The sequence below is a fragment of the Crinia signifera genome, chromosome 3 (genome assembly GCF_055691185.1).
Source record: "Crinia signifera chromosome 3, ASM5569118v1, whole genome shotgun sequence".
Classification (NCBI taxonomy): Eukaryota; Metazoa; Chordata; class Amphibia; order Anura; family Myobatrachidae; genus Crinia; species Crinia signifera.
This window is the reverse complement of record NC_139219.1, coordinates 317,181,415-317,303,310: the sequence shown is the minus strand read 5'-3', so window position 1 is coordinate 317,303,310 and position 121,896 is coordinate 317,181,415. Positions and strand designations below refer to the sequence as shown.

The 121,896-nt window shown below is 46.8% G+C and overlaps 1 protein-coding gene across 1 annotated transcript; it reads right to left on the bottom strand.

The window, feature by feature from the left end:
• Nucleotides 1-8,973: 8,973 nt before the first annotated feature.
• Nucleotides 8,974-69,002, bottom strand: LOC146064815 (cytochrome P450 2K4-like). Its single transcript, XM_083178710.1, has 10 exons — nt 68,503-69,002; nt 67,368-67,567; nt 58,873-59,035; nt 57,975-58,124; nt 51,171-51,331; nt 45,023-45,199; nt 31,750-31,891; nt 16,874-17,058; nt 13,641-13,782; nt 8,974-9,937 (listed from the first exon to the last, which is right to left on the bottom strand). The coding sequence occupies exons 2-10, from the start codon at nt 67,545-67,547 to the stop codon at nt 9,759-9,761; spliced, it is 1,479 nt and encodes a 492-aa protein (XP_083034836.1). The 5' UTR covers nt 67,548-67,567; nt 68,503-69,002; the 3' UTR covers nt 8,974-9,758.
• Nucleotides 69,003-121,896: the final 52,894 nt, after the last annotated feature.

Genomic DNA, 121,896 nt, shown 5'->3' with positions numbered 1-121,896 from the left:
TGTCTGATTTCGATGTCCTAGAACTGTGACATGTTGCTTTGCCGTCAGAGTAGAGTTGAGCTGAGATTTATGTACGAGGCACAGCACAAATCATGTGGCTCACAGGAGGACAGGTCAACCCAACTGCACGGGTCAATTCCAGAGTGGCCCCTGGAGGAGCCTGGAAGGTGAAGTTCTGCAGCAGCTTCACAAGGAACATGAAGAGTTCCATTTTGGCCAAGTTCTCCCCGGCACAAGTTCTCCTGCCTAGAATGGAGAAACAGGTGACAGAGCATATATAATATTATTATATTACAATTACGTTATATAATTCATCATAGTTTTTTTTTACATTTACTGCCTTAATGATCAAGGTCATCATCTCTACGTGTATATTGTGTCAATACAGAAAAGATTGGGACATATCCAGCAATTGGAGAGAGATACTATCGAGTAAGATACAGTACAAATAGCTCCTAATTGTCATGTTGCAGGTGTTCAAAAATGACAACTAACTGGTTGTTACTTTATCTCTCTCAACTTTTCCTCTGTCCAAGCATTGATGCATATGCCCCATTGACTTTTATATACTGTATATTCTGTACTTTATTATGAAAAAAAATAAATAAAAAGAATACACAGCATTCTTTTCTGCTCCCCCGGAAGTTGCGGGAGGCTCCTGTTTTTTTAAGGAAACCCCCCCCCCCCCCCCCTCTCACTCTATCTAGGGCTCCCCTGTGGTCAGCATGAATTATTTTTAACATTATTTTAAATTTTTTAGCTAAAGATTTTGTTCATGGGAGTGGGGTAGTGCTTCAGCTTAATGGGGGCAGGGCTTGATGACATCAGACTCAGTCCCCGCCCCCCAAAGTACAGCTGACAGTCTCCTCCCTCTCCAGCTTCTCCCAGAGAGGAGACAGAAAAAGTAGGTACAGTATGTATGATTTGTGGAGCTATAGATTTCTTCTCATATAGTAAAAATGTCACATTCTCACGTTTGATCTTAAAACAGATAAGTGTGTATGCGTCACGTGTAAGATCTGCTACACCGAGGTGCGTATTGTAACATTCTGCTAACACCTGTAGGGGACAGTATGGTTCTGCCGGGTACCGCTGAGGCTATGCTGCACCAAATCAGGATAATATACATCTCCGAATCAGGCTCATTGTTGGCTATTAAGCATTCACTTGTCAGAGTACGCAATATCACGTTTCCATGGAATTCTTGGAGTGGAGATCTTCTACAATTGTTCCCTCTACCTTGATACCAGGCCAAGCCCCCACCAAAGCATGCTTACACATTAAGGGGGTTATTTTGGTTCACTCTTTCTGGCAAATTCCTTCTTAGATGGACAAAACCATGTGCACTGCATGTGGGGCAGATGTAACATGTGCAGAGAGAATTAGATTTGGGTGAGTTATTTTGTTTCTGTGCAGGGGAAATACTGGCTGCTTTATTTTTACACTGCAATATAGATCTCATTTTTAAGTAAAACCCCACCCAAATCTAATTCTCTCTGCACAAGTAACATCTGCCCCACCTGCAGTGCACATGGTTTTGTCCCTCTAAGAAGGAATTTGTCAGAAAGAGTGAACCAAAATAACCCCCCAAATTACACACATTTTTGAATTTTTTACATATTCCTGTTTTTTTTTTCCCAAAAGAGAATGTGGGAGTTTCTACCTCAGGAGTGGTTCACATTCCAGGAGAATGATGTTTATGAGATGTGTTTATGAGAAAAGCAGTCTTAGCTGAGGTGCCATAATATAGTCTATGCACTATTCTAGCCACAAGTATTAGTCTAATGCAGCAAGATTGCTCAGCACACAGAGCTTGCCATGCCCCCAAAAGCAGCGACAACGGGGTGTCGCCTCGCGAGAGTACTGCTTTCATAGACCATGAGGTCACGCCTTCCAATGTCCCTCCTTCATTACGTGCAAAGTTAGGAGGTATGAGAGGTTCGGTGGTAACTCACCGGCTGAGAACGGAATGAACGCTTCCTTCTTCACAAAATTGCCACCAGCGTCCAGAAAATGCTCCGGGTAAAAAATGTCTGGTTTTTCAAAGTGATTCTTGTCATACAGCACTGACGTCAGCAGGGGGATGACTTGTGTCCCCTGAAGAAGTTAAAACATTTGAATAATGGACAAAAGCATAATCAAACAGAAAAGTACACATACAACACAATGCCGAACAGTAGGGTTTCCGAGTTAAACCAAGTCCCAGCTATCCGGAAATCGGGTTCAAATACCAAACTCGTGTTTCGGACTGTATTTACAATTGTTTGTTAGAAGTTATATATTAATTGTGCAGGAAAACAAAATATACAGTATGCAGCCAAACTTTATGTACCTAAAGAAAAGATGCATCGGCAATAATTTCAATTCAATGGAGCAAAAAAACATATAAATAAATAAAGATACATTTTCACCAATAGCCACTAAATACCCATTTTAGATGGGAATAAATTGTTATTTATGAGGGAATTCTTAAAAAAAGATGGTAGGTGTTATTAGCCTAAAAGTTGCATTGGATGTACAGGTAAGGTGTCAGAAACATTCACAGTGTGGGTCCCGGATGACTCAGCAACAGTCGGTCGATTCCGATTTACACGGGCTATTTTCCCGGGGGGGGGGTGTCACATGACCCCCTGTATATGTGACTTGAATGCACTGGCCGCCGGTTGGGCTCAGAGAAACGTCCATCGGAATCCTGACTGTCGATTAGTTATATCATACCCCACAGTATATACAAAGTGCATCTATTGCAGTGGTACATTTAAGGTAATACATGGAATTCCCGGTAACCAGTCATTCGATCTGCAGTGTCTATGTTTGCAAATATGAGTCGACAGTCAAAAGGTTGACATGGTCAAAAGGTCAACATGAAAAGTGCAGATAAATGTCGACTTGAGTTTTTCGTGATTTAAAAAAAAAAAAAATACTCAACCATCCACATTGCCGTAGAGTAAGATTATAATAGAGTGCCGACCGCAACGAGGCCCCGTGCCATAGGCATGCCGATCGCAGTGAGTCATGTGAGCAGAGGGTACCTGTGGGGAAGGAAGCAGTGAGTACCTATGCGGAGGGAAGCAGATGGAACCTGTGGGAAGCGAAGCAGAGGGTATAAGGTACCTGTGGGGAGGAAAGCAGAGGTTACCTGTGGGTAAGGAAGCAGAAGGTACAAGGTCCCTTTGGAAAAGGAAGCAGTAGGTAACTGTGGGGAGGGATGCAGAGGGTACAAGGTACCTGTGTGGAGGGAAGCAGAAGGTACCTGTGTGGAGGGAAGCAGAAGGTACAAGGTACCTGTGGGGAGGGAAGAAGAAGGTAACTGTGGGAAGGGAAGCAGAGGGTACCTGCGGGGAGGGAAGCAGAAGGTACCTGTGGGGAGGGAAGCAGAGGGTACAAGGTACCTGTGTGGAGGAAAGCAGAAGGTACCTGTGTGGAGGGAAGCAGAAGGTACAAGGTACCTGTGGGGAGGGAAGAAGAAGGTAACTGTGGGAAGGGAAGCAGAGTGTACCTGTGGTGAGGGAAGCAGAAGGTTCCTGTGGGGAGGGAAGCAGAGGGTACAAGGTACCTGTGGGGAGGGAAGCAGAAGGTACCTGTGGGGAGGGAAGCAGAGGGTACCTGTGGGGAGGGAAGCAGAAGGTACCTGTGGGGAGGGAAGCAGAGGGTACCTGTGGGGAGGGAATCAGAAGCTACCTGTGGGGAGGGAAGCAGTGGGTACCTGTGGGGAGGGAAACAGAGTACCTGTGTGGAGGGAAGCATAAGGTACAAGGTACCTGTGGGGAGGGAAGCAGAAGGTACCTGTGTGGAGGGAAGCAGAAGGTACAAGGTACCTGTGGTGAGGGAAGCAGAAAGTACAAGGTACCTGTGGGGAGGGAAGCATAAGGTAACTGTGGGAAGGGAAGCAGAGGGTACCTGTGTGGAGGGAAGCAGAAGGTACAAGGTACCTGTGGGGAGGGAAGCAGAAAGTACAAGGTACCTGTGGGGAGGGAAGCAGAAAGTACAAGGTACCTGTGGGGAGGGAAGCAGAGGGTACCTGTGGGGAGGGAAGCAGAAGGTACCTGTGGGGAGGGAAGCAGAGGGTACAAGGTTCCACTGATTGTGGTTAGATAATATGTCGACCAGTTGTGTCAACCTTATCCATGTTGACCTTTCATCTGTTGACCTTTTATACCTGATGGCCATATAGTATTAATCTATTGACTGTCAAGCAATGAATTGTCAATCTATTAATCCATACTCATTGCATTGTACGTGGGGGACATGCAACATCCAGATAGAGTTAGATTTGGGTGGGGTGTTTCCAAACTCAGATATAGATTGCAGTGTAAAAATAAAATTAACATTTGTGGGCTGCATGCAAAAGCAACCAGTATTTACCTGCAGAGAAACATATGTGCACCCCCCTTGCATAGCAGTGTGTTTTGTTCCAAATATTTAAATGACTTACTTTTTTTATTTAATTTTAAATTAGTATCAGGCCCTCAATTCTTTTTTGGGTTTAATCGTTACATTGCAAATCTTTTCATATTTGCGGAAATTATATTTAAATGTTGGTGATAATGTCATAATGTTAATAATAGCATATAAATCAATTATCGTTAATATATACATAATAAAGTCTAAGAGAAAGCACAGAGCACTAGAGCGCTATACTTTTTCGTACACTGTGCCAGAAAGAGAATCATGCACTAAGTGATGAGTTCCATTCATTTCTAACCATCACATTCTACAGATCCAAAGGTGGCCGGGAAACATGTACTGTTGGTAGCTCTCAAGGGCGGGTTTAGCTGTAGTGATGTGCCCGGTGCCGGGACAGCTCCTCTGCTCCCAGCACCGGAGAAAAAGCAGGTGGGGAGCTGTATCCCAAGCGGGACCCTGCTTCTGCATTGGTGGCACAAGCAGTGGCTTGTGGGAGCCTGCACTGTGGTACCGCATGGTCTCTGCAGTTTCCAATGGGTCTGCTGAAATGTCTCTCCAAAAATGGCCGACACCTTGGAGGAAACAGATGCTAGAGGTCCTATCGGAAAGATGCATAGATGTTAGATGTTAGTCAGGGTTATGTATATCGTTACCCGGAAGTTATATATTGCCCCTGGCAATGAGCATGTAACTCCCTGGCAATGAACATGTAACCCACCCCTAGCAGTGAGCATGACATCCCTGGCTATGAGCATTAATACCCTGTCAATGAGCATGAAACCCCTGGCTATGAGCATGTAACCCCACGGTAATGAGTATGAAATCCCTGGCTATGAGCATGAAACCCCTGGCTATGAGCATGAAACCCCTGGCAATGAGCATGAAACCCCTAGCAATGAGCATTAAAACCCTGGCAATGAGCATGAAACCCCTGGCTATGAGCATGTAACCCCTGGCTATGAGCATGTGACCCCTGGCTATGAGCATGTAACCCCTGGCAATGAGCATGAACCCCCTGGCTTTGAGCATGTAAACCCTGGCTATGATCAATAAACCCCTGGCAATGAGCATGTAACCCCTGGCTACGATCAATAAACCCCTGGCAATGAGCATGTAACCCCTGGCAAAGAGCATGTAACCCCTGGCAAAGAGCATGTAACCTATGGCAATGAGCATGTTACCCCTGGCAATGAGCATAAAACCCCTGACAACAATTTAGTTTAAAAAATGTCTGTATTATATTATACACACAGAATACAATCTTTATGGGAGGACAGCAATGTGCTGATTCTTTTCTAGATAACTTCTCTATTACTGTACCTGATTCAGCAACTTCCATTCTGTGTAATACATTCCATTGCCGATGCAGGTAAGAGGTGACTGCTTCACCTTTATTCCATTTCTTGTGACATATCTTGTGTGACCTATAGTCTACAAACATGTCTAACCTAGTTTTATGATTATTACATAACAATTCCTATTCAGCATTTCCATTGAACAAGCCATTATCACATTAACATAAACATTGAGAAAGGACAAGCACAGGGGCGGATTGTGAGTTGAATCCGGCCCGGGAACCTTTTTGCACAGTGGGGGGCGCCGGTGTAAGTAATGTGGGGGGGCTGTGGCGTCGGTGTAAGTAATGCGTGCAGGGGTGTGTGTGTGGTGCCAGCGTATTGATGCATGGGGGGGCTCATCTGCTGCTTGTTGCTGGCAGATGCCGGGCAGAGGGGAAACGGGAGATGGGAGCCCGCTTGAAGGCCCATGGGAGGTGCTGTGCTGTGCGCTGTCGCGCATGCGCAGCAGCCCTCCTGTGGCCTTCTTGGATTTGGGCAAAGTGCCGCAGCCACTACCCGTGGCCCAGCCATTATCACATTAACATAAACATTGAGAAGGAACAAGCACAGGGGCGGATTAGGAGTTGAATCCGGCCCGGGAACCTTTTTGCACAGTGGGGGGCGCCGGTGTAAGTAATGTGGGGGGCTGTGGCGTCGGAGTAAGTAATGCGCGTGCGGGGGGGGGGGTGTGGCGCCAGTGTATTGATGCATGGGGGAAGGGGCTCACCTGCTGCTTGCTGCTGGCAGATGCTGGGCAGAGGGGAAACGGGAGATGGGAGCCCGCTTGAAGGCCCATGGGAGGTGTCGCGCATGCGCAGCAGCCCTCCCGTGGGCATCTTGGATTTGGGCAAAGTGTCGCAGCCACTACCCATGGCCCCGCCAGCCAATGGGGTTTAATGAGTTTTGGGCCGGCCCACCAGGAAATGGCCCGGTTTCACGGTGGCCCAATCCGCCCCTGGACAAGCAACATCACATGCAATACAAAGGATAAAGCATAAGATGAAAGAAATACGGTAGATTTTTTATTTTCTTATTCTTGAGGTTGGATGGAACTATAGTCCGCTTTTATAGGGAATATAATTACCACTCTTAGTTATACAGGACTTAAAGTGGTCCTTAAGAGGTGGTGAAACTCAATTCCTGTGGAATGTATTACGCAGAATGGAAGTTGCTGAATCAGGTCCTCCCATAAAGATTGTATTCTGTGTGTATAATATAATGCAGACATTTTTTAAACTAAATTGTTGTCAGGGGTTTTATGCTCATTGCCAGGGGTAACATGCTCATTGCCATAGGTTACATGCTCTTTGCCAGGGGTTACATGCTCATTGCCAGGGGTTACATGCTCATTGCCAGGGGTTTATTGATCATAGCCAGGGGTTACATGCTCATAGCCAGGTGATTCATGTTCATTGCCAGGGGTTACATGCTCATAGCCAGGGGTTTAATACTCATTGCCAGGGTTTTAATGCTCATTGCTAGGGGTTTCATGCTCATTGCCAGGGGTTACATGCTCATAGCCAGGGGTTACATGCTCATTGCCAGGGGTTACATGCTCATAGCCAGGGGTTTCATGTTCATTGCCAGGTGTTTCATGTTCATTGCCAGGTGTTTCATGCTCATAGCCAGGGGTTTCATGCTCATAGCCAGGGATTTCATGCTCATTACCGTGGGGTTACATGCTCATAGCCAGGGGTTTCATGCTCATTGACAGGGTATTAATGCTCATAGCCAGGGATGTCATGCTCACTGCTAGGGGTGGATTACATGTTCATTGCCAGGGAGTTACATGCTCATTGCCAGGGGCAATATATAACTTCCGGGTAACGATATACATAACCCTGACTAACATCTAACATCTATGCATCTGTCCGATAGGACCTCTAGCATCTGTTTCTTCCAAGGTGTCGGCCATTTTTGGAGATACATTTCAGCAGACCCAGTGGAAACTGCAGAGACCATGCGGTACCACAGTGCAGGCTCCCCCAAGCCACCGCTTGTGCTGTAGTGCCATTGTTATGCCAGCAATGCAGAAGCAGGGTCCCGCTTGGGACACAGCTCCCCATCCGGCTGCTTTTTCTCCGGTGCTGGGAGCAGAGGAGCTGTCCCAGCACTGGACACATCACTACAGCTAAACCCGTCCTCCAGAGCTACCAACAGTCCATGTTTCCCGGCCACCTCTGGATCTGTAGAATGTGATGTTTAGAAATGAATGCAGCACAGGTTTGAAAATGTAACAGTTAATAATGACGGCAGCTAGTTGGCCTGGAAAACTTGGACTGTTGGTAGATCTCGAGGACTGGTTTCACCACCCCAGTGTTAGAAGGTTTGATACATCTTCCCCTATGTCCATTTATACTGGAATGCTACTCGGAAGGCACTAGGCTTGGCCCCCTCTGTGACATACACCATGGTTGACAGGCTCCTTTAACTTTATTGCGCATCATAACTCTTGCCCACTTGGTTCCACCTCAGAGCACTGTCGTAACTATAGCACCGCAGCCCCCGCCACCGCGGGGGGGCGCTGTGCATATGGGGGCGCCGGGGGCCGCGGTGCTATAGTTACACCTCCCCCAATCCCCCGCAGACTTACCTATTTTGCTGCTCCCGGCCGCTCCGTTCTTCTGCTGAGGACCACCACAAAATGGCTGCCCCCATATAGCACACAGTTCTCTGAAACTGTCTGCTGTATGGGGGCGGCCATTTTGTGGTGGTCCTCAGCAGAAGAACGGAGCCGCCGGGACCAGCGCGAAAGGTAAGACTGCGGGGGATTGGGGGGTTTGAATTGGCGGCGGGGGGTGGCGCCCCAAAACGTAGCTATGCCACTGCCTCAGAGTGAGAAGATTCATAAGGTCCTTTCATTGGGCCAGATGCACTAAGCTTTGAAAGGTGATAAAGGCAAGAGTGGTAAAAGACCAGCCAACCAGCCCATAACTGTCATTTCTCAAACCCAGCCTGTAACATGGAAGTTAGGAGCTGATTGGCTGGTACATTGCCGGCTGCAGCTCGCCTCTTCCCGGCCGCAACTCGCAGCCACGCCCTCTTCTCATCCCGCTGCAGACAGGGACACTGAATCCCGCCTGCATGTTCTTGGTCGAGCTGATCGAGAACGGGACAGGGTCACGGCGGTCGAGCAAGCTCCAGATTGAATACCCCCCTGAGTCACAGAATGAATGGTGAAATATATTATAGTTGAGTTTATTAAAAAAAAAAGGTTCACGGCTTCAAATTTCAATCAAAAATCTTGGTTACATTTTATTTGACTTATTAGACTCAATAAAATTAACTGGATAAAAGCAAATTGCATTATAGTACTGTACACACTGTCATAACAAAGATCAGTGATGTTATAATGTGACCCAACAGAGGACTGAGAAAACCCCCAGCACTGACATGGTTAGAATTAGCTCATTCATTATATGTTTATTACTAATCACCTGTAATTCATATAAAAGGCTTCCTGATTTGTTCTCTGCAGAGCTCCAGAGACTCCAGGGTTCTGGGATAAATGATAAACAATGTCTACGTCGACAGTCACTAGGTCGAACACCTGAAATGGTCAACCTACACTCAGTCAACAATGACCCAAGGTCGACATGAGCAAAAAGTTGATATAAACATGGTCGACACCGGAAAATGTCGATATGAGTTTATCAGGTTTTTTTTGTCTATGTCGACATATATCACATTTTCGGGTGTCGACCTAATCACTTTCGACACTAGACATTGCAGACCTGCCAACCGGATACTGTGCCTGATTCAATCCTGTTCCCTAGGCTGTGTGTACTCGCAGGCTAGTGAACAGGTAGACGCTGCCCGGCTGATTGCGGTCCGTAACAAACGGCCTGAATCGGCCCCACTGTCTCTGGACGACCTGTTCCACAAGACAAAGCTACAGATATTCCAAGGATTAAATATTGATTATTAGAATTACAGAGTCCAATGTTTGTCTGATTTCGATGTCCTAGAACTGTGACATGTTGCTTTGCCGTCAGAGTAGAGTTGAGCTGAGATTTATGTACGAGGCACAGCACAAATCATGTGGCTCACAGGAGGACAGGTCAACCCAACTGCACGGGTCAGGTCCAGTGTGGCCCCCGGAGGAGCCTGGAAGGTGAAGTTCTGCAGCAGCTTGGTGAAGAACATGAAGAGTTCCATTTTGGCCAAGTTCTCCCCGGCACAAGTTCTCCTACCTAGAACGGAGAAACAGGTGACAGAGCATATATAATATTATTATATTACAATTACGTTATATAATTCATCATAGTTTTTTTTTACATTTACTGCCTTAATGATCAAGGTCATCATCTCTACGTGCATATTGTGTCAATACAGAAAAGATTGGAACATATCCAGCAATTGGAGAGAGATACTATCGAGTGAGATACAGTACCAATAGCTCCTAATTGTCATGTTGCAGGTGTTCAAAAATGACAACTAACTGGTTGCTACTTTATCTCTCTCAACTTTTCCTCTGTCCAAGCATTGATGCATATGCCCCATTGACTTTTATATACTGTATATTCTGTACTTTATTATTAAAAAAAATAAATAAAAAGAATACACAGCATTCTTTTCTGCTCCCCCGGAAGTTGCGGGAGGCTCCTGTTTTTCTAAGGAGCGCCCCCCCCCCCCCCCCCACCCCCCCCCACCCCCTCTATCTAGGGCTCCCCTGTGGTCAGCATGAATTATTTTTAACATTATTTTAAATTTTTTAGCTAAAGATTTTGTGCATGGGAGTGGGGTAGTGCTTCAGCTTAATGGGGGCAGGGCTTGATGACATCAGACTCAGTCCCTGCCCCCCAAAGTACAGCTGACAGTCTCCTCCCTCTCCGGCTTCTCTCAGAGAGGAGACAGAAAAAGTAGGTACAGTATGTATGATTTGTGGAGCTATAGAATTCTTCTCATATAGTAAAAATGTCACATTCTCACTGTTGATCTTAAAACAGATACAGATGTGTATTAAGACATCATGCATGTGATGTGTATGCGTCACGTGTAAGATCTGCTACACCGAGGTGCGTATTGTAACATTCTGCTAACACCTGTAGGGGACAGTATGGTTCTGCCGGGTACCGCTGAGGCTATGCTGTACCAAATCAGGATAATATACATCTCTGAATCAGGCTCATTGTTGGCTATTAAGCATTCACTTGTCAGAGTACGCAATATCACGTTTCCATGGAATTCTTGTAGTGGAGATCTTCTACAATTGTTCCCTCTACCTTGATACCAGGCCAAGCCCCCACCAAAGCATGCTTACACATTAAGGGGGTTATTTTGGTTCACTCTTTCTGGCAAATTCCTTCTTAGATGGACAAAACCATGTGCACTGCAGGTGGGGCAGATGTAACATGTGCAGAGAGAATTAGATTTGGGTGAGTTATTTTGTTTCTGTGCAGGGGAAATACTGGCTGCTTTATTTTTACACTGCAATATAGATCTCATTTTGAAGTAAAACCCCACCCAAATCTAATTCTCTCTGCACAAGTAACATCTGCCCCACCCGCAGTGCACATGGTTTTGTCCCTCTAAGAAGGAATTTGTCAGAAAGAGTGAACCAAAATAACCCCCCAAATAACACACATTTTTAAATTTTTTACATATTCTTTTTTTTTTTTTAAAGAGAATGTTGGAGTTTCCACCTCAGGAGTGGTTCACATTCCAGGAGAATGATGTTTATGAGATGTGTTTATGAGAAACGCAGTCATAGGCGTGCGCAGACCATTTTCTTAGGGGGTGCACCATTGGAGGGGCGTGTCCATCACCGCTTCTGGGCGTGTCCATCACCGCCTACTGGGCGTGTCCATCACCGCCTACTGGGCATCAATACAAATTACTGTAAATAGAAGGTGACTTATTTATGAATCCCCCCCACACACACACACACACACATACTAGTAACAGGGACAGTGTGTGCCGAAAGCACTGCAAAAATGTATACTGTAATGCCCATTACACATAATGCCTTATGCCATGTACAATAATGTCCATTACACATAATGCCACACACCATAATGCCCATCACACATTATGCCACCCAACATAATTACCCATTATACATAATGCCACACACAGTAATGCCCATGCAACATAATTGCACACACCATAATGCCCATTACACATTATGCCAGTGCTTGACAAATGTTTCTTAAATAGGGTCAACAGGGACAGTGCACGGCGAAGCCACGCGCCAAAAATTTACACTGTACTTCCTATTACATATCACATACCCAGTACTTAGTATACTAAATGCCATAATGCCCAATACATGTTACGCCACACACTGTAATATCCAATACACGTTATACTAAACACTGTAATGCCAATTACAGGCCACACACTGTAATGTCCATGACAAATTGCGCACACACCATAATGCCCATTGCACATTACGCCACACACCGTGATGAGCATTAACCGTTGTACCTCACACTGTGATGCCCATTACACATTGCGTTTCATACCCCGATGCCCATTACACATTGCGCTTCATACCCTGATGCCCATTACACATTGCGCTTCATACCCTGATGCCCATTACACATTGCGCTTCATACCCCGATGCCCATTACACATTGCGCTTCATACCCCGATGCCCATTACACATTGCGTTTCATACCCTGATGCCCATTACACATTGCGCTTCATACCCTGATGCCCATTACACATTGCGCTTCATACCCTGATGCCCATTACACATTGCGCTTCACACCCTTTTGCCCATTACACATTGCGCTTCATACCCTGATGCCCATTACACATTGCGCTTCATACCCTGATGCCCATTACACATTGCGCTTCACACCCTTTTGCCCATTACACATTGCGCTTCATACCCTGATGCCCATTACACATTGCGCTTCATACCCTGATGCCCATTATCCATTGCGCTTCATACCCTGATGCCCATTACACATTGCGCTTCATACCCTGATGCCCATTACACATTATGCCTCACACTGTGATGCTCATTAAACATTTTGCCACACATGATGCCCATTACACAGCGTGAACATGGCATAAATGGGGCAGAGGACTGGACCCACTGGGACTGGCTGGACACATCCCATATCTCCCTCCCTGACCCCCTCCTCATATGCAACTTCACCTACTTTATCTTTTCTGGTCCCCTCCTTGTGATAGGCACATTGCGGGAGCTGGGCAGGATTAGGTGGGGATTGCGGAGGTGGACGGCTGGCTCTGGTCTCTTTACTGCAGCCTGCGCAGGTCCGGCGCAGGCTGCACAATCACAGCATACTAGTCAGCCGTCACAGCCCGCACTTCGCCGGTGGCTGTGACGGACGGTGGACGGCTGGCTCTGGTCTCCTTACTGCAGCCTGCGCAGGTCCGGCGCAGGCTGCACAATCACAGCATAATAGTCAGCCGTCACAGCCCGCACTTCGCCGGTGGCTGTGACGGACTCGGGGAGGAGTGCTGCTGCGGATCCCAAATGGAGATCCGATCCCCACCTCCCCCCCGCACGCAACATCCCCCCCATCACCACACCACTGTGCAACGTCCGCGGCGCGGCAGGGGTAAGCAGACTTTAGTAAAAAAAAAAAGAATAAGGACATAAATGCCGGCAATGGTGCAGGGGGTGATTAGGAGGTGCCTGTGCACCCCTGGCACCCCCCGTGCGCACGCCTATGAACGCAGTCTTAGCTGAGGTGCCATAATATAGTCTATGCACTATTCTAGCCACAAGTATTAGTCTAATGCAGCAAGATTGCTCAGCAGTCAGCACACAGAACTTGCCATGCCCCCAAAAGCAGCGACAACGGGCTGTCGCCTCGCGAGAGTACTGCTTTCATAGACCATGAGGTCACGCCTTCCAATGTCCCTCCTTCATTACGTGCAAAGTTGGGAGGTATGAGAGGTTCGGTGGTAACTCACCGGCTGAGAACGGAATGAACGCTTCGTTCTTCACAAAATTGCCACCAGCGTCCAGAAAATGCTCCGGGTAAAAAATGTCTGGTTTTTCAAAGTGATTCTTGTCATACAGCACTGACGTCAGCAGGGGGATGACTTGTGTCCCCTGAAGAAGTTAAAACATTTGAATAATGGACAAAAGCATCATCAAACAAAAAGTACACATACAACACAATGCCGAACAGTAGGGTTTCCGAGTTAAACCAAGTCCCAGCTATCCGGAAATCGGATTCAAATACCAAACTCGTGTTTCGGACTGTATTTACAATTGTTTGTTAGAAGTTATATATTAATTGTGCAGGAAAACAAAATATACAGTATGCAGCCAAACTTCATACCTAAAGAAAAGATGCATCGGCAATAATTTCAATTCAATGGAGCAAAAAAACATATAAATAAATAAAGATACATTTTCACCAATAGCCACTAATTACCCATTTTAGATGGGAATAAATTGTTATTTATGAGGGAATTCTTAAAAAAAGATGGTAGGTGTTATTATCCTAAAAGTTGCATTGGATGTACAGGTAAGGTGTCAGAAACATTCACAGTGTGGGTCCCGGATGACTCAGCGACAGTCGGTCGATTCCGATTTACACGGGCTATTTTCCCGGGGGGGGGGGGGGGGGGTGTCACATGACCCCCTGTATATGTGACTTGAATGCACTGGCCGCCGGTTGGGCTCAGAGAAACGTCCATCGGAATCCTGACTGTCGATTAGTTATATCATACCCCACAGTATATACAAAGTGCATCTATTGCAGTGGTACATTTAAGGTAATACATGGAATTCCCGGTAACCAGTCATTCGATCTGCAGTGTCTATGTTTGCAAATATGAGTCGACAGTCAAAAGGTTGACATGGTCAAAAGGTCAACATGAAAAGTGCAGATAAATGTCGACTTGAGTTTTTCGTGATTTAAAAAAAAAAAAATACTCAACCATCCACATTGCCGTAGAGTAAGATTATAATAGATTGCCGACCGCAACGAGGCCCCGTGCCATAGGCATGCCGATCGCAGTGAGTCATGTGAGCAGAGGGTACCTGTGGGGAAGGAAGCAGTGAGTACCTATGCGGAGGGAAGCAGATGGAACCTGTGGGGAGGGAAGCAGAGGGTACAAGGTAAAGGTACCTGTGGGAAGCGAAGCAGAGGGTATAAGGTACCTGTGGGGAGGAAAGCAGAGGTTACCTGTGGGTAAGGAAGCAGAAGGTACAAGGTCCCTTTGGAAAAGGAAGCAGTAGGTAACTGTGGGGAGGGATGCAGAGGGTACAAGGTACCTGTGTGGAGGGAAGCAGAAGGTACCTGTGTGGAGGGAAGCAGAAGGTACAAGGTACCTGTGGGGAGGGAAGAAGAAGGTAAATGTGGGAAGGGAAGCAGAGGGTACCTGTGGGGAGGCAAGCAGAAGGTACCTGTGGGGAGGGAAGCAGAGGGTACAAGGTACCTGTGTGGAGGAAAGCAGAAGGTACCTGTGTGGAGGGAAGCAGAAGGTACAAGGTACCTGTGAGGTGGGAAGCAGAAGGTAAATGTGGGAAGGGAAGCAGAGGGTACCTGTGGTGAGGGAAGCAGAAGGTACCTGTGGGGAGGGAAGCAAAGGGTACAAGGTACCTGTGGGGAGGGAAGCAGAAGGTACCTGTGGGGAGGGAATCAGAAGCTACCTGTGGGGAGGGAAGCAGTGGGTACCTGTGGGGAGGGAAACAGAGTACCTGTGTGGAGGGAAGCATAAGGTACAAGGTACCTGTGGGGAGGGAAGCAGAAGGTAACTGTGGGAAGGGAAGCAGAAGGTACCTGTGTGGAGGGAAGCAGAAAGTACAAGGTACTGTACCTGTGGGGAGGGAAGCATAAGGTAACTGTGGGAAGGGAAGCAGAGGGTACCTGTGTGGAGGGAAGCAGAAGGTACAAGGTACCTGTGGGGAGGGAAGCAGAAGGTAACTGTGGGAAGGGAAGCAGAAGGTACCTGTGTGGAGGGAAGCAGAAAGTACAAGGTACCTGTGGGGAGGGAAGCATAAGGTAACTGTGGGAAGGGAAGCAGAGGGTACCTGTGTGGAGGGAAGCAGAAGGTACTGTACAAGGTACCTGTGGTGAGGGAAGCAGAAAGTACAAGGTACCTGTGGTGAGGGAAGCAGAAAGTACAAGGTACCTGTGGGGAGGGAAGCAGAAGGTACCTGTGGGGAGGGAAGCAGAAGGTACCTGTGGGGAGGGAAGCTGAGGGTACAAGGTTCCACTGATTGTGGTTAGATAATATGTCGACCAGTTGTGTCAACCTTATCCATGTTGACCTTTTAAATCTGTTGACATTTTATTCCTGTCAACCTTTACCTCTGTCAACCTTTCATCTGTTGACCTTTTATACCTGATGGTCATATAGTATTAATCTATTGACTGTCAAGCAATGAATTGTCAATCTATTAATCCATACTCATTGCATTGTACGTGGGGGATATGCAACATCCATATAGAGTTAGATTTGGGTGGGGTGTTTCCAAACTCAGATATAGATTGCAGTGTAAAAATAAAATTAACATTTGTGGGCTGCATGCAAAAGCAACCAGTATTTACCTGCAGAGAAACATATGTGCACCCCCCTTGAATAGCAGTGTGTTTTGTTCCAAATATTTAAATGACTTACTTTTTTTATTTAATTTTAAATTAGTATCAGGCCCTCAATTCTTTTTTGGGTTTAATCGTTACATTGCAAATCTTTTCATATTTGCGGAAATTATATTTAAATGTTGGTGATAATGTTATAATGTTAATAATAGCATATAAATCAATTATCGTTAATATATACATAATAAAGTCTAAGAGAAAGCACAGAGCACTAGAGCGCTATACTTTTTCGTACACTGTGCCAGAAAGAGAATCATGCACTAAGTGATGAGTTCGAGTTCTGGGTGTGTCAACATTTTAGAATATAATAAGAGGCAGTGTGACAGGGTAGCTAAGAGCTCTTAAGTTGGGTTCATGAATGTTGTATAGGTATTAGCGACAAAGGGGTTGAGGAAAGGAGACAGGGATGGTCAGGAGATGCCAGACTTCAAAGAGGGGGGAGGTACAAGTGGAAGTAATTAAAACAAATAATTGACAAGTGATGCCAACGGCTGCAGCGCTGTGTGTGGTGGCACACTCCATACCACCCTAGTTATAGCCCCGGCAGTACCTACAACAATGGGACACACAATAAGATTTGCTTCTTACCTTTGGGATAAAATACCCTCTGAATGTGACGTCCTGACTAGTAGCATGCGGCAGATTATTCGGAACTATATTTCCAAACCGTTGAATCTCATGAGTAACAGCGTCAGTATAGGGCATGTCCTTACGATGAGATGCGTGAGGCTCCGATGAGCCAATAACTTTTTCAATCTCATTTTGGACTTTTTCTGTGTACAAAATAACAGATGAAACACTCAGCACAAACACATTTCTCGTGTCAGATTGATGACCGTTCCGTACAATTAGCTTTCTAACCAAAGGATCATTAACCCCTTCCTGACGCAGCATGTTTTTGCCTTCCTGACAGAGCCCTTTTTTTCAAATCTGACATGTATCACTTAAGTGGGGATAACTTTTTTTTGCTTTTACTTATCCCAGTGATTTTGAGATTGTTTTCTCGTGACACATTGTACTTCAAGTTAGTGGTAAATTTGGGTCGATACAGTCTGTGTTTTTTTGTGAAAAATGCCAAAATGTCGTAAAAAAATGGAAAATTTAGCAATTTTCAAAATGTTAAATTTTCTGCTTGTGAGACAAATAATCATACCACTCAAAATAGTTAATAACTAACATAGACCATATGTCTACTTTATGTTTCCATCATTATTTCAACATCCTTTTAATTTTTTTGGACACTAGGAGGCTTAAAATATGAATAGCAAATTCTCAAATTTTCAAGAAAATTTCAAACACTGATTTTTTTAGGGACCAGTTCAGTTCTGATGTGACTTTGAGGGACTTGTATGTGAGACACCCCCATAAATGATGCCATTTCAAAAACTGCACCCCTCACAGTATCCAAAATAGCATTTTGGAAGTTTGTTAACCCTTTAGGTGTTTCACAGGAATTAAAACAAAGTGTAGGTGAAATTTCAAAATTTCATTTTTTTTGCAGATTTTCAATTTTAATACATTTTTCTAAGGAACACAGTAGAGTTTACTAGAGAAATGTGACTAAAAATTGATTCCCCCAATTCTTTTGTTTTCATAAATATCCTATATGTGGCCCTAGTGTGCACGTTGACCAAACCACAGGCTTCATAATAGAAGGAGCACCTACTTGATTTTGGAGCCTCCTTTTTATGAGATTATTTTTTAGGCACCATGTAGGTTTCTAGGCACCATAAGATGCTAAAAGTTAGGAACCCCCCCACAAGTGACCCCATTTTGCAAACTACACCCCTCAGGGAATTCATCTAGGGGTATAGTGTACATTTCAAACCCCCCGGGGATTCACCAATTTTGATACAACTGGGCTGTGCAAATGAAAAATGACATTTTTTACACAAAAATGCAGTTCTGGCTCAAAATTTTTCATTTTCACAAGGAATGAAGGAGACAAAGCACCCCAAAATCTGTGCCCCAATTTCTCCCGAGTACGGCAATGCCTCACATGTGACCAAAAAATACCATTTGGGTGCATGGCAGGACTCAGAAGGGAAGGAGTGATTTTTGGATTTTGCAGCTCAGATTCTGGTGGAATGTTGGTGGGTGCTATGTCGCATTAGCAAGACCCCCGAAGCACCAATACAGTGGAACCCCCCCACAAGTGACCCCATTTTGCAAACTACACCCCTCAGGGAATTCATCTAGGGGTATAGTGTACATTTCAAACCCCCAGGGGTTTCACCAATTTTGATACAACTGGGCTGTGCAAATGAAAAATTACATTTTTTACACAAAAATGCAGTTCTGGCTCAAAATTTTTCATTTTCACAAGGAATGAAGGAGACAAAGCACCCCAAAATCTGTGCCCCAATTTCTCCCGAGTACGGCAATGCCTCACATGTGACCAAAAAATACCATTTGGGTGCATGGCAGGACTCAGAAGGGAAGGAGTGATTTTTGGATTTTGCAGCTCAGATTCTGGTGGAATGTTGGTGGGTGCTATGTCGCATTAGCAAGACCCCCGAAGCACCAATACAGTGGAACCCCCCCCCCACAAGTGACCCCATTTTGCAAACTACACCCCTCAGGGAATTCATCTAGGGGTATAGTGTACATTTCAAACCCCCAGGGGTTTCACCAATTGTGGTACAATTGGGCAGTGAAAATGAAAAATTAAATTTTTTACACAAAAATGCAGTTCTGGCTCAAAATTTTTCATTTTCACAAGGAATGAAGGAGACAAAGCACCCCAAAATCTGTGCCCCAATTTCTCCCGAGTACGGCAATGCCTCACATGTGACCAAAAAATACCATTTGGGTGCATGGCAGGACTCAGAAGGGAAGGAGTGATTTTTGGATTTTGCAGCTCAGATTCTGGTGGAATGTTGGTGGGTGCTATGTCGCATTAGCAAGACCCCCGAAGCACCAATACAGTGGAACCCCCCCACAAGTGACCCCATTTTGCAAACTACACCCCTCAGGGAATTCATCTAGGGGTATAGTGTACATTTCAAACCCCCAGGGGTTTCACCAATTGTGGTACAACTGGGCAGTGAAAATGAAAAATTAAATTTTTTACACAAAAATGCAGTTCTGGCTCAAAATTTTTCATTTTCACAAGGAATGAAGGAGACAAAGCACCCCAAAATCTGTGCCCCAATTTCTCCTGAGTACGGCAATGCCTCACATGTGACCAAAAAATACCATTTGGGTACATGGCAGGACTCAGAAGGGAAGGAGTGATTTTTGGATTTTGCAGCTCAGATTCTGGTGGAATATTGGTGGGTGCTATGTCGCATTAGCAAGACCCCCGAAGCACCAATACAGTGGAACCCCCCCCACAAGTGACCCCATTTTGCAAACTACACCCCTCAGGGAATTCATCTAGGGGTATAGTGTACATTTCAAACCCCCAGGGGTTTCACCAATTTTGATACAACTGGGCTGTGCAAATGAAAAATTACATTTTTTACACAAAAATGCAGTTCTGGCTCAAAATTTTTCATTTTCACAAGGAATGAAGGAGACAAAGCACCCCAAAATCTGTGCCCCAATTTCTCCCGAGTACGGCAATGCCTCACATGTGACCAAAAAATACCATTTGGGTGCATGGCAGGACTCAGAAGGGAAGGAGTGATTTTTGGATTTTGCAGCTCAGATTCTGGTGGAATGTTGGTGGGTGCTATGTCGCATTAGCAAGACCCCCGAAGCACCAATACAGTGGAAGCCCCCACAAGTGACCCCATTTTGCAAACTAAACCCCTCAGGGAATTCACCTAGGGGTATAGTGTACATTTCAAACCCCCAGGGGTTTCACCAATTGTGGTACAACTGGGCAGTGAAAATGAAAAATTACATTTTTTACACAAAAATGCAGTTCTGGCTCAAAATTTTTCATTTTCACAAGGAATGAAGGAGACAAAGCACCCCAAAATCTGTGCCCCAATTTCTCCCGAGTACGGCAATGCCTCATGTGTGACCAAAAAATGGCAGGACTCAGAAGGGAAGGAGTGATATTTGGATTTTGCAGCACAGATTCTGGTGGAATGTTGGTGGGTGCTATGTCGCATTAGCAAGACCCCCAAAGCACCAATACAGTGGAACCCCCCCACAAGTGACCCCATTTTGCAAACTACACCCCTCAGGGAATTCATCTAGGGGTATAGTGTACATTTCAAACCCCCAGGGGTTTCACCAATTTTGATACAACTGGGCTGTGCAAATGAAAAATTACATTTTTTACACAAAAATGCAGTTCTGGCTCAAAATTTTTCATTTTCACAAGGAATGAAGGAGACAAAGCACCCCAAAATCTGTGCCCCAATTTCTCCTGAGTACGGCAATGCCTCACATGTGACCAAAAAATACCATTTGGGTGCATGGCAGGACTCAGAAGGGAAGGAGTGATTTTTGGATTTTGCAGCTCAGATTCTGGTGGAATGTTGGTGGGTGCTATGTCGCATTAGCAAGACCCCCGAAGCACCAATACAGTGGAACCCCCCCCCACAAGTGACCCCATTTTGCAAACTACACCCCTCAGGGAATTCATCTAGGGGTATAGTGTACATTTCAAACCCCCAGGGGTTTCACCAATTTTGATACAACTGGGCTGTGCAAATGAAAAATTACATTTTTTACACAAAAATGCAGTTCTGGCTCAAAATTTTTCATTTTCACAAGGAATGAAGGAGACAAAGCACCCCAAAATCTGTGCCCCAATTTCTCCCGAGTACGGCAATGCCTCACATGTGACCAAAAAATACCATTTGGGTGCATGGCAGGACTCAGAAGGGAAGGAGTGATTTTTGGATTTTGCAGCTCAGATTCTGGTGGAATGTTGGTGGGTGCTATGTCGCATTAGCAAGACCCCCGAAGCACCAATACAGTGGAAGCCCCCACAAGTGACCCCATTTTGCAAACTAAACCCCTCAGGGAATTCACCTAGCGGTATAGTGTACATTTCAAACCCCCAGGGGTTTCACCAATTGTGGTACAACTGGGCAGTGAAAATGAAAAATTACATTTTTTACACAAAAATGCAGTTCTGGCTCAAAATTTTTCATTTTCACAAGGAATGAAGGAGACAAAGCACCCCAAAATCTGTGCCCCAATTTCTCCCGAGTACGGCAATGCCTCATGTGTGACCAAAAAATGGCAGGACTCAGAAGGGAAGGAGTGATATTTGGATTTTGCAGCACAGATTCTGGTGGAATGTTGGTGGGTGCTATGTCGCATTAGCAAGACCCCCAAAGCACCAATACAGTGGAACCCCCCCACAAGTGACCCCATTTTGCAAACTACACCCCTCAGGGAATTCATCTAGGGGTATAGTGTACATTTCAAACCCCCAGGGGTTTCACCAATTTTGATACAACTGGGCTGTGCAAATGAAAAATTACATTTTTTACACAAAAATGCAGTTCTGGCTCAAAATTTTTCATTTTCACAAGGAATGAAGGAGACAAAGCACCCCAAAATCTGTGCCCCAATTTCTCCTGAGTACGGCAATGCCTCACATGTGACCAAAAAATACCATTTGGGTGCATGGCAGGACTCAGAAGGGAAGGAGTGATTTTTGGATTTTGCAGCTCAGATTCTGGTGGAATGTTGGTGGGTGCTATGTCGCATTAGCAAGACCCCCGAAGCACCAATACAGTGGAACCCCCCCCCCACAAGTGACCCCATTTTGCAAACTACACCCCTCAGGGAATTCATCTAGGGGTATAGTGTACATTTCAAACCCCCAGGGGTTTCACCAATTTTGATACAACTGGGCTGTGCAAATGAAAAATTACATTTTTTACACAAAAATGCAGTTCTGGCTCAAAATTTTTCATTTTCACAAGGAATGAAGGAGACAAAGCACCCCAAAATCTGTGCCCCAATTTCTCCCGAGTACGGCAATGCCTCACATGTGACCAAAAAATACCATTTGGGTGCATGGCAGGACTCAGAAGGGAAGGAGTGATTTTTGGATTTTGCAGCTCAGATTCTGGTGGAATGTTGGTGGGTGCTATGTCGCATTAGCAAGACCCCCGAAGCACCAATACAGTGGAAGCCCCCACAAGTGACCCCATTTTGCAAACTAAACCCCTCAGGGAATTCACCTAGCGGTATAGTGTACATTTCAAACCCCCAGGGGTTTCACCAATTGTGGTACAACTGGGCAGTGAAAATGAAAAATTACATTTTTTACACAAAAATGCAGTTCTGGCTCAAAATTTTTCATTTTCACAAGGAATGAAGGAGACAAAGCACCCCAAAATCTGTGCCCCAATTTCTCCCGAGTACGGCAATGCCTCATGTGTGACCAAAAAATGGCAGGACTCAGAAGGGAAGGAGTGATATTTGGATTTTGCAGCACAGATTCTGGTGGAATGTTGGTGGGTGCTATGTCGCATTAGCAAGACCCCCAAAGCACCAATACAGTGGAACCCCCCCACAAGTGACCCCATTTTGCAAACTACACCCCTCAGGGAATTCATCTAGGGGTATAGTGTACATTTCAAACCCCCAGGGGTTTCACCAATTTTGATACAACTGGGCTGTGCAAATGAAAAATTACATTTTTTACACAAAAATGCAGTTCTGGCTCAAAATTTTTCATTTTCACAAGGAATGAAGGAGACAAAGCACCCCAAAATCTGTGCCCCAATTTCTCCTGAGTACGGCAATGCCTCACATGTGACCAAAAAATACCATTTGGGTGCATGGCAGGACTCAGAAGGGAAGGAGTGATTTTTGGATTTTGCAGCTCAGATTCTGGTGGAATGTTGGTGGGTGCTATGTCGCATTAGCAAGACCCCCGAAGCACCAATACAGTGGAACCCCCCCCCACAAGTGACCCCATTTTGCAAACTACACCCCTCAGGGAATTCATCTAGGGGTATAGTGTACATTTCAAACCCCCAGGGGTTTCACCAATTTTGATACAACTGGGCTGTGCAAATGAAAAATTACATTTTTTACACAAAAATGCAGTTCTGGCTCAAAATTTTTCATTTTCACAAGGAATGAAGGAGACAAAGCACCCCAAAATCTGTGGCCCAATTTCTCCCGAGTATGGCAATGCCTCACATGTGACCAAAAAATACCATTTGGGTGCATGGCAGGACTCAGAAGGGAAGGAGTGATTTTTGGATTTTGCAGCTCAGATTCTGGTGGAATGTTGGTGGGTGCTATGTCGCATTAGCAAGACCCCCGAAGCACCAATACAGTGGAAGCCCCCACAAGTGACCCCATTTTGCAAACTAAACCCCTCAGGGAATTCACCTAGCGGTATAGTGTACATTTCAAACCCCCAGGGGTTTCACCAATTGTGGTACAACTGGGCAGTGAAAATGAAAAATTTAATTTTTTACACAAAAATGCAGTTCTGGCTCAAAATTTTTCATTTTCACAAGGAATGAAGGAGACAAAGCACCCCAAAATCTGTGCCCCAATTTCTCCCGAGTACGGCAATGCCTCATGTGTGACCAAAAAATGGCAGGACTCAGAAGGGAAGGAGTGATATTTGGATTTTGCAGCACAGATTCTGGTGGAATGTTGGTGGGTGCTATGTCGCATTAGCAAGACCCCCAAAGCACCAATACAGTGGAACCCCCCCACAAGTGACCCCATTTTGCAAACTACACCCCTCAGGGAATTCATCTAGGGGTATAGTGTACATTTCAAACCCCCAGGGGTTTCACCAATTTTGATACAACTGGGCTGTGCAAATGAAAAATTACATTTTTTACACAAAAATGCAGTTCTGGCTCAAAATTTTTCATTTTCACAAGGAATGAAGGAGACAAAGCACCCCAAAATCTGTGCCCCAATTTCTCCTGAGTACGGCAATGCCTCACATGTGACCAAAAAATACCATTTGGGTGCATGGCAGGACTCAGAAGGGAAGGAGTGATTTTTGGATTTTGCAGCTCAGATTCTGGTGGAATGTTGGTGGGTGCTATGTCGCATTAGCAAGACCCCCGAAGCACCAATACAGTGGAACCCCCCCCCCACAAGTGACCCCATTTTGCAAACTACACCCCTCAGGGAATTCATCTAGGGGTATAGTGTACATTTCAAACCCCCAGGGGTTTCACCAATTTTGATACAACTGGGCTGTGCAAATGAAAAATTACATTTTTTACACAAAAATGCAGTTCTGGCTCAAAATTTTTCATTTTCACAAGGAATGAAGGAGACAAAGCACCGCAAAATCTGTGCCCCAATTTCTCCCGAGTACGGCAATGCCTCACATGTGACCAAAAAATACCATTTGGGTGCATGGCAGGACTCAGAAGGGAAGGAGTGATTTTTGGATTTTGCAGCTCAGATTCTGGTGGAATGTTGGTGGGTGCTATGTCGCATTAGCAAGACCCCCGAAGCACCAATACAGTGGAAGCCCCCACAAGTGACCCCATTTTGCAAACTAAACCCCTCAGGGAATTCACCTAGGGGTATAGTGTACATTTCAAACCCCCAGGGGTTTCACCAATTGTGGTACAACTGGGCAGTGAAAATGAAAAATTACATTTTTTACACAAAAATGCAGTTCTGGCTCAAAATTTTTCATTTTCACAAGGAATGAAGGAGACAAAGCACCCCGAAATCTGTGTCCCAATTTCTCCCGAGTACGGCAATGCCTCATATGTGACCAAAAAATACCAGTTGGGTGCATGGCAGGACTCAGAAGGGAAGGAGTGATTTTTGGATTTTGCAGCTCAGATTCTGGTGGAATGAATGGTGGGTGCTATGTGGCATTAGCAAGACCCCCGAAGCACGGTGAAATGATGAACCTAATAATCCATAGATGTGTGGTATATTTTAAAACACTCCTTTATACATAGGCCGGGTTTGTCGAGGCAAGTTTCACAGTGGAAAATAGTATCCTTTCTTATTCCCTTTTTATAGCAAACTTTGCACCTTTTTTGTGTCCTTCCCTTTCTTGCAGTGGAGGGGATTTCGTTAGGAAAATGCTGCCCTGGTACAATACGGGGGCCAGTACTAGAAGTACTGGGGCCCTCTGCCTGCTGGTTCCCAAATATTAGGCCCTTTATGACTTCCTCTTGAAAGTGCATAAATGTCCCCCTCTGGCTGGTAGAACGGAATAGCACGTAAGCGTTATACAGTGCCATCTGGATGATATACACGGCCAGCTTCTTGTACCAGATTTTTGTTTTCCGCATGGGACTGTACGGCTTCAGTACCTGATCTGAAAGATCCACTCCGCCCATGTACCTATTGTAATCCAGGATACAATTAGGTTTTGAGGTGTGGGTACTGGTACCTCGTACAGGGATAGAGGTGGTACTGTCTCCATGAATTGTTGTCAGTATAAGGACATCCCTCTTGTCCTTATATTTGACCAACAACATATTTTCGGTGGATTGTGCCCTGCTTTCACCCCTTCTCAGTACTTGGGCAATGTGCGTTTTTGGGAGGCCTCTTTGGTTCTTGCGCACAGTACCGCAAGCTGCTGTACCTCTTGAACCAAGGGCCTTAAACAGGGGGATGCTAGTGTAAAAGTTATCCACATAGAGGTGATAACCTTTATCCAGGAAGGGGTGCACTAAATCCCAGACAATTTTTCCACTAACACCTACGAGGGAGGGGGGGCATTCTGGCGGTTCAATTCTTGAATCCTTCCCTTCATATACCCTAAACCTGTGGGTGTACCCTGAGGTGCTTTCACACAGTTTATACATTTTTATGCCATACCTTGCCCTCTTACTGGGAAGGTACTGGCGGAATTTAACCCTTCCTTTAAAATGTATAAGGGACTCGTCGATACAAATAAATTTTTCAGGGATGTACATCTCTGCAAATTTGGCACTGAAATGATCAATGACCGGCCTGACTTTGAATAGCCGGTCAAAGGTGGAATCATCTCTGGGTGGGCACTGTGCATTATCGGTGTAATGTAAAAATTTAAGGATTGTCTCAAAACGAGTCCGAGTCATGGCCATACGGTAAAATGGGGTGCTGTACAGAACATCTGTACTCCAATATTGCCTAATTTCTGGCTTTTTTACTATGCCCATATGTAACACCAGACCCCAAAACGTCATCATCTCTACTGCATCTACAGGGGTCCACCTAGCAAATGATGACGTGGGGTTTTGAGCAATAAACTGCTGGGCATATAAATTACTTTGGTCCACCATTAAATTTATAAAATCATCAGAGAAAAATAATTTGAAAAAGTCAATTTCTCTGAGACCTGTTGAATCAAATTGGATTCCTGGGATGGCCAAAAACTCAGGAACCTGGGGCTCAAAATTGTCTGGTGGTGGGGTCCATACGGGATCAATCATTTGGGGGGGGTCTCAGCTGCTCTATGGGGGCGTCTTTGAGGGGGTCCCTCATCACTAGAGGAGGAAGAGGAGCTTAAGACGAATCCTTCAAATTCCCCGCTTGCATCACTGGCTGTGTCAGAGTCAGAGGCAAGCATGGCATATGCCTCCTCCGCTGAATACATTCTTCTGGATGACTGGGATGACATTTGGGATGACATTTGGGATGCCATTTTTCTTTTTGTGTTTCTGTAAGTGTAATGTTTCAACACGTGTATAGTGTAGGGGGAGTACAAACTTTATTTCAACACGGGGGGTATGTAGTGTGTAGTGTGTATGTAGTGCAGAAAAAAAAATACTTTATACAGGAATTTGATCCCAATAAAAAAAAAAAAAAATTGAAGGGGTTAAAAAAAAAAAAAAAAAGGTCCTGCACCAAAAATTGAGCACAGATGTTGGTCAGTAACGTCCGTCACTGAACAGCGCTCAAAGGCAACAGGACACCCACAAAAGCAACGTGGGTGTAAAAACTATTTAAAAAAAAAATACCACAGCACTCTCCAAAAAAAAAACAATTTAAAAAAACTGCAGAAAAAAAATGATATCAACCCTGTGCCAAAAATGCTGTTCAGTGATGTACGTCACTGATCAGCGGCCACAGGACACCCACAAAAGCAACGTGGGTGTAATAAACCACAGCACTCTCCAAAAAAAAAAAACAATTTAAAAAAACTGCAGAAAAAAAATGATATCAACCCTGTGCCAAAAATGCTGTTCAGTGATGTACGTCACTGATCAGCGGCCACAGGACACCCACAAAAGCAACGTGGGTGTAATAAACCACAGCACTCTCCAAAAAAAAAAACAATTTAAAAAAACTGCAGAAAAAAAATTGGTACTTGTGGAGTATCACGGCTCCCATCGTATGGCATCGTATGCCATATGTAGTGGCATACGATGGCATACGATGCGATGCGATGTTTTACCGATTTCTGAGCATTTTTGCTCAAAAATCGTATGCCATCGCATGGCATCGTATGCCATATGTAGTGGCATACGATGTCATACGATGCGATACGATATTTTACCGATTTTTGAGCATTTTTGCTCAAAAATCGTATGCCATCGCATGGCATCGTATGCCATTTGTAGTGGCATACGATGCGATACGATGTTTTACCGATTTTTGAGCAAAAATGGTCAAAAATCGGTAAAACATCGGATAACATCGTATGCCATATGTAGTGGCATACGATGTCATACGATGCGATACGATGTTTTACCGATTTTTGAGCAAAAATTGTGAAAAATCGGTAAAACATCGTATGCCATATGTAGTGGCAAACGATGTCATATGATGCGATACGATGTTTTACCGATTTTTGAGCAAAAATGGTGAAAAATCGGTAAAACATCGCATGGCATCGTATGCCATCGATGCGATACGATGTTTTACCGATTTTTGAGCCATTTTAGCTCAAAAAACGTATGCGATCGCATCGGATGCCATACGATGGCATCCGATGCCATGCGATGGCACCCGTGGCGAGCGCAGCGAGCCCCGCGAGGGGACGCGGATACCTGTAAAGCCCGCGAGGAGACGCGTATAGCTGTGAAGGTATCCGCGTCCCCTCGCGGGGCTCGCTGCGCTCGCCACGCTTCGGGCTCGGTGGCTCGCTGCGCTCGCCACACTATTCTATTCTCAACTCCACGCCGACGTGGATAGTGGGGGTATGAAAAGGTCGTAGGACGCGTACTGCCGCCCCTCGCGGGCTCGCTGCGCTCGCCACGCTTCGGGTTGACGTTGATAGTGGGGGTGGTGCACTATGAAAAATGGCATTTGGGGGCATTTCACTACTTTAATACACATTTCAATGCATTCTGATGCATTTCAGTGCAAAATCGGGTGCCATCGCATGGCATCGGATGCCATCGTATGGCATCCGATGCGATCGCATACGTTTTTTGAGCTAAAATGGCTCAAAAATCGGTAAAACATCGTATCGCATCGATGGCATACGATGCCATGCGATGTTTTACCGATTTTTCACGATTTTTGCTCAAAAATCGGTAAAACATCGTATCGCATCATATGACATCGTATGCCACTACATATGGCATACGATGTTATCCGATTTTTCACCATTTTTGCTCAAAAATCGGTAAAACATCGTATCGCATCGTATGACATCGTATGCCACTACATATGGCATACGATGTTATCCGATGTTTTACCGATTTTTGACCATTTTTGCTCAAAAATCGGTAAAACATCGTATCGCATCGTATGACATCGTATGCCACTACATATGGCATACGATGTTATGCGATGGCATACGATTTTTGAGCTAAAATAGTCAAAAATCGGTAAAACATCGCATCGCATCGTATGCCACATGCGATGCGATGCGATGCGATGCGATTTTTAGCATACGATCTGCATACGATGCAGGTCGTGGGAGCCGTGATACTCCACAAGTACCAAAAAATTATATCAACCCTGTGCCAAAAATGCTGTTCAGTGATGTACGTCACTGATCAGCGGCCACAGGACACCCACAAAAGCAACGTGGGTGTAAAAACAAAACCCCACTGCACTCTCCAAAAAAAAAAAAAAAAACTGCAGATCAGTGATGCAGTGATGCAACACTGATTAGCAGTGAGGGGCAGCAGGCACACACGGGTGCAACCTGACAGGGTATATATATAAAAAAAAAAAACCCTGGACCCCCAAAAAGTTGCTGATCAGTTAATTAATTTAAACTGATCAGCACAAAAGGGGGGGCAGCAGGGGGGGCAGCAGTCAGTTGCACAGGCAGCACAACCTTTGGTGCAACTGACAGGTATATATATAAAAAAAAAAAAACCAAAAAGTTGCTGATCAGCACAGATATACTGATCAGCACAAAAGGGGTGCAGCAGACACAAAATTTAGCACTCTCTATCACTCTCTATCACTCCCTGTCACTCTCTGTCACTATCTGTCACTATCTCTCACGATCTGTGACTCTATGACACTGCAGCAGCAGGACACAGGAAGTCACAAGATCCAGGAAGCATCCAGCTGCTGGCAGCACGCTACCAGCGGTGATCAGCGGTGATCAGGTAAGTATCAGGCAAGGTTCAGGTATGGCCGAGTGACCGCTCTGCACGCAATTCCAGACTGGAATGGCGTCTGCAGCGCAGTCACCGTTAGTTTAAATGACGCGCCTTGGCTGTGATTGGTCCGTCGGTCCGACGGACCAATCACAGCCTTGGGGGCAGGTGGGGTGAGGTGATTGACACCTGTGTTACCGAGCGTCTGATTCGCCGGTAACACAGGAAAACGCTGCGACATGTCTGCTGTCAGGGACAGCAGACAAGTTTAAACTGTCACCGCGTCTATAGACGCGGGGACAGTTTAAAGTCATGACGTATATATACGTCATGTGTCGGGAAGTACATCCCGGCCATGACGTATATATACGTCAAATGTCGGGAAGGGGTTAAGGATCTGCTATGTGCATCCTGCTATATATTTTTTTTCTGAAAATTTCTATGAGGTCCTCACCACCAGCTAATTTTTGATCTTAAGTAGCATTTTAGATTGGGATCTAAAAGTGGTCCTGGAAAAATTTCAAAACGTGGCCTCACGTTGGCAGCACTAAATCAAATGTAGACAGAGCCAGTGCCATCTTTCCAATTTGGCTTAATGGGCAGTTGCCCAGGGGCCCAAGGATTCTAGGGGCCCATCCCAGTGGGGAAGATGGCACTGCCCCAGGGAGCTGCTGTGGCTGCGGCGGTGGGCAGTGGGAGCTGGAAGCTTATAGCGCTATTTGCTGGGAGTCTGGCCGGGAAGGAAGAACTGCTTTTTTAAAAAGACTGGCCGAACACTGATTGGCCTGATGCTCAGCAGATCAGCGTCCGGCCAGCCTTTTCAAATTCAGCAGCACTTCCCGCCATGCCATCCGGCAAATAACGCTACAAGCTCCCAAGCCACTGCTGCTGGATCCCCACTGTCTTAATGCCTTTGCCCGGATCCTGTAGTGGCCTCCAGACAGCAGGGATCCAGGCAGCAGAGGCTGGGAGCTTGAAGCGCTATTTGCCAGGCGGGAAGCGCTGCTGATTTTTAAAAGACTGGCCGGATGCTGATTGGCTGACTGTCTGGCCAATCAGTGTCCGGCCAGTCTTTTAAAAATCAGCAGCGCTTCCCGCCTGGCAAATAGCGCTACAAGCTCCCAGCCCCTGCTGTCCGGATCACCTATCATTGCCGCTGTCTGGACGACGCTACTGCTGCTGCACATACAGTAGGTGTGCGTGTGGGGGGCTCAAATTATTTTGCACTGGGGCCCACTCTTATGTTGAGATGACCTTGGATGGAGCCAATACCAGAATAGGTGGGATTAATAACAGATGTCACAATGGATATAGATGGGCACCCGCCTTACAGGAGTAATGGCAGCATCAGCAAATGGCAAATGTTGTGTGGCTGTGAGACAGGAGAGGCACTGGACCACTACTCAGCTCAGGGTCAGATAAAAAAAAATAAGTGACTGGTTGATAAGTGGCCTCACAGGTGCATTGGCCTACCGGGAATCTTACCCGTAAGGTCAATGGCCAATCCGCCCATGCATTCTAGGAATATGCAGATGGCCAGCCATTGAAGGTTCTAGGTGACACCATCTTAAGACACTACTCCCTAGTTCCAAGAGGTAACAAGCAAACTTAGAGGGACCACAGGAGATACCTGTATCTGGAGTTTATCAGTGGCAGCCCTCTTGTTAAATATATTTATTTATTAACAGTTTCTTATATAGCGCACACATATTCCGTAGCGCTTTACAGAGAATATTTGAACATTCACATCAGTCCCTGCCCCAGTTGAGCTTACAATCTATATTCCCTACCGCATGTACATGCACACACAGACATTCTAGGGTTAATTTTGTTGGAAGCCAATTAACCTATCTGTATATTTTTGGATTGTGGGAGGAAACCGGAGTACCCAGAGTAAACCCACGCAAGCATGGGGAGAATATACAAACTCTTCACAGTTAGAGCCATGGTGTGGGTCGAACCCCTGACCTCAGTGCTGTGAGGCAGTAATGCTTACCATTACACCATCCGTGCTGCCCCCTTAAATAAGATGAAGCATTAATAACAGATTTCTTAAGTGACCCTCTGTCCCCTTTAATATAAATTTTACTGTACTTTGGATTTCTGGGTATTTCATCATCAGCAGAAGGCCCCATCTCAGAGTGGTGGAAGTCGTCTCCATGCCGGCACCAAAGAGGTCCATCACCAGTGCTAGTAGATTGTCATTAGTGAAATACAACTCAGGACTAGGTTTTTCCTATAATGTATAAGATGTGCATTGTCATGAATCAGCATGCATGGAATCCCAGGTGGCATATCAGGCATTAGAAAGATACATAGGGTAGTACTATCAATGCTTGAAGCAAGCTTATTGCCTGTATATTCTTTAAAGCAGGTTGAAATGTTAAATATGATTTAATTGCTATAAATTTACAGTATTATAAAAATAAAATAATGTTCACATTGCATAACCTTGATAGCTATCCCAGTGTTATTTCATGTATTGATTTCAATATGTTTTGGTATTAATATTATTTATTAATTGAAAGTCACTGGCTGTGTGAGTCGTGTAATAGATAATGTTATCAATATACCTTCCCCAAATTATGACTATGCGCTTTAAGGGATAATTATTCCAAACATTTCTATTTTTCTAGTAGCTCATGAAGAGTTTTGTGTATCTTGGGGCAAAACGGGTACCCATTGTTGTTCCCTAAATTTGCAAAACAAAAAGACTACCCAAGCAATATTATTATTATTTTATTTATAAAGACGCCACACTTGGTTCGCAGTGCCATACACAGGGGTTCATTTTGATTCACTAACTTTTTAGCGAGTTCGGCTCTGTCCCGAAGTTTTGTGGACTGTGCATGCGCATCGTCTATGATGTGTATGTGCAGCTCCTCTTTTGGGAATGGCTTTGGTGTCACATAGTCGCCAAGCCGTTAGCAAACATCGCCAAGGGCAGACGGTGCCAGTAATGGGACTTGACCATGGGTGCACCCAGCGTTTTATGGGCATCCCCATGAAAATGGGTATGCGGACAGGCCGATGCCTGCTTGGGTCAGGTGGCTGACCTCACAGGACATCAGCTGCCCGCCCTGTTTTCGAGAAGTTCTGACTTTTATTTGCGAAGGCAGGAGAAATCATTTGTTACCGAGGGGAATATGTGGTGGCGGGGGGGGGGGGGGGGGGGGGGGTTTCGGACAGGTGGGGTCTCTGGAGCTTGGTGAGCTGCAATGTTCACAGACCTACTGAGCAAGCCAGAATCAGGGCCATAGGTCAGATATCAGCATAAACTTGTCAAAATATGGCCAGGACTTGTCTGTAATCAACATGTTCCCATAATTTTTTTAAGATCCACCACTATTAACCCCTTCCCGACATTTGACGTATATATACGTCATGGCCGGGATGTACTTCCCGACACATGACGTATATATACGTCATGGCTTTAAACTGTCCCCGCGTCTATAGACGCGGTGACAGTTTGGAAATGTCTGCTGTCCCTGACAGCAGACATCCCTCCTCGCTGCCCAGGGGGGGCAGGGATGCCCCCCCCCGTCGGCGATCGCTGTGATTGGCTGTTCAAATGTGAACAGTCAATCACAGCGTTTCCTGTGATACCGGCAGCTAAGCCGCTCGGTAACACAGTGATCGGTGGTGATCGGTGCTGTTAAGTACAGCACCAATCACCACCGATCGATCGCCAGCCCCCCCTCCCACCCACCCGGCAGCTCACCCGGCAGCTCACCCGGCAGTCCCTGCAGTCCCTCCTTCCGGCAGCCGCAGCGCACGCAGCGCTCCCCCCCTCCCACCCCCCCGCCAGCCGCAGCACAAATAAAATAAATAAAATAACATGTAATGTACTGAATTATATATATATATATGTGTGTGTATATATATGTGTGTATATATATATATATATATATATACACATATATATATATATATATATATATATACACATATATATATATATACATATATACACATATATATATATATATATATATATATATATATATATATAATTACATTTTTTTACACAAAAATGCAGATCTGGCTCAAAATTTTTCATTTTCACAAGGAATGAAGGAGACAAAGCACCCCAAAATCTGTGCCCCAATTTCTCCCGAGTATGGCAATGCCTCACATGTGACCAAAAAATACCAGTTGGGTGCATGGCAGGACTCAGAAGGGAAGGAGTGATATTTGGATTTTGCAGCACAGATTCTGGTTGAATGACCCCTGAAGCACCCATACAGTGGAACCCCCCCACAAGTGACCCCATTTTGCAAACTACACCCTTTAGGGAATTCATCTAGGGGTATAGTGTACATTTCAAACCCCCAGGGGTTTCACCAATTTTGATACAACTGAGCTGTGAAAATGAAAAATTAAATTTTTTCATTTTCACAGCCCAGTTGTATCAAAATTGGTGAAACCCCTGGGGGTTTGAAATGTACACTATACCCCTAGATGAATTCCCTGAAGGGTGTAGTTTGCAAAATGGGGTCACTTGTGGGGGAGGTTCCTAACTTTTAGCATCTTATGGTGCCTAGAAACCTACATGGTGCCTAAAAAATAATCTCATAAAAAGGAGGCTCCAAAATCAAGTAGGTGCTCCTTCTATTATGAAGCCTGTGGTTTGGTCAACGTGCACACTAGGGCCACATATAGGATATTTATGAAAACAAAAGAATTGGGGGAATCAATTTTTAGTCACATTTCTCTAGTAAAATCTACTGTGTTCCTTAGAAAAATGTATTAAAATTGAAAATCTGCAAAAAAAATGAAGTTTTGAAATTTCACCTACACTTTGTTTTAATTCCTGTGAAACACCTAAAGGGTTAACAAACTTCCAAAATGCTGTTTTGAATACTGTGAGGGGTGTAGTTTTTGAAATGGCATCATTTATGGGTGTGTCTCACATACAAGTCCCTCAAAGTCACATCAGAACTGAACTGGTCCCTAAAAAAATCAGTGTTTGAAATTTTCTTGAAAATTTGAGAATTTGCTATTCATATTTTAAGCCTCCTAGTGTCCAAAAAAATGAAAATGAGGTTGAAATAATGATGGCAACATAAAGTATACATATGGTCTATGTTAGTTATTAACTATTTTGAGTGGTAAGATTATTTGTCTCACAAGCAGAAAATTTAACTTTTTGCAAATTGCTAAATTTTCCATTTTTTTACGACATTTTGGTATTTTTCACAAAAAAACACAGACTGTATCGACGAAAATTTACCACTAACTTGAAGTACAATGTGTCACGAGAAAACAATCTCAAAATCACTGGGATAAGTAAAAGCAAAAAAAAGTTATCCCCACTTAAGTGAGACATGTCAGATTTGAAAAAAAGGGCTCTGTCAGGAAGGCAAAAACTGGCTGTGTCAGGAAGGGGTTAAGCTTCTGGTGACTCCTATAAATTACAGCTACCGAGTCTGATATTTCTTTAGGATCTGCAGCTCAAGTAAGACATACATTTTAGAACAACTAAGATTCTGATTGTCAGTTACATGCAGCACTACAAAGTTAAACAATTCAATTTAAATTTCTACATTCCTAATCGATCAATATTTTGTGACCGCTGCTCACCCTGGTTGTAAACCTCATTATCTAGCAAATTATGAATATCGAGTATTTTGTGACAATTATATGCTGATATTGTATGAATGAGCGCAGACATCCCCTACAATAGCAGTTTGACCCATTTACAGTATGTGCAGCAACCATTAAATACGTTCGTACGTTGATCTTGATGTACATGTATATATATAAATATATATATGTGGCTTAATAAAATCGCGTTGCACATATCCTGTAGTGCCGTGCTTTGGACCATCTCAGCTTGCGGCTGAGTCCCCATACCTGCTGTTTATATATATATATGTATATATATACTGTGTAAATATATATATATATATATATATATATATATACTAGGTGATTCATCGCGCCCTACGGGCGCTCTTCACACCGGCGTAAGGGGCTACGCCCCTTAATTTGTGAACATTTGTATTGTGAGAAATATGGTTAGAATTGTATGAAAGATGCCCTGTATTGCAGCTTCTGGCAGTGGGTGAGGGTCCAGCGTGGCAGCACAGGAGTACCGGACGGTGGCCCTGAGTCAGTGTCTCCTCCTACTGGGTGGGAGTTAGGGTGCATGAGAGCAGGAGGCTGGGATATGAGGCATGATAGGGGTATGTGGGCAACACAGCGTCAGCGATTACCCAGTGGTGGAAGTTACGGTTCAGGAGAGCAGGAAGCTGGGTAGTGATAGGGGTGTGTGGGTACGGGGGACTAAAGAGGGTGGTGGACACTGTGCAGCTTCTGTCAGTGGGTGAGGGTCCAGCGTGGCAGCACAGAAATACAGGAGTCAGTGTCTCCTCCGACTGGGTGGGAGTTAGGGTGCATGAGAGCAGGAGGCTGGGCGGTAAAGCATGATAGGGGAATGTGGGCAACACAGGGTGAGCGGGTCTCCACTGGCGGAAGTTACGGGGCAGGAGAACAGGAGGCAGGGCAGTGTCCTCCCACATTGATGGCAAAAGTATTCAACATCGGCCATAAACCATCGATTATTTGAAAATCATTGATGGTCGATGGGCATCCCTAGAACTGGAGGAGGGTGGGGGACAGTATGCAGCTCCCGGCAGTGGGTGAGCGTCTCCTCCCACTGGGAGGGAGTGAGCGTGCATGAGAGCAGGAGGCTGTATAATAGTGGTACAGAAACAATAGATGGTATAGAATCAGACCCCTGTTTAGCGCTTTGCTGCCCTCAATTCGTACTCACTCGCGGCTATCACCCAACAACCAGACAAGATACAATACAATACAAAATTGAGATTTCCAAACTGTATAGGGCGCAAGAGAGATCCTGATGATATTCGGACCGACAAGCTTTTCGACAAGTTTCTCCGTGTATGTGAATCCCCTCCGTGTATATTTTTGAAAACATAAACCAGAGAAACCAGCAATTAGTTTGAGTTCAGATACATGGAAAGATTTCACAAGTGGAGCGAACAGAAAGAACTGAGGGTGAGCGTACCCCTACTCACTCTATGAGTGGCACTGTACGTGCACGTAGCGTGTACTTTCTCCTGTTGGAATCGATCTTCTCTATTCTCTCTCCTCGCTCCAAAATGATGTGTATATCATGAAAAAAAATAATGAATAGCACTGTGTAAACCCGTTTCCTTCTGGGTATATATGAATTTTTCAATAGAGAAAGTGATTATAGGGCGCACCTCACTCACCCGATCTCAGGGGGAGGTACACATATAAAGGTATCTTTAAATATAGTGAACTTGTGACTCAATTCAATGGTGAAAAAATAGGGCGTACCCCACTCACGGTAGATGTAGATGGTGTAAATGCCCGTAGCAGGTTCTTTTAAGTTTTTTCTCTTTTATCCTGCGGGATATTCTCAATTTTTCTCCAAAATGTGAACATGAAATATAAATAAAAAAACACAATGTGTAATTTCGTCCTAACTGGTCAGCATTTAACCAGGGAACCCCAAATTGGTGTGTGCTGAATCGTACCAGGACTCACTCGTTAGAGGTTTTTATAAAGTATATATACAACCGGGGGAACACAATTCAAAAAGACCCACACGGTCATATAGAAAAAACAAAGCCGTTTAAAAGCCACAATAATAAGCATCACAAAAAAATAAAAAACATGATAAAAAAAATACATACATCCAATGAAGATTCGTGATAAAAAAGGACATCTTGAAAAAGGTGTTTGTACACCGAAACGCGTCGGCAGTTGGTGAGTGTGAGCAGCCATCAACCCCCCTTTTTTATCACAAATCTTCATTGGATGTACGTATTTTTTTATCATGTTTTTTATTTTTTTGTGATGCTTATTATTGTGGCTTTTAAACGGCTTTGTTTTTTCTATATGACCGTGTGGGTCTTTTTGAATTGTGTTCCCCCGGTTGTATGGTGTGTGACCATCAAAGGGTGATTGAACTTTTTTTACCTACTTGTCTAAATAATTTTTTTTTTTTAAAAAGACAGAAGAAACAAATTTATTTACGGTTGATAAGGAATAAACAGATAACCCCTTCTCTGTTTTTGAACACAAAACACTGAGACAAAAATATCTCTTTTTTTGTCTTATCCTGCACCAATTGGTGCACATGGTTGGATGAAGCATTGTCCAGTGTGGTTTAAAAACATAAGCCCAATAAAGAAAACGCTATGAGAACATAAAGCCTTACGAACCCGTAAGTCTGGTACGCCACCATTCTTCATCTAAACCCTGCTACCCCTGGGTAAAGAAAATTTTCTGCACTTTGGTCTTGGTGGAGGAATCTTCTATAAAATTCACACCCCACAAAGATACCTTTATATACTTTATAAAAACCTCTAACGAGTGAGTCCTGGTACGATTCAGCACACACCAATTTGGGGTTCCCTGGTTAAATGCTGACCAGTTAGGACGAAATTACACATTGTGTTTTTTTATTTATATTTCATGTTCACATTTTGGAGAAAAATTGAGAATATCCCGCAGGATAAAAGAGAAAAAACTTAAAAGAACCTGCTACGGGCATTTACACCATCTACATCTACCGTGAGTGGGGTACGCCCTATTTTTTCACCATTGAATTGAGTCACAAGTTCACTATATTTAAAGATACCTTTATATGTGTACCTCCCCCTGAGATCGGGTGAGTGAGGTGCGCCCTATAATCACTTTCTCTATTGAAAAATTCATATATACCCAGAAGGAAACGGGTTTACACAGTACTATTCATTATTTTTTTTCATGATATACACATCATTTTGGAGCGAGGAGAGAGAATAGAGAAGATCGATTCCAACAGGAGAAAGTACACGCTACGTGCACGTACAGTGCCACTCATAGAGTGAGTAGGGGTACGCTCACCCTCAGTTCTTTCTGTTCGCTCCACTTGTGAAATCTTTCCATGTATCTGAACTCAAACTAATTGCTGGTTTCTCTGGTTTATGTTTTCAAAAATATACACGGAGGGGATTCACATACACGGAGAAACTTGTCGAAAAGCTTGTCGGTCCGAATATCATCAGGATCTCTCTTGCGCCCTATACAGTTTGTATAATAGTGGTATGTGGGCAAGACATTGATAAAAGTTGTGGCGCTGGTGCAGAGGGCAGTGGGGAAACCTGCAGTGCGGCAGCCAGGGCCGGATTTCCCACCTAGGGGCGGTACCTGCTTGTGGTGGTACAGGATCCCCCATTGTCACAGGGGTACGTGAAATGCGGGAGCGGGGGCCGCGGTGGTCCGCTGGGGGGTGGAATTGCCGGAAGGGGGTCTGCAAATTGCAGGAGGGGGGGTGGTGTGTGGGGATCCGCGGTTAGCGGGAGGGGGCGGGGGTCCGCAAATTGTGGGCGGGGGCGCGGGGGGGCTTGAATCGTGGGAAGGGGGGTCCGCAAATTGCGGGAGGGGGGTTGTCGGGGTTAGTGAATTGCGGGAGGGGGGGTTGCGGAGGTCCGTGAATTGCGGGAGGGGCGCGTGGGGTGCCGTGATTCAAGGGGGGGTGGTGCGGGGGTCCGTGAATCACGGGAGGGGTCATGAATCGCAGGAGGCGGGGGTCGTGGGGGGGCTGCGAATCGCAGGAGGGTGGGTGTGGGGGGTTGCCGTGAATTGCATGAGGGGGGCGTGAATCAAGGGAGGGTGGGCGCAGGGGGGTGGTGCGGGGGTCCGTGAATCGCGGGAGGGGGCATGAATCGCGGGAGGGGGGGTCGTGGGGGGTTCCGAATCGCAGGAAGGGGGGTATGGGGGGTGCCGTGAATTGCGTGAGGGGGGCATGAATCGCGGGAGGGGGGGTCCCCGAATGTGTGAATTACGGGGCGGTCGCAAATCGCGAGAGGTGCCGAGGGGGCCCGCAAATCGCGGGAGGGGGGCGCTACGGGGGGTTTCGTGAATCGCGGGAGGGGGGGTCGTGAGGGGTTGCGAATCGCAGGAAGGGGGGTGTGGGGGGTGCCGTGAATTGCGTGAGGGGGGCATGAATCGCGGGAGGTGGGGTCCCCGAATGTGTGAATTAGGGGGCGGTCGCAAATTGCGAGAAGTGCCGAGGGGGCCCGCAAATCGCGGGAGGGGGGCGCTACGGGGGGTTCCGTGAATCGCGGGAGGGGGCGGCGTGAATTGCGGGAGGGGGGTCGCAAATCACAGTAGGGGGGGTGCCGTGAATCGCGGGAGGGGGGGTCGCGGGGGGCCCTTTTAATGCCGGGAGGGGGGGTCGCAGGGGTCCCGCGAATCGCGGGAGGGGAGGATGCAGGGGTCCTGCGAATCGCGGGAGGGGGCTCGCGGGAGGGGTCGCTGGGGTCCCGCGATTTGCGGGAGGGTCGCGGGGGTCCCGCGTTTTGCGGGAGGGGGTGGTCGCGGAGGTCCAGTGAATCGCCGGAGGGGGTGGTCGGGTCTGGGACGGATATTAGACAGCACTTACATCGACAGCCATTACATCGACACCATTAGTTCGACAGCTCAATAGGTCGACATGGTTTTAGGTCGACATACCATTAGGTCGACATGTCATTATGTCGACAGCTCATTAGGTCGACAGCTCATTAGGTCGACATGTTTTTAGGTCGACACTGCCATTAGGTCGACATAGTCTATGTCGACAGTCAAAAGGTCGACATGGGTTTTTTCACTGTTTTTTGGCCGAAATGTCGACACAGTCGACATGGACACAGTTTGAAGTGTACCGCAGCCGCTCGCTATGCTTCGGGCACGGTGCCTCGCTGCGCTCGGCACACTATTTTATTCTCCCACCACGCCCTAGTGGATAGTAGGGCATGAAATACCGCCTGTCGGCACATGTCGGCTCAATAAACAGTGAAAAAACCCATGTCGACCTTTTGACTGTCGACATAGACACTGTCGACCTAATGGCAGTGTCGACCTAAAACATGTCGACCTAATGAGCTGTCGACCTAATGAGCTGTCGACCTAATGAGCTGTCGACATAATGACATGTCGACCTAATGGTATGTCGACCTAAAACCATGTCGACCTATTGAGGTGTCGAACTAATGGTGTCGATGTAATGGCTGTCGATGTAAGTGCTGTCTAACAATAGTCCGGATACCGGGGTGGTCGCGGGGGTCCCGCGAATCGCGGGAGGGGGGGTGCGGGGTCCTGCGAATGGCGGGAGGGGGGGTCACGGGGGTTCCGCAAATCGCGGGAGGGGGAGTCGCGGGGGTCCCGCGATTCGCGGGAGGGGGGGGTCGCGGGGGTCCCGCGATTCGCGGGAGGGGGGGTCAGGGGGGGTCCCGCGAATCGCGGGAGGGGGGGTCCCGCGGGGGTTCCCGCAAATCGCGGGAGGGGGGGGTCGCGGGGGGTCCCGCGAATCGCGGGAGGGGGGTCGCGGGGGTCCTGGCAGAGGGTAGGGATGTGCAGGAGTAATGGTGGATGGTGGCTGTGGAGTAATGGTGGATGGTGGGCGTGTACTGTAGCCCTGGCTGGGCGGGGGGAGGTGATGTCAAGGGGGTGGAACGTCAGACACATGAAAGTGAAACTGTTCTACACAGGAACGTTCTCCACAGGGGTTGAGTGACAGATCTGGCTAAATATATAAGAGATATCTCTTATATATTTAGCCAGATCTGTCACTCAACCCCTGTGGAGAACGTTCCTGTGTAAAACAGTTTCACTTTCATGTGTCTGACGTTCCACCCCCTTGACATCACCTCCCCCCGCCCAGCCAGGGCTACAGTACACGCCCACCATCCACCATTACTCCACAGCCACCATCCACCATTACTCCTGCACATCCCTACCCTCTGCCAGGACCCCCGCGACCCCCCTCCCGCGATTCGCGGGACCCCCGCGACCCCCCCCTCCCGCGAATCGCGGGACCCCCGCGACCCCCCTCCCGCGATTCGCGGGACCCCCGCAAACCCCCCTCCCGCGATTCGCGGGACCCCCGTGACCCCCCCTCCCGCCATTCGCGGGACCCCGCACCCCCCCTCCCGCGATTCGCGGGACTCCCGCTTTCCACCCTCCCGCGAGTCGCGGGACTCCCGCGACCCCCCCTCCCGTGATTCGCGGGACCCCTGCGAACCCCCCCTCCCGCGATTCGCGGGACCCCCGCGACCCCCCTCCCGCGATTCGCGGGACCCCCGCGACCACCACGGTATCCGGACTATTGTTAGACAGCACTTACATCGACAGCCATTACATCGACACCATTAGTTCGACACCTCAATAGGTCGACATGGTTTTAGGTCGACATACCATTAGGTCGACATGTTATTATGTCGACAGCTCATTAGGTCGACAGCTCATTTGGTCGACATCTCATTAGGTCGACAAGTTTTTAGGTCGCCACTGCCATTAGGTCGACTGTGTCTATGTCGACAGTCAAAAGGTCGACATGGGTTTTTTCACTGTTTATTGAGCCGACATGTGCCGACAGGCGGTATTTCATGCCCTACTATCCACTAGGGCGTGGTGGGAGAATAAAATAGTGTGCCGAGCGCAGCGAGGCACCGTGCCCGAAGCATAGCGAGCGGCTGCGGTACACTTCAAACTGTGTCCATGTCGACTGTGTCGACATTTCGGCCAAAAAACAGTGAAAAAACCCATGTCGACCTTTAGACTGTCGACATAGACTCTGTCGACCTAATGGCAGTTTCAACCTAAAAACATGTCGACCTAATGAGCTGTCGACCTAATGACATGTCGACCTAATGGTATGTCGACCTAAAACCATGTCGACCTATTGAGCTGTCGAACTAATGGTGTCGATGTAATGGCTGTCGATGTAAGTGCTGTCTAATATCCGTCCCAAACCCGACCACCCCCTCCCGCGATTCGCTGGACCTCCGCAACCACCCCCTCCCGCGAAACGCGGGACCCCCGCGACCCTCCCACAAATCGCGGGACCCCAGCGACCCCGCCCTCCCGCGAGCCCCCTCCCGCGATTCGCAGGACCCCTGCATCCTTCCCTCCCGCGATTCGCGGGACCCCTGCGTCCCCCCCTCCCGGCATTAAAAGGGCCCCCCGCGACCCCCCCTCCCGCAATTCACGGCACCCCCCCCCTACTGTGATTTGCGACCCCCCTCCCGCGATTCACGGAACCCCCCGTAGCGCCCCCCTCCCGCGATTTGCGGGCCCCCTCAGCACTTCTCGCGATTTGCGACCGCCCCCTAATTCACACATTCGGGGACCCCACCTCCCGCGATTCATGCCCCCCTCACGCAATTCACGGCACCCCCCACACCCCCCTTCCTGCGATTCGCAACCCCCCACGACCCCCCCTCCCGCAATTCACGAAACCCCCCGTAGCGCCCCCCTCCCGCGATTTGCGGGCCCCCTCGGCACCTTTCGCGATTTGCGACCGCCCCGTAATTCACACATTCGGGGACCCCCCCTCCCGCGATTCATGCCCCCCTCACGCAATTCACGGCACCCCCCATACCCCCCTTCCTGCGATTCGGAACCCCCCACGACCCCCCCTCCCGCGATTCATGCCCCCTCCCGCGATTCACGGACCCCCGCACCACCCCCCTGCGCCCACCCTCCCTTGATTCAAGCCCCCCTCATGCAATTCACGGCAACCCCCCACACCCCCCCTCCTGCGATTCGCAGCCCCCCCACGACCCCCGCCTCCTGCGATTCATGACCCCTCCCGTGATTCACGGACCCCCGCACCACCCCCCCTTGACTCACGGCACCCCACGCGCCCCTCCCGCAATTCACGGACCTCCGCAACCCCCCCTCCCGCAATTCACTAACCCCGACAACCCCCCTCCCGCAATTTGCGGACCCCCCTTCCCACGATTCAAGCCCCCCCGCGCCCCCGCCCACGATTTGCGGACCCCCGCCCCCTCCCGCTAACCGCGGATCCCCACACACCACCCCCCCTCCCGCAATTTGCAGACCCCCTTCCGGCAATTCCACCCCCCAGCGGACCACCGCGGCCCCCGCTCCCGCATTTCACGTACCCCCGTGACAATGGGGGATCCTGTACCACCACAAGCAGGTACCGCCCCTAGGTGGGAAATCCGGCCCTGGCTGCCGCACTGCAGGTTTCCCCACTGCCCTCTGCACCAGCGCCACAACTTTTATCAATGTCTTGCCCACATACCACTATTATACAGCCTCCTGCTCTCATGCACGCTCACTCCCTCCCAGTGGGAGGAGACGCTCACCCACTGCCGGGAGCTGCATACTGTCCCCCACCCTCCTCCAGTTCTAGGGATGCCCATCGACCATCAATGATTTTCTAATAATCGATGGTTTATGGCCGATGTTGAATACTTTTGCCATCAATGTGGGAGGACACTGCCCTGCCTCCTGTTCTCCTGCCCCGTAACTTCCGCCAGTGGAGACCCGCTCACCCTGTGTTGCCCACATTCCCCTATCATGCTTTACCGCCCAGCCTCCTGCTCTCATGCACCCTAACTCCCACCCAGTAGGAGGAGACACTGACTCAGGGCCACCGTCCGGTACTCCTGTGCTGGACCCTCACCCACTGCCAGAAGCTGCAATACAGGGCATCTTTCATACAATTCTAACCATATTTCTCACAATACAAATGTTCCCAAATTAAGGGGCGTAGCCCCTTACGCCGGTGTGAAGAGCGCCCGTAGGGCGCGATGAATCACCTAGTATATATATATATACACATACAGTATATAGATCACTGATATCAATGAGTAAACTCTGGTCTTTTGTTGGATTCTTATATAGAAATTTTGGTACTTATGTAGTATCTGGACGCCCGATTTTAAAATCGGGTCGGAAAATCGCATCGAATCGCATCGCATGCGATATCGCATGCGATATCGCATGCGATGCGATGCGATTTTCCATAGGATTTAATGTTAACATAGTCCTGTTCATTTCTCCACTATCCAAGTGGGCATAGAGTTGATTTTATAAAGCGTGGCGAGCGCAGCAAGCCCCGCGAGGGGACGCGTATTACTTAAAATGTTTTCCGCGTCCGCTCGCCACGCTATATAAAATCAACTCTATGCCCACTTGGATAGTGGGGAAATGAACAGGACCTTGTTAACATGGAATCCTATGCAAAATTGCATCGCATCGCATGCGATATCGGATGCGTTTCGATGCGATTTTGCCGAAAATCGCGTCGAATCGCATCTGATTGTATGCCTTAAGGTAAGGCATACAATCAGAAAATCCGGCGTCCAGATACTACATAAGTACAGATATTTCTTTTAACAATTACGATTATTGACCCCAAAACAAATAATGGGTTAAAAAGAAAGATTATACTATATAAAGACCAATGCTGTGCAGGAGGTATTATACTGGATGGATTCCATGTTTCTGCTATAACTGATTATTCTTAAGGCAGTACAGAATATGGGATATATTGACATGACATCATAAGGGTCAGTAAGCGCTGAATTACCTCCTGTTGTCTCACCAGGAATCTGTCAATGAGATTCCTCTGGTCATTGGCGTCCAACTTTTTCTTCTGGGTGGTGAAGACCTCTCTCGTGAATTTGTGCATCTCATCTCTATTCTTAGCCACTGTTTTCTGAATTCCCGGAAACCAGCTCATCACAGAGGGAAAAGCGTTGTACAGCTTACAGAGAAACAAATTACAAGGTATGTACACTGTGCAGTAGTCACGGCTTCAAAGATCAATTAAAAATAAAACATCGAAAAGGCAAAAAACTAAAAGTTAGAGCACCAGCAGTAGAAAACAAGCAACATGTCAAAGAAAAAAAAAATCACACGGATTTCATTAACATTATGGGGGGTATTCAATGTCAGGGGCACGGCTGTCGAGCTAGCGCGACAGCCGTGCCCCTGTCCCATTCTCGGTGAGCTCGCCTGGAGCTCGGCAGTCGGGATTCAATGTCCCGGCCGCCGAGCGGCGAGAAGGGGGCGTGGCCGTGAGTTGCGGCCGGGAAGTGACGAGCTGCAGCCGGCAGCTCGTCACTTCCCGGCTGTTCTCGGCAGAACGAGCCCGACAGCTAGAGATGTCGGGCTCGTTCTGACAGGAAACCCTGTTCAATGCTGTCGGGGAAGACAGCATTGAATAGGGCCCGTCGAGCATCTCCCCCACGGGAGATGCTCGACGGCGATTGAATCTCCCCCTATATGTACTTGATTCATCATGAGAAAGTTTGGCTATATGAACCCCTTTCTGGTACCTCCAGATTCACCGGTGTCGTAAGTTCGTCCCAGTTGCCTGGAGGCAAGATAATTATTGTTGCCCCCACACACACACACACACACGCACACACCACTTTATATAAATGTATGTATGCATGTGTGTATGTATGTACAGTATGTAACAGAGTGTGACATCTATAGTCCTGCTAGGAGGGGGAGTCAGCCAAAGAAGCGATATAGATGGCTTTCTAATAACTGATTCAAACTGGCAGGAGAGGAGAGGTGCCCCCTTGGGAGCAGGAGCCCTGCAGCAGATGACTCCATTGTCTCCTAGTGTTACGCAACTGAGCCTCACAGATTTGTTATCTCACCTTACAGATGTATCAAAATCCATGGGTCCGTGGCAAAGAGGGAGAATTAAGGTGCCACGATGGTGTTACTCATGTTAAATGTTTATTTCAATGTGGACCTTCCATGGACTGAAATGGTCATCAGTGGAATATCAACACTTCTATGTACATGTGAGTTAATATTTGTGCTGTAAGGGAATGTGAGTGTGAGTCTTTGGTAACCAACCATGTGGCTCTAACGCATTTCTACATGAAGCCTATTTTGCAGTGAAAACTTTATATACTGTAACTACTGCTTTGTGGACTTTGAAAAGAAAATATATTGTCAAAAGGATGTGAGGAAACCATATGTCAGAGTGGGGGACAGCAGTGCAGGGTGGAGCATTCTTTGAGAAGGACCAGTTTTGTCTATAGAAGAGTTTGGTCTTGTGGGAGGTATCCCCCTTCTATAGTCAAGGTGGGCGACACTGCATTTTGTAAACGACATGTAGGGGTACATTTAATAGGATGAGAGTTTGAGAAAGTGAGAGATTTGGGAAGAAATCTGAAGGTTTTTTAAAGCGGCAATCATTTACACTGCAAAACCAGTTTGATTTTGAAGTGTAAATGATTGCCGCTTTAAAAAAAAAAAACCTGGAGATTTCTTACCAAATCTCTCACTTTCTGATTCTCTCATCCTATTCCATTTCACCCACAGTATCATTTAAGGCAGGCATGTCCAACTTTGGCCCTCTAGATGTTTTGAAACTACACATCCCAGCATGCTTTGCAATAGTTTTAGCATTCTCTAATAGCAAAACTGTGGCAAAGCATGCTGGGATGTGTAGTTTCACAACATCTGGAGGGCCAACGTTGGACATGCCTGATTTAAGGCAAAGGGTCCAATTCTATATGCATGGACCTCTGTCCAGGACCTGTACCTGTCCAGAGCAAAAAAGTGGGCAATGAAGATAGTCAAGGACCAACTACATACTGGCCATGGCTTTAATCTGCTGCCATCAGGAAGACGCTACAGAGCTATTCCCACCAGGTCCACCAGAAGCCACATTAACTCATGAACTCCTCACTGTATAGTCGCGCCGTAACCCTTTGCACATAATCCAACACGGTGTCCCCTCGGAATAACTTTCTGTATGACTGTACATGTTCCCCCACCTGTTTATATTGTTTATACTGTCTGCTGTTTACTTGTTACCCACCTGGCTGCTGCACAGCAAACCGAAAACAAATTCCTAGTATACGCAACTATACCTGGCCAATAAAGCTGATTCTGATGGAATGAGGTCATAAACTGAGGCACTTATAGCATTCTTAAATCCAGTGTGTCTGTGGGGTAGATTTATTAAGGTTGGTGAAGTGATAAAGTGGCTGGTACTTTATCACCGGCCAATTAGCTCCTCCAACTGTCAAGTTACAGACTGGGCTTTAAAATGATTGTTAGGAGCTGATTGGCCAGTGATAAAGTACAAGAGTACAAGTCACTTTATCACTTCACCAAGGTCGATAAATCTGCCACTATATGCCTGTATCTGTATCAATATTACCAATTACACAGGACTCAGCCACCTGGCCACAACAGTTACCATCACTGGCACTGATACCTACCCAATGCCAGGGGCAGAAGATATGACTGACAATGACATGTTCTGCAATTTAGAAGTTTAGATACGTGCCCACAACACACATAGCATGTCTCTTACGGGATGCGGTCGTTTGGTCTATAGCATGATGGTCTACAGTCATTAGGTTGACACCATTAGGTCGACATGGATCTAGGTCGACATGGGAAAAGGTCGACATGGTTCTAGGTCGAAAGGTCATTAGTTCGACAGGTCGTTAGTTCGACAGGTCATTAGTTCGACAGTGTCTAGGTCAACAGTCAAAAGGTCGAAATGGGGTTTTTCACTGTTTTTCATGTCGAGCTAGACCCATCATGCTGTAGACCAAATGATCCCAACCCATCTCTTACATGGGAATGCCTCGTTTAATTACCAGTCAGTTGCTACTCAGTCCGGCCCATGCCATCCGGATTTGTCACATTTTGAGATGCTTCCCACCAGTCATGTGCAATCTGCTACAGATCGCTAAATGCGGCAGCGTGTGAATCACGTGTAGCCATGTCTCACATACCGTACTGCATAAAAGAGTGTGCAAGTTCATTTATTTAAACAAATATTAAGTGTATATGAGCTGCTAATCCACATTGCGGATGAGGGGTGTACAACACATGACTTGTAGGCAGGGCCGGATTAAGCCTTCGGGGGGCCCGGGGTCACTTTAGACTAGAGATGAGCGGGTTCGGATCCTAGAGATCCGAACCCCCATGGACTTACCTGATCCGAGGCCGGATCCAGGTAGTTCGGTGGTCGCCGCCATCTTCCCGGGTCCAAAACGAGGGTGAAACGCCATCACCCTGCGCCGGATTCGGATCTCTATATAAGATCCGTCTCCGGAGCCATCTTCATTCGGCATGTAGAAGTCAGACAGCACGGATGTGTCCGTGCTGTCTGTGCGCACAAAAAAAGCTATGGGGGACATAATATAATAACATAACAATAATACCACTGTGGAGGACAACTAATAGAAGCTATAAATTTATGGGGGCTGCTTAAGGGGGACAAATATATATCGGGAAGCAACAAAAGATACATTTACTAAGGGGGAACTACATGTGCAGGAACTGTTGTACATCTACTGAGGGGGAAAGATATTCCGGTAACAGCTACTAAGGGGCATTACTAAGGCTACTACTAAAGGGGGCTGAGTTATATGGGACCACTGTGGGGGACATCTAAAGGGATCTCTGATTTTTTTATTTTTACTACAGGGTTGCCCCGAATTAGTCCAGCTGTGCTGCCCAGTATCAGTCCAGGGGAGCTGCCCCCATTTTTTAATTGAAATAAAAAAAGTTTTTTTTTTTTTTTTTAATCTGCAAGGGGTGTTGTGTGTGCCATATCAGTCCAGCTGCTCTGCCCAGTGTCCCGTATCAGTCTAGGGGTGCCCGCATGTGTGCTGTATCAGTCCAGGGGTGCCCGCATGTGTGCCATATAATTCCATGGGTGCCCCCATGTGTCCTGTATCAGTCCAGGGGTGCCCGCATGTGTGCCATATAATTCCATGGGTGCCCCCATGTGTCCTGTATCAGTCCTGGGGTGCCCGCATGTGTGCCGTATAATTCCAGGTGTGCCCCATATGTCCCATATCAGACCAGGGGAGCTGCCCTTTTTTTTAATGAAAATAAAATTAAGGTGTTTTTTTTTTTACTGCAAGGGCTGTTAAATGCGCTGTAGTCCAGGGGTGAGCCAAGAGTGCTGTATAATTCATGGGGTGTTGCTAAGTAAGGTGTGCTGCTCTTTTTTATAATTAAAAGAATACAAATTTTTATTTATACTGCAGGAATTTGTCTGCCGTATAATTCCATGCCTGCCGCCATGTGTGCCGTAACAGTCCAGGGGTGCCACCATCTGTGCCGTATAATTCCATGTGTGCTGTATCAGGTCAGGGGTGCCACCATCTGTGCCGTATAATTCCTGGGGTAAGCCAAGTCTGCCGTATAATTCATGGGGTGCTGCCAAGTGTGCTGTTTTAGTCCAGGACAGTGTTCCCTCTACGCTGTGCGCACGTGCGCGCTCACACAACTCGACGAGCATGCGCACAGACATTACAACAGAGCGCACAAAGCAGCAGTGGTCCCTTTTTACAGTTGTGGACTCAATGAATGTGTGTTTCACCCATTAACTACATTGTGTGCTGTGTTTTGAAAGTTTAAATGTTTAATATCAATTTGAAGTAAAGTTAACACAAATGCTGAACGTCATTTTCCAGTTATATATAAGTGACGCACAAAAATTTAAATTTCCTTCAAAAGTTGCACAGTCAAAATCTTTTGCCGCACACAGCCTTCGTAAAATTAGAGGGAACATTGGTCCAGGGGTGATGCTAAGCATGCCATATCAGTCCAGGGGTGATGCTAGGTGAGCCGTATCAGACTAGGGGGGATGCTAAGTGTGCCATATCAGTCCAGGGGTGATGCTAAATGTGCTGTATCAGTCCAGGGGTGATGCTACCTGTGCCACATCAGTCCAGGGGTAATTCTAGGTGTGCAGTATCAGCCTAGAGGGGATGCTAAGTGTGCCATATCAGTCTAGTGTTTGTGCCGCACACTTGTGTGGCTTATCATAGTTATCCAGCTGCCTCGGTGCAACCTTTTGCCCTAAAAACAATATTGTAAGGTGTGAGCTGTTCAGAATTGACTGGAAATGAGTGGAAATTAATGTTATTGAGGTTAATATAGCGTAGGAGCAAAAAAAACAACAAATTATGCGTTTTTAGCAGTTTTTAAGCTTTTTTAACAAAAAAATCAGAACCCAAAACCCAAGAAATCCAAACACAAAACACTTAGGAGGTGTTTTGGCAAAACCCATTAGAACCCAAAACCTCAAGGTAATCAGAACCCAAAACCCAAAACCCCGAAAAGTGTCCGGTGCACATCCCTACTTTAGACAGGGGTGCGCACTCGTACTTGTCATTACTGGCTGTAAACTACACGGGAGAATATTACACTGTCAAAACAGAGTAAAGGCAATATAAACTTGGTCAATGGATAACATCGGGGGGGATTAATATAAACGTAAATATATATATAAAATAAGCCCTGACAAGCTCAGAACTGCCTCTAATTAAAAATCCTCCCATGACAAGCCCGCTGCTGCTGCTGTCCTCCATGGGCCTGAGAAGCATATGATGGGCTCCACCAAGCAGAGCTCAGCACAAGACTCTCAGCCTCTGACCTCATGTGCAAAGTCTAATGGGACTTAGTCAAGTCCCAGTAATGCACTGCACACTTGTGCCGTCAGTGTGCCTTGGCTCCCGATGCTCAGCACCATTAATCATTGTCACATTAGCAGATAGGTGAAGCTGCAGCACTACCCCACTCCCATGCACAAAACCTTTAGGTAAAAAAAAAAAATATTTTGAAAATACATGCCAACCACAGGGGGGCCCTAGATAGAGGGGACCCAGGGGTACTGACCCCCTGTGCCCCCCCCCCCCTTAATCTGGCCCGCCCTGCTTGTAGGCACTTACCATGGCCATTGGGCTACCAATCAATCTGGCATTTTCATTGGTAATTTTCAAAAGCCTCAAGAGCGTTGGATCGTCGTAATCAAACCGATGGCTGAGTAATATGGACACGATTATATTGGAAACAGCCGCATTTATAATCATGGTATTCTCAAACGGCTTCCCTGCAATTACAGAGAGACACCAAGGAAATGGCTGGGGCATAAATAATTAGTTAATCAGTTTAAATGGATTCCTTTAAACCTTCATAATATAATATTTTCAGTTATAGTTTGAACAATAAACACACTTTTTCATTGTTGGATCTCTTTACATTGTGTCATAATTAGAAGACGAGTAATGATCTGGTATTACCATAACCTGAGCATTATGGCCCTTATTCAGATCTGATCGCAGTACAAATTTGTTCTCAAAATGGGCAAAACCATGTGCACTGCAGGTGGGGCAGATGCAACATGTGCAGAGAGAGTTAGATTTGGGTGGGGTGTGTTGAAACTGAAATCTAAATTGCAGTGTAAAAATAATGCAGCCAGTATTTACCCTGCACAGAAACAAAATAACTCACACAAATCTAACTCTCTCTGCACATGTAACATCTGCCCCACCTGCAGTGCACATGGTTTTGGGCAATTTGAGAAAAAATTTGAAAAAAATGGAAAAAAATGGAAAAAGGTAGCGCTGAAACCAATGAGGAATTTTAAAAAAGATAACATTTAATGGTACACATACATCATAAATTCATATATAAATAAAATTGCTTTTTTTAAAACAATTACTCACTGCCCGGGGGGCCACTGGTATGATGGTATTGGAAATGGGGTGTGGAATCCGCTCCTATTTGTGCCGCCAATGGGGGGGGGGGGGGGAAAGGACCAGTCAATTGGTACAAGATAGTACACTTCCCAATAGGGTGTTTCAAATGATGCGGTTATAATTACCGATACAGTCCATGGGTGGGTTCCTCTGGGAGATCTTTAATCCTTTCAGGATTGCATTATAGCTGTGTCATCCCTTGCTGATGGAACTTTTTAGGGAAGGAGTCCAGGGGCAAACGCAGGATTTTCAGAAGGGGGTTTCCAGAGGGGCGGAGCAAAGCACGGGGATGGACACTTAGGTGACCCAGTATATGACGAGTCAGTTAAAGTATTATAGATAGACCAAATGTATATAAATAATAATAATAAAAAAAAATATATATATATAAAATGCACACACACACACATATATTTATATATATATATATATATATATATATATATATACATACAGGGGAGTCCACAGCAGTGCAGACCCCTGGGCATAGCAATGTATTGGGGCCCCTACCAATCCTCCAGCAGCAGGGGTGGGGGAAGCTTTGATGACCCGCGGGTAGTAGGGAGTATTATATCAACCGCTCAGCATGTAGGGCCTGGATCAGTAATTTCCACTAATTACCCCTTTACTGCACAGATGGTGGGAGATGAGGTGGGGGAAGGGGGTATTGGGCTGAATGAAGGGGCCCTGATACATAACTTCCAGGGTGGTAGAAGATGTTTAATATGCAGAGGAGGGGTGTATAGTGGAGTGGGCTTATTATCCATAATTTTCTGGTGGGAGGACAGCTTGCTTGACTGCAGATATCTCCAGTTCCCAGATACAGATTTCTTAGATTTTAATGTAATTAAAAACTAGAGAATCCCACTTACCAAATGGTATTGGGGACTAGGGGATCAGAGTTCAGGAGGCAGAGCAATCTGCCCACGAGTATATAAAACTACATACAGTACCAGGTGTGTGGAGGTGGAGCAGTAACCAGCTGCTGAAAGGCTTATATCTCTGGCTCTGGGAACAGTAGAGACAAGCTACTAGTGTCCATCAAAGGGGTAGAGTCCCAGCTTTTGGAATATACCCTCAGATAAACTCTAATTCAGACAGAACCTGAAATATCTGACTGGGAAGAGCAATTAAAAGGCTTGGATGGGGACCACTTCTTTGAACTCAGATATCTCCAGTTCCCAAGGTCCGATTTAAAAAATTCTTGTAATCATGGAAAGAGGGGACCCTCAGCTTTCAGCCTTGGGCCCTTAGACTCCTGGGGGGGTTTCTGGGTACTCGGAAACCCCCCCTGCGTGCGCTACTGAGTCCACTGAAGACTGAAGTGGTGTATCACGGTCCAATATGATGGCGGCTGGTTGGGATTCCAATAAGAAGTGCAATTGCGTGGAAGTGGCAGTTGGGGGCAGAAGAGTGAAGCAGCTCCTGACGCGTTTCGCTGTCACCAAAGGACAGCTTTTTCAAAGGTGTAAGGCTGCTGTGCAGTTGGGGGTTTATATACCAGTGATTCAATTAAGAGAGATAGTGCACCTGTTGGCTAAAAGCACCTCATTGGTTTTTATACATATAGTAACAATCATTAGAGAGTAATAGAAGAACAAATTTGAACTGCGATCAGATCTGAATAAGGGCCTATGTGCCTGATTCAGACCAGTTGGCTAGGTTAAATGGAGAAATGAAGTAGCGCTTACCACTGAGGGATAATCAATGTAAAAAACATTTAATATGCATAGAACCATAAAAATTACATGTACAAAAACATATGAATAATAAAATGGGGAATGGTAATAAAAGACTCCCAAGGCCCTCTCTATGTGCCAACTGTATTTGATAGAATCACGATGGTGTGGAGAGCAGGTGGAAGTGTCCCGAACGTGCAAATGCTCCAAAATCGGAGATGGAGACGGCTGGTTGGATCCTGATGAGCACAATGTAGCGATGGCAGTGAGGAGCCTTGAGAGTAAGCAGCTCCCAACGCGTTTCACTGCCTCTAGGGGCAGCTTTTTCAAGGATCCATCTCCGATTTTGGAGCATTTGCACGTTCGGGACACTTCCACCTGCTCTCCACACCATCGTGATTCTTACACAGGAGAAACAGATTCATCCATCTCTTCCCTTCAAACGGAGATTACAGCTTGTAACAGCAGTCCTATATGGATACAAGTCTCCAAAGGGACATACAGCGGTAATTATACCCATCTCCTATTGTGTTCATTGAATCCAGTGGATAGCTACTTGTACCCCTAGTTCAAAGAACTGCATTGTTCCATTTGGGACTTTATCACCAAGACGGTATTAATAGGAGCGGATCCTATCAAATACAGTTGGCACATACAGAGGGCCTTGGGAGTCTTTTATTACCATTCCCCATTTTATTATTCATATGTTTTTGTACATGTCATTTTTATGGTTCTATGCATATTAAATGTTTTTTACATTGATTATCCCTCATTGGTAAGCGCTCCTTCATTTCTCCATTTATCCTCTTTTTTCAGGGACCCACTCAGTCCCTTTAATTAGCAGCTTTCTCTTGACATACATCCCACTGACAGCGCCCTCGGACTACCCTAGGGCAGTCCTCTTTCTGTTTTCCCCAGTTGGCTAGGTTGCCTATGTCCAACTGAATGCCCCCTCCCCCCCCCCTGCGCTGCGCTAATCCATGCATGCCAGGGGATGCATACACTTAGGTAAGTGGCGGGATGCATCGCAGTGACTTTGCATCCTCCGCAAAGGACAGTTCTCCCATTAATAGCTGGCATTTGTAATCAGCAACGGTCACCTGACTTCTGGGTTTATGATGCAGACAGCTGCTGGGGATGCTGGGAGACATTCATTTTGGATTTGCATACCTCCCTACTGTACCGTGGTGGTCGGGGAAGGGGCAGTTGGGATTCCCCCTGTCACTCGTTACTCTGATTAGCAGAGCAGCATTGGATAAATGTAGTGTGTGTGTGCTCTCTGAAGCTGGATAATTCAGTGGTATGTCGTTACGACGGAAGGAATAGCGGTTGACGGAATCGCCACAACTAAATGCCGGTGAACAATACACCGACATATACCCACACCAATGAAAATCCAAACACCAACAACATCAAAATACTGTACCGACAAATAAAACACTGACAGGAAAAAATCACAGACACAACACATTGCCGACAGTCAAAATAATGACACAAATAATACCGAATACCTTGCATTGCCGACGCAGTCAACATCCTGACAACCGACTTGTGTACATAATTTTTCGAAAAGCGACTTGTTCATACTTTACCAACCCATTGGGCATAATAATTGGGTGCCGCGCAAAGCTGGCCATGCGAGGGGACGCAGTTTGCTAATACGGTGTCCATGTCGAGACACGTATGGATGTCATCAGTCGCTGGTCAGACCTGAAGGGGGCCTGTGGTGGTGTGATTGGCGGTGTTTAGAAACAGTACACCTATCAATTTTCAGGATTATAACTGTGTCGGTATTTTGACATGTTCCACATTACAGTATGTTGATATTTAATATGATCGTGTCGATACAGATGGAGCAGCCGCCTGAGAGGTACTCATGAGCGTCTCACTTGCTCGCGTGTCCCCATCAGCAAGGTGGTGGGGAATGGCTTCCCTGACCATCAGGGATACAGGCAGGGAGCGAGGGCAGGCTGGGGTAGAGCCAGGGGGGAGGAGCAGAGCCGGGGGTGTGGAGGGCTGCTACAGCCTCCTCAAATGAGAGCTGCTCCATCTGTATATTGACTGTCAGTATTACAGTATGTATGTACGTTTTACAAAAAAAAAAAAGAGGAAAAAGGACTGTTTGGAGGAACGCACTGATCATTTTAAAATGTAACTTTTATTAATATCGATTTTAATATTCCCTATATCAGAGTTGGGGAATTGATGTAAACAGCAAAATAGAGGTTAAAATCACATACAACGGATACACAAATACATATAGGGCCTTATTTATTTATTTATTTATTTACAGTTTCTTATATAGCGCAGGAGATTCCGTTACAGTCTCTTATATAGCGCAGGAGATTCCGTTGCGCTTTACAATAGTAGACAGTGATAAAACAAACTGGGTAACAACAGACAGACTTGGAGGTAGGAGGACCCTGCTGCAAGCTTACAATCTATAGGGATATAGGAGGGAAACACAAGGACAGGCACCAGTAATAGCATAGCAGTCCCACCAAGTTACAAGTCCAGAAGGGAAGCTATATAATACATAAGTGCCTCAGAGGGTTATGAGTGTAGAACTTAAATATGATAGGCTTGCCTGAAGAGGTGAGTTTTCAGGGCCTTATTCTAGTTCACTCTTTCTGACAAAATCCTTCTTAGATGGACAAAACCATGTGCACTGCAGGTGGGGCAGATGTAACATGCGCAGAGAGAGTTAGATTTGGCTGGGGTGTGATGAAACTGAAATCTAAATTGCAGTGTAAAAATAATGCAGCCACTATTTACCCTGCAGAGAAACAAAATAACCCACACAAATCTAACTCTCTCTGCACAAGTAACATCTGCAGTGCACATGGTTTTGTCCATCTAAGAAGGAATTTGTCAGAAAGAGTGAACCAAAATAACCCCCAATGTGTGTTAAAGAAAGAAAAAAAAATATTGAAGTGTTTAAAATTACACAGATGTCTGTCTGAGAGAAATGTCTTTTGAGTAGAGCCAAGGAGAAGAATTTTATTGACCACTGAATCATAATCTGTGGTTATGACTCTGATGTGGTTTTAGTGGCTGAATTATTTTATTATTTATTTATTAACAGTTTCTTATATAGCGCATACATATTCCGCAGCACTTTACTATATGCCTGATCCTTGCAAATGCCAGCAAGGAAAGGGTGTATCGTGTCCTTATTGTAGGACAATATGCTAGTTGTCAAAATGTTTCAATTTATAGTATAATGCTAGTAAACATTTTACACAAAGCAGATGATTGCAAAGTGTTACAGTGTATCACAATTTTTTTGAAATGTGTCACAACTTTAATAGCACAAAGAGTGATCTTTTGGCGCCCTCCTCTGGTCATTCCATGTACATGGATATAATGCTCAGAGGTACAAAAAATGATCTCGGTGCCTTCCTCTGATCATTGCATGCACATTATTTCAGTGATTCACTGTGCTATATTAAAGGTATTAATATCATCGGAGTTTTAGCTGGGTGTAGTTAAATACTACCCCTTTTAATTAGATATTATTGTTAGATATTGCTTATCAGGTCATCATTTTTACTCCATATATGTAAGGCTAATAGACATCTCTCAGACAGAACATGTGCCATGGGTATTATGTATGTGTTGGGATATATACTGTACCATAGGTTTTTACACCATGCCGTTAATACAGTGTCGATATATCGGTTGTAGGTAAATCATACTGATCCCAAACCCAGCTTTTGTAACCTACAAAAACAGCAGATCACAAAAAGTGTCTCTCCCTCAAACTGTAATAATATTTCCGATCATTGCTTATCTAACCCAGTGTAACCCATGTAGATCGCCCAAGATGGCTGCTTCCCCTGTAAAAAAGGTTTCTTTCCTGCTACCGTAGTGCATTCTGGGTCATTCTGGAGCATAGCACTACAGTATATAACTAAACATTATTATTAATTTAGGCAGGCTTGGGATTGGCCCCCACTGAGCATGGTCACACTCCCTACCAGAGGCTATACCCCCATCCTGTGACTGACCTGTTGGCGCCCATGTATGGAACCAGTGGAGGAACATGTGAGTGGTTAGTCCAGGTGCAAAAATATAATTTGGGCCCCCCTTCTCCACTCCAAACTTGTTCACAATATGCCACACAGTAATGGGTGGCAGCAGTGGGCCCCTTAGTCCTCAGGGGGGCCCCGGTGTAATACGTTAGCTGCACCAATGGTAATCTGTATGGAACACCAAGCTCTATTTTGTGCTTGCTGTAGAACAATGTACAGTAGCCGTGGGCTTATTTTAGATTTCAACAAAGTGCAAAAGTAAAACAAAAGCAGCCACTGACCTTTGTAGGTGTTTATCCTTCTCACTAAAAAATCACTTTCATCATTAATTTTGTTTTCAATCGTTTCCTTCCCCATCCCGAAATCTCGGAGAGTGGAAAGAGTGAAGCGTCTCATCACTTTCCAGTTTTCATCATGAGAAAATATAAGTCCTGAGTGCAAGGAACAATCACTTTTAGATATTAAATCTGAGATACACTTTCTAGAACTGTAAAAAAAAAAAAAACAAGTAATACTACTACTACTACAATGCTGATTAATAATAATTATAAATACATAAAAATAATAAATATAGTACCAGTTATGTATATAATGCAATAGCGCACACCTATTCTGCACTGCATCATGATATCTTCCAACTATGCCGATTACAGCGGGACAGCAATTTGGTGACTGCCCCGCTGTCCCTCCCATGGGTGGCAATGTTTTGCAGACAGGGGGCAGTTGGTGGGAGCCAGAGATCACTGCTGCTCTTCAGTGGAGGGAAGAGGAAGGGAAAGGGCAGGTAGCAGGCCGAGGGCTGCCCAGTGCCCCCCAAAAAAAGATAAAAAGGGGGTTGTAGTGCTAGGCCATGCCCCTCTATCCGAAGCAACAACCACCCTCTAACCACGCTCTCTGTTTATATTATAAGACCAATGGAGCTTACAATATAAATTCCCTGCCACTTGTACACAGCCATGCACACATTCATTATAGGATTCATTGTTGTCATTAGCCAATTACCTTCCAGTATATTTTTGGATTGTGGCAGGAAACGGAGATACCCAGAGGAAACCCATGCAAGCACGGGGAGAATATACAAACTCCACACAGTTATGGGGTAAGGAACCTAAGACCTCAGTGCTATGAAGCCAACCATGAAACCATTCATGCTAATAATAATAATAATAATAATAATACCATGTCCCATCATTATCTCCTGGAAAAGTGGCACTTTGGCCCTGGCGGAGAACTCCTCTGCGTGGTTTACCAGGGCATCTTTCACCGTCTCATACCCGGTCAGGACGACCACTTTCTCCTCTCCCAGCTGCACACTGTACACTGAGCCGTACTTCTCCGATAGCTGTAACAACAATGATGTAAGCTCTATATCATTTACCAAATATGGCTTCTGGAGCTTTTGCTAAATTACACTACAATGTAGTGTAATGTAGTGTAAGCAGTAATAGCACAATAATATCCAGAATATACATCATCCTACTAACATGAAACCTGTCGTCTGCACTACATCTGCTCCTATAATCACTTCAGCTATAACACCCCGATTGTCTGGGTCAGCAGCTGCAGGTACTACCGAAATAGAGGGAGCGAGCACTTAGTCAAAATAGCGACCCCTCTGGATTTAGGACCTGATTCAGGACCTCTCGATAAGCAGCGTACATTCGCTGTTTAGTGAGCGGGTAAATGCTGCCAGCTAGGTGAGCGGACACCCAGCCCCCCCTGGCCAACGCACATAGGTCCCCACCACATACCTCCCAACTGTCCCGCTAAACGCAGGAATGTCCCGATTTTTGGGGACGTTCCCGCGTCCCTCCCGCGGCCGGCAGTGTCCAGACAGAATAGACGCTGTGCGCATGTCTATTCGCAACTGAAAACGGGGGGGGGGGGGGGGGGGGGGGGGGGGGGTGTGGTAATTTGCATAAGCCGCGCCCTCATTTACATATGCCACGCCCCCTTCTCGCGAGTGTCCCTATTCCAGCATTCACAAAGTTGGGAGGTATGCCACCAGCATGTGAATGGATGTGTTCGCGTATACACCCATTCGCATTGGGGGACTCCGGACAAAAAATCGTAAATAACCGTGAGGCTGACTTTTATTTCCGAAGAACACGGCCAAGAACAGGGTGAGCGCTAACACCATGTGACGTCAAGCGCTTGCCCCGCGTAGACTTCGATCCACCTGCGTTCACATGATGACGCCCACAATTTTTCCACCGTTTTTTGTGGACACACCCAGAAAGCACCGGGTGTCCTCATGCGCCCTGCCCTCTGTCCACCCAGCCCACTCTGCGAACACCTCGGCGACTGTAATGGCCAGGCCCTTATAGCTGAACGGGTGAGCTGCCATTAACCCTTTGAAGTCCAATTTGTTTTATTTATTTTGCAATTCAAACAGTCTGGTTTAAATGTTTAAATGAATTGTCATTTTTTATTCATTTTTATTCGAAATTGGTCTACACTGAATGGTGAACGGTGTTAATGTTCTTATTTTAAAGTGACTCACCACTGGATCTGATACTAGCGCTAGGGCTGTTGAGCCTGACTAGACGTTGGACCTGAAAGGGTTAAAGACTATTTATGCATTTGTAGGTCGGACACTGAAGTGGAGTGAAGACAAATACCATCTACACTGCCAAGATACATAAGAATATCACGGCTATTGGCAGGAGAGGGAGTCACATTCCATAAACCACTTATGCGTGTCATTATGTCTTACTATAATCAGAGGAAATACTCGTTACCTAAGAAATACTAAGTAACGCATTGAGAATTAAGTTGTGAGGGAAGGGATGAGAAAGTGACAAGTTTTCTTGCTGCCACCCCCTGCCCCTCAACCCTTCCCTCCCCTCCCCTCCCCTCCTTGAGCGAATGGCACAGTGAGTGTGAAACCCACCAAAGCTGTTTGCTCACGGACTTTACGCATGTGCAAACCCTAAAACATAGGGGACGGGGACGAATTAGCCCCAATGACACGGGGAAGACATGCGGTTGACATTGTTAACTCTTTAGGTATAAGGTGACAAATTAAATGTAGCAAAACTAGAACAATCAGTAATAAGTGACAGTTATCTTTTTCCAACTTATAAACAATACGATACATCCTGAAAAAATATTAACTATTGTCTTGTTCAGTTTTGAAAACTCTATAGGGGGAATTCAGTTGCTATATCATGCCCGATCTCCCGCCTTAAGTGACGGGAAATCGCAGGGCGATATCTTTTTAACACGCTGATCATGCTCATTAGTTTGCTGGGCTGCCCCATAGAATAGTGCCTGCTTTGTCACCTCCTCCTCTATGACAGAAAGCCAAGCTGCTTTATTTTTATGGCAGTTTCCCTGAGCTTTTCAAGATTCTGTTTCTGGTATGGGACTCGCTGGTGGCCTCCTGTGGTGAGTCTGTGCTATTGCAGCTCTGTTCTGCACAAGGCTGTCACATAATTAGGAACGTTAACTTAGGTCTCAGCTGCAGTAATTTGTGCTTCAGGAGGGCTGTGCCTTTCCAGCAATCTTGATTGGTTCTTGCTCCCTTGATATTCTCTGCAGACCCAGACACTGAGGCTGGTTATAGCTTCATCTTCAGCTTCTTGCTCACAACTTGCAGTTACCTGTTTCTTGCGTTCTGCTTCCAGCAGTCTGGTCAGTTTGGTCCATCTGGTGCTTAATGTTCCCGGCGAGCTTCCCAGTGAATGCAGGGGGTGTCCAGTAGAGAGGGGCAAAGGTCTGCGCCATTTGTTTATATTTACCCCAGCGGTGGAGCGGTGGAGTTAGGGCAGACCTAATTTGCCCCTTCAAATGTGGCATTTAAAGGCGAAGTCCTAGTTTAGGCAGGTGCCAGCCATCCTTTAGGAAAGGTCAACAGAGGCAGAGTGGGTGTGGTATAGGGTTCCGACAGTCGGGATCCTGACAGTCATTATCCCAACGTCGGGATCCCAACTGGCCGGACACAGACAGCATGATGAGTGCAAAAAAAGCCCCTTGAGGGCTTGCTGCACTCGCCATGCTGCGGGCACGGTGGCTCGCTATGCTCGACACCTATTCTATTCACCCTCTATGGGGTCGTGGCCCCCATGAGGGTGAATAGCCGGTGGCCGTCAGGCAACCGTGTGTCGGGGTTTTGACTGTTGGGATCCCAACGTCGGGTAAATGACTGTCGGGATCCTGACTGTCGGGACCCCATTCGGCACTCAGGCAGAGTAGGGTATTCCAGTGTATTCCACATTTATTGGTTCATGTGTGATATCCCGGAGTGGAAGGGGAGGGGAATTACCTTGCGTTGCCTGACGCTCTCGATTCCAGGGGGTTGAGATCACACTCGGCAGGAACCAAGACGAGGCGTTCAGTGGGTGCAACTGTGTATGTTTTATTTAGTGCAGATATGACCTCAATGGTTAGCGTATACCAAATTGACAACAGTTCTTTAACGACTTGCTTATCTAATAACAATTTATATCCGTCTCGCGGATTAACACTCCAATACTGTCAGTAGACTCTGTAACCCATTCCTGGACAATTATCCAGTATACTGGGGAGTGGGTATACTGATTTTGCCGACCACCAACTGGGTCCTTACAAGCAACAATATCCCCACTCGACTATGCAATGGGAAATGAATGGCTCTAGCCACCTACTACATCTATCTATTGGGTCCCCAACATACCATATACCCCACCGACAAACCATAACATGTCATACAAAGTCAGAATAAATACAGTAAATACAGTGTTGGTTAAATACCCTCTTCAGCGTGCACCCTAGTAAAGTGTTCCTGGTTAGACAGGGTGAACCCGGTAACCAACATCCGGAAAAGGGGCGGCTCCTGGCAATACCCGCTTAGGCCACAAGATGGCAATGTTCCCTAGGTTAGGCCAATATATATGGGGTGTCGATGTCCTTCTTAATTGGGGCTAGTGTGGGAAAGGCGAAAGAAGGGTGAACTTCTCACTATCTAAATGCCCCTTCTTATCCAGCATTTAGGGGCTCCGTGGTGCTGCAGCTGTACACCCTCAGGTGCTCCCACGTGAGGTGCTGGGGGTAGCAGATAATCAGGGAGTCCATGGGCCAGGAAGAGGGGATGAAGAGTTTTGGGGGCAGCAACAGGAGGTGCCCGAGTAGTGTCCCCTTCTGTTGGTGGCAGGGAGTGGGTACGGAGAGGCAGAGTACTGGGGTCACCAGCAAGTGGGGTACCTGGTGTCGGCTACCGGATGCAGGCTCCTGCCCGTCACGATCGGGTCCCTGGGTGTCTGGAACGGCTGCTGCTGGTCCCCTACCTCAGGAGAGCACGCTAGTGGGGGCGCTGCTACTGCAGCGTTGCCCCACTCAGCCACGCTGCTTCCGCTCCGCGCAAGGTCTCTCCCCGCCGGCTGTTCAACCCCCCCCCCGGCGTCTTCTTCCCTGCACGCTGTCCTCTCCTCCACGCTGTCGATCACCGCCGCGCGCTGTTCACTGTGCGCCGGCTCCCTCTCTCCCACTCAGCCTGGATGCAGGCTGTCAGTCAGTGCCGGGTCTTGCTTCCAGCACCCGCTGTCAATCACCGCCGGGGACGCTTCGGGGCTGCGCGGTGCGCGATCAGCAGCCTCTTCTTCCCCGCTCTGCTCACGCTTCCCCTCCCCAGACTGCGACCCCTGACCTCTCTCTCACTTCCTCCCAGTCCCCATACGTCCCCAGCGCTGTCAGTCAGCCTGGGGACGCTCCTTCGCGCCCTTCACTGAACGGGGATTAACCCCTAAGGTCCCGCTGCTGGGACTGTGGAAAAAGGCTGGGGTGCCACACATCCACCCACTTAAAGGATGCTCGTCCTCGGGCATCGAACGGGATAAGATAAATGTTCCTGAGCAAAAAAAAAAAGTCTTCTGGGTTTGGATTTGGGCCCAAATGTCTACTATCCTCGGAGAGGGGCCACACATGCAAAAGAGGGTTGTGTGGGTCCAGGATTGGGGGTTGTGGTGGGAACAGAACTATCAGTGTACGAGGCCCCAAGATTTATTTTGCTGGCCCTGACGGCCATAACATTCTGATTCATATATTTCTGCAGGTGGGAAACTAAACAATACAGACACTCGCCCTAAAGAAGCAGAAGATACTTTGATGACATGAAAGTCTATTTACGAAGCTTTGGACAGAGATAAATGAACAAATCCGTTAAAAAATAGTCACGAAAAGGTAATTTCGACCGTTTCCATGTCAAACTTTTTTATGTCGACATTTTGTTTGTGTCGACCTTTTGACCATGCATAATGCATGTCGACCCTTTTCATGTATTGACTTTTTGACTGTCGACCAACAGTGGTTGAACATTCTGTCAGCTTTTTGGCTGTCGGCCTAAGGACCACATTCCGCTTTATGATCTGTTTCACAACACAATATTCTTGTACTCATGATTCTAAATAAACACATTGAGCAAATACAGCCAGAGATGGTTTCTTCACAACAAACCACAAACAGTTATAATAAATCAAACTACTGGGGGAAAAAGGCAATAAAAAATAATATTGGTTAGGCCAGACAACACAGCTTAAACCAGGGATGAGGAACCTTTGGCTCTCCAGGTGTATTTGAACTACACATCCCAGCATGCCCTGCAACAGTTTTAGCATGGCCAAATAGAAAAACTGTAGTAGGGCATGCTGGAAAGGTTCCCCATCCCTGGCTTAAACCATTGGCAGTCTGTACTGTGTTAATATTAATAAGATAAAATAAGTTTTATAAGCCCCCCTTCAATTCGTCCCTGTTCTATGTATAGATTAATTGCATACTCCGAGTATTATAGAAATACTAATACTTAAAATGCAATAAAAGTTAAAATGCAGGGTACTGTAATATCCACTATAAACAGTGTTGTAAAAGAAACATTCACTTTGATATTCATGACAATCAATCCATTTTCCCAGTGGCGTCACTACAGGGGCACGGTGGGGTGCAGGCCACACCCATGTGTTACCCTCAGAGGGTGTTATCAAAGTGCTGACTCCTCCTCAGTGAGAGAAGCTGGATGCTGCACTTTAACATTGCGTGCAGCACCCATCTCCTGTCACAGTGTAGGGGCCAGCACTGTACAGAGACTGGTCTCCGGGGACAGCCTAGCAGCTCTGGACCCCCAGAGGAACAAAAATGGGGGTCCAGACTGCAAAGCCATACCCTAATTTGTGAGATACCATCTAATTTTGATGGCGCTCGCTATAGCTGAGCACAATACAGTATATGTTCTTGCACCGGGTGTCACTGCAGGTAGGGATGCCACGATATCTTACAGATACAGATACTGTACATATTCGCGTTGCCCAATGACTCGTTTATCTCCACTACGTTATCCAGATGGATGACAGACAATAGGTCAAAACCATATGGTCGACATACACTAATGTGCCTTGAGCTGTTCTCATGTGTGCCACCAGATCTAGAGATGCCAACACCAGTTCAACTGTTACTCACTGGTCTGGGGATCTGATGGTGTAGCTGTCACATGCCACTGCGGTGGTACACGGCGGGCATGCTACTCACCCGTCTGTGTCCGTTGTTGGCTAGCATATGTCCACCGGGGATCCAGGATCTGCGGGAGGCAGCAGGGGTCTGCAGGCATGTGAGCGGCGGCAGGGGGATGGTCTCACTGCACTAGAGTCTGACTTTTCTTGGCGGCGCTGTGAGGCTGGGCCACCATCTTGGTTTAGGGAAAGTGAGCTATTGGGCCAGGTCAGGGTCTTTCCTGTATGCCTGCCCTGTCAGCCAATGGCAGTCATCCACTAGGTATATAGAGGATCTGCCTAGGCTGATCTGGGTCTTGGTCAGTGCAAAAAGTCTTCTGGGTCAGTGCAAAAAGTCTTGCTGCTCCCAGCCTAACCTGTCAGTTCTCTTCTGCTTGCCTGATCTCATCGCTTTATTCCCAGCCTGGCCCGGTTCGTTACCTCTGGTCCAGTCCAACTGGTCTCCTGTGGTTTTGACAGTGCTCTTCTGCTCCGGTCCCGGATGCATCTCCAGTCAATGTTTCAAAGTCTTTCAGTGTCTTTCATTGGATCCAACCATTGGTCATACAGGGCGGGATGTACTAAGCTATGAAAAGTGATAAAATGGAGAGTGATAAACCACCAGCCAATCAGGTCCTATTTGTCATTTTTCAAAGACAGCCTGTGCCATGGCAGGTAGGAGCTGATTGGCTGGTGGTTTATCTGTCCTTTTTTGGAAGACAGCCTGTGACATGGCAGGTATAAGCTGACTGGTGGTTTATCACTCTCCATTTTATCACTTTTCAAGCTTAGTACATCTGGCCCACAGTCTTTCTTGATATCATTACTCAAGTCTTTTATCAATCTACCTACCTCATTCTTCAGTGTCCTTCATCACCCCTAAAGTCTTCAGCTGCCATTACCTCAAGTTTTTCTTACAATAACTTTTTGCTTTTATTATCATTGACGTTTGGTTTTTCAAAGAAGTATTTGAGTGCTGCCGTTCCTGTATTATATATGAATAAGTCATATATTGGACCAGCCCATTTTAACCCTTCATCACCTGGTCCGTCTACAATTCCTGAGCACCACATGACTCCATCAAATCCAAATCCTACTTCTGTGACAGTGCCTTGCCAATTTTAAAATCTTGTTTGGTGTGCCGGGAGTTGGAGGAGGTTGAAAATCACTGAGCTAGACATTGTCTGTGTAATAACACACAATCATTTAACCGCTTCACTACAGAAGGTTGTACTTGTTTCCTAGCACGGCCACAATCGTGGGGATCGTGTACCTTTAAGTTAAGGTACACGATCCCCACGATGGACCCGATTTCCTTTGAAATCAGGTCCATTTTGCCGGCAAAGGTACAAAATCGGGGGCATCGCGCCGGTAGGGACCATTAACATTGGTCCCGACGCGACCGACGCGATGCCCCCGATTTTGCCATAGGCTTCAATGTTAAAATATTTTTTAACATTGAAATCGTGAGCATCGCGTCGGTCTTGTGCCATTATAATGGCACAAGATGAGATGGACTTGATTAAGTCCATCTCACATTGAAAAAAATGTGAAAAATGTGAAATGGGCCAATATGACCCATTTCACATTATATATGGTCCCGTCATCACCCCACGATAGACGCCAACCCGAAGCGTGGCGAGCGCAGTGAGCCCACGAGGGGCGGCGGTGCGCGTCCTCCGACCTTTTCATTCCCCTACTATCCACGACGGCGTGGAGTTGAGAATATATAGTGTGGCGAGCGCAGCGAGCCACCGAGCCCGAAGCATGGCGAGCGCAGCAAACCCCGCGAGGGGACGCGTATACCTGTGAAGTTATACGCGTCCGCTCACCACGCTTCGGGCTCGGTGGCTCGCTGCGCTCGCCACACTATATATTCTCAACTTCACGCCGACGTGGATAGTAGGGGAATGAAAAGGTCGGAGGACGCGCACCGCCGCCCCTCGCGGGCACGCTTCGGGTTGGCGTCTATCGTGGGGTGGGGTTTACGTAGTAAAATTTGGGGGTCTAGGGAATATTTTACATTGAATCCAATGTAAAATCGAGTCCCAGGGACCCGATTTACATTTGATTCAATCAAAAAATCGGGTCGGTCGCGTCGATCGCATTGCATGCGACCAAATTGCATGCGATGCGATCGACGCAATTTTTCCGACACGACCACCCCGATGTAAATCGGAGTGGCCATGCTAGGAAACAAGTACCATTGAATGTTACCTGGTGGAGTGTCTCATACGGTCTCTTCATGTCCAGAATGTGGATGTTCCCGATGATGGGTAATGGCGTGGGACCAGGAGGGAAATTCCGATACTTGTTTCTTTTGCGTCCATAGCAAAGTATTGCCACGAAAATACACAGAATAGCTGACAGTACCGTGACTGGGTCGGTGATACCCATGGCGGCTGCAACGCTTTCACCTACAGTATCAAGTGACAAAGTGAACATGTCAGCAATGCACATGGAAGCAAAAAGACCTATTCATTTTAGTTGCCTGATGCTAATTAGAAAGTTCAAAGGGACTATGGGCACAATTCAGCCCTGCTCGCTGGATTGCAAGTACTCTGAGCTGTGCGGAGCATGGCCAGCGGCTCAGTCTCCATGAATATACACTGTGCGCAGCATCAATTCATGGCAGAGTAGTGCTGGGCAGGGGGGGGGGGACCCAACTACCCCCTCTCTTCCCCCCCCCCCCCCACTGGACACTGCTGGCCCGGGACCATCCCCCCAAAAAAACAGGATGTATTGTGAAAATCGGGACAGTTGGGAGGTATATGTCCTGCAGTGGGGGGGGGGGGGCAGTTGTGAGTCCCCTCTGCTTCCGTTGCAGCAGTGAATACAGACACAGCGTCAAAGACAGGGGCGTGGCTTTGTGATCTTGGACATAGCACAAAGCCATGCCCCTTTTGCCCAAAGCCACGCCCAGAGTCCCGACTGGGGACCAATGAAAGTTGGGAGGTAAGTGTATGTTTATAAGTGCCAAGCAGTCTCCCCCTCACCCAACCACCTCCCCAACCGCCTCCCCACCTCCACCCCCCCACACCCCCCACCCCCCTGCACAACATGGTCAGTGATGCAGCAGCCTCTGGTACTAAATGTGACCCTTTAAGCACAGCTTAATAAAGTTATATGGAGAACTCCTCAGCAAAGAGTCAACATCCTGAAGGAGCATAAACCCAAAAATATAAGGAATGTACATACTCTTCCCTTCTGTGTGCACGACATGGGATTTCTTGCTGTTACTAGTGTGTGCAATATACAGTTATGCATCAATAAGGTCTGGACACAACACCTGGACAGTTCCTTGGAACATGTAATCAGAATGTAATACTGACTTTCTGTATATACAGCTTACCTCATATACTGTGGGCAGCACAGAAGCACAATCTAACCCTGCTGGGCAGCACAGAAGCACCATCTACCACTGCGGACAGCACAGAAGGACCCTGGGTTTTGGGCACAGAAAATGCAGCGGTCTGGTCTGGAGACTCCGTAAGTTGGTTCCAGCTTTTCCGCCTTTATCCTGCAGCTGTAACTGAGTTTCTGTATATCTTTATTTAGGGCGCAAAAGGACGTGTAATCTCACATGGTGTTTTGTAATCAGATTTTTGTTAATGTGCCAGAAAATCCTTTAATGGTAACTTTGGACACAGCTGACGAGCTGAGATCATGGAAATAAGAAATAAGAGAGGAAGAGATACAGGGACTTCCTTCCACTTCAGTTTATCTGAGGACACGGATTCTCTGATCGGGTAAACAGTTTAGTAAAATGGCAAATGCTCTATCTTACCGCCCAACTGCCCCGATTACAGAAGGCCATTTGGACACTGTCCCAGCAGCAGGACGTGATTTGGGGGAGGCAATCATTGGCTAGATGCCGTACAGCTACAGTTGCTTGCTGGACATTCCCCAAAGTAATTAAAACAGGGATTGTGGGTTATGACATCATGCCCTTTCACCAGAGGCTCCACCCCTTTATTTGTAGAGCATGCTCCTCCAGTGCAGTAGGTCCAGCTTAACATGAGGGAAATGTTCCACTTACATCAGTGTAAGGGACAGCGCAGAGCCCTGTGGAAGCAGCTTCTGCTAACAAGTTTGCTGTGTGTGTGTGTGTGTGTGTGTGTGTGTGAATCTGAGACCTCAAACAACGCAATAGACCAGAGAGTGGCTGCCAGGAAGAAGAGACAGGAGCCTTACCACAAGGTGGGAGAATGTGAGCTTAGAAAGTGCAGTACTGGTTCTGTTATGTTTGTGTATTTATTTATTATATGTTTAACCTTTTCCTGACCACTTATCTTATTTAAATGTTTGAAACAGCCTATACTATAGACCATCTGTACTGTTAGATATTAATACTGTATCCCATACAGTATCCAGTGTATAAAAAGACTAATTTTCAGGGCTGTTACCGCTCCCCCAGACTCCTGTACTTACTCCAATGTGCTGCAGAGTTAGAGACTTTGGATTACATTTGGAAACCCCCCTCTAAAAATCTTGCGTTTGACACTGACAATGGGTCAGATTTAGTAAAGTGAAAGGTTGCATCTGGAACAAACAAGAGCAAATACTGTACTTTTATATTGTTTCGGTGCATGGTAAATACGGTCTGCTTCTCATACTTGTCTACCCTCCTAAAATGGCCGGGAGGCTCCCAAAAATCAAGTGGCCCTCCCAGCCCCCCCCCCCCCCCGAAAGGCGGGCAAGCCTGCTGCATGCTCCCAGACACCAGCGCATTCGCTACATCCGCCATTCAAATACCGTCAATCGTGGCTCTCCCAGGAGGGAGATACAAAGTGATACATTGTGCCTTGATGTCATCAGGCTCCACCTCCTGAGTGAAAAGGGTGTGGCTTATCAGAAAGAAATGTCTAAATTGACACCTCAAGTGAGATTTGTTTGATGTTAGCTATTATCTCTCAACCTGTGATGTCAATACCTCATTTTATGTTAGAATTTGAGACATTTTGGAAGCTGTCCAGTTTTAAGATACATTTTTCGAAATCCACAGCTTTGATCATCTACGCTCCGAACTTCAAACTGCTTTCCCATATTACCTATTTGGAGGTCAAGCTTAAAAGAAAACAATCTCATATATTTTCAAACAACTTCTCTCTTTTCTCTATCAAGTCACATTACCACCGATGGTCTCTGAAGCAGCTGTCCTGGCTAGGGAAAATAAATGTGATTTAAAAAGGAATACATTCCCTTAGATACTTTTTTTAAGAGAATTTAGTATTAGTCTCTCAGATTTGGACTGGCAACATATTTTTCTGAAAGCGCACTTGAGTTCTATCTGTATCAAGATAAAAGAGACCCAATATAAGATCCTGGTGTATTGGTTTAGACGATCTTCCCTACTGAACTCGATGTTTCCATCTGATTCATGCTGGAGATGTCTTTCCTCTGTGGGGACCCTGAGTCCTATATGGTGGGATTGCTCCAGCTTGTCAAAAGTTTGGTCCGTGATTATTGATGTTTTCCAATGAATCCTGGGTATTCCTCTAACGACAACTCCCAAGTTTTGGCTACTTAATCACTACCACACTCTACTAGATGAATATAAACAATATCCCCTTCATCATCTCAGTAACGCTTCTCGATCAGTCATCTCAGTCCATTGGAAACCCACTAAACCCCCACATGTAAAGATTGGTTTACCAAGATTGATTATTTTATGTCAATGGAGGATATCTTACAATCCACCCTAGATAACCCTTCTAACTGCTCCCATACTCGGTTGTCCTAGATGCAATACAAGTTTTGAGATGAGATCTATATATATGTCCTCTTCCTAATGCTTTTCGATATTTCTGATTTTTTAAAATTTGGTAATCCCCCCCCCCCCCCTATCTCCGCCTCCTCGTCACCCTGTTTCATGTTTACTGCTATCTTTCTTCTTTCTTTTTCTCTACTGTTTTACTTTTTACTTATTATATCACTGTGCTCTGTTTTCCCCTGATTGTAGATGTTACTAATTCATTATTGAGATATTTTGCTATTTTCAAATGACATCTCTACCATTTCTGGGTTACTGTAAATATGACTAGAACTAATAATAAAAACAGAAAATACAAAAATAAATAAATCACAGACTACAGTTTATTTAAATATCCTTTCATGCAACATTTTATTTCTAATTTTAATTTATTTAAATAGTGCTTACATATTCAGGCTGATTGCGGGTCAGACAGAAATGGCTGTAGTCACGGTCATCCATGGAGATTTACTACTTTATACCATACTTGCCTACAGTACCCTCCAGGAATGTCCAGTAGGCTTCCAAACATCAGACCCCCCCCCCCCCCCCCTCAGAGCCACTGAAACAAATTACTGGCTCCTTGGGGAGAGGGTGAGAATAAAATAAAGCAAATTGTTTGTGTGGGAATAGGGGCAGGGCTTAGTGACTTCAGCATTGTCCCCAACACCCCCCCCCCCCCTCACTAACTTTCAGCATATGGGCTATTTCACACGCTCCGGCTCCTGACGGGCGGTGAAACCCTGCACGGCAAAGAAACCATGCCACACTCAGGAGTTTAGAATGGTGGGGATGGTCACTGCCCAGCAGCCGTCCCTTTCAGTGGTGGGATCAGGCTGCAACCGGGCGGCCGGGCCATGGCCGTCCCGTGTAAATGGACACAATTGTGTCCATTATTAACTACGGTGTGCGGCACGGCTTTTGCCATGCAGGGTTTTGCCACCCGGCTGGAGCCGGAGCATGTGAAATAGCCCTTTAGGTCTCCTCCCTGGGCATTTCCCGGAGAGGCATAATAAAAAGTAGGCAAGAATGCCTCATGCTAATGCATTCAGCTAATGCAGCCTCCTTTGGTTTGCAAGTAGTAAGCTGTGATGCATTTTGGACCTATTCAAACCTGATTGCAGGCCAAACTAGTGCTCCAAATTAGTACTGCGAGTGGTACAGATGTAATATGTGCAGAGAGAGAGAGTTCGATTTGGGAGAGATTTTGTTTCTGTGCAGGGTAAATACTGTCTTCTTTATATTTACACTGCAATTTCGATTTCAGTTTGAACAATCCGCACCCAAATCTAAGGGGTCATACACACGGGGCGATTTTAGCCCTATTTGTAAGCGATCTGTCTAGAATTTGGTCCTGTGCATCACCACTGCCTGACTACATCTTGACTAAGGGCCTGATTCAGTACCGCTTGCTAAGCAGCAGTCGTTCGTCTCTTGGCGAGCTGCTTTGAACCGCCCCACGAATCCCCCCTGAAGCATGCGAATGGATGTGTACGCTAACCATCAAATTATTTTTTCCCCAGTTCGCAAATAAAAGTCTGTCTGAACTGATTTTTATTTGGCTCGAAAATGTTGATGCGACGACAGCCGCCTGCCCTGTGCAGGCTTCGAACACTAGTGAATAAGGCCCTAAATGTAGTCACGATCTAATCAGATCGACAGTGTTCTATCCAGAGAACATTGGTTAGCACGGATCGCCCATACACACATCGGTGTGAGCCCCTTTCCTTCTCAACCTGTTAACACAGGTGATGTAATCATACGTTAAGAGAAAAGTCCAGGAGCAGAGCATTGTGTCCCTCCTGGAGAGGGTCATGTTGAGACTCGGGAGGTATGCTAATTGACAGATGGACATCGTTTGGGGGCAGCACCAGGCCGTATCCCGGGAGAGTTGGTAGAAAATGCAGGCGGACCCTGGCGTTGGAAGGGAGGACCTGTGGCATCTCAGCGATAGACCCGGCTCAACGCAGTGCCAAGTAAGTATATGGCTTGTTGGCCCTGCACACACGGTCAAGGGGAATCCATTTGATGGTGGGTGATTGCAAATTAATATTTCCCTATTCGCATGGCTGGCTGGTTTTTATTCTTGCAGCAGAGGCAGCTAACTAAGTCTTCGCAGCCCAGCGATCAGGACTGAATCGGGCCCCATGACACACTAATCTTTCTGCTTCTCAGTTGCACAGAGGCAGGGCCGCATGGTTTATGAACGAGGCACAGCACACATCATGTAAGGCACTGCCGAGCGGACAAACCCAATCTCAGGGCTGAAATCTAGCTCCGTTCCAGGAGGCGGATGAAATGTGAACTTCTGCATTAGTCTTGTGAAGAACAGGAAAATCTCCAGTTTAGCCAACGTCTGCCCAATACACATTCTTTTACCTTTAAAAAAAAATAAAAATTATAGAATGCAAAGTATAATTAGAAGAATTCATAGGGAGATATTTTCAACAGCATCGCATCTCAGTTATTGATTTATTGTACTTTGCCTTCATTATAGTGTTCCAGATGTCTTATTTCACCAGTATGTGTAGGTTTAGCAGCATTTTGTATTGGCCCCAAAAAAACAAATATGGGGCCAGATTCAGAGTGGGTTGAAGTTAAGCGAGGCTAAAACCCACAGTGGCAGGCTGCAGGAAGGGGGGGGGGGGGGGGGCGGTGCTAAAGACAGCGCAAGGTCCCATCCCATGATATGCCTTCAGAATTTCACAGCAAAATGCTTGCACAGTACCGGCAGCCACTTTCTGTGAAGCCAAGCACAGTATGGCCACCATGTTTTGGGACACAGCGGCTGTGTATGGCGACCCACAGTGGCTACACCCCCCCCCCCCCCAGTGGTCCTGACTTGATGGCTCCCACAAAAAATCGATTCGTCTCCAACCTCTCAACGGTTCATTGACGCTTCGGTCACAACTTAAACTGTGGTTGCATTGAGACCACAGTTAAAGTGCTCACGCTTGTGCGCTCTGGCGTGCGTGCATGCGCAGAGGTGCAGAAATCCCCGAATAGCGATTTATGCACTTCTGTGGGGTATTTTGAGTCTGGGCCATAGTCCACTGGTGGCAATTCTACTGATAAGGGATATCCAGCAGCAGCGGCATAGTATGGGTGGGGCTCATGATACATGTGCCAGGACCACCTTGCTAGCAATCTACAGTTGTGTGAACATTTTTTTTCAAATCCCAATAGATAATAGACTAGCAGTTCCCAGTCTCCAGGTAATTACTGTATATTATGTGACCGATGTAATTTGCACGGTCTGGAGGAGGTCTGTGGCTGCTGGTGCACAATTAAGTATTTTTGTACTGATAAGTAAAAAGTTGACAGTGGTGTTTTTTTACCTCCCAGGTAAAATCTGCCACTGTGCTCAGCCCTAGTGAGGCCAGATGCAGTCTGTAAGACTGCCCTAGCTTCACTATGGCTGGCAGTGTCTCCAGCAGTCAGGCAGTGTTCCCTCCCTCTGGGACTGCCAATCCAGGCTGCGATAAGCACAGAGCTGGCTTCCTATAGGAAGCCACTCCTTACCTTACAGTGCAGCCCTAGCTGGCTTCTATGGGCTGCTACCAATTCATTCTATAAAGCCAAGGGTATGGCATAGGCAGTACTGTTGCCAATACTGTGCATGCTCCTAACCGGGGCCTGTGACTGCATTCTACAGGAGCCAGGTCCCTGGACAGCAAGAGCAGCAGCGCCATGGAGCGGGACATGGTGGCGGGAGTGGGACCTGGTGACACAGCTAGCAGGATCCGCATGTTACGGAGGAGAAGGAGAAACGATAGGTGGATGTAGACAGGTGGTCAGGCGTGAGCCCGTAGCCGGGACCGCCGGTTAGGACGGCCACAGCGGATGCTACTCTAACTCTGTTGAGTCCCTGAGGCAGATGGTAAACCCCTGAAGAGCTAGGCTTCACCTGTGGCCGCCGCGTCCGAAGGAGCGAGTTAAGCCCGCTCCGACCCCGATGCAGCCAGGTCTTATGAATTGACAAGGGGTAAACGATCGTCTGAGGGTACACAAGAGGACTTCTAACTACCGGGCCTAGCTGGAAGGTAACCCCTGACTGCCGGCACCGGGCCAAACCGGGATGCGACCAAGTCGCAGACACCAGGGAAAGGGAAGAGGAGTCCCAGCAGGCTACGCCCCAGGAACGGCGACTCCTCAAAACCAGGGTGGAACTAGAGGACACTCCCTACTAGAAAAATACTAAAGACAGGTAAAAGAATGTACCCACAGAGGGGATAGACCACGGCGGGCCACTGGAGATGAGAAAGAGAAAGAGAGTGAACCCACGGAGGGGTACGGCCACGGCGGGCCACTGGAAACACAGAGCAAGACCGAGGCTCCACTGGAGCACTTACGTGACCCACGAGAGTTGAAGACAGTGGGCCAGACGCTGGCTCAAGAGGAAGCAGGTCTTCTGGCTGCAGACAGGATTCCTGGACAGGACACTCCACGGAAGACTGAGGAAGCAGACACAGGAAGCAAAAGGGAACAGGACGAGGGCAGTGGGCTGGGAAGCCCAGGGGACCGGAGTGCAGAGTAATCTGCAAAGCTGGGCAGAAAGCTTGAGGCAAACTATGCTGACAGCTATAACCGGCGTCTGTGCCCAGCAGACGCCGGCTATTTATTTGAACTTTCGCGCCACCTGACTGACGTCAGGCGCGCGCGTGTCCCCTGCCGCTGGACGGACGCTCGGGGACGTTGCCTAGCAACGTCCCGACGCTCCCCGTCAGAAGGAGGCTTGAGACGCTGCCGGGCAACGTTCCCGGCTGCGTCACAGCGTACAGCATCCGCCGTCCGTCCGGGTGCCTCACAGCACCTTGAGGAAGGGTTAACAACCCTTTACCACCGGGTTTATTGGGAAATTGTCGGAAAAAACCCTTTTCAGGTTGGGTGAATGCAAATCCCTATCGGAAACCCAAGACCTCTCCTCGGGACCGAACCCCCTCCAGTGCACAAGAAACTGCAGTGAACCTCTCATGAGTCTGGAATCGAGGATTTTCTCCACACAGAACTCCTGTTGCCCCTGCACCATCACCGGAGCGGAGCCATTTCTCAGTCTGCGAGGAAATTTTTGAGAAAATACCACTGGCTTGAGAAGTGAAGCATGGAAGGTACTTGCAATTTTGAGGGACTTAGGTAGGGAAAGACGGAACGCTACCGGATTAACCCTCCTGACAATCTGGAAAGGACCAATGAACCGAGGTCCTAGTCTTGCTGATGGTTGGTGAAGCTTTATATTCCGGGTGGATAGCCACACCCAGTAACCAACTTTGAAACGGCAAGGACGTCTAGATCTGTCAGAAAATACCTTCTCTCTAAAAGAGGCTTCCTTAAGAGCACAATGGACCTTTTTCCATATGACTCTGAGTCGAGAGGCAGCTGATGAAGAAGAACCGGGGGAATTAGGCCCCAAGGAGTTGGCTCGTGGATGGAATCCATAGACCGTAAAGAAGGGTGAGTTTTTTGAGGCTGAATGATATGCGTTATTATATGCGAATTCAGCTAACGGCAGGAAACTGACCCAATCATTTTGCAGCTTGGAAACAAAGACCCTCAAGTATTGCTTAAGAGACTGATTGAGACGTTCCGTTTGCCCATTGGCCTGTGGATGAAACGCGGAAGTGAGACTGTTTTTTACTTTTAAAGCTGCACAGAACAGTCTCCAGAACTGTGCCACAAACTGTGGACCACGGTCGGAAACGATATCACTGGGAAGTCCGTGCAACCGAAAAATGTGTTGGAGAAACAAAGTGGCCAATTCCCTAGCTGAGGGTAATTGTCTCAAGGCCACAAAGTGTGCCATCTTGGAAAATCTATCGATGACTACCCAGATGACCTGACACTGGGAAGAAATCAGAAGACCAACAATAAAATCCATGGCCAGATGGGACCAAGGCCTGCAGGGAACGGACAGTGGCAACAATTCTCCAAGGGGTCGAGAACGCGGAACCTTATGTCGGGCACAATCCGGACAAGACAGTACAAAATCCTTGCTGTCCCTGGCCATACCTGGCCACCAGACCACACGAGACAGAAGAGCAAGTGTTTTATAAACTCCTGGGTGACCCGCAATTTTGGAGTCATGGCATTCTGCCAAGACTCTGCATCTTAGAGATGGAGGAACGAAGAACCTGTTCTCTGGCGTTTGGGCAGGAGCTTGTCCTTGAACTTGGCGGAGAAGACCCTCCAAAGTTTGACTCACTCCCGCATGAATACAGGATGTGGGAACGATGGGCCCCGACTTAACTCTACTCTCCTGTTGGAGGAAACATCTAGAAAGAGCATCTGCTCTGATGTTTTTTGACCCAGGTCTATAAGAGATAACAAAATTAAAACGCATAAAGAAGAGAGCCCATCGGGCTTGGCGAGAGTTCAGTCTTTTGGCTGACTCAATGTATTGCAGGTTCTTATGGTCAGTCAAGACAAGAATCTGATGGGCCGCTCCTTCCAGCCACTGTCGCCACTCGTCAAATGCCCACTTAATGGCGAGTAATTCTCTGTTGCCTACGTCATAATTGGATTCTGCCTGGGAAAATTTTCGGGACATATAGGCACAAGGGTGGAACTGTAGTGTTTCAGGATCTCTCTGCGAGAGAACCGCCCCAGCCCCTACTTCAGAGGCGTCAACTTCTACCACAAATGGTAGATCAGGATTGGGATGTTTAAGGATTGGAGCAGAAATGAAGGCCTGCTTCAAAGTCTCAAATGCCCGTTCTACTTGAGGACTCCATACTGATGGATCTGCCCCTTTTTTGGTCAGAGCCACCAAGGGTGCCACAATGGACGAAAAGGCATGAATAAAACGCCTATAATAATTAGCGAACCCAAGGAACCGCTGGATCGCTTTTAAATTCGTGGGCCGGACCCAATCCACAATGGCTTGTAATTTTTTGGGGTCCATCTGGAAACCTTGGGAAGAAATTATATACCCCAAAAAAGAAACCTGGGTCACCTCAAATTCGCATTTTTCCAGCTTTGCGAATAACTGGTTTTCCCGCAACTTTTGCAAAACCTGGCGCACTTGTGCCCTATGTGAGTCCAAGTCTCGGGAAAAAATTAAGATATCGTCCAAATAGACAACAACAAATTTACCCAAGAATTCCCGAAGTACGTCATTGATAAAATCCTGAAAAACGGCTGGGGCATTGGAGAGGCCGAACGGCATTACCAGGTACTCGTAGTGCCCCGTCTGAGTACTGAATGCCGTTTTCCACTCATCCCCTTCCTTGATTCTAATGAGGTTATAAGCCCCCCTAAGATCGATTTTGGAAAAGATGGTAGCCGATCGGAGTTGGTCAAACAGAACTGTAATCAAAGGAAGGGGATAGGTATTTTTTACCGTAATCTTATTGAGGGCACGAAAATCGATGCAAGGTCTCAAGGAACCGTCTTTCTTTGCCACAAAGAAGAAACCGGCACTGAGAGGTGACTTAGAGGGCCGAATAAAACCCTTTGAAAGACTCTCTTGGATGTACTCATCCATGGCCTTAGTCTCCGGGACAGATAAGGCATAAAGCCCGCACTTGGGTAGTGGAGCGTTGGGAACCAACTGGATGGCGCAATCGTATGGCCGGTGTGGCGGCAATCTGTCGGCCTGACCCTTGGAAAAAACATCTAAAAAATCTTGGTAGGGAACGGGGACCCCTGTTAAGGACATGGAATTAACCGGAAGGGAGATCTGAAGGCACTGTTGCTGACAGGTGGGACTCCAATGGGCAATCGCTCCCAGTTGCCAATCAATTATGGGATTGTGTTTTTTCAACCAGGGGAAGCCCAACACGATGGGCACCGAAGGACAGGATGTTAACAGAAACGTAATTTCCTCCTGGTGAAAAAGACCAATGGTCAACTGCAGAGGGGGAGTCTGAAATAAGATGGCCCCATTGGAGAGCACTCCACCATCTAAACCCCGTAGGGTGATCGGAACAGGAAGCCGAAGTTGGGGAATCCCCAAACTTTGGGCGAGGGCAGCGTCTAAGAAGTTACCAGCCGCACCGCTGTCAATAAAAGCAGAACTAGAAAATTTGTATCCTTGAAAGGATATACACCCTGGTACTAATAACGAATCTAGAGAGGAAAATAGTTGAAGGCCGAAGTGAACCCTCTCTTCGTTCACTTGGCCCGGCCTTTTACTGGCCTATTGGGACAATTTCTCAGAATGTGACCTTTGCATCCACAATATAAGCAAAGCCCTGAACTCAGTCGGCGAGCTCTTTCCTCTGGGGAAATGCGAGCTGCCCCAAGTTGCATTGGCTCCTCACTTTCCTCCGAGGTCACCGAGACATAGGGAACCACCCGGGGGAGAGAGCCCCGTTCAGACCTCCGCTCACGGAGGCGACGGTCAATTTTAATGGCTAATTCCATTAATTTATCCAGAGTTTTAGGCGCTGGGTATTGAATGAGGCAATCCTTAATTTCGTCGGCCAGACCACAACGAAATTGGCTGCGTAATGCTGGATCGTTCCATCCGCAGTCATTTGCCCAGCGGCGGAACTCTGTACAATAAGCCTCAGCTGGGTCTTTCCCTTGTTTAAGGGCCCTGAGATGAGTCTCTGCTGAGGCTTCACGATCGGGGTCATCATATAACAACCCAAGGGAACTAAAGAAACTGTCTAGCGAGGTCAAAGCTAGGCTGTCAGGAGGCAGTCCAAAGGCCCAGGTTTGGGGGTCACCCTGCAGTAAAGATATTACTAAACCGATACGCTGGGCCTCGGACGTGAAAGAGCGCGGTTTGAGCCTAAAATACAGTTTGCAGCTCTCCCTAAAATTAAAGAAAGTTCTGCGATCCCCAGAGAACCGATCTGGTAAGTTCACTTTGGGGTCTGAACCTCCTGACTCTGGGGGCCTCGTCCTTTTCTCTTGCGAAGCTACCTTTAAAGACAATTCCCGCACCATCTGGGTAAGCCCCTGAAGCTGGTCAGAAAACGTCTGGGGAGTGGTACTCATAATACAAAAACAATAACCAAACAATAACGGAAGGAGATATCAGTCCGACTATGGCCTGTCTTTATTTTTAGGCCGGTTATAATGTTACGGTGCCTACTATGGCACAAGGAGAAACGATAGGTGGATGTAGACAGGTGGTCAGGCGTGAGCCCGTAGCCGGGACCGCCGGTTAGGACGGCCACAGCGGATGCTACTCTAACTCTGTTGAGTCCCTGAGGCAGATGGTAAACCCCTGCAGAGCTAGGCTTCACCTGTGGCCGCTGCGTCCGAAGGAGCGAGTTAAGCCCGCTCCGACCCCGATGCAGCCAGGTCTTATGAATTGACAAGGGGTAAACGATCGTCTGAGGGTACACAAGAGGACTTCTAACTACCGGGCCTAGCTGGAAGGTAACCCCTGACTGCCGGCACCGGGCCAAACCGGGATGCGACCAAGTCGCAGACACCAGGGAAAGGGAAGAGGAGTCCCAGCAGGCTACGCCCCAGGAACGGCGACTCCTCAAAACCAGGGTGGAACTAGAGGACACTCCCTACTAGAAAAATACTAAAGACAGGTAAAAGAATGTACCCACAGAGGGGATAGACCACGGCGGGCCACTGGAGATGAGAAAGAGAAAGAGAGTGAACCCACGGAGGGGTACGGCCACGGCGGGCCACTGGAAACACAGAGCAAGACCGAGGCTCCACTGGAGCACTTACGTGACCCACGAGAGTTGAAGACAGTGGGCCAGACGCTGGCTCAAGAGGAAGCAGGTCTTCTGGCTGCAGACAGGATTCCTGGACAGGACACTCCACGGAAGACTGAAGAAGCAGACACAGGAAGCAAAAGGGAACAGGACGAGGGCAGTGGGCTGGGAAGCCCAGGGGACCGGAGTGCAGAGTAATCTGCAAAGCTGGGCAGAAAGCTTGAGGCAAACTATGCTGACATATATAACCGGCGTCTGTGCCCAGCAGACGCCGGCTATTTATTTGAAATTTCGCGCCGCCTGACTGACGTCAGGCGCGCGCGTGTCCCCTGCCGCTGGACGGACGCTCGGGGACGTTGCCTAGCAACGTCCCGACGCTCCCTGTCAGAAGGAGGCTTGAGACGCTGCCGGGCAACGTTCCCGGCTGCGTCACAGCGTACAGCATCCGCCGTCCGTCCGGGTGCCTCACAGCCCGGACGGCGGTGCGCAACACCGCATTCTTACAGAGTCGCCACTGCATGTTGGTGTGTGGGAGGGAGGAAGGGGGGGTGCAGTTAAATTGGTGTGCAAATTATTATGAAGAGGGAGTCATGTTATTGTGCAGGAGGGGCATACTGCATACCCTCCAACATGACCCATTCCATTAGGTACAAAATGCTCTGTTCCTGAACTTCCCTGCCAGTGGCAGTTACAGAGGTGGGGCTCCAGCACAGTCCAATATTCAAAGAGGGGGGTCAGTGAGTCCAGGACAGTGATGTTTGGGGTGGCAGTAGGTGTGGCTCCCCATTTTTGAATATTGGACTGTGCTGAAGTCCAACCTCTGTAACTGCCACTGGCAAGAAAGTCCAGAAACAGAGCATTTTGGGTACTTGTGTAGTATCATGGCGCCCATCGCATCGCAGACCATAAGGCATGCGATGCGATATCGTGCGATGCTCCCCAATGGCATACAATTTTAAAATGGTATGGCATTGTCTATGGCATACAATGCCATACAATGCGATGGGATGCGATTATAACTTGTATAAGCACCCTAATGGGTGCTTACAATGTTAAATGCACCCCCATGCCACCCCACTCCACCTCCAGTATAAAGGCGAACTCGAAGCGTGGCGAGCGCAGCGGTACGCGTCCTCCGACCTTTTCATACCCCCACTATCCACGTCATGGTGGAGTTGATTTTACAAAGTGTGGCGAGCGCAACGAGCCACCGAGCCCGAAGCGTGGCGAGCGCAGCGACGTGCATAACTTCACAGGTATACGCGTCCCCTCACCGGGCTCGCTGCGCTAGCCACGCTTCGGGCTCGGTGGCTCGATTCGATCGCCTCACTTTATAAAATCTACTCCACGCCGCCGTGGATAGTGGGGGTATGAAAAGGTCGGAGGACGCGTACCGCCGCCCCTCGTGGGTTCGCTGCGCTCGCCACACTTCGGGTTCACGTTTTAGGGTGCTTATACAATTTATCATCGCAAAGGGGGATAAAATCGCATTGCATCGCATCGCTGTGCATCGGGTGTATGGCATGCGATGCAATGAAAAATCGCGCGATCACATATTGGGGGCGCCATGATAATACACAAGTACCGCATTTTGTATCTAAAGGAATGGGCCATGTTGGAGGGTGTGATACTGTGGTGCAAAAGGAGATGGGCATGTCAGTGTGCAGGAATGTGTGAGAGGATATAAAGAAAAATGTTACCTGGTACCATTAACGGCCATTACTATCATCCCCACTGAATTGGATGGCGGCTGCACAATAGTATACTTGCTCTGGACACCATGGTGCCATGTCCTGCTGCCCACCAGTTTTTGTACTATATTTGAACTGGTCCCACACTAAGTAAATAGTAAATGGGTACTGGTTACCTACGGCTGGTTACGACAGTGTATGCGGCGGGGCATGCCGACGTCTTTAGATGCAGTTACGTGTAAATAAATACAACAGCGTGCCCCCCCCCCCCCCCCACGGCCGTAACCAGCACAAGGCTCAAAGAGCCGGGGCTGGTTTTAAATTTTACTTTTACACATATTGTAACACAGAACCATGCACAGATCTCAATGATCTGTGCATGGTTCTGTCAAATTCGCCAGTCAGAACCTGGTCTATTTTTTTGCGATATTTAGTAACGTTTACCAAAAATCGCATCCCATTAAATTTGCGAGTTGTATACTTTATAATGGGAAGTGTGACTAAAAATCGCCACTTCAAAATGTGCGAATTCATGGAAAAGAGTGTGTTTTTTTCCCCGCAAATTGCACCCTATTAAATGTGCGAATTGCGGGAAAAGTGGGATTTCTGTTGTTTTTTTAGATTTTATCGCAAAAGTCACAAATTTAGACCCTATTCAATTTCACCAGTATAAGCCAGATGTGTTGTATTATATTACCTGCTGAAAAGGGGATAAATGCTTCATTCATCACAAAATTTCCTTCCGAATCAAGAAAATGTTGCGGATAAAACTCTTCTGGTTTTTCAAAATAGTCTTTATCTTGCAGCACAGACGACAGTAGGGGAATAATAAAGGTTCCCTGAAAAACACAAGTAAAAAATGTAGGAGTTTCCTAACTTATGGAAGTGATGCGCTACCATCAGTAATCCTCATCTAATAGCTACCTGGCTTTAAATGGAGTCTGAGTGGTGTGGAGGGGACCCAAGCTATACTACTGCTACTACTCTGCTACTCCTACTATTACTACTATTGACACTACTACTCTTCTTTATGCTAAGATTGTTACGGATCTGGGTGTGAACTGTGACAGGCACTCCACACTGACTCTATTGGCCTTCTCAGACAGGTGAACATAGACTGCGGGTTGCTGGGCTTCTCCTGTAGTCGCCGCATTCGAAGGAGCGAGCTAAGCCCGCTCCAACCCCGATGCAACCAGGTTTTATGGTATGTCAAGTCTTCGGCGACTGCCCGAGACAGGACCAAGAGGAAATCTAACTACAGGCACTAACTGGACAGAACCCCCTGGCTAACGGCACCAGGCCAAGGATGGGGAGTGTGACCGAGTCACAGGCACTGGACAAATCAATAACGGGGCGCCACCAAACAAAACAAACACCAACACAAAATAGTACACTTAAAGTAACGGTACCCCAAAACAGGCGTGAACCCACAGCCGCGGGCCTCTCCGAATCACTGAGAGCTGAACCAGGACAATAATAATTATAACTTAGGATAAAGGGCCGCTTGCCCGCATAAATAAAGAATAAGGAACCAGGCTCCACTGACCGGACCGAACCCTCCGGCAGCACTGGATGGTAACGTGCACGCCGGAAGCGACTTGGCAGGACTGGATGGTGCCGCACTGACCAAGAATGAACTAGATCAGGACTGGACCAGACCAAGACGGGACCTGTACCAGACCAGAACTGGACGCAGACCACAGCAAGATGGCAGCTGGACAATGGCTGAACCACAGCTGGACAGCGACTGAACCACAACCGGACCGAGACGGGCCCAAGAGAGGACCGGATCAGAACTAGACCGGATCATGACGAGACCAAGACTGGACCGGATCAGGACAGGACTAGGATAGGATAGAGACTGGACCACGGCTGGACTGTGACTGGACCCAGACTGTAGCAGGACAAGACACTTGACAGAACCAGGACTAACAGGACTGGGACAGAACCAGACAGGACAGCAGGGAGCCACCAACTCTCTGCAATGACCAATATCACCAGCGGGGCTGATCAGGGCTGAATCCCTTAAGAGGGATAGCCCAGCCTATCAGCCGCCGCCTCAGCACCCGGCCCACCTGCCATAATGGCAATCAAGTGGCCAAGCGCATGATACCCAGCGTCCCCCATTGCCTGGCAACTGCTGGGCGGCTGCTGGGGGACTCCGAGGGCTAATGGTGTGTACACACGGCAGATATGCCGTGCTATGCGAGTCCCGATACGATCAGATTGTATCGGGACTCGCATAGCACGGCATGCATGGAGTGGCACAATTTAGACTATATAGTGCAGATCTGCACTATATATTCTTGGCTGCCCTCTCTATTTGGTTGCCGATTTGCGCTCACATGGGAGCGCGCATCGGCAGCGCATCGGGCTCGCAAGCCCTAAAAAAACCCACACAATAAGCATGCGATATGGCTTCCGATGTTCACTATATCAGCAACATCGGAAGCCATATCGCACAGTGTGTACACACTATAACAATGATGCTGCCCGGCCGGGCGATGACGCACACCGGCCAGGCGGAAGTGACATCACCCGCCCGGGCACTGCCGGGTGGAAGTGCCCAGGACGCCCTTCTCAGGGCGCTGGGACGCTGCTGCGGCGATGCCGCTGCTGACAAAGTTTTGAATTTTGTGGACTACAAATGAAGGCTGTTTCTGGTCCTGGGATCATGAAAAATTACTTTATGTTCTCTAGTTAGGGATGGACGGGGATTGTATTAAGCCCTGGCATTTGAGTGGGGACATTGGAGCACCCTGTCCACGTAGTACACCCCCATCTTTCTTGGAAAAAGGCACATAGGGTGGGGGACAAATAGAGACCCGGTAGTCTGCACTACATGTACAAACTGACACAACAAGCCGCCAGACCTTATGGCATCTGCTTGAAGGGCCAGTGGCCAGTTCGGGTGCTGGATGATGGCCCAACATTCAGTATACCGACATCAGTATCCCGACTGACAAGGGATATTCTCCCTCGGGTGCACCAAGCCTGCAAGGGGCTTCTTTGCTCTCGCTCCCCTGTCGGAGTACCTGAAGTTGGGACTTCAATGGCCCTTATTCTGATCGGTGCGGATATTCCCGCATTCTTACGGAGCGGTCCGCACGCCACGGTGTTCTGCCGCGTGCGGCCATCGCCCGTAGAAATGCCCACGTGTCCTCCGCATTCGGACGGACTCACTCTTTAAGAACAGGGCGTGTTTACGGACGACATACAAACCATGCGTGTGCGGGAGAAACACTCAGATTCTGCACGGTATTACAGAGTATTACAGAGTATGCTCGGGAATACCGCATCCGAACGGGAGCCAAGCGGTGCTACCGCCCGTAAGCGGAGTATTTACGCCAAACAACCCACTATTATGTATCTTCTGCAATACATCACATGACCCACTTATTCAATTACCTATCCTCATAAAAAACTGCTTATTTTGAATTGGAATCAATTAGATGCCAATATATCCTTACAAGCATGCCTAACACATGCATTGCACACATTAACCCTTACAGCAATTTAAGTGCCATGGTTTTTTTTTTTTTGGTATTTTTATTTTTTTGTCATTGCATCACAGTGGCATTGACAGTGAAATTTATATAAATAAATTGCTTTACTTTACAACAATTGTGTGGTTTAATTAGTACATGTCGCATACACATGTGTATTGCTAGTATTAATATTCAGTCATGTCCATTGTTAGCAGGTTTAAAGTGTGTCAGAAGTACAGCATATGTGGGTGATTAGTAAGGTTTCCTTGAAGCAGCAATGGTTTCAATTAAAGCACTGACAAGCGTCCTATTAGTGATTAATGAGTAAAGGAGTCGATTTTATTGGGTTCAGGTGTTAATGCTTGTAGTCATTAGGCGGTCCGTTCGCCTCCCGCAGGAACGAGTGGTGTCCGCAAAGCAATAGTGGCCTTTTGGACACCGCACATTTCTTCCCTTTTTGTTCGCGTGCATTCGGAGTGCTATCCGAATGCACGCCCCCCAACATAAGTGTACTCCCCCGTGTCCGCCCATGTTTCCGCCCCGTTTTGCCCACTTTGAAACTACGCCCATGTGTCATTCCGCATGACGCCCATAATACGCCCATATTTCCCGAATGATTGCGGTGACCAGTTTTGTACGGGATTTGCCCGAACAGGTACGGAGTCAAGGCGTGGCACATGCGCGTGGCGTTCTCCACGCATGCGCAGACGCCGTAAAGACGCGATCCGAAAGTATGCGGGAAAGTACGCATCAATCAGAATAAGGGCCATTGTCCTTATACTGACCGTCGAAATCCCAGTCCATTTTTATCAGGTCCGGATTATGAGTAAAAAAGACAAGATACTCTCCCCTGTTTGCAGGAAATCTTGATTTTATCGGCAAGACTTCTAATCCTTCGCAGGGAGAACGATCTTTCTCCAGGCAGCTGCACTGCCACCACAGCTACCTGTGTCTCCCCTGCCGTCTCTGCTGAGTCCTGCCCCGATCTGTTGACCTTCAGTCATGTCGACCTTCAGCGAACGTCCTAATGCTTTTAGACCTAATGCTTGTCTATCCCATGATCCATACCCCCATCTACATCCCGTTCTCTTTTATATGTGTGGGAAAACCAATAATAAAACAATTTGCACTAAATTACTAACAAGTATTTGTTACTTACTTTTGGGAGGAAAAAGCCCCTGAACGTGATGTCCCGGGTAGTGGCCCGCGGCATGCTCAGAGGCGCGATATCGGAAACTCTCTGAATCTCGTGAATCACAGCATTAACAAACGGCATCTCCTTCTGGTGCTCCGGCTGAGGCTGGCGCAATCCAATCACTTTATCAATCTCATTCTGAACATTTTCTTTCCCCCCAAAAAAGATAAACTGGTTTCATTACCTATATTCTCGACATACAGTAGCGGTGTTCGAGAAAAAAGTGTTGGATCCCTCTAGTCTAGAACAATGATTTGCATTTAACTCCATCACGTTGAATGCAATAATATGCAAAATGAATTATGCAATCAAAATTCTGAAAAATATTTTCTTTGTCATTGTTTTGTATACAAAGTGATGCTGTTTATGTGGTGGCATTTACCTGTCCTAAATTTCCTGCAACCAGTACATAACTGTTATGTCGCAGCACAGGCAATGGAGTCATGCGCTACCGGGCTCCTGCACCCTAAGGGGGCACCTCTCTCCTCCCCTGCAAGTTTGAATCAGTGCTGTCTATATTGTGTCTGTCTCCCCCCAACTGGACAACATTCATACAGTTGACCCTATGACCCATCCCCGCCAACAGCACCTCCAGTCCGGCCAACTCAATTGATGCTGGTGGCATATTCTTCAGGGAAGGAGCAGGAGGTAGATGAGGACACGTTGATCCTCACTTCTGTGGAGCATGCAGCACATCAGTGGAGATCAATGTCAGAACCCCCAACAGCTGGCATCCTGATCGTAGGTATGCTGGAGTGTTGTACTGTTGGCCAGGTGGGAGGTTGGGTTTAGGGACTGGGGGGGGGGGGATTTAGGATTACGGTTATGAGGGGGAAAGTTAGGGTTACACTGTTCGAGGGGGGTTGGGTTAGGCCAGGGGTGGGGAACCTCAGGCCCGGGGGGCCGTATGCGGCCCCCATAGCCTATCTGAGTGGCCTGCCCGGCGGCTTTTCCGGGAGTCAAGTACAGGGGAATTCTTGTGAGATTCCCCTTAATCAACAGCAGCCGGAGACTGTCAGTCCTATTCAGCGGCAGCCACCGGAGCGCGGGGCGGCTGCAGCAGGACAATTGTAAGAGAAATTTTTATATATGGCCCCCAAAGGATTTTTCCCCCATACAAATGGCCCTTGGCACAAAAAAGGTTCCCCACCCCTTGGTTAGGCAATAAGGGGGTGGGTTATGCTGCATGGGGGTTGGTACTCATGGGGAGGGTTAACCCCTTCAGTGATGGGTTTTTCCGGGGCATGGCAAACCTCCAAGGGCAGGTTTGTTCTGCTCCTCACCACTGAAGGAGCATGCCACTGATCCCCTGCTTCTTGTTTTCCTCCGTTAAGCACTAGGGGGAGCTCGGGTGCCTGGGCGATTAGCAGGGGATAGATCGGCTCGCTTGCGCACACGCGGGGGTATTTGCCGTGCAGGTGGGGCTGCCAGATGGTGCACGCTTACATATTGGTGGCATACATGGAAATCTTAAGGGGGAGCCTGTGCCGGCAGTGCAGCTCAGCCCAGAAAATCTCCGGCCATACCACCAGATGGGTTAATGGTAGGCTGTGGGGGGAGGGTTAGGTTTAGGCATCAGGTAAGGAGGGTTAGAGTTATGGGGGTAAGGGATAAAAAAAGAAATCCATGTGCAAATAAGCAGTGCGAAAAAAAATCAAGATTGGAATACCTTTACAATTTATTATTAGTGTTATGAAATCATGTCAGCAAAATAAGATAAAACAAGGTACATTCAACAAATAATAGCAATGTTTTAAAAAGACATAACACCCAGCACTAAATATTTACAGTATGGTGCTCTGAGTCCGTTTTTAAATGCCCCTAATAGGTGACCACACTTAATTGAATTCAAATCAGTGTACTGGTATATTTACCATCAATCCAAATGCTCTGGATTATTCCTGTGCCAGTGTCTCTTATCTATTGCTGGTGGCTTATGGGTCCCAGTAGGCAAAGGGACTTTTGGTGTCTATTACAGAAGCCCAGCTGTCCAGAAACGGCATCTGTAGTGGAGAATGGCAGGTCCACTGGTTGCGGATGATTGCAAATGGATAAAGAGTGTGTAGATGGTCTAGTACAGTCACAATGTTCACTGTGGTGAAGGAGAGTCCCTGGGGCTAGTCTGGATTTGGCAGCGGATAAAATGCAGGGTGATGTATAAAGCAGGCCTTACGCATTTCACTTCATCAGTAGCATTGATAAAGCTACTGATGTAGTGAAACTCGCAAGCGCCTGCGAACAGTTTGTTCACCATGGCCGCACGCACCCAGTGCAGGCACATGCGCAGAAATGCGGAAAGCAAAAACATTGTCCTGTGTTAACGCACACAGCTGTGCGAACAGACCAGAATAAGGGCCTCTGTGTGTGTCAGTCTCTGTTCCTATTAATGTAACTTGTCTATGATTGCAAACACTTTCCATTTATCGTCACACCTCTCCAAAACTAATGTTGGGTACACACAATGCAATATGTGTGCCCAGGGACACAGGGGCGTAATCGGGTGTCTCTTTTTGTGGGCTTGCACAGGGGCCCTTATTCAGATCTGATAGCAGAACAAATGTGTTCTCAAAATGGGCAAAACCATGTGCACCGCAGGTGGGGCAGATGTAACATGTGCAGGGAGAGTTCGATTTGGGTGGGGCGTGTGGAAACTGAAATCTAAATTGCAGTGTAAACATAATGCAGCCAGTATTTACCCTGCACAGAAACAAAATAACTCACCCAAATCTAACTCTCTCTGCACATGTTACATCTGCCCCACCTGCAGTGCACATGGTTTTGTCCATTTTGCGAACAAATTTGTGCTGCTATCAGATCTGAATAAGGGCCTGAAACCATTGTCCTATTGTACTCTACACAAATAGCTGTACGGTACTGTATGTCTCTTACTTTGAATGTCTGGGTACTTCATCATTAGCAGAAGTCCCCACCGAAGACTGCTGTAGATTGTCTCCATACCACCAATAAACAGACTAACGATCAAACCATTAAGGTTTTCATTGTGATAGTAGAGTCCATAACGAGATTTCACCTAAAATGTGCACAGAATACTATATTATTATTATTATTATTATTAGTACTTGTTTCCTAGCACGGCGCCACCGATTTCAATTGTATGACATCGGGTCTGAAAAATCGGTCGCATCGCATCGCATGAAACCAAATCTCATGCGATGCGACGCGACCGACCCGATTTTTACATGGGACCCAATGTTAAATGGTCCCTCAGACCCGATTTTACATTGGACCCAATGTTAAATGCCCCCCAGCCTCGATTTTTAATTGTATACCCACCCTGATGGGTAATTACTATGTCAAATGCCCCCCCCCCCATTGTTAACGCCATGCCACGCTCAACACCAACCCGAAGTGTGGCGAGCAAAGCGTGGCGAGCCCAGCGAGCCTGCGAGGGGCGGCAGTACGTGTTCTCCGACCTTTTCATACCCCCACTATCCACGTCAGCGTGGAGTCGACTTTATATAGTGTGGCGAGCGCAGCGAGCCACCGAGCCCGAAGCGCAGCGAGCGCAGCGAGGGGACGCGCATTACTTTACATGTATTACGCGTCTGCTCGCCACGCTTCGGGCTCGGTGGCTCGCTGCGCTCGCCACACTATATAAAATCAACTCCTTGCCGACGTGGATAGTGGGGGTATGAAAAGGTCGGAGGACGTGTCTGGCTGCGCTCGCCATGCTTTGGGTTGACGTTGACCGTGGCGTTGCGTTAACAATGGGGGGGGATTTGACCTAATAATTAACCATCGGGGTGGGTATACTATTAAAAAATCGGGTATGGGGGGCATTTAACATTGGGACCAATGTGAAATCGGGTCTGAGGGACCATTTAACATTGGGACCAATGCAAAAATCCGGTCGGTCACGTCGCATCGCATCACATGCCATTATAATGGCATGCAATGCGACCGATTTTTTTAATTGTACAGGAAACGTCTTTAAAGGTTTAAAATCGGGTCGGGTCTGATCGGGTCCCATCGCATACCTTAAGTTATGGTATGCGATGGGACCCGACGGGTGCCGTGCTAGGAAACAAGTACCTTATTATTACCTACAGATGCGTCTTCTTATATCTTACACATCCATACAACATTAAGTACAGTACGTCCTGTTACTAGCACCATGGCCTGCCACAGCTTGGCATATTAAGGCACATCATGGCTTATGGAGCCACATTATGGGCCTGGTTCAGGTTCAAATGGACAGGACCGAATTCAGACCTGTTTCCGATTTTGAGGGTCTGGGCATGCGCAAATGTGCGAATACATGCAGCAATAGTGAAACAGGAATGAATCGCCCCCTTTGTTTCCATGCAAGGGGAGCCAATACATTTATATACAGTAGTTTCGATGCAGGGTAAATATGTTCTGCTTTTGCATGTTGCTCATATACAGATGAAGCTGCTCTCATCAGAGCGGCTTCTGGCACGCCGATCGAACACCCGCCGGCCCTCACCATCTGCCGAATGGGCGGGTTTGCCCCATTCTCGGCAATGGAAGCGCCACCAGTACCAGATACCAGCAGATGGCACGCTGGCGGTAACGCAGAGCCTGGCTCCATCTGTATCAAAACAAATGTTACAGAGCTTTATTCTTACACTGAATTTTAGATTTCAATTTGAACACAACCCACCAAATCTGCCCCACGTGCAGTGCACATGGTTTTGTCCATTTGAGAAGGAATTTGCACATACTTGCCTACTTTCAAATTAACCTTTCCGGGAGAAACCCGGAGAGGCAACACGTCAGGGGGGCGGGAGCAAGGCTGACATCACTTGGCCCCGCCCCCATGCCTGAAAACTCTGTGATTTGCGGGTCTGTGGAGAGGGAGCTTAAATGATGCAAAATGCCATGATCGTGTCAATTTAGCCCCACCCACTCTCTGCGGACCGCGATTCCAGTAGTTAAACCAGCGGGCATGGGGGGAGCGGGGGCTATTACCACAAAGTGGGAGACTTGTCTAACTTCCCGGGGGGGCCGGGAGAAGAACCCGATTTCCGGGAGGCTCCCGGCCATTCCGGGTGGGTAGGCAAGCCTGAATTTGCCTCTAAGAGTGAACCAGAATAAAGGCCTTGATACATCTGCCCCACCTGCAGTGCAATATGGTTTTTGCACATTTCCGTGCTTTTTTGCTTTGCTAACAAATCTGAATCACGCCTACAGTACGGTACCTCTTTTTGTTTGGAAAGAAATGCCTCAATAAAGTTTCTGGGTCCATTTAGATCCAGCTGGGCGTCCGGGCTTGTGTACGCTTCTTGAATAAATCTCTGCAACTCCAGATTATATTGTAAAAGTGTTTTGTGAGAACCAGGGAACCAGCTTACAAGGGAGGGATAAGCATTGTAGAGCTGGAAGAAAGCATGAATTTTTTTACAGAACCAATACTGTATTCTATTCATTTTTCTAAATACACCAAAACAAATGTATGGACACAGAAAAATCTAATTAGATGATTATGCTACATTGCAACAACATATATCTAATGGTGCGTACACACGGGTGCAATATCAGCACATATCGCTGGGAATATGGTCGCTGAGCGACCATATTGCCAGTGATTTGTGCGTGCTGTCGGCGATGAATCGCTTGGTGCGCGCTCCGGTGTGCAGCCCCTGATGGTCGCTGGTCGCAGGAGCTTGCTCCTGTGATCAGCTATTTCCCTGCCTCATCCCCCGGCAGAGTCTCCTGATTATCAGCGACCATCTCTGGTCGCTGATGAACAGTAGAGACACTCAGCAATATATTGCTCAGCAATATATTGCTCAGCAATATATTGCTGAGCAATATATTGCTAGCAATATATTGCTGAGCAATATATCTCCCCCGGCTTAATACTCCTCACCTCTGAGGTGAAGTTCCACCATTGACCACTAGAGGCCACTCGGCAGACCAACTTACTTTGCTTTAGAAAGTGAAAGCAAAATGATCTGTTTCAAACTTACTGGATATGGAAAGAGGGAGCTGTGTAGACAGATATTGGAGGTAGGCGACTATAGGGACTAAGTCTTCATTTTGATGGGCTTTTAATTAATATACTGCCCCATTGTTACTTGTACATCGCTAGAGGGCTGGATCTCGTGGCTGGTGCGCTAGCAATCGTAGACGCTGGCATGTCAATTGCTGGGAATGAGGCCTGCAAGCGTCTCCAATGCACGCGTGCCGTATTCTGTGGTGCAGGGTGGCGCTTTCTGTACCAGGAGCCGAGGAGAGCGGCTCCATCTGTATATAAAAGGCTAACTTCTCATATCTATCAGGTGAAATACCAGCCATTGACGACCAGAGGCCAATGGACGGTCCAAATTACTCCTTGGGTCAGGGGTCCTCAATCTTTTTTGAATCACAGCACCCCAGAGTATCAGAATTTTTCCACAGCACCCCTAGGTGTAGAAGAGTAAATATAAAATGAAGTAGATCATACCTCCCACTTGTCCCACTTACCGTGAATACCTCCCGGTTTTCAGGGACTTTCCTGCGTACCACCTGGGGCCGTCATTGTCCCAGGGTGTGTGGGGGGGGGGGGGCAGTTGGGAGTCCCCCCAGCCTGACAAGAATAGACACTGTGCGCATGTGCACAGCGTCTATTCAGCGTCGCAGAGCAGTGGTCATCACGCGAGGTCGAGCCCTGTTTTCAAAGGCCACTCACCCTTTTCGGGAGCATGTGCGGCTTTGCCGCGTGGGAGTCCCGATCTCCGCTGGGGAAAAGTTGGGAGGTATGAGTAGATTGTGTTTATATGTGCTTCTTAGGTTCACTTACAGATGGAGCCGGCTCCATCTGTTCTTGGCGTTTTGGGTTCTGATTACCTTCAGGTTTTAGGTTCTAATGGGTTTTGCCAAAACACCCCCTAAACATTTTGGGTTTTGGGTTCTGAGTTTAAAAAAAAAAAAAAAGCTTTTTTGCTCCTATGCCAGTGGTTCCCAAACTGTGCGCCTAGGCTCCCTGGGGTGCCGCGGGACACTTGCAGGGGTGCCTCGGGTTGGTCGTCCAGGAGCAATTCAAATTATTTATGATCAATTATTTCTGGACACAACCAGTGCTGGTGGCTGCCGATCATAAAATGTGTACAATCAGAACCAAATCCTGCCCTTTACCACATAACTGAACCTAAGAAGCACATGTAAATACAATCTACTTCATTTGATATATATTTTTGGGGGCCTAGGGGTGCCTTGGAAAAATTCTGATACTCTGGGGTGCCGTGATTAGAAAAAGATTGGGAACCCCTGTCCTATGCTATTATTAACCTCAATAGCATTCATGTCCACTCATTTCCAGTCTATTTTGAACACCTCGCACCTCACAATATTGTTTTTTAGGGCAGAAGGTTGCACCAAGGTAGCTGTATAACTATGCTAAGCCACACAAGTGTGCGGCACAAGCATGTGGCTCATCTAGGAGTGGCACTGCAGCAGTATATACGGCAGTACTAGGCACCAGACAGGTAGATACAGCAGTACTAGGTCGTGGGCACCAGACAGGTAGATATGGCAGTAGTAGGCAGTGGGTACCAGATGGTAGATACGGCAGTACTAGGCAGTGGGCACCAGACAGGTAGATAAGGCAGTACTAGGCACCAGACAGGTAGATATGGCAGTACTAGGCACCAGACAGGTATATACGGCAGTATTAGGCACCAGACAGGTAGATACGGCAGTAATAGGAAGTGGGCACCAGACGGTATATACGGCAGTACTAGGCACCAGACAGGTAGATACAGCAGTACTAGGCACCAGACAGGTAGATACAGTAGAACTAGGCACCAGACAGGTAGATATGGCAGTACTAGGCACCAGGCAGGTAGATACGGCAGTACTAGGCAGTGGGCACCAGACAGGTAGATACAGCAGTACTAGGCACCAGACAGATAAATACGGCAGTACTAGGCACCAGACAGGTAGATACGGCAGTACTAGGCAGTGGGCAACAGATAGTAGATATGGCAGTACTAGGCACCAGATAGGTATATATGCCAGTACTAGGCAGTGGGCACCAGACCGGTACATATGGCAGTACTAGGTAGTGGGCACCAGACAGGTAGATATGGCAGTACTAGGTACCAGACAGGTAGATATGGCAGTACTAGGCACCAGACAGGTAGATACGGCAGTACTAGACACCAGACAGGTAGAAACAGCAGTAATAGGCACCAGACAGGTGGATACAGCAGTACTAGGCACCAGACAGGTAGATATGGCAGTACTAGGCAGTGGGCACCAGACAGGTAGCTATGGCAGTACTAGGCAGTGGGCACCAGACAGGTAGATATGGCAGTACTAGGCACCAGACATGTAGATACGGCAGTACTAGGCAGTGGACACCAAATAGGTAGATACGGCAGTACTAGGCACCAGACAGGTAGAAACGGCAGTACTAGGCACCAGACAGGTAGATATGGCAGTACTAGGCACCAGACAGGTAGATACGGCAGTACTAGGAAGTGAGCTGGTAAATACGGCAGTACTAGGCACAAGACAGGTGGATACTGCAGTACTAGGCAGTGGGCACCAGACAGGTAGATACGGCAGTACTAGGCACCAGACATATAAATACGGCAGTACTAGGCACCAGACAGGTAGATACGGCAGTACTAGGCAGTGGGCACCAGACAGGTAGATACGGCAGCACTAGGCAGTGGGCACCAGATAGTAGATATGGCAGTACTAGGCACCAGATAAGTATATATGGCAGTACTAGGCAGTGGGCACCAGACAGGTAGTACGGCAGTACTAGGCCGTGGGCACCAGACAGGTAGATATGGCAGTACTAGGCACCAGACAGGTAGATATGGCAGTACTAGGCACCAGACAGGTACTGTAGATACGGCAGTACTAGGCACCAGACAGGTAGAAACAGCAGTAATAGGCACCAGACAGGTCGATACAGCAGTACTAGGCACCAGACAGGTAGATACGGCAGTACTAGGCAGTGGGCACCAGACAGGTAGATATGGCAGTCTTAGGCACCAGACAGGTAGATACGGCAGTACTAGGCAGTGGGCACCAGACAGATAGATACGGCAGTACTAGGCACCAGGCAGGTAGATACGGCAGTACTAGGCACCACAGAGGTAGATATGGAAGTACTAGGCACGAGACAGGTAGATACGGCAGTTCTAGTCACCAGACAGGTAGATACGGCAGTACTAGGAAGTGAGCACCAGATGGTAGATACGGCAGTACTAGGCACCAGACAAGTAGATACGGTAGTACTGGGCAGTGGGCACAAGACAGGTAGTTACGGCAGTACTAGGCAGTGGGCACCAGATGGTAGAGATGGCAGGACTAGGCACCAGATAGGTAAATATGGCAGTACTAGGCAGTGGGCACCAGACAGGTAGATACGGCAGTACTAGGCAGTGGGCACCAGACAGGTAGATACGGCAGTACTAGGCCCCAGACAGGTAGATACGGCAGTACTAGGCACCAGACAGGTGGATACAGCAGTACTAGGCACCAGAGAGGTAGATACGGCATTACTAGGCAGTGAGCACACCAGACGGGTAGATATGGCAGTACTAGGCAATGGGCACCAGACGGTAGATATGGCGGTACTAATCACCAGATAGGTAGATATGACAGTACTAGGCAGAGGGCTCCAGACAGATAGATACGGCAGTACTAGGCAGTGGGCACCAGACAGGTAGATACAGCAGTACTAGGCACCAGACAGGTGGATACAGCAGTACTAGGCGCAGAGAGGTAGATACAGCAGTACTAGGCAGTGGGCACCAGACAGGTAGATATGGCAGTACTAGGCAGTGGGCACCACATGGTAGATATGGCAGTACTAGGCACCAGACAGGTAGATATGGCAGAACTAGGCAGTGTGCACCAGACGGTAGATACGGCAGTACTAGGCACCAGACAGGTAGATACGGCAGTACTAGGCACCAGACAGGTAGATATGGCAGTACTAGGCACCAGACAGGTAGACACAGCAGTACTAGGCACCAGAGAGGTAGATACGGCAGTACTAGGCACCAGACGGTAGATATGGCAGTACTAGGCACCAGACAGGAAGACACGGCAGTACTAGGCACCAGACAGGTAGATACGGTAGTACTAGGCACCAGACGGTAGATAGGGCAGTGCTAGGCACAAGACAGGAAGATACGGCAGTACTAGGCAGTGGGCACCAGAAGGGTAGATATGGCAGTACTAGGCACCAGACAGGTAGATACAGCAGTGCTAGGCACCAGACGGTAGATATGGCAGTACTAGGCACCAGACAGGAAGCCACGGCAGTACTAGGCACCAGACATGTAGATACGGCAGTACTAGGCACCAGACGGTAGATAGGGCAGTGCTAGGCACAAGACAGGAAGATACGGCAGTACTAGGTAGTGGGCACCAGAAGGGTAGATATGACATTCCAAAAAAAATGTTAGAATAATCCTGCGCCAACAGACTTCAGCACTTATAGACACCTGGGATTACCAATCCCAACCTTCCAATCCAAAAATACACAAAATGGTGAATACACTTGCGATGTCCTTAAGCTGATCACTAATATCTCAGGTGGGTAGAAATATGTCGCCTCCCCCAAGAAAGACTAGAAATAGGGCTACAGAAAGAGTCAGATTGATGATATAAACCATCGGGGGTATTGCCCCCTGCAACTGACCTCTCTGTTGTGCCCTATAGGCATATAAAGGTTTCTTTTAATCCAACACGTCTGGTTATTTCAATCGGATCAGAGCTCACCTTAAGTAGGTGCCCTATGGGCACGTAGCAGTGTCTTTTTACGTCCCTCGGGTCCGTCAGTATGTCAATCACCACCAATCCAGGGTTGATGAAAAAGGTTTTATTCCAATCACAGATGATCCATACACGAAATAACAATCAAAAAATGGCAATAAAAAATGGCTAAAAAAGTTAAAAAAGGTACTGATGGGGTCCAGCACGGGAAAAAAACTTCCGACCACCTCTACCTCACCCGGGTATTTAGAGGAGAAGGTGGGTGTCTTGTAGATGGAACAAAGACACAGGAACACCCAGCAGATACCTTGTGTGGTCCTCCTACCAACGCGTTTCGGGCCTCACCTGGGGCCCTTTGTCAAGGTATGGAGGATGTACAATGGGAACAGGTATATATACCTGTCCCTATTAACATGAAACATGGTACACAATAAAACATGTAACGGATTTCATCATCAATAAAATCTAAGTAATACAATACGCCAGTGCTAATTGCTATCACATACACATAAATTACCTTGATGATAACAGGCAAATATATACATATAATAAACATCAATTTGTGCACACAATCATATGCTGTAAGACTCCCCCGAGTGGATGTATCGCTCCGTTTCTTTCTCAATGCCGCATATCTCGTTACTCTGTCATTTTTCCGTGCCGGAAGTGACGTATCGGCAGTGTTTGGCTTCTGTTGGAAACAGGATGTGACATTCCGCTATCGCTGGAACGCAACCAGGAAGTTGGTATACCAGTATTTCCGTGCTTTTGGAGCGCAAGCTGAATCGGGTTGCCATGGTTAGATCTCTGTGTGCATTTTTCCATTGTATTGGTTTAATAGAACACAAAAACGAAAGAAAAAAGGCATATTAATACTCCAAAAGTAACGGGTAAGCACACAAATATAAAGGAATAATTTATCAAACATGTTTTGAGAACGACAGAGGTTTATAAAAAAGTTTATAAAAAGCACTTAAGTTCAAAGTCTACATTGATTCCCCTGGGCTCAAGGGTTTTCAATTCATATATAGACTTCATCTCAAGCTGTGACAATCTCTGGTCTCTATTATTAATGCGCCAGTGGGTTTTAACTGTTCGTATCCCACAGAAAGATTTTAAATGTGCAATGTCGCAACCATGAGTGTGCTTAAAATGTGCTGACACATTATGGGAGTCCAGACCCTTTTTTATGTTACGGACGTGTTCAGCCATCCTTACTTTTAACACCCGCTTTGTCTTGCCTATATATTGTTTAGAGCAGTTGCATTCCAATAGATAAACACAATAATTACTATTACAAGAAATAAATTCATTTATGGTGTACATTTTGCCCGTTGTTCTTGAATAATATTCATGGATCACAGATGTTGCACTTTTACAGAGACGGCACAGGCTACAAGTGCCACACCGATAGAATCCCTTCGATTTGATGGGATTATATGGGATGGGGGTATTTATGGCACTACTGACTATTTTATCCTTTATGTTGCTTGCTCTCCTGTACACAAATTTAGGGTTACTGGCAATATGTTTTTTCAAAAGAGGATCCTTAGCTAGGATTTGCCAATGTTTCCCAATTATGTTTTCCAGCTGTTTGTGCTGGGTTGTATACTGGGTGATAAAAGCAACATCTGTATTCTCCCTTTTGGGAAGTAATGGGGTAGGATCACCTCCTCTTTCTGAGAGGAGAGTTCTGCCTCTCTTTTTGGCTTTCTCAACCAACCCTCCATCATAGCCTTTGCTAACAAATTGATTCTCCAAGCCTACTGCTTGCATATCGTATACTTCCAACTCGGTGCAGTTACGGCTGATTCGCTGGAATTGGCTGCTTGGCACACTTTTCAGCCAATTAAAGTGGTGGTTGCTGTCAGCCCCTATGAAGGAGTTACAGTCAGTGGCCTTAATATAGTTTTTGGATTTTAGAACGTCCCCCTCCACATAGAATGTTACATCCAAAAAATCAACTGACTGTCTGCTCACACTGAATGATAACTTGATGTTATACTGATTATCATTCAGATGATCACAAAAAAGTTTAAGCAGTGCTTCATCGCCCTGCCACACCAGGATCACGTCATCTATATAACGTCGCCATAGCACCAGACTGGCACCATATGGATGTCCCATCCATACCGATTGTTCCTCCCACCATGCCAGGAACAAGTTGGCATAACTTGGTGCCAGTCTGGTGCCCATAGCAGTGCCGGTGAGTTGCAGGTAATAAGTACCTTCAAACCAGAAATAATTGTTGGTAAGAATGAGGGAAATACCCTCAAGTACAAATTTCTTTTTATCCTCTGAAATTTCTTCTTTATCAAGGAAATACCTCACTGCTTTTAATCCCAGTTCATGACTTATAATTGTATAAAGTGAGGTCACATCTGAAGTGACTAACACATAGTCTGATTGCCACACCACCTCCTTCATAGCCTCCAGTGTGGCTATCGTGTCCATCAGATATGACCTCCTAATCTGAGCTAGGGGTTGTAGTATACTATCCAAGTAATGTGATAAATTGGATAAAATGGAGTTGGTACCGGCCACAATAGGTCGGCCGGGCGGCTTCTCCTGGCACTTGTGCACTTTAGGCAAGATGTATATCACCGGTTTAGATGGATTATCGATTCTGATATAATCTTTAACTTTCTCGTCGATGATCCCTTTATTGGTGTAAAATTGTAGGAACACATCTAATTTCTTAGCTATATTCTTAGTGGGGTCACCCCTTAGTTTCTTATAGGTTGATCTATCATCTAGTTGTCTAAAGATCTCCCCATTGTAATCCGTGGTGTTCAGAATTACAATACTACCCCCTTTGTCAGCAGGTTTTACTACTATCTCAGCATTCTCTTTTAGGGATTTTATTGCTAGTCTTTCGTTTTTAGTCATATTAACCCTTTTGTTAGGTTTGAACTCAGCTTTTTCCAGGTCTTCTTTGACCAAACGTTCAAAAGTCTCCACGAAGCATCCTTTTTTATGCTTTGGGAAAAAAGTGGATTTTTTACGGAAGACCGAGAAATTTTCATTAATGGGTTCTGGTATTTGGGGATCTATATTTTCTTTCTCCTCAAAGAACCTTTTTAGTGTTAGTCTTCTCACGAATTTTTGAAGATCTATGAAAACTTCAAAGTCGTTAATTTTATTGTCAGGGGCGAATTTTAGTCCCTTCTCAAGGACCTTTCTTTCGTCCTCACTCAGAGTATAGCTACTAAGATTGTATATTTTATTTTTGCCTAATACTTTTTCGGGATGGTGGGTCTCAGAATTATTGGGATTTGTTCGTTTAATTCTCCTTTTCTCTTTCCTAGCTGTTTTGGAGGCCTCTGTTTTTCCTGAGCCCCTTTTTCCTCTTTTTCTTTTTTTATTGATATTTTTAACACCGGGAGGGGCTACCACCTGTTCGATGGATGTTCGCCTCTTTCTAAAAAATGACGTTGGTCCTGTCTCCTATTTTGGGGGGTTTCTATATGATAGTAGTGGTCCCTTCTATCATTTTGGGGTTCTAGGTTTTTGTGGGAACGCCAATCATTTGTCTCCCCTCGTTGGTGATGGGGGCGATTATATTCCCTATTTCTGGATATATAGGGACCTCTATTATCTTTTTTGTTATCATAGGGTTTAGGAAATGTTTCCCCATTCCAAAACCAAGGAATATAAAGAACTAGAGGAGAGGATCACCACTAAAATAGAAAAAAATGAAAAGGATCTCAGGACTAAAAAGAAGAAAAAATATTTAAGGGTTGTAGAGGATTATAGAACAGGTACCCAACACAATAATCCCAAAAAACCTTTTCTTCCTAAAGAAACCCCAATAAAAGCCATCCAATCAACCCCTAGGATTGGCAATAGGAGGAATATTGTTAAAACCCCATATCGTTTAAAAGTGAATAAACCCACCACCTCTTATCAAAGTAGGAACCAGGAAACATTTCCTAAACCCTATGATAACAAAAAAGATAATAGAGGTCCCTATATATCCAGAAATAGGGAATATAATCGCCCCCATCACCAACGAGGGGAGACAAATGATTGGCGTTCCCACAAAAACCTAAAACCCCAAAATGATAGAAGGGACCACTACTATCATATAGAAACCCCCCCAAATAGGAGACAGGACCAACGTCATTTTTTAGAAAGAGGCGAACATCCATCGAACAGGTGGTAGCCCCTCCCGGTGTTAAAAATATCAATAAAAAAAGAAAAAGAGGAAAAAGGGGCTCAGGAAAAACAGAGGCCTCCAAAACAGCTAGGAAAGAGAAAAGGAGAATTAAACGAACAAATCCCAATAATTCTGAGACCCACCATCCCGAAAAAGTATTAGGCAAAAATAAAATATACAATCTTAGTAGCTATACTCTGAGTGAGGACGAAAGAAAGGTCCTTGAGAAGGGACTAAAATTCGCCCCTGACAATAAAATTAACGACTTTGAAGTTTTCATAGATCTTCAAAAATTCGTGAGAAGACTAACACTAAAAAGGTTCTTTGAGGAGAAAGAAAATATAGATCCCCAAATACCAGAACCCATTAATGAAAATTTCTCGGTCTTCCGTAAAAAATCCACTTTTTTCCCAAAGCATAAAAAAGGATGCTTCGTGGAGACTTTTGAACGTTTGGTCAAAGAAGACCTGGAAAAAGCTGAGTTCAAACCTAACAAAAGGGTTAATATGACTAAAAACGAAAGACTAGCAATAAAATCCCTAAAAGAGAATGCTGAGATAGTAGTAAAACCTGCTGACAAAGGGGGTAGAATTGTAATTCTGAACACCACGGATTACAATGGGGAGATCTTTAGACAACTAGATGATAGATCAACCTATAAGAAACTAAGGGGTGACCCCACTGAGAATATAGCTAAGAAATTAGATGTGTTCCTACAATTTTACACCAATAAAGGGATCATCGACGAGAAAGTTAAAGATTATATCAGAATCGATAATCCATCTAAACCGGTGATATACATCTTGCCTAAAGTGCACAAGTGCCAGGAGAAGCCGCCCGGCCGACCTATTGTGGCCGGTACCAACTCCATTTTATCCAATTTATCACATTACTTGGATAGTATACTACAACCCCTGGCTCAGATTAGGAGGTCATATCTGAAGGACACGATAGCCACACTGGAGGCTATGAAGGAGGTGGTGTGGCAATCAGACTATGTGTTAGTCACTTCAGATGTGACCTCACTTTATACAATTATAAGTCATGAACTGGGATTAAAAGCAGTGAGGTATTTCCTTGATAAAGAAGAAATTTCAGAGGATAAAAAGAAATTTGTACTTGAGGGTATTTCCCTCATTCTTACCAACAATTATTTCTGGTTTGAAGGTACTTATTACCTGCAACTCACCGGCACTGCTATGGGCACCAGACTGGCACCAAGTTATGCCAACTTGTTCCTGGCATGGTGGGAGGAACAATCGGTATGGATGGGACATCCATATGGTGCCAGTCTGGTGCTATGGCGACGTTATATAGATGACGTGATCCTGGTGTGGCAGGGCGATGAAGCACTGCTTAAACTTTTTTGTGATCATCTGAATGATAATCAGTATAACATCAAGTTATCATTCAGTGTGAGCAGACAGTCAGTTGATTTTTTGGATGTAACATTCTATGTGGAGGGGGACGTTCTAAAATCCAAAAACTATATTAAGGCCACTGACTGTAACTCCTTCATAGGGGCTGACAGCAACCACCACTTTAATTGGCTGAAAAGTGTGCCAAGCAGCCAATTCCAGCGAATCAGCCGTAACTGCACCGAGTTGGAAGTATACGATATGCAAGCAGTAGGCTTGGAGAATCAATTTGTTAGCAAAGGCTATGATGGAGGGTTGGTTGAGAAAGCCAAAAAGAGAGGCAGAACTCTCCTCTCAGAAAGAGGAGGTGATCCTACCCCATTACTTCCCAAAAGGGAGAATACAGATGTTGCTTTTATCACCCAGTATACAACCCAGCACAAACAGCTGGAAAACATAATTGGGAAACATTGGCAAATCCTAGCTAAGGATCCTCTTTTGAAAAAACATATTGCCAGTAACCCTAAATTTGTGTACAGGAGAGCAAGCAACATAAAGGATAAAATAGTCAGTAGTGCCATAAATACCCCCATCCCATATAATCCCATCAAATCGAAGGGATTCTATCGGTGTGGCACTTGTAGCCTGTGCCGTCTCTGTAAAAGTGCAACATCTGTGATCCATGAATATTATTCAAGAACAACGGGCAAAATGTACACCATAAATGAATTTATTTCTTGTAATAGTAATTATTGTGTTTATCTATTGGAATGCAACTGCTCTAAACAATATATAGGCAAGACAAAGCGGGTGTTAAAAGTAAGGATGGCTGAACACGTCCGTAACATAAAAAAGGGTCTGGACTCCCATAATGTGTCAGCACATTTTAAGCACACTCATGGTTGCGACATTGCACATTTAAAATCTTTCTGTGGGATACGAACAGTTAAAACCCACTGGCGCATTAATAATAGAGACCAGAGATTGTCACAGCTTGAGATGAAGTCTATATATGAATTGAAAACCCTTGAGCCCAGGGGAATCAATGTAGACTTTGAACTTAAGTGCTTTTTATAAACTTTTTTATAAACCTCTGTCGTTCTCAAAACATGTTTGATAAATTATTCCTTTATATTTGTGTGCTTACCCGTTACTTTTGGAGTATTAATATGCCTTTTTTCTTTCGTTTTTGTGTTCTATTAAACCAATACAATGGAAAAATGCACACAGAGATCTAACCATGGCAACCCGATTCAGCTTGCGCTCCAAAAGCACGGAAATACTGGTATACCAACTTCCTGGTTGCGTTCCAGCGATAGCGGAACGTCACATCCTGTTTCCAACAGAAGCCAAACACTGCCGATACGTCACTTCCGGCACGGAAAAATGACAGAGTAACGAGATATGCGGCATTGAGAAAGAAACGGAGCGATACATCCACTCGGGGGAGTCTTACAGCATATGATTGTGTGCACAAATTGATGTTTATTATATGTATATATTTGCCTGTTATCATCAAGGTAATTTATGTGTATGTGATAGCAATTAGCACTGGCGTATTGTATTACTTAGATTTTATTGATGATGAAATCCGTTACATGTTTTATTGTGTACCATGTTTCATGTTAATAGGGACAGGTATATATACCTGTTCCCATTGTACATCCTCCATACCTTGACAAAGGGCCCCAGGTGAGGCCCGAAACGCGTTGGTAGGAGGACCACACAAGGTATCTGCTGGGTGTTCCTGTGTCTTTGTTCCATCTACAAGACACCCACCTTCTCCTCTAAATACCCGGGTGAGGTAGAAGTGGTCGGAAGTTTTTTTCCCGTGCTGGACCCCATCAGTACCTTTTTTAACTTTTTTAGCCATTTTTTATTGCCATTTTTTGATTGTTATTTCGTGTATGGATCATCTGTGATTGGAATAAAACCTTTTTCATCAACCCTGGATTGGTGGTGATTGACATACTGACGGACCCGAGGGACGTAAAAAGACACTGCTACGTGCCCATAGGGCACCTACTTAAGGTGAGCTCTGATCCGATTGAAATAACCAGATGTGTTGGATTAAAAGAAACCTTTATATGCCTATAGGGCACAACAGAGAGGTCAGTTGCAGGGGGCAATACCCCCGATGGTTTATATCGTCAATCTGACTCTTTCTGTAGCCCTAATTCTAGTCTTTCTTGGGGGAGGCGACATATTTCTACCCACCTGAGATATTAGTGATCAGCTTAAGGACATCGCAAGTGTATTCACCATTTTGTGTATTTTTGGGTAGATATGACAGTACTAGGCACCAGACAGGTAGATACAGCAGTGCTAGGCACCAGACAGGTAGATATGGCAGTACTATGCACCAGACAGGTAGATATGGCAGTACTAGGCACCAGATGGTAGATACGGCAGTACTAGGCACCAGACAGGTAGATACGGCAGTACTAGGCACCAGACAGGTAGATAGTTAGATACGGCAGTACTAGGCACCAGACCGGTAGATACGGCAGTACTAGGCACCAGACCGGTAGATACGGCAGTACTAGGCAGTGGGCACCAGACAGGTAGATACGGCAGCCTCATTACCCACTCTCCGTCTTCCAGCCTAACCACCCCTTGTCTCTCAACCTCAATCCCCACCCAGTGCTGGTCGGCCTTCCCCCCTCACCCTGTGTCTCTCATTCCCCCCCCCCTACATGCCTCTCAGCTTCAATCCCCACCATGTGTCATCCACCTCCCCCTTACCCTGTGTCTCTCAGCCCCACCCCTTGTGTCTTTCAGCCTCAATTCCTACCCTGTGTCTGTCAGCCTTACATGTGACAGTAATCCCCAAATGGAGGGGAGATGCCCACCCACACCTGCCACCTCCCCCAACACCCATACAGCAGAGTTTGGGAAAACATCCTCTCTGAGCCAAAGTGGGCTCCTCCATGCAGTTAATGGAGGAGTGTGACCTCCCACTCTTACGTGTCTGGTGACGATCACGGAATCCAGTGGAGGACCCACTGCCAGGTACGGGTGGCTACTGCACTTATACTCCCCGGTGTCAGCGGAGGAGCAGACTGTGCACAACAAAAACATTGGTCTGCCGTGCAAGCGCATGGGGGAATAATTAAATCAGAATCATCTCCAAAGCCCCTCCTTAAAGTGAATGCTGAAATTGTAGCATTAGTAAACAGTAGTAACATATTAGCGTCACCTACCATACTTATGGGATTCGCCAGCAGTTTTACACTTTCCTGAATTAATTTCTTGATCTTTACAAATTTTGGATTCTCATAATTAAATTGCTGACCAATTAATATGGACATCATTATGTTGGTTACAGCGGCACTTATTACACGTGTGTTTTCAAATGGTTTTCCTGAAATTTAAATTAAAAACACAATTACACAATCATCAGTGTGTGGCAAACATAATGGGTGAGATTTAATAGGATGAGAGATTCAGAAAGTGAGAGATTTGGGAAGAAATCTCCAGTTTTTTTAAAGCGGCAATCATTTACACTGCAAAATCAAACTGTTTTTGCAGTGTAAATGATTGCCGCTTTAAAAAAACTGGAGATTTCTTCCCAAATCTCTCACTTTCTGATTCTCTCATCCTATTAAATCTCACCCAATAAGTCCCACCAAATTCATTTTAAAAATGTATATGTAAGAAATAATATAGAAAGAAGATTATTTTGGGCATGAAATGGTGGAAGTATTATTCATTTATTTAGTTACTTATATAGCGCAGCATATTCCATTGCTCTTTCCGATAGGAAACAGTGATAAAACAAACTGGGTAGTAACTGACATTAAGGGAGGAGGGCCCTGCTCGCAAGCTTACAATCAATGTTTATCATATACTGTAGATGATATTACGAAATGTATGATTGCATATCAGACAAGCCCAAAAGCTGGGGGCTCACAGGGATCCTACTCTCTGAAATGAAAAGTTGTGGGCGGTGAGCCTAGGTGCAAAAATATAATTTGGGCCCCCCTCCTGCATCCCAACCCAAGTTCACATTATGCAACACGGCCGTGGGTGACAGAGAGAGGAAGGGAGAGACAGAGTGGGATAGGGAAAAACCGTGGGTGACAGAGAGAGGAAGGGAGAGACAGAGTGTGATAGGGAAAAACAGTGGGCGACAGAGAGAGGAAGGGAGAGACAGAGTGTGATAGGGAAAAACAGTGGGCGACAGAGAGAGGAAGGGAGAGACAGAGTGTGATAGGGAAAAACAGTGGGTGACAGGAAGGGAGTGACAGGGGCAGCAGTGGCCCCCTAGTCCTCAGAGACCCTGGTGCACATAGGATACAGGCAGTAGAGGTGCTCTCCCTACTTTGCTTCCTCCGCTGATATCCCACTGCTGCCAGCTACTGCTGTCACACAGGCAGCGCATCCGCACACGTTAGCAACAGGTACCCTCAGGCCGGGCATTTTAAGGCTCCCTAGTCATTCCGGGGTCTGCTGCACCATAGTTAAGCCACTGACATGCTCTATAGTACACATACACATGCAGCTGCTCCATAGTATACACACACACTGCATACATATGCTTTATAGTACACAGACATACACATGCAGCTGCTCCATTGTATACACACACACTGCATACATATGCTTTATAGTACACATACACATGCCCCATCGTATATACAGTATACACACACACACCATAGTATACACACACTGCATACATTTACTACATAGTATACACATATACATACCATACACACACTGCACACTTGCCCACAGTACATGCACCACAGCACACGCACACTTGCAGAGCAGCAGCTGGCACTAGTATGCTACAGACATGCATCCAGCACACACACTGCTACCCATGCCGCCGCCACCACTGGAGGTCACTGCCAGCCGAGATGGGGGAAGAGGACACAGGTAGTCGACTGGCAATTTCATCCTGCCAGCCCCCTCCTCTGCCCCCCGGCACCTTCTCGGTCACAGCCAGCCCCCTCCTCAGCACCCCGGAAGCCTCTCGGTCACAGACAGCCCCCTCCTCTGTCGCCCGGCAGTCCCAGTCAGCCCCCACGGGTAGTAGTAGTCTCTCTGCATCCATGGCTGCAGCAGGATCTCTCGGGCTGTTGCGGTTGGAGCAGCTCAGCCAGCGGGCTGAGGCAATATGTCAGTGCGCCGGGTGGGTGCCCGGCACCCACACAGACCCCACTGCCACTCACTCCCCCAAGCGGCAGCGGGGTTTGCCTTACAGTAGTTACACCACTGGGCCATGGCTCCTTCATACTCCAAGCCTCGTTCTCAGAGGAGGGACTGCCCTGCGCTGGCTCATCCCCAATGCATTTCATCAGCACATTGACTTGGGGTGCACATGCTTTACAGGTTTTCTTGATGTGCAATCATACTGTTTATCAGAGGTACTGTACTTGTTTTGATCTTAAATTACTTTGATATACTGCACAGTTATGCAATCATTTTCATTATTCATTCTATTTTTACAGAACTGTCCTTGTCGTGGCTGCGCTCTCTGAGAGGATCCTCTATGGCAGAAGCACAGGGGGTCAAAGGAAAGTGTGGGGTACTTGTCCACCTTACCAGAGGGAGGTGGACCCAATTTTCCGAAGCCTCCCAGCCATTACAGCAGAGTAGGCAAATCTGTGGTGTGGCCTAGCGAGAATCCCTGTTGAGTTACTTTGTTTCTGTGCAGGGTAAATACTGGCTGCTATATTCTTACACTGCAACTGAGGTTTCCCCTCACCCAAATCTGACTCTCCACATGTTACATCTGCCCCACCTGCAGTGCAGCTTGGTTTTGCCCATTTTGCGAACAAATTTTTCCTGCAATCAGCTCTGAATTAGACCCTATGTACGGTGCTGTGAAACACTTGTTGTGCCTTAAATACAGTGTAATAATAATAATAATAATAATAATAATAATGATAAAGCAAATAGAAAAGCAGGTGATATACTGTAAACAATTGATCCACAATATGTTTCAATATTTGATTTTTGTTGTAACAATATGATGAAGTATCGGACAAATGACTACCAGCTCATGATATAATAAAATGCACACTGTAATACTCACCCTCATAGGATGCTATAGCCTCTACTAACACGTTACTCTCTTCTTGGATGTTTTCTATTAGTTTACGTCCCACAGATAACTGTCGCAGTGTGGACACTGTGAACTGTCTGATAACTTTCCACTGCTCTCCGTTAGCAAAAGCAAAACCTGCATTGAATGAAACAGATTTCCTGCTTTATGGTTATTTATGAAATACAGTATAAATGATTTGGAAACGACTTTGCAAAAACATTTAATGCAGGACACGGGTGGATTCAAACATTCAAAAACACACAAGAAAGGAATCCCGGGGGCTAGTGAAAATAATAAAGCTGGCATATGCAAGCCCCCCCCCCCCCCAGTCCTAGCACCCTAGGCTGCAGCCTAATCAGCCTATTGGTTAATCAGGCACTATTCGCTGTAACCTACAAGGCCCCTCCTCCAGTCCTGGCACCCTAGGCTGCAGCCTAATCAGTCTATTGGATAATCAGGCACTACTCGCTGTAACCTACAAGGCCCCTCCTCCAGTCCTGGCACCCTAGGCTGCAGCCTAATCAGCCTATTGGTTAATCAGGCACTACTCGCTGTAACCTACAAGGCCCCTCCCCCCAGTCCTGGTGCCCTAGGCTGCAGCCTACTCAGCCTATTGGATAATCAGGCACTGCTCGCTGTAACCTACAAGGCCCCTCCCCCCCATCCTGGTGCCCTAGGCTGTAGCCTAATCAGCCTATTGGTTAAGCAGGCACTACTCGCTGTAACCTACAAGGCCCCTGCCCCCAGTCCTGGTGTCCTAGGCTGCAGCCTAATCAGGATATTGGTTAATCAGGCACTGCTCGCGGTAACCTACAAGGCCACTCCCCCCAGTCCTGGTGCCCTAGGCTGCAGCCTAATCAGCCTATTGGTTAATCAGGCCCTGCTCACTTTAACCTACAAGGCCCCTCCCCCAGTCCTGTTGCCCTAGGCTGCAGCCTAATCAGCCTATTGGTTTATCAGGCCCTGCTCACTGTAACCTACAAGGCCCCTCCCCCAGTCCTGGTGCCCTAGGCTGCAGCCTAATCAGGATATTGGTTAATCAGGCCCTGCTCGCTGTAACCTACAAGGCCCCTCCCCCCAGTCCTGGTGCCCTAGGCTGCAGCCTAATCAGCTTATTGGTTTATCAGGCCCTGCTCACTGTAACCTACAAGGCCCCTCCCCCAGTCCTGGTGCCCTAGGCCAGTGGTTCCCAACCCTGGTCCTCAATTACCCCCAACAGTGCACGTTGTGCAGGTCTCCACACAGAATCACAGGTAACATAATTAGCTCCACCTGTGATCTTTTCAAATGTGCCTGAATAATGAGTGCACCTGCCGTGTGACCTGGAAAATGTGCACTGTTTGGAGTACTTGAGGACCAGGGTTGGGAACCACTGCCCTAGGCTGCAGCCTAATCAGCCTATTGGTTAATCAAGCCCTGCTCGCTTTAACCTACAAGGCCCCTCCCCCAGTCAAAAGCATAATTTGTTTTACAATCATTTATTACCATTTTTTTTTTAAACAGTGAGCTGAAAAAATAAGAACATACATATTTACATAGTAGGTGAGGCTGAATAAAGACTTGCATCCATCTAGTTCAACCTATGTTTATAGTAGCTTATCCCTATTTGTATAGTATGTTCTGATATTTTAAAGACAGATTATGTTACGTATTCATACCCGTGGATGTTTTTAACCATAAATGTTTATCCAACCTTATTTTAAATGTATTTATAGTGTCTGCCGACACCACTTCTACAGTAAGAGAGTTCCAAAGTTTGACTGTTCTGACTGTAAATAATTTTTTTCTTCTAGATGAACAAAATCGTTTTTCTTCTAATCCAGGCATGTCCAATGTTTGGCACGGGGGGCCAATTGTGGCCCATGCTGTCATTTCAAGTGGCCCACAGCCTCCAGCCAGAAGCGGGTGGAGCATCAGATGCAGGACACATAGCACAGGACACTAAAGGTGGGGCCCTGGTGAGCGCACCTTTACCTTGCTGTCTGGAGCAGTGAGGAGGTGCTGGCCACCACAGTGAGATGTGTTTGGCATCTTTCGGGTGAGTATGCATCCAACCCCTGCTGCTGCAATCGTGTATCACCCTCCTCCGCAATCACAGTGACAGCAGTGTGTGGGGAGGGGGCATCAAGGGGGAAGCTTGCTCCCGTAACATGCAGAGTGGAGGAGGGTGACAGCTGGAACCAAAGTATCTCCTGTCCTTGCAGTGCCTGCTTTGCCACTCTGTCCCCTGACTCACACAAGGAGCTGAGAAACATACAGAGAAGGGAGGGGGCAGGCGGGGGGACATACAGTGAATGGGGCAGAGTGGGGGACATACAGTGAAGGAGGGTCAGGCTTTGGGACATACAGTGAATGGAGGAATTGATGGACATTCAGAGAAGGGGGCAGGGTAGGGGACAGAGGGAATGGGTGCAGAGTGGGGAACATACAGTTAATGGGGGACATACAGTACAGTGAAGGAGGGGCAGACTGGGGGACATACAGAGAAGGATGGCCAGGCAGGGAAATATAATGTAAAGGGGGCAGAGTGGGGAACATACAGGGAATGGGGGCAGGCTGGAGAAAATACAGAGAAGGGGGGGCAGACAGGGGAATATACAGTGAAGGGGCAGGGTGGGGGAAATAGAGTGAATGGGGCAGAGTGGGGGACCATTCTGATGTGATTAATGATTCAAAGAATCTCAGGCTGAATGGTCAGCCCCCACACATTTTCACCTCACCAAATCTGGCCCTCGTCACAAAAAGTTTGGACACCCCTGTTCTAATCTAAACTCGTGCCCTCTCATCCTAGATTCCTGTCTAGCAGAAAAAAGGGTGTTTGACAGTTCCTTTGCAGGTCTCCACACAGAATGGGGAACATGATATATTTATACATGTTGAGCATGTCCCCCCTTAAACGTCTCTTCTCTAGTGTAAATAGTCCCAGCTTGCTTAATCTCTCCTCGTAGCTTAAATTCTCCATTCCCCTAATAAGCTTTGTTGCTCTTCTTTGGATTTTTTCTAATTCTATGATGTCCTTTTTATAGTGCGGGGCCCAGAATTGTACTCCATATTCAAGGTGCGGTCTCACCAATGATTTGTACAGAGGCATAATTTCTTTTGAGTCCCTAGTTTCCATGCCCCTTTAATACATGCTAGAGTTTTGTTGGCCTTTTTTGTTGCTATATTACATTGAGCACTACACCCTAGTTTGTTGTCTATTTGGACTCCTAGATCCTTTTTCGAGTACTGAATTACCCAATTCATCCCCGCTTAGGTTATAACTAGCACACTGGTTATGTCTCCCAAGGTACATGACCTTGCATTGGTCCACATTGAACCTCATCTTCCACTTTTTTGACCACTCATCTAGATTGTCAAGATTATTTTGAAGCGTGGTGACATCTCCTGATGATTTAATAACTCTGCTCAGTTTTGTATCGTCCGCAAAGATGGATGCATTGCTGAGTAACCCATCCCAATATCGTTAATAAAAATGTTAAACAAAATGGGCCCTAGAACCGAACCCTGTGGCACTCCACTTAGTACTGGTGTCATATTTGATATGGCACTGTTCACGACCACTCTTTGTTCTCTATTACACAGCCAGTTCCCTACCCATCTGCAGATATTTGCCCCTAATCCCAGGTCCTCCATTTTATTTATCAACCTCTTGTGTGGTACGGTGTCGAAGGCTTTAGCAAAATCTAGGAAAATCACATCTACAGCGTTTCCATTATCAAGGTTTTTGCTAACCTCTTCATAGAAACCAAGTAGATTAGTTTGGCATGAATGATTTTTCACGAACCCATGCTGGTTATTACTGAGTAAACTATGAAGGTCTAAATTTTCCTGGATCCCATCTCTTAAAAATCCTTCAAATAGTTTACCTACTATTGATGTTAAACTAACAGGTCTGTAATTAGCGGGATCCTCCTTTTTTCCTTTTTTTTTTGAATAATGGCACTACCTCTGTTATTCTCCAGTCTTTTGGTACCTTTCCTGATGATAGTGAATTATCAAATATATAATGTAGAGGGGAAGCTAATTCCTCCCTTCATTCCATTAGTACCCTAGGTTAGTTTTGCTTTCAGTGGCTATGTGCCCTTCATAATCCCTTTTAGCTACTTTGATTGCCCCTTTGCAAATTTTGTTTGATTCTTTGTAATTGGTGAACGCCTCCTCATTTAAGTTATTTTTATAGAATGTAAATGCTCTTGTTTTATTGTTGATTGCTGACCTAACTTTTTTGTCCAACCACGGTGGCTTTTTTTTATTGAATTTACCCTTATTTACTTTAGGAATGTATTTAATAGTTAATGATTCGAGTACATTTTTTAGAGTATCCCACATTTCCTCAGCATTTTTCCCCTCAAAAACCGTTTCCCACACAATTCTTTTTAGGGCTTTTCTGAATAATTCAAAGTTAGCTTTTCTGAAGTTTGGTATTTTTGCCGATCCTTTATGATGTAATTTACTGAAGTTGATTTTCAGTGAAACTATATTGTGGTCACTGTTCCCTAGATGTTTAATTACTTTTGTGTTTGAAACTAGATCTTTGTTATCTGTTAATACCAAATCCAATAATGCCTTATTACGAGTTGGAACTTCTACCGTTTGTGTGATAAACTGGTCTTTAAGTAAGCTTTGGAACCCACTGCTTCTTGCCGTTTTACATGTTTTGTTTTTCCAATCAATATCAGGTAAATTAAAATCCCCCAAAATTAATACCTGACCCTGATCTGATGATTGTTTGATTTGGTTTAAAAGAAGAGACTCATCCCTTTCGTTTATGTTCGGTGGCCTATAGCATACCCCTATTAAAATTTTATTACCGTTTATGTCAGTTATCTCTGCCCACACGGCCTCAGTGTAATCTTCCTCTGTACCTGTGCTCATTTCTTTCTAACACGATGTTAAGTTATTTTTTACATATAGGCACACCCCCCCGCCCTTTCTATTTTCCCTATCTTTTCTGAAGAGTGTATATCCCTCCATGCTTAATGCCCAGTTGTGCAACTCGTTACACCATGTTTCTGTAATACCAATAATGTCATAATCGTCCCTAGTGACCACAGTTTCTAGTTCCCCGATTTTACCTGCTAAGCTTCTTGCATTTGCCAGTAGGCATTTTAATTTATGTTTATTTTAATTTTTGTCCCTAACATTGTGTTTAATTTCTCCTCTGGACTTATTTGTATTCCTTACTAACTTCCTCGTACCCACCTCCCCCTCAGTAGACTCACTACAGCCCTCCCCACCATGCCCACTGCCCGACCTATTTACAGTTTTGAAACGTATTCCTATGTTGTTTACTCCTTCCCAAACCCTAAGGTCATCTATACCTGAGAGCTGTAATGAGGTAAGATTACGGTTATTACATAATATTCCTGGAGCACCCTGGGAATTACCCACGCTATTACCCTTATTAGGACATTGCCTATAACTATGTCCTCCCCCCCTCCTCCTCCCCCAAATTGATTCTTGACCCCAATCCTACTATTCTCACTACGGGACCCATAGTATCTAGCTACCCCCACCCCCCATGACCGAGTAAAACACTGATCGATGGCTGGGTGCAGAGTCGCCATCTATGGCAACCATCGATAGCGTCTGCACCGATGGCCATACCTAGCAGCAGCAGCCTTGTTATTCTTTCTTTTACTTGCAGTCGCAGCACTGTACTCAGTCTCCAGAGCTAGTACATCTCAGCTGCCACAGGTGGCAGTGCTGAGCACAGGCAAATGCATTGTAAAGAAAAACTAAACTGAAAGTAAAAGAATGACGGTTCAGCTTTTTGGGATCGGCGGCTCCCTCAGTCTTTTGTGGGATCCGTCCAAAAGACCCGCGAACGACCCATCTCCGGTCCCCAGCCAGGTACGTACCCCGCTCCCCGCCAGCGCTCCTGTCCCGCTACTCTGTCGCTGCCAGCTCCTCCACCGCCATCACCGCCAGCTCCAGTCCCCACTGCCAGCTCCGGTCCCCGCTCCAGTCCCCACGCTGATTGCATTTGAACAATCGCATGTGGTTAAAAACCACATGCGATTGCTCATGCAATTTGATAAATATAATGTGCAGCACATAATATCTATCGATGCGACATTCGACGGTGTACCTGTGCATCGCGTCGAATGTCCCCTTCAAAATGCATGCAATCATTCCATTTATCGGCCAGATGTGGCCGAAATCGAATGATTGCATGCAATATCTCACATATGTATGGGTAGCATAACAAACAAGATTTATTTGGTTAAGCATGATTACTTTAGACAAGATAAAAGTATGGCTGGGGGGCAGTATTATTCATACCTCCCAAATGTCCAGATTTTCCTGTGACAGTCCATTTTTCACAGGACAGTATGGTTTTCTTGGGACTGTTCAACTGTCCCACCCACGGAAAGGCAGTAGAGAGCCTGGCCGAGCCAGGTACATTTCAGGGTGTGTGGCCTAATTGCAGAAGGTGTGGCCATTCTCCCTTAGCATAAAATACATAAAAAAATAGCACATTAAGCACCTCCCTGGCAACACTGCAGAATGTGCTGGGTTGAGAAAAGCTTTTGCAGTGTGGATGCCAGGTAATAGCCCCTCCATCAGACCTGGGCCTGGGTACTTAGACAGGGCCGTAACTATGGGGGGGGGGGGGCTGGAGGGGCGCTGCATGTGGGGGGCACTGTCAGTGCCAGGCAGTGGGGTCTGGGGACGGGCAGCGGGGGTCCGTGGACGGGCGTAGCGGCAGCTGGAAGCAAGCTAAGCTATTTGCCCGGCGGAAAGCAGATTTTGAAAAGACTTGCCGGACGCTGATTGGCTGAATTCTCTCAGCCAATCAGCGTCCGGCAAGTCTTTTCAAAATCAGCAGCGCTTCCTGCCGCCAGGCAAATAGACTAGCTTGCTACAAGTGAAAGCCGCCACGTCGCTGCCTGTCCCCGGACCCTGCTATCCATCCCCCCGCTGCCCGGACCGGAACCCCCGCTGCCCGTCCCCAGACCCCGCTGCACAACAGGTATGTGGGCGCAGGGTTCACCAGGGGCAAGGCAGTCATTTGGTCCCCACTCAAGTCAGGGGGGATATGGGGGGGCGACCAAATGACTGCCTTGCCCCGGGCGCTGGAAACCCTAGTTTCGGCCGTGACTTAGTGCTCCCTCACCCCCCTCCCTCGGCACCCCTCCTCCCTTGGGTAGCAGTGTTCTGCAGTGGGGGGCAGTTGGGACATGGTACACTTATACGGGGACCATGTCGACATTCGGGACCAAAAGAGTGAAAAACCCATGTCAACTTTTGACTGCCGACCTAGCCATTGTTGACCTAATGCTGGTGTCGACCAATGCATGTTGGCTCTTACCTGTGTTCTTAAGGAGGGCTTAAAAACAAAGGTAGAAGCTGACCACTGAACATTCCTATACCCAACAAGTCAGACTTCAGTCCACCTAAAGCTGCCCAAACATCTACAGATTTATTGTCCGATCGGGCTGGTTGGAACAAAATCCTGGTAATGGATGAGAGAAAATGGCAGTTGACCATTTGCTTTGAATTGCTGGAAAACTGCCAAAAACTGTCATTCAGATATTACCAGGTTTTTGTTCCAACCAGCCAGATCGGACAATTGATCTGTAGATGTACAAATTAGAAGGATTATCGCGCAGCAAAGCATAAAGGGGGCATAGGCGAAGCTGCATATTGCACGTATCAGAGGTGGCAGGTGGGGCTGTTCATGTTTGCCGCATGTTATTTGAAAACCAGGCCCCAGGAGCATATGAATGTGATAAGATACATCCATATGATGCACGCCATGTACATGGACGACGGCGAGAGCGTCTGGCGGGCCTATGACGAGCAATTCCGACGGAAACAGTCGGGTAGCGAGATCATGGCCCTTGGGGCCAAGGATGTCGAGGTGTGGATGGGTAAGAAGCCATTGGCTTCGACCGCCAGCACCTCCACATCAGCGGTCCCGGCGGCTCCGGCAGTCCCACGCAGGGCACCCTCGTCCTTTCGTGGGGGAGCCGGAGGAGGGCAGTCGGCTGGCAGATGTTTATCCTTCAATGGTGCGGGATGCGCAGCAGGCACTCGCTGTAAGTTTCGCCATCAATGCTCAAAATGCTGGGGAGGGCACTCTGTTAAAGACTGCCCGCGCAGCAAACAAGCGGGAGGGGCTCCCAGGCAAAATGCCGGAGCCGCTCCGGCCCCTGCCCCTCCTCAGTAAGGCTCCTTCTCCGGTGAGAGGTGACCGCATGGCCGTCTGGCTGGGGCGGTATCCCCTCAGGGAGGAGGCAGAATTTTTGGCCACAGGTTTCTCGCGAGGATTCCTCCTCCCCATTCATGGGGAGGTGGCGTCCGGGTCCCCGAGGAACCTGAAATCCGCAATCGACATGCCCCAAGTAGTCCTTGACAAAGTCTTGAAGGAGGTGGGCCCATTTCCTGAACCTCCGGTGCAGGATTTGGTCCTGTCACCTGTTGGAGTGGTGCCTAAGAAAGAGCCGGGCAAGTTCTGTTTGATACAGCACCTGTCCCATCCACCGGGGTTGTCCGTGAATGATGCAATTCCTGCGGGATTGTGTCACGTACGGTACCAGTCCTTCGAGGAGGCATTAGCGATTGTGCTTAGGGAAGCGGGTACTGCTAGGCAAGGTGGACATTGAGTCGGCATTTAGGCTGTTGCCGCTGCATCCGGACTCCTTTAGATTCATGGGGTTTAGGCTGCCTTCGGGATATTATGTAGACCGCTGCTTGCCCATGGGATGTTCCGTGTCCTTCGCCTATTTCGAGTGCTTTAGCAGCTTCCTGCATTAGTGCGTCATGGAGTGTTCGGGCGAGACGGGGGTCACCCATTATCTTGATGACTTCCTGTGCATTGGCCCGGCTGATTCCCCGCGCTGCGGGGCTCTCCTGAACACAATGCAACAGCTGTTTTCCCATTTCGGAGTCCCAGTCGCGGCGGACAAGACAGAAGGGCCGACTGAGTGCCTTTCTTTCTTGAGCATTGAGATTGACATGCAGGCCAGGTGCTGCAGGTTGCCTCCTGATAAGCTTGCACGGCTACAGGGGGCAATCTCCCAGTCCCTGGCAAGCTCAGGGTACGCCAGCTACAGTCCCTACTGGGTCTGTTTCACTTCGCGTGTCGGGTCATCCCCATGGGTAGGGTTTTCTGCCGAAAACTGGAACTAGCCATGGCAGGTCCGAATAGGCCCCAGTTCTTTGTACGCCTGAACGCAGAACTCAAACAGGATCTTAGAGTATGGGAGGTCTTCCTCCGCGACTTCAATGGTGTGTTGCTGTGGCCTAGCCCTTCACGTAACAGTGAGGATTTACAGCTTTACACCGATGCTGCGGGGGGAATTGGATTCGGCGAATTACTGCATGGCTCTTGGTGCGCTGCGACCGGGCCGGAGGAATGGGCGGGGGAGGGGCTCACTAGGAACATGCTACTGCTGGAACTGTTCCCAATTGTGATGGCCTTAGAACTGTGGGGCGACCGTCTGCGCGATGCTTGCATCACTTTCTGGTGTGATAACCTGGGAGTCGTGCAGGCCATCAACAAAGGGAGCTCTTCTTCACTGCCGGTGGTACGTTTGCTGGCCCGCCTTGTGTTAATATGTTTGCAGATTAATTTGCATTTTGTTGCCAGGCACGTTCCCAGGGTGGACAACTCGATTGCCGACGCCCTGTCCAGGCATGACTGGGCTAGGTTTCGGTCCCTGGCTCCGGGGGCTGACTTGATTGGTGAGCCCTGTCCTCCTTATGTTTGGCAGGTCATCAGGCCGGCATGGAGGAACTAGCCATGCGGGCTACTGCTCCTAGGACGCTGCGTTGTTACCATGCTGGCTGGCTGAAATGGGAACAATTCAGAATGTCCGCATCACAAACAGGTAAGGCCCCGGGCGATGCCATGCTGGCATTTGTGTGGAGTTTGTACTCCGGACGGCAGTCGGTGTCGGCCGTGAGACGGCTGTTGGCCGGTGTGTCGTTCTTCTCATCCCTGTATGGGAGATCGGACCCCGGTCGGTCTTTTCTCGTGTCTTGGGCCTTGAGGGGCTGGCAGCGCGCTTCCCCTGTGGCTCCAGATAGCAGAAGGCCCATTGACGTGTCCCTGCTGCCTCCTTTATTGGGGGCGGCTCGGGATGTATGTCATTCCGAGTATGAGGTCCAACTGTTTCGCATGGCATATGCCATGGCGTTCCAAGGAGCTTTCAGGGTCGGCGAGCTGGTAGCCCCATCAAAGCATCGACCTTCGCCTCTGTTGTTAGAGGATGTGTTGATTCAGGTCGATTTGGTTTGGTGCCGGGTGCGGCGTTCCAAGATGGATCAGGCTGGGAGAGGACAATAGGGAATGTGCCAGCGCTGGCTGAATAATTATAAAGACCAGACGGTATCTCAAAATTAGTACAAATTTAATTTTACATATAAAAACAATCAAAAAACAAAAATTATAATAAAACAATGACTAAATATTAATATGAGCACAAGATGCTTGACTGATTTTGCGGAGCTCCACAAATGCGGAATATGAATGAAAGTTAGTAATATTACCATCTATGGTTGGCTGGTGTGGATGATGACACCAGTCAGAGTGATGTTGAAGTCCCGTTAGGATGGTTCCCTGTGAAGGGATTTGGGTAATTCTCCCTATTTGGCGTCTTCTCCTTTTAAGCTGGATCTTTTAGGAACTTGGCTTGAGTCCCATGAAGGTTTTTTGTAATCCAATAGATGTTTAGGAGATGATGGACGTCTGTGGGAGAAGGGGCATCACTTGAAAAGATGGATGAAGGTGGATAAATAAAGAAGCTCAACGCATTTCCCCGGATGTTTGCTGTCCGGCTTCCTCAGGAGCAAGTGTGTGGAGTAAGCTCTGGGCTCAGTTTAAATAGCAGTGAGCTAATTGCTCATTAGGTGCATCTGTGCATCAGTGCTCAGGTTAAAATACACAGTATTACAAATATCATGTAGAATGAAATAAAATGAGAACCGTCTGGATATTATATTTCTATAAATTTTACACATAAGCAAGAAGATTTGAATATATACTTCTTGTTATGGTATACTCCGTTTATAAATATAAATTTATTTATACGTTTTGCCTACATGAATTGATATTATTAATTTTATCTATGTATTATTTGACATTTTATTATTATTTATTATTTAATATTTACTGTCCCTTATTTGACATTTATTCATTTATTTTCGATATCAAGTGATTCCCAATTGTCCATTATCAGCCAGTCTATTGTTATTGTTTATGTTGTCCTCCCATCTGCTTTGTAGTTCTGGGAGTAACTCTGTTTCTGTGCCTGAAATCCCTCGTGGTGGATTGTTTCTTCCGGGTGGCGCTGTAGCGCCACAGCTTGCGTCCCGCCACGTTGCCTAGAGACAGGTGGACCGCATACTTACAAGCCTCACGTCATCAGGCTTATAGCGGCCGGCCTGTCATACGGGGCGACGGGTAAACGCAGGCTCAGTTGCTGGACGGCGTGACGTGACGCGACACGTAGCCGCGTCATATGCGCGCCGTCACCTAGCAACGCGGTAGACGCTGGTGAGGTCGCGCCTGTGGACCTTACCTCTCGTGTCGCCGATACCGGCAATCGGCGGCGGGCGGTGGTCTCCTGCGCACCTCTGCCAGCACAGGCATCGAATCAACACTCCCTGATAGTATGAATTATACTTTGAATGTCGTATTTACACTCTAGCTCCTACATAAAATGCTCTGTATCACGTGACCTAATAGGTCAAAGGTCATAATACTCCGTGTAATCACGGAGAAATTGCTTAAAACTAATATATTCTTTGTATACTGCCTCCTACATTATTTGTCTATTTACCTAATATCCAGACGGTTCTCATTTTATTTCATTCTACATGATATTTGTAATACTGTGTATTTTAACCTGAGCACTGATGCACAGATGCACCTAATGAGCAATTAGCTCACTGCTATTTAAACTGAGCCCAGAGCTCACTCCACACACTTGCTCCTGAGGAAGCCGGACAGCAAACATCCGGGGAAACGCGTTGAGCTTCTATATTTATCCACCTTCATCCATCTTTTCAAGTGATGCCCCTTCTCCCACAGACGTCCATCATCTCCTAAACATCTATTGGATTACAAAAAACCTTCATGGGACTCAAGCCAAGTTCCTAAAAGATCCAGCTTAAAAGGAGAAGACGCCAAATAGGGAGAATTACCCAAATCCCTTCACAGGGAACCATCCTAACGGGACTTCAACATCACTCTGACTGGTGTCATCATCCACACCAGCCAACCATAGATGGTAATATTACTAACTTTCATTCATATTCCGCATTTGTGGAGCTCCGCAAAATCAGTCAAGCATCTTGTGCTCATATTAATATTTAGTCATTGTTTTATTATAATTTTTGTTTTTTGATTGTTTTTATATGTAAAATTAAATTTGTACTAATTTTGAGATACTGTCTGGTCTTTATAATTATTCAGCCAGCGCTGGCACATTCCCTATTTTTCTACTTACTGTTTTTGGGTCTGACAACCCAGTGCCAGCAGCTGTTGATAGCGCACCACTCACCCCCCTTTTTCTTATTGTTCTATTTTTGAATCTGTCCGAGTGGTGCTGCAATCATGAGCTGTTTCTCTAATTATCAAGACCGCAAAGATAGGAGGCAGTCATACATTTCACAATGGTCAGAATGTAACACACAACTTTCCCAACCTGATAAAAATGATTGGTACAGGGATTTATACAAAATGGAGGATCTTTTA

Bases quoted from the DNA above. Each gene is read 5' to 3' on its own strand.
- LOC146064815 (XM_083178710.1), bottom strand. From the start codon at position 67,547: ATGGGTATCACCGACCCAGTCACGGTACTGTCAGCTATTCTGTGTATT. The intron at 51,332-57,974 runs GTCAGTGGCTGC...CTGTAATTGCAG, and splicing joins AAGGATAAACACCTACAAAG to GGAAGCCGTTTGAGAATACC. The intron at 13,783-16,873 runs GTAAGAAGCAAA...TAACTTCTTCAG, and splicing joins GAGGGTATTTTATCCCAAAG to GGGACACAAGTCATCCCCCT.